General features: G+C 41.8%; 6 protein-coding genes and 1 pseudogene across 10 annotated transcripts; 4 read left to right on the forward strand and 3 right to left on the reverse strand.

The window, feature by feature from the left end:
* Positions 1 to 23393: 23393 nt before the first annotated feature.
* Positions 23394 to 46918, forward strand: zc3h11a (zinc finger CCCH-type containing 11A). Of its 5 annotated transcripts, none has more exons than XM_064965831.1 (19): positions 23394 to 23488; positions 24194 to 24240; positions 24982 to 25576; positions 27837 to 27963; positions 28082 to 28201; positions 28609 to 28732; positions 28958 to 29140; positions 29495 to 29584; positions 37738 to 37818; positions 37921 to 38028; positions 38152 to 38226; positions 38597 to 38695; positions 42324 to 42386; positions 42567 to 43097; positions 43230 to 43297; positions 43399 to 43966; positions 44082 to 44251; positions 44820 to 45004; positions 45123 to 46918. In XM_064965831.1, exons 4-19 carry the CDS (start codon positions 27910 to 27912, stop codon positions 45349 to 45351), a joined length of 2748 nt encoding a protein of 915 aa, XP_064821903.1. In that variant the 5' UTR covers positions 23394 to 23488; positions 24194 to 24240; positions 24982 to 25576; positions 27837 to 27909; the 3' UTR covers positions 45352 to 46918. The 5 variants fall into 5 exon arrangements, with proteins under 5 accessions (XP_064821903.1, XP_064821904.1, XP_064821906.1 ...); XM_064965832.1 differs by having other exon boundaries at positions 25019 to 25576; XM_064965834.1 differs by having other exon boundaries at positions 25506 to 25576.
* A 452-nt stretch (positions 46919 to 47370) lies between these two features.
* On the forward strand, positions 47371 to 50476 carry LOC135539746 (gastrula zinc finger protein XlCGF48.2-like). Its single transcript, XM_064965838.1, has 2 exons — positions 47371 to 47606; positions 48778 to 50476. The coding sequence occupies exons 1-2, from the start codon at positions 47381 to 47383 to the stop codon at positions 49653 to 49655; spliced, it is 1104 nt and encodes a 367-aa protein (XP_064821910.1). The 5' UTR covers positions 47371 to 47380; the 3' UTR covers positions 49656 to 50476.
* A 208-nt stretch (positions 50477 to 50684) lies between these two features.
* LOC135539745 (zinc finger protein 239-like) lies at positions 50685 to 52899 on the reverse strand. Its single transcript, XM_064965837.1, has 2 exons — positions 52576 to 52899; positions 50685 to 52235 (listed from the first exon to the last, which is right to left on the reverse strand). Exons 1-2 carry the CDS (start codon positions 52760 to 52762, stop codon positions 51028 to 51030), a joined length of 1395 nt encoding a protein of 464 aa, XP_064821909.1. The 5' UTR covers positions 52763 to 52899; the 3' UTR covers positions 50685 to 51027.
* Positions 52900 to 92252: 39353 nt separating this feature from the next.
* On the forward strand, positions 92253 to 96044 carry LOC135529199 (acidic mammalian chitinase-like). The gene is made up of 11 exons (XM_064958059.1): positions 92253 to 92350; positions 92685 to 92803; positions 92952 to 93153; positions 93502 to 93558; positions 93645 to 93810; positions 94025 to 94149; positions 94300 to 94423; positions 94583 to 94768; positions 94983 to 95105; positions 95313 to 95451; positions 95616 to 96044. Exons 1-11 carry the CDS (start codon positions 92253 to 92255, stop codon positions 95870 to 95872), a joined length of 1596 nt encoding a protein of 531 aa, XP_064814131.1. The 3' UTR covers positions 95873 to 96044.
* An 18761-nt stretch (positions 96045 to 114805) lies between these two features.
* Positions 114806 to 118816, reverse strand: LOC135527078 (acidic mammalian chitinase-like). Its single transcript, XM_064955731.1, has 11 exons — positions 118729 to 118816; positions 118260 to 118289; positions 117910 to 118111; positions 117467 to 117523; positions 117217 to 117382; positions 116758 to 116882; positions 116512 to 116635; positions 116169 to 116354; positions 115832 to 115954; positions 115369 to 115507; positions 114806 to 115211 (listed from the first exon to the last, which is right to left on the reverse strand). Exons 1-11 carry the CDS (start codon positions 118766 to 118768, stop codon positions 114928 to 114930), a joined length of 1476 nt encoding a protein of 491 aa, XP_064811803.1. The 5' UTR covers positions 118769 to 118816; the 3' UTR covers positions 114806 to 114927.
* Positions 118817 to 119536: 720 nt separating this feature from the next.
* On the forward strand, positions 119537 to 120613 carry LOC135529209 (uncharacterized; annotated as a pseudogene).
* A 12724-nt stretch (positions 120614 to 133337) lies between these two features.
* LOC135527089 (acidic mammalian chitinase-like) lies at positions 133338 to 135884 on the reverse strand. The gene is made up of 7 exons (XM_064955739.1): positions 135719 to 135884; positions 135308 to 135432; positions 135062 to 135185; positions 134717 to 134902; positions 134380 to 134502; positions 133912 to 134050; positions 133338 to 133754 (listed from the first exon to the last, which is right to left on the reverse strand). The coding sequence occupies exons 1-7, from the start codon at positions 135872 to 135874 to the stop codon at positions 133471 to 133473; spliced, it is 1137 nt and encodes a 378-aa protein (XP_064811811.1). The 5' UTR covers positions 135875 to 135884; the 3' UTR covers positions 133338 to 133470.
* Between the last annotated feature and the right edge of the window lie 8295 nt (positions 135885 to 144179).

Genomic DNA, 144179 nt, shown 5'->3' on the forward strand with positions numbered 1-144179 from the left:
ATCACTTTAAGCATGAAGGTCAGTCAATCTGGAAAATTTCGAGAACTTGTCAAGTTTATTCAAGTGTAGTTGCCAAAACCATCAATCGTTATGATGAAACTGGCTCTCATGGGGACCGCCACAGGAAAAGAAGACCCAGAGTTACTTTGCTGCAGATGATATGTTCATTACAGTTAAGTCAGATTGCAACCCAAATAAAGGCTCCACAGAGTTCAAGTAACAGACACATCTCAACATCAGCTGTTCAGAGGAGACTTGCTGCAAAGAAACACCTACTAAAGGACACCAATAAGAAGAAGAGACTTGCTTGTGCCAAGAAACATGAGCAATGGACAATAGACCGTTGGAAATGTGTCCTTTGGTCTGATGAGTCCAAAATTGTGATTTATGGTTCCAACCACAGTGTCTTTGTGAGATGCAGAGAAGGTGAACGGATGATCTCCGAATGTGTTTTTCCCACTGTGAAGCGGAGGAGGAGGAGGTTTGATGGTGTGGGGGTTCTTTGCCGGTGACACTGTCTGTGATTTCTTTAGAATTCAAGGCACATTTAACCAGCATGGTTACCACAGCATTCTGTAACGATACACCATCCCATCTGGTTTGCGTTTAGTAGGACTATCATTTGTTTTCAACAGGACAATGACCCAACACACCTTCAGGCTCTGTAAGGGCTATTTGACAAAGAAGGAGAGTGATGGAGTGCTGCATAAGATGACCTGGCCTCCACAATCACCTGACATCAACCCAATTATGATGAGTTGGACTGCAGAGGGAAGGAAAAGCAGCCAACAAGTGCTCAGCATATGTGGGAACTCCTTCTAGACTCTTGGAAAAACAATCCATGTGAATCTGGTTTAGAGAATGCCAACAGTGTTCAAAGCTGTCATCAAGGCAAAGTGTGGCTACTTTGAAGAATCTCAAATCTCAAATATATTTTGATTTGTTTAACACTGTTTTGGTTACTACATGATTCGATATATGTTATTTCACAGTTTTGATGTCTTCAGTATTATTCTACAATGTAGAAAATAGTACAAATAAAGAAAATACTGCAATGAGTAGGTGTGTCCAAACTTTTGACTGGTACTGTGTAAGGAAGGTATAATGTTTATGAATGATATTGTAAATTCATGTCACACAAGCCATTAACAAACGTTTATGGAGATATATGCTCAGTACGAAAGTATAACCAACTCGTCGCAGCTCTGCCACAAAAATAGAAAGGGCAATTACTCAAAAGAGAAAGGAATATATTGGTTTGTCTGCCTCCAACGATAAACCATGCATGGCTTAAAAATGACTAGTGTAAATCGTAGAATGTATCTGTTTCACTGGTTTGACAACTACACAGTATAAAATTGTAGATAGTTGGAACATATTTTTTATGTCCCAGTACCATGGCATAGGATTCATAAACTGATATGCAAAAACAATTGAAGCATCAGTCCATTCTTTTCAAATTGAACTATTATTTGAAATTCACCAAAAAAAAGAATGCTCACTTCTTCACGTAAAAGTGGACATTCATAAAAACTGAGCTTGACGTGAAAATGTGCTTCACCTCCAAACTTTTGACCATATGCATAAGCACAGCTTCTAGGGATTGAAGTATTGCATTGCAAGAAGGCAAAAGTAGCCTTGTGTAAATGAGGAATATATGACTTATATATAGGTAGCTCAATTTTATAACAAGATGGAATAACTTTCTGTTAGTGAGAAGAGATGAAAATCTATTTATCTTTGCATTCTAAAATCATTAGAAATCTTTTTCCGATTATTTATTTCATTACCATGATCATTTCCAAATTCCTTATCTTTTTTGATACTTGATACATACTCACAAAATAGCCTATAGGCCCATAAATAAGGATATGCTATAATTCATCCCACATCTCATTTAATTGGACCCACTTCACAATAGTAAATAGATGAGCTACCGGTATTTCAAGTATTTAACTCTACGAGATCTGATCCGCAGTATAGCGGTAGAACAGACAGTTCACCATTGGCATTTTTAGGCTACATCTGAATATTGTAATGTCAAATTTCCCTGGTGGCCTAGACAACATTTAATTTATCAACATAATACATACACTGAGTATACCAAACACCTTCCTAATATTGAGTTGCAACCCCCACCATTTGCCCTCAGAACAGCCTTAATTCGTCAGTACATGGACTCTTCAAGGTGTTGACAGCATTCCACAGGGATGCTGGCCCATGTTGACACCAATGCTTCCCACAGTTGAGTCAAGTTGGCTGGATGTCCTTTGGGTGGTGGACCATTCTTGATACACATGGGAAACTGTTGAGTGCAAAAAAAAAAACAGTAGCGTTGCAGTTCTTGACACAAACCGGTGCACCTGGCACTTACCACCATTCCCCATTCAAAGGCACTTTTGTCTTGCCCATTCACCCTCTGAATAGTACACATACTACACATACTAATAGTACACATACTACACATACTAATAGTACACATACTACACATACTAATAGTACACATACTACACATACTAATAGTACACATACTACACATACTAATAGTACACATACTACACATACTAATAGTACACATACTACCCATACTAATAGTACACATACTACACATACTAATAGTACACATACTACACGTACTAATAGTACACATACTACACATACTAATAGTACACATACTACACATACTAATAGTACACATACCATGTCTCAATTGTTTCAAGGCTTAAAAATCCTTCTTTAACCTGTGTCCTCCCATTCATCTACACTGATTGAAGTGGATTTTACAAGTGACATCAATAAAAGAAAATAGCTTTCATGTCATGGAATAGCAGGTGTTCTTTATGTTTTATATACTCAGTGTATATCATAACAGACCACGAACAGAACCCCAATTTTTTTCATTTTGTTCCACTGTTCCGACTAGCAAAATATAGTTCTGAACCAGTTTTAACCTGTGAAATAAACCGTATTTGTACATTTAACTCATTAAATTACTTCACCAATCAGTGCAGATAGAGCAGGCAATCTAGTTCCTTATGTGCGTGATGGACAGACAAGTGTAGCATATAGTGCAAGATCTGACTTTTGCGGGTGGGGTGAGAGTGAGAGGGTTGAGGAGGAGGCTTGAGGCGCTGGGCAACTTGTTATGACATGCATTATATGAATTACGTCCACAGAATTATACCTAGGAGGAGCAGATTCTAAGGGGGAACATTGAATGTCCTTTGAGCTTGCTAGCTAACAAGTTTGTGTTTGCACAGGGGCACCATAATTAAAAACACCGTTTTGTAGTTAATAAAGATTTGCAACAAAGGGAGTTAGAACTAAAGGCAAAGTTGGAGCAACAAAAATTATCTTGATCAACAGAAATCAGAGCTCGAGCACAAGGAATGAGAATGTGAGGAGAGATTAGAGCTTGAGCACAAGGAAAGGGGAAAAAGAATGTGACGAGAGGTTGGAGCACAGGGAAAGCCAAGAGGAACGTGCAACCAGACTAAGAAGAAGAAGAACAAAAATAATGTGTGCACGTCATTTGATTGACAGATGATTTTGAAATGCTCCGAATACAGTCAGGCCAACCTACACCCTCATGTGGACACCCTCATGAGTGTCTTTCAGAAACCCCTCCTATAACCTCACCTGTTCTGTTTTGGTTGTTGTCAGAGACTCTGTTAGTTCCCCTTTCTGTTTGAGTGACATTATTTGGTTTTCTAGCTGGGGGACGTAACACGTGCTTGTGAGGTAGGTTGGATGTACTGCCAAATTCTCTAAAACGACTTTGGAAGTGGCTTATGGTAGTGAAATTAACATATTCTCTTGCAACCGCTCTGGAGAACATTCCTGTAGTCAGCGTGCCAATTGCTCGTTCCCTCAAAACATCTGTGGTGTTACAAAACTGCACATTGTAGTGGATTTGTCCCCAGCACAAGGTGCACCTGTGTAATGATCATGCTGTTTAATCAGCTTCTTGATATGCCACACCTGTCAGGTGGAAGGATTATTTTGGCAAAAGAGAAATGCTCACTTACAACAAAAGTACATTTGTGTACAAAAGTTTAGAGAAATATGCTTTTTTGTGAATGGAACATTTCTGAGCTCTTATTTCAGCTCATAAAACATCAGACCAGCACTTTACATAGTGTTTATATTTGTGTTCAGTCCTCCAACCAGGGGAGAGGGTGATAGGGGCATAATAGAAATTACAAATAAAAGGGATAAGAAAAACTGTCTGACATCACAGCATAGTTTAGTAGCCCACAGTTGATGACCGATACATGCAATGCGACAGCTGTGGGTGTGTGTGCTAAACCAGTGCTATCAGGTAGTGTGGACACTAAACTGGAGCAGTAAGTGATAGAATTATGTGATACATGTGCAGATGAGGCTAGTGGAGGAAATTAAAATGGTTCAAAAATACATAACCATAACATCCTGAATAATTGCTGCTCACAATGTCCTTTAGCACAACAAAAAATAAGGGAGATTTTAGTTTTGGGCTCAAAAAAACAACAGGAATTCAGCAAAAAAATGTGTTCCATTTAGGAAAACTGTTCAAGAGTTCCCACAATTCTAAAAAGAGATACTTTTGGTAATGTAGTATGTGGACACCTGATAGTCGAACATCTCATTCCAAAATCATGGCCATTAATTATATTTTTACTAGGCAAGTCAGTTAAGAACAAATTCTTGTTTTCAATGACAGCCTAGGAACAGTGGGTTAACTGCCTGTTCAGGGGCAGAAAGAGAGATTTGTACCTTGTCAAGCTCAGGGATTTGAACTTGCAACCTTTTGGTTACTAGTTCAACACTCTAACCACTAGGCTACCCTGCCGCCCCAATATGGAGTTGGTCCCCCTTTGCTGCTATAATAGCCTCCACTCTTCTGGGAAGACCATTCAGCCACGAGCATTCCATTCAGACACGAGCATTAGTGAGGTTGGGCACTGATGTTTGGCGATTAGGCTGGCTCCAGTCGGCATTCCAATTCATTCCAAAGGTGTTCGAAAGGGTTGAGGTCAGGGCTCTGTGCAGGTCAGTCAAGTTCTTCCACACCGATCACGACAAACCATTAATTTATGGACCTTGCTTTGTGCATGGAGGCCTTGTCATGATGAAACAGGCTTTCCCCAAACTGTTGCCACAATGTTGGAAGCACAGAATTGTCTAGAATGACATTGTCTGCTATAGCGTTAACATTTCCCTTCAGTGGAACTAAGGGGCCTAGCCCGAACCATGAAAAACAGCCCCAGACCAAACTTTACAGTTGTCACTATGCATTCAGGCAAGTAGTGTTCTCCAGGCATCCGCCAAACCCAGATGTGTCTGTCGGACTGCCAGATGGTGAAGTATGATTTCATCACTCCATAGAAGGCATTTCCACTGCCTCAGAGTCCAATGGTGGCAAATTTACACCCCTCCAGACGACGTTTGGCATTGCGCATGGTGATCATAGGTTTGGGTCCTTTTTGGTGTCCTTTAGTAGTGGTTTCGTTGCAGCAATTCGACCATGAAAGCCTGATTCATGCAGTCTCCTCTAAACAGTTGATGTTGAGATGTGTCTGTTACTTGAACTCTGAAGCATTTATTTGGGCTACAATTTCTGAGTCTGGTAACTCTAATGAACTTATCCTCTGCAGCAGAGGTAACTCTGGGTCTTTGCTAAATGGCCCGCCGGCCGAAGGAAAGGCGGAAACAGTGACATACACTCTGTATGACCTAAAATTATAAATTGGTCTTAGACCAACCCAAGCTGTACTGTGCATGTAGGATTATATAGGCCTACTATTTAAACTGATAAATGAGGCTGTCAACTGAGTAAAAAATATTTTGGTCCACACCCTGTACTTTCGTCTACATGTCATGCAGTCTGTCATTGTACTTCTCAACAAGACAAATAGAAGTCTATTTTAGGCTATGTTGTGTAAATGTTCACCGTATGTCTGTAACCGGAGAGGTAATGTTCATCTGGCGTTATGCGATGTATGCATCTTCCTCCCACTCTCTCTCTCTCTCTCTTTTTCTCCCTCTCTGCTCTCCCAGGTACCTCTCCATGGGACTTTCCACACTGCCAGAGCCAGGAGCACACCAGGACAGATAAAATAATGAGAGGCATAGCATATTCAGCAGGTGCGATTTCCACAGAATTTGTTTCGTTGTATATCGCTACATATTTTTGGTTGTGCTGTTGCTTTTGTCATGTCGTATTATTGATTTTTTTACCAGACCCTATACATTTATTTTAGCAGCACACAATTCTATCTGTAATGTGTCTTATAGGTCTGAGTCTACTTATTTGGTGAGAATGTGGATCCTTACCTGTGCACCCACCTGGTCTACACTTTTGCCGTCACGAATGATGCTAATGAGCTCATCACCTACGAGTGGAAAGACAAGACCCTCGACACGTCTTTCACCGCCTTGACGGCCAAGTAATAGTTTAAGATGATGAATACAAATGAAATCAATTTTGTATCTATTAAAAAGGTCATTTGTTGCGCATTTGGTAAAACACTACATTTCTCTTTTTTTTAACTAGGCAAGTCAGTTAAGAACAAATTCTTATTTACAATGATGGCCTACCGGAGAACAGTGGGTTAACTACCTTGTTCAGGGCAGAACGACAGATTTTTACCATGTCAGCACAGGGATTCAATCCAGTAACCTTTTGGTTACTGGCCCAATGCTCTAACCACTAGGCTACCTGCCACCTCTTGCTACCTTTTTTTCTCCTTTCTCTCTAACACACACACACACACACACACACACACCGGGAGAGAGCGAGAGATACACATATTATGATATTCATATTTAAGAGGTCTTCTCTTTTTCTTGTTTGTGTACAGAAACCCCAAACTGATGACTTCACTGTTGGTGAGAGGGAGGAACCATGAACTCTACAATGGAAGGTACGCAGAAGCAGCAGAGCACATCTACTCCCTTTGAAAGGTCTCCCTCTAGAGACTAAACTAAGAACATTGACATGTTACGCTATAACGGAAAGGAATATCTCAGCGCTTCTAAACTTCTATAAAGTTTATATTACAAATTTCACATAGTACAAAGTGAAATGTCACATTGGTCGAAGAAACACTGATCTTAGTTATCCTCACATAAAAAAACAGGGTTTTACGGGGAATCATCCTCACCGTCCATCAGCTTCCTGAGGACATGGCTTTGAGAGTCTGGATCTGGACAGAGCATCCCGGGTCCAAAGGGAGCCCCCCAGAGGACAAGAAGAGGTTTACTCTGCTCTGCCAGGGTGAGTTACACCTAGCTTCTCAATCCATTCCGGCTGGACCCATGTGGTGCATGTTTTTGTTCTAGCTCAGCATTGATTAAACTAACAATGTTTCACAAAACAATGCATTAACTGGTACGATAGAAATAGAAACGCATCCATTGTGCACACTACTGTGTCTGTGCGTCTTTATCTGCACCCACAGGAGTTGAGACTTATGTCGCAGAGAGCAAGGTCAGCGGAGCCTCAAGACTGATCCTGTCAACTGCACTGGCAGCCAGGAGAGATGACATTGATGGAGTAAATGAAATCACCGCGCTGTCCAAGTATGGCCTGCATCTGGTTGATCAAGTGATACATCAACATTTTGAAGATTTCATGTTGATCATGTTTAGTCTCACTCCTCGGTCACTGTTAGAGCTACATGTCTCTGTTGTTGCGTGTCTAAGTAATCTGGACTTCATCAGTGAGGTTCAACCTCCATGGAGCCTCAGGGAGTGTCACCGCCCCACTAGTGTTTTGATGAAGCCTTCAGATTAGGGTAGTATTTTGCTAAACTAACTCTATTCCTCCTTTGCAGGACTATGTGGGGCCCCTGTCAGTGGACCTGCTTCTCCTGGGCCCTACACTCAGGAGATGGGCCTCTGGGTTTACTATAAGGCAGTGTTTCCCAAACTCAAGTTTTTGTTTTTGCCCTAACACTACACAGCTGATTCACATCATCAAAGCTTGATGATGAGTTGATCATTTGAATCTGCTGTGTAGTGCTAGGGCAAAAAACTCAAATGTGCACCCCGTGGGGTCCCGACAACTGAGTTTGTAAATCCCTGCTTATAGGATTCACACGTTTTCAGAAGTCTTGCACTCCTCTTTTTCAAAGACTGAAATCCATTTAATCATAATCCAATGTTGTTGGTTTTTTCCTCAGATGAGTTATGAGGCCAAGGTAAGATCTTTTAACCAAATCTCCAGACATGCATGACAAACAGACTCAACAACTATCTAAATCTGAGGATTCTTTTTTTGTGATTGTGTTTCTTTCATGCATATATTTTACAAGGATAATACTGGTCTTTATCTATCTATCTAGTTCCATCGGGTCCGCTATCTGAAAGAAAGCCAGTATGGCGGTGCCCATGTGTGGGCTCTGGACATGGATGACTTCTCTGGGCAGTTCTGTGGACAAGGGACAAACCCTCTGATCACAAACCTGCTGACTATCGGTGAGGATGGACACATACATACCTGCAGCGGTCGTTGATTGGCTGACAGACATATGATGCCAAGTTTTCGAACAAGCGTTCGATATATATATATATATATATATATCTGTGAATTTGAACAACAGCATAAATACACCCATTTCCCTTTTGACCGGTACTCTGTCTTCCTTTCCTATGGCGGTCCTCATGAAAGCCAGATTTATCATAGCGATTGATCGTTTTTGAAACTGCACTTGAAGAAATTTTCAGAGTTCTTGAAAGGTTGCATATTGACTGACCATGTCTTAAAGTAATGATGGACTGTCATTTCTTTTTCTATGATATGTACTTGGTCTTTTACCAAATAGGGCTATCTTCTGTATACCCCTCTACCTTGTCACAACACAATTTATTGGCTCAAAAGCATTAGGAAGGAAAGAAATTCCACAAATTAACTTTTAACAAGGCACACCTGTTGAGAGAATTCCAAGATTGTGCAAAGCTGTCATCAAGGCAAAGGGTGGCTATTTGAAGAATCTCAAAAATAAAATACATTTAATTTGTCTTAAACGTTTTTGGTTACTACATGATTCCATATGTAATATTTCATAGTTTTGATATCTTCACTATTATTCTACAATTCAGAAATAGTACAAAATTAAGCCGCGTAAAACATGGTCTCTTTTTGCTTTCTTGAGTTAGGCAGCTCCCAAATGCAGGTGTTTCAGCCTAGCTCAGTGCTTTCTGTGGTGGTGGAAAATAAAGATCCTAGGGGTTGGTAATGTTCTCTAGTTGCGCTGTGATTGGCTCAGTGTTCTGTCACTCATGGGGATACTACATCACCACAAAATCTACAGGGAGAGCTCAAATTCAAAATCCTTGGGTGCTGCCATAGATTTACATTAGAAGTGCCCATCCAAGAAGGCTCAAGGTCATTGACCACAGATAAAATGATGTCAAATCACGTTATATCTACCTTAGCTTTGATAGGACTGATCAGGTCAACATCATACTTTCAAAATCTTATCTTGCAAGCTAGACAACCAGTCATTGTCACGAATCAAGTCGACAATCTACTGGTAAATTCTTTTCAATCCTTTACATATGAAGAAAAACTATAGATAAAACGTACCGGTGCTCCTCGGCCATTGGAAACAAACATTACATAACAATTTGGAAATCGCAAATTCAACATTGAGTGGTTTGGAAGGAATCAGTGGCTAACTGCAAGTGTTGCAAAGCCATCACTAGCCTGCTATTCAGTGGAGAGAGTGTGTGGTCCATGTTTGGGTTTAAGCATATCTTTTCCAAGCTTGACAGGATAAACATTCACATGCTAAATCATGGGCCAGAAAAGGTTGTATATATTAGCCATGCTGTCAATTCAGCATGACTTCTGCCATGTTCAAAACAACTGGAAACTCGGAAGTGGGAAATCTCAGACTTCTGTGAGCTCAAGACAACTGGGAAATCATAAAAGAATGAGCGCCGACTCGGAAAATACGTTTTGAATGGTCATCCAACACAGGCCTCTTTCTAGAGCTCCGACCTGAAGATCACCGACGTCATGATTCAACCTTTTTATTATATTTTTTTGAGTTCCCAGTTGTCTTGAAAGAACCATAAATCCAGAGAATGCCAGACTTTAATGACGAGATCTGCCCACAAGAAGGACTGCCACACCACCTTCCTGTTGAGTGAGCACAGCACAACAAGATGAGTACAAAAACGTATTCTATTGGCTGCTGCATAAATGATGTAATATACCACGGAGATGTGTATATTGGAGCTGAGAAAGTAATACTAAGTGCGCTCAAAACGAAAGACCATGTCTACATTGACACAACTCGAAAATGGAATGAAATAAACCAGAACTTGTTTCTCACAATTGTAGCATAGGTTGTGAACTCTGCAAACAATGTGTCCACTCTGACAATGAGAATGGGAAGACTGGAGTAATAATATTTAATGCAAAGTAAGAAACATTGTAGATTTGAAATTATAGTAATTAAAGGTAAATGTACTACTGGTGATATATGTGATGGGTAATTGATATACAATCAAAACCAAACAATTCACACAATGAAGTTATGAAACAATGAATGTGCACTAATTGGCGGGAGAGAGTGCGTTCTGGAGAGAGAAGTACATTGTGAATCTGGGCGCATGGTCAATCCGAAGTCTGCATTGGCCATGCAGCATTTATGGTGATATGTTCTCAGCAGAATTCAGGGCATTCATACTTATTGTGCTTTGTGGAGCAGTGCAGAGCTGTTGTCAAAGAAGTGAGTTTGTGTTGTGACTAAAACAATCTTGGTCGACCAACAGCTTAATGACCAAACCATTGACCAGTTGACTAATTGGGGTCAGCCCTAAGAACAATATAATGCAAGTTGTAGTCACCTATTTGGCCCATGGTGTTACAGACCAATTATAAAAATCATTAATTAATTAATGTCAAGCCCTTCATAATGTACAAAAAAAATTGCCTGATATGAAAATGGGGCCGTGGGAGATTTTCCAAAATCCTGAAGAATAAAGTCACCATGTGCCTAATGTTGAAATCCCTGAGCGGTTACCTTCCTCTCCGGCAACTAAGTTAGGAATGACGCCTGTATCTTTGAAGTGACTGGGTGTATTGATCCACCACACAAAGTGTAATTAATAACTTCACCATGCTCAAAGGGATAATCATTGTCTGCTTTCTTGTTTTTTTACCCATCTACCATTGGGTGCTCTTCTATGTGAGGCATTGGAAAACCTCCCTGGTCTTTGTGGTTGAACCTGTGTTTGAAATTCACTGATCAACCAAGGGACCTTAGAGATAATTGTATGTGTGGGGCACAGAGATGAGGCAATCATGTTAAACATTATTATTGCACACAGTGAGTCCATGCAACTCATTTTAATTCCTGAACTTATTTAGGCTGTCATATAAAAGTGGTTGAATACTTATTGATCCAAGACATTTCAGCTTTTCATTTAGAAAAAACATTCCACTTAGACATTATGGGTAAATGTTTATTTCTCTTTCTGATATTCTTTGTTAGACTGGAAGACCCTAACATCACCTCTTATTCTACCACAGATTGGACGGTGGTACCTTCATGCTGCGAACAGCCCTTCCATTTTATACCAAAGATGCTCTTTTGAGTTGAGGTCTGGGGTATGCGCAGGCCACTCAAGTAAACTGAATTCGCTGTCAAGTTCCAGGCAATGTTTTTCCACTCCTCAGTTGTCCAATGTTGGTGATCACGTGCCCACAAGAGCCGCTTCTTCTAATTATTAGCTGATGGGAGTGGAATCCAGTGTGGTCATCTTCTGCAATAGCCCATCCATGACAAGGATTGACAAGTTGTGCGTTCTGAGATGCCGTTCTACACACCACTGTTGTACTGCGCCGTTATTTGTCTGTTTGTGGCCCACTTGTTAGCTTGCATGATTCTTTTCATTCTCCTTTGTCCTCTCTTATCAACAAGCTGTTTTTGCCAACAGGACTGCCGCTGACTGGATGTTGTTAGTTTGTTGCACCATTTTCGGTAAACACTAGGCACTGTCATGGGTGAAAATCCCACAAGGCGGCTGTTTCTAAGGCACTGGATCCGGCGCCCCTGGTACCGACGACGATCTACACAACTCGTTTTTCCCATTCTAACATTCAATCGAACATTAACTGAATGAATGAATCAATGCCTGTCTGCCTGATTTATGTAGCAAGCCACATGACTCACTGTCTGTAGGAGCAATCCATTTTCGTGAACGGGGTGGTATACCTAATAACTAGTTATGGTGAGTATTCAGACCCCTTCTTACACATTTTGTTATGTTAGACTTATTCTAAAATGGATTAAATAACAACAAATCCTCAGCAATCTACACACAATACCCCATAAGGACAAAGTGAAAACATGTTTTTAGAAATGTTAGCACATTTATTACAAAAAAATAAAATGTATTTACATTAGTATTCAGACCCTTTACTCAGTACTTTCTTGAAGCACCATTGGCAGTGGTATCAGCCTAGAGTCTTTTTGGGTATGATGCTACAAGCTTAGCAAACTTGTATTTGGGGAGTTTATCATTGTTTGTAGCCATCCAAAATCACAACTGCTGCTGCTCCTCCTCCTTCTTCTGCGGTGGGGTTTATTGGCAGTTGTCGTCATCCAATGTTATGGTACAATACCGCCACCTACTGTACTGGAGTGTGGGCCCCCTATTTCTCTTAAAAAATATAACAAAATATTTGAGACTGTACCTAACGACGCTTTACTCGATATACTCTTTAAACTCATTTCCTGTATCCCCTTCTCCCTCATACTAGAGGTCAGCCTCTCTCTTTCCCTCTCATACTGCCCACACTGTATCAATAAATGCTTCACTGTCTGTTTCCTCGCAATAATCACACTTTCCTGCTGGACTTTCCTATCACATTTAAAGTATTATTCAACTGGCTGTGTCCTACCCTTAATCTTGTAAAAATAGCACCTCTCTTCTGTCTCTTCCTGCCGTCCTCCCCTCCCCAACTTTCCTCTGTACTGGAAATAAATGCCTTCCCTTAGTATCTCTATTCCACTGCTCCTGCCATTTCTGCACCATCACTGTTGATATCAGGCTTTTTGCCTCTGCCTTGCTCATTTAAACTACAACATCAACATTCCCACTACGAAGTGCTTGTTCCGCCAGTGCATCAACTGCCTCGTTCCCCTACACCCTCATATGGGCTGGGGCCCAAGTAAATCTTATCTGTATACCCATCTGTCTAATCCTGCCTTGGGTTCATAGCACATAATAAAGCAGGTATTGTCTGCTACGTGCTCTAAAGGATTGCAGACTCATCAACACTGCACATGAATTAGAGCAAATATCTAGTTTGTCTGGCTTGACTTCCTCCACCCACTGCAAGGCCAACAGCAGCCATCAGCTCCGCCGTATATACAGCCAGATTATCTGTAATATGTTTCCTGACTTTCACCCCACATTCCTGCACTACAAATGCTGGCAGGGTACGTCCTGTCCTTGGATCTTTTGAACCATCTTTGGAAACGGGCACAAAATCCTAATACACAGTATCCAGATGTCTCTTAAACAAATCAGATGGATCAACACCCTCCCTGTCTTTCTGTAGTCTCTCCAGCACTTCTAAATCAACTACTGGAGGCGGGAGTAGCCAAGGTGGATTTACAGGAATAGCTAAAGTTGGACAAATCTCCCTTACATACAGTCCGATCTCCCTCGCCTGGGTATTACCCACACACCCAAAGCTCGTATTCTGTCCTCACTCATGTTCCCAGCATGCAGGATGAGACACCCCATGTCCCTGTAGGTTGACTTAATAATGAATTGCCAGCTGCTGTCTCCTAATCAAGCTCCCCTGCAGTGTACTGTATCCACCAGATAGCTGCCTGATAGAGACTTCCCCACCCTCATCTGGATAGACCTTCCAAACAGGAAAATATTTATCCAGTTGTATATTCTTCCTCCTCCTCCCCCCATAATATCAAGCTTGATTAACAACCCCTCCTTCAACATCACATCATATACGCCTTCTCCACATCAAAAAAGAAAGCTACAACTGTCTCCTTGTTCACCCGAACCTCCCGACATCTGCTTCTAAGCAGAGCACTGGGTCCATAGTTCCCTTCCTGAACTCTGGTGTGGCGATACTTGCCCCCTGCTCTCCAGGAAGTAAGTTATCCTCTCCATAATCATGCGTTTCATAATCTTACATACAGTACATGTGATGTTAAAGCTATTGGCCGATAGCTTGTCGGCTTCGTTGGTTCCTTCCCTGGCTTCCGGATTGGTACCACTACTCCCTCTTTCCAGCTGCCTTGTAATTTTCCCTCCCCCCACACTCTGTTGTGCAACACCAATACCTTATCCAGTGCCTCATCACTAAGATGAGCCAAAATGACATTGCTCACATTTTCTTTCCCAGATGAAGTTAACCCAGCCTTACCTATTGCCTTTTTCATCTCTTCCACGTATCATTTACATCCTCCCTACTACCCAGAACTCCAGGGTGCCCCTCTCTCATTCTCTCTCTCCTTCCCCCTCTGCCCCTCTGACAAATTTGCAGAGCTATGCACTTGGAGAAACGATTTGGTCATAATCTCTGCCTTCTCATCTGTTACTGCCATTCTCCCGCAAGTGTCGCCCTTCCAATGGTGTCACAGAAACGACGCCAACACGACCTCATTGCCTGACAGATCATTCCCCTCACCAGGTTCTGGGCCTGCTTATACTGAATCAGATGTTGGAAGTTATGCTTCCTTTTCAGTTCTCTAAATGTCCCGTTCCTTTTCAGTACTCCAAATGCCCTGTTCCTTTTCAGTACTCCAAATGCCCTGTTCCTTTTCAGTACTCCAAATGCCCTGTTCCTTTTCAGTTCTCCAAATGTCCTGTTCCTTTTCAGTTCTCCAAATGTCCTGTTCCTTTTCAGTTCTCTAAATGTCCTGTTCCTTTTCAGTTCTCTAAATGTCCTGTTCCTTTTCAGTTCTCTAAATGTCCTGTTCCTTTTCAGTTCTCTAAATGTCCTGTTCCTTTTCAGTTCTCTAAATGTCCTGTTCCTTTTCAGTTCTCTAAATGTCCTGTTCCTTTTCAGTACTCCCAAATGTCCTGTTCCTTTTCAGTTCTCCCAAATGTCCTGTTCCTTTTCAGTACTCCCAAAAGTCCTGTTCCTTTTCAGTACTCCCAAATGCCCTGTTCCTTGTCAGTACTCCCAAATGTCCTGTTCCTTTTCAGTTCTCTAAATGTCCTGTTCCTTTTCAGTACTCCCAAATGTCCTGTTCCTTTTCAGTACTCCCAAATGCCCTGTTCCTTGTCAGTACTCCCAAATGTCCTGTTCCTTGTCAGTACTCCCAAATGTCCTGTTCCTTTTCAGTACTCCCAAATGTCCTGTTCCTTTTCAGTACTCCCAAATGCCCTGTTCCTTGTCAGTACTCCCAAATGTCCTGTTCCTTGTCAGTACTCCCAAATGCCCTGTTCCTTGTCAGTACTCCCAAATGTCCTGTTCCTTTTCAGTTCTCTAAATGTCCTGTTCCTTTTCAGTACTCCTAAATGCCCTGTTCCTTTTCAGTATTCCCAAATGCCCTGTTCCTTTTCAGTACTCCCAAATGCCCTGTTCCCACTCCTCACCACTGCCCCAAACTCCTCTGTCCACCATGGTTGTTCCACCATACCCACATTTCCCATACTCGTGCTCCCCTCCACTTCTGGCATACCTCCTTTTCTCTCTGCAGGCTTTTTCCACATGCCTGAAACCTCTGGCAGTTATAACATCTTAAAGGCTTTGGTGCATAAGCCCTCACGATCTTCCTCTGTTCTTCAGAAATACAATGATTCAAAATAAGACCACTCCTGAGTCCCGGTCGCTCTGTTAGACTCCACTTTTCCCAGCCATTTGACACCTCAAATGGATTGCCAACATATGTGTTCTTACTCAACAAACGCATCCCAACAAGAATCAAATCATTATGATTCATAGATGTATCCTCCACTCCAATTTTAGACTAGTCCTTCTTTGTTCCAGTTTTCACACTGATTTGAACAGCATCCACTTCTGCCATTTTACTTCAACTCAGCTCACAACAATTCTGCCCCATTTAAGCATGCACCTCGTTTTCCTGATGTTGTCAGCTAACCCAGCTAACCCATCTATAGAATGTTGAGATTGCTGAAAGGCCAGTCTATTTGGCAGTTGCTAGGTTTACATCCAATTGGCGACAGATTTTCATGCCAATATTCAATAATCTGAAACCAGGGATGGTTGTAACACAGGACAGCTAGAGGCCGGGCTTTCTCCTATAGAGCTCCATTTTTTATGGAATGGTCTGCCTACCCATGTGAGAGACGCAAACTTGGTCTCAACCTTTAAGTCTTTACTGAAGACTCATCTCTTCAGTGGGTCATATGATTGAGTGTAGTCTGGTCCAGGAGTGTGAAGGTGAACGGAAAGGCTCTGGAGCAACAAACTGCCCTTGCTGTCTCTGCCTGGCCGGTTCCCCTCTTTCCACTGGGAATCTCTGTCTCAGCCCCTGTAATAGGGTTAGAGTCACTGGCTTACTGGTGCTCTTACATGCCGTCCCTAGGAGGGGTGCGTCACTTGAGTGGGTTGAGTCACTGATGTGATCTTCCTGTCTGGGTTGGCACCCCCCTTGGGCTATACTCGGCCTTGTCTCAGGATGGTAAGTTGGTGGTTGAAGATATCCCTCTAGTGGTGTGGAGGCTTTGCTTTGGCAAAGTGGGTGGGGTTATATCCTTCCTGTTTGGCCCTGTCCGGGGGTATCATCGGATGGGGCCACAGTGTCTCCTGACCCCGCCTGTCTCAGCCTCCAGTATTTATGCTGCAGTAGTTTGTGTCGGGGGGCTAGGGTCAGTTTGTTATATCTGGAGTCCTGTCAGGTGTCCTGTGTGTGAATTTAAGTTTGCTCTCTCTAATTCTCTCTTTTCTCTCTTTCTTTCTCTCTCTCGGAGGACCTGAGCCCTAGGACCATGCCTCAGGACTACCTGGCATGATGACTCCTTGCTGTCCCCAGTCCACCTGGCCATGCTGCTGCTCCAGTTCCAACTGTTCTGCCTGTGATTATTATTATTTGACCATGCTGGTCATTTATGAACATTTGAACATCTTGGCCATGTTCTGTTATAATCTCCACCCAGCACAGCCAGAAGAGGACTGGCCACCCCACATAGCCTGGTTCCTCTCTAGGTTTCTTCCTAGGTTTTGGTCTTTCTAGGGAGTTTTTCCTTGATAGTTATAACACTCTCAATATCTCTAATCAGGAACAAGCTAGAATCATTTGACTCACTATGCAAATGGTGAGTTTAGTCCTCAACCCTCATGTGAAGAAGCAGGACCCTGTGATAGACTGCAGACTTTATTAACAAAAATCTGATCACGTGGAATTCATTCGTTTTTTCCATTAGGGACACCACAAACCTTTAATTGTTGTTGTTTAGTTGTTGATTGTTGTTTAGTCGAGAAAGGCCAGTTAAAATGATTAACATAATGTAAAAAATAATAAAAAATGTATGATTTGTATTATTATTTTGTTTCTGCTGTACAAAATGTTCAACATGGCAATGTTGTTAAAGGTTTTTACATTTTTCGTTTCATGTCATGATTTCTGCATTTTTTCAAACTGTTACATTGCACACCAATCCCTGTTACAACTGACCCGGGAGTGTAACATTTCACTCCTTGAGTTTGAGACAAAGTCACAACTTGTCTGTTTGATTTAGAGAGGTAATACCTACACTCATGTGTAGCAGACAGATAAAAGCTGTTCCTATCACATTTTGAATGTAGTAGCTCAAACAATCTCTGAGAAAATGACAAACTTGCTATAAGTGTTTCGACCATCCTCGGTCTCCCCTACTTCACTTGCATAAAAAGGTTGGATGGAAACCTGGTTACTGTATTATGTTTTTTCAAGTGTGATGTCATTACATCCAGCTGTCTTTTATTGACATAAGATAGTTAAATGGAAACACAACCTAGCAGGCAATTGCTGCATCTATTTTCTATGCAAACTTTCTAAATGTAAAAAAAAAAAAAAAATCACGAGACAAGTGTTACGTCCTGACCTTAGTTCCTTTTTTATGTCTCTATTTTGGTTTGGTCAGGGCGTGAGTTGGGGTGGGCATTCTATGTTTTTCATTCTATGTTTTGATCTGTGTGTTGTATTTCTATGTGTTTGGCCTGGTATGGTTCCCAATCAGAGGCAGCTGTCAATCGTTGTCTCTGATTGAGAACCATACTTAGGTAGCCTGTTCCCACCTGTGTTGGTGGGTAGTTGTTTTCTGTTTTTGTATTCTCTACTAGACAGAAATGTTTTGTTCATTCTCTTTTGTTGTTCTTTTCATTCAGTGTTCATTTCATAAATAAAGATGAACACGTACCACACTGCACCTTGGTCCTCACCTTCTTCCTATGAATGCCGTTACAACAAGTTAATGGAAAAATAGCTACTGACTGTTTTGCATGTTATTTTGGCTAAGGATCTGACCCTTTTTTTCAATTTTAAAATGACACCCAAATCTAACTACCTTTAGCTCAGGACCTATAGCAAGGATATGCATATTCTTGAAACCAGTTGAAAGGAAACACTTTGAAGTTTGTGGAAATGTTAAATTAATGTAGGAGAATATAACACATTAGATCTGGTAGAATACACAGCAGGGGTTCAAACTGTAGCACCCAGTTCCTACATTTGAATATAAAAATAGATTTTTGCAAACAAAACTAAGCCACATTTTATCTCTGGGACCCTCAGGATAACAAATCAGAGCAAGATTACTGAATTGAAGTACATTATTTACTTTCAGAGGTGAAAGTATGAAATGAGATACCGTGATAAAAGTTTATTGTTGTTGTGCACTCTCTTCAAACAATAGCATGGTATTTTTTCACTGTAATAGCTACTGTAAATTCGACACTTAAGTTAGATTAACAAGAATTTTAGATTTCTGCCCATATAAGACATGTCTATGTCGTGGAAAGTTGGCTGTGACTTACAACATCGTTCTAGTTACATTTGCGCACGTTAGCAACAACCATCCTGGTATAGGGACACCAATCCCGTAGAGGTTATTAACACGTGTTACAAAAAAAGATAATTGAGTTAATAACGCCACATACAAACATGGTCTCTTTTTTGCTTTCTGTGGTGGTGGGGCAGCCAGCAGAAAATATGGAGCGTAGGGGTTGGTGATGTTCTCTAGTTGCCATGTGAGTGGCTCAGTGTTCCTTCACTCATGGGGACACTACGTCACCGCAAAATCTACGGGTAGAGCTCGAAAATTCAAGCCCCTTGGGTGCTGTCATAGACTTAAATTACAAATGCCCATCCGAGAAGGCTCAAGGTCATTGGCCACAGATAAAATAACATCAAATCACTTTATATCTACATTAGCTTTGATTGGACTGACCATGTCAACATCATGCTTTCAAAATCTTAGCTAGCAGGCGAGACAAGCAGTCATCATCATGCATCAAGTCAGCAATCTACTGGTAAATCCTTTTCAAGCTTTCTCATATGAAGAGAAATGATAGATAAAACGTATTGGTGCTTATCAGCCTTTGGACATAAACATTACACAACAATTTGGAAATCACAAATTCAACATTGAGTGTTAAGGTGCCACTGTTGCCCCGGGGAGACCCATGGGACGGCGTACAATTGGCCCAGCATCGTCCGGGTTAGGGAAGGATTTGGCCGGCCTGGATGTACTTGTCTCATCATGCTATAGCGACTCCTTGTGGCGGGCCGGTCGGTCGACTTTGTTCATCAGTTCAACAGTGTTTTCTCCGACACATTGCTACCGCTTGCTTCCGGGTAGTGTGTCAATAAGCAGCGCGGCTTGCCTCTCGAACCTTCGCCGAGTCCGTAGGGGAATTGCAGCGATGAGACAAGATCGTAACGACCAATTGAATATCACGAAGAGGGTAACGCCATGGGCCCGAAAAGTTTGAATACATTGGTCTCTAAATCCAGCATGACTTCTATCACGTTCTAAACAACTGGAAACTCAGATCTGGGAAATCTCAGACTTCAGTAAGTCTGAGACAACTGGGAACGAGGATAAAACTAGCTCCGCCTGGGAAAATATGGAAAATAGTTTTGAACAGTCATCCAACTCTGAATTCCAAGTTGTGATTTCGGGCCTCTTTCTAGATGGACCCACAAGAAGGACCGCCGCGCCACATTCCTGTTCAAGTGAGCACAGACCAACAAGGGTGAGTCCAAAAATGTATTTTTAGCTGCTGCATAATTTATGTAATTTGTCAGGGAGATATGTATACTCTAGCTAAGAAAGTAATACTAAGTGTATGTTGTGTAGTAAGGTGTTAGTAGGCCATGTGCTTCACTTTTCACCTCATAACTTAGCCTACAGTTCTGACTTGGTGGTGCATATTCAGCCTTTAGCCTGTTTTAGAGAAATGTTGTCATTGAATATTGTAAGAGCTTTCATTGTCTGCTTTTTGCCCTCTTTTTTTATCTTAAAGTTCTGACTTAGTGTACAGGGTGAATATTGTAAGAATGGCCCATGTTCTGAATTCTGTCGCTGTACATTTAACAAGTGTTGAACAAATATCAAATCAAATCAAATCAAATAGTAACGACATCCATCTTAGCTAGCTCATTAATGTCTTGATCGAAATTACAGATGGCCTCATATCCGCTCTTTGTCCCTTTATGCCTGTCACGCCCTGACCTTATTATTCTTTGTTTTCTTTATTATTTTTGTTAGGTCAGGGTGTGACATGGGTGATGTATGTGTTTTTGTACTGTCTAGGGGTTTTGTATGTTTATGGGGGTGTTTACCATCTAGGTGTTTATGTATGCCTATGGTTGCCTAGATTGGTTCTCAATTAGAGGCAACTGGTTATCGTTGTCTCTGATTTGGAACCATATTTAGGCAGCCATCTTCTTTGGATATTTCGTGGGTTATTATTTATGTCTAGTTGCCTTTGTTTGCACATTTGTATTATAGCGTCACGTTTATTTTGTAGTTTGTTTTATCTTTATTAAACGTATCATCTATTCACATTACGCTGCGCCTTGGTCTCCTCCGTACAACGAACGTGACAATGCCATAGTTTGTACATCTCAATTGTCAGTAGAAACCACATTTTTTTTAAGCAAGTCAGCCATATCAGCTATGTTATTAAAAGGCAGTAAATGAGTCTGAATTAACTGTTTCACTGCCAGGTAAGGATCCGCTGATAGCCAGGTGTAGCAGTAGTAAGATGTTTTGACTGCTGTTGGGACAGCTTTATGTAGGCCCTAACAGTTGGTCGGCACCGTTTTTCACCGTTATAGTGTAATGAATGTATTGTTTAGTGTTATGTAGTGGCTTTGCTGTCAATTGAGTTTGCCCCACCAAGATTGACATGCTAAAATAACCACTGGAAACAACATCTATATTGGAGACATTTTTGAAAAATGGCCATAAATTGAATAGGGGTAGATTTGTTTTTTTTTCTAACTTTATTTATTGTGACAAATGATTGTGGAAACTGTTTTCGAACAAATTATGATTGCTGAATAATTTTGAAGGTGCTGTGCATATGATGTCACCACATTGACCTAACTATAAAGCTCCACTCCATATTTAATTCTAAATGTGTACTGCTTGCAAAATCAATTTTTCAACTAAAAAAAATGTTTCTTTGCAGGATAAGAATTGTCCTGACTTTCAAGAATGTTTGAATTGTTTCGCCTTGCGTTTCTGGTTGGCTGACAAGTTTCACAAGCTAATTATTTCAGATCAATAGGAGTGCAAGTTTCACCATATGTTGGCACATGGGAATGATTAGAATATGGCTAATTATTACATTCTATCCATGCTGGCTTTCGCATGTTACCTGTGACATGAGACAGATCGGTGGGAGGGCGTACAGACTGTCGGAAATGTATTAATGTGCAATTTGCCTAAAAAGGGTAATTGAAACCCTTCCACCGCTAAATTGTTATTTTGCACTGTAGTTTTTTTCTCACATAATTAATTTTACCAACACAAAAAGACATGTTTTGTCTACATTTGTAAAGTTCACCTACACATGTTCTGTTTTTATCTGACATGTACTTTTCTTGCATAAAAAGTTTGGATGGAAACCTGGTTACCATAGTTTGTTGTTGGTGTGACGTCATCATGTCCAGCTATTTTTTGGGACAAGATAGTTAGTTAAATGAAAACACACCCCTGAGGCAGTTGCTGCTTCTATTTTCTATGCTAACTTTCTAAATGTTGAAAAGAAAATCGCTGGACAAGCTACTGAAACATAGCTAGTGAAAGCTGTCGAGGACAAGGCAGCCATATGTTGAGACTGAAATCTGGCAGGCATGTTTGTAGCAGTATTTGCACAAGGAGCTACTGAACAATGTACAATAAGATGAAACACATGAGTGAATTATTGACTAGGATTGGGGGAGAAAGTAAATTAATAGGGAAAAACTGTAAATAAGTGAATCAAGCAATCAATTAATGGAAGATGTTTGTGTACTGTAATGTTCTTTGCTTGCACTGATTATTAGTCACTGGATATGAAGTGTAAAATGTGCTAAAATTACTCATGTAAAAAGGGTGGTCTGTGCAGACCCTCATTCCAAAACAATCCAGACAAACACATCATTTATATGTTGCTTACCCCAGCTACACATGGAATAAACATATAAAGTATGTCTAGATATTTTTAGGCAAATAACAGTATACACAATCTCTATTTTTGAGTCTAGCGTACAAGGCATATCGTACATCCCCATTGTATTCATACACTAAAAAGCATGTACACATGATGGGCATGATATTAAGCTTGTGATCAGATTGGAAATAAAATCAAATACATTTGGGGAGCATAAATTGTGACAATGCAGTAAGTGACAAGATATTGTTTTCCCGTTTTGTCTGTGGTGACTATTGACCATAGACAAAAAGTGAAATAGAATGCACATGCATTTTCCAATAAGATCTCAGAGTTTATGGAGAAATAAAGTTTGTTTATACATAAATATGATAACATATAATTGTTATTAAAATACACATGTGATAGTTATGTCTGTAAAGGTCTAACAAGTTGACTTTGAATTGTTCAACTTGAATTGTTCAACTAGCAGGTAGACTGACGTAAATCGTGACGTAATATACAGTAAGTGAAGTTGAAGATACTGATTTCCCTTTTGTCTGTGGTGACTATTGACCATAGACAAAAAGTAAATAGAATGTGCATGCATTTTCCAATAAGATCTCAGACTTTATGGATAAAAAAACAAGTAAACTTAAAATAAGTAAACTTATTTTTTTTAATCCATAAAGTTTGAGATCGTATATTAAAATAGGCACGTGCGTTATAGTTATGTCTGTAAAGCTCCAAAAAGTTCACTTTGAATCGTTCATCTCTAATCTAGCATTGATTTTCTATGTCTATTCTTTGTGTGAGTCGTCGCCATTTTGTTCCAGGCTCCAGTGCTGCGCAGCAAGGAACCCGGCGGACGTGTTGTTCTCTTGTAGTGGGACAAACATTTTAACCTTTTTTGTAATACTGGTAACTAACTCGCTTTATTAAATCATTGTTTTGTCTTGATGTCATTGCATTACTATTTGAGGGTAGATCGTTACTTGGAAGCGAGGTGTAAAACGTCCGAGTTAGCTAGCTAATGTTAGCAACAACGAGTTAGCTCGAGCCTCGTCGCTATCAACCAGGCCACAGAGTTTGGCTAGGCCAAGAAGTATAATATTAGTTGCTAGCATCGAGGCCTTGTAACCAGAGTCTATACATAGCTGGTAACTAGCGTAAGTTTGTTGAATACAATTACCACCCAGTTCATTTTGCCAATGACATAACGGTGACTGAGTTTAACGTTAGCTAGCTAAGGACGGTTAGACATTTAATTTGCAATAACGTACCTAAAATAGTGACTGTTTCTATTGTTTAGTTAACTGTAACTAGTTAACGTTAGCCAGGTAACTTGGCTTTGGAGTTTATTCAGCCATTATTTGATCATGGAGTCTTATGTCAGGGAACCCTGAATGTGAATAACAATTTACATAATACACACGCCAATATAAATACAACCAGAACGATTTGTTTCTAGTTACCTTAGCTAACGTTAATTATTTTGTATTTTGATGTGGGGCAAAAGTTACAAACGCGTGTATCGTAATTTGGAACGTTCTTTTTCTAAATCAGTCCTATATAACATGAGTAACGTTAGCTATCTAAATGTTGCAATGCATTTTGTGTTTTCAGTAACTACCACGTATGAAGATGAAAATCGCATTCGCCCAGTAATTCTGGTAATTCGTCTTGCCAATATATTTAATGTTTTATAATTTTACGTTTTAAATAGTGTTTTTTAGCTGTTTAATTACCTAATTACATTATTCGAAATGTCTGTCCTGGATTGTACGATAACAGTGCGGTATGTTACTCATCGAAATTGCAAACCTACATCGAGGCTCTCCAAGTTAACAAGATGTTATGGGGGCCTCTGGACAGATGTGTCAAATGTTACAAACTACATACAGTTTAACATTTTATTATTCCAAATGAAATACATAAAATTGAAGCAATGGGTTGATATCCGAACATATCAAGTAGTATGAGCTGATTGAGCTCCCAATAATGGATTACACAATACCCAGTTGGGTAGTCTGTTATAGTCAAATTCAGTTTGACCCATGCTCTACAATGTTTCCCAACTCTTTTCCTCTAATATCTCCAACAGTACATATTTATGTTGTGGCCCTGGACAAGCACACCTGATATTACTTGTCAACTAATCATCCAGCCATTGCTAAGTTGGAACAGATGTTTTTGTCAGGGGCTACACCAAAAAAGTGTGCTGTTGGGGATACTCCAGGACCGGAGTTGGGAAACTGTTTAATCATACAATTGTGGATGGTGTTGGCACATCCTTGTCATGTTATACCTTTTCTCTCTTGATGTTGTTAAACTTTGGTGAGAAACTGCAGTTCAGATACTGTGTTTGTGTGGAAGTCTTTCTCTGTCCTGTACTCTAACCAATTTCTATTCAGTTCTCCAGGGGAGTGTTTTTGTTTTATTTAAATCTAGGTAAAGAAGCAGCTTCTTGTCCGTTCCTGAAGATCTTTGGATGTGGGATAGAGTTCATTATAAAGAAAGTAGATTCCCAGAAGATTTTATGCAAAATTCCCACCACTTTTTTTTCCACTCCAAACTTTTTGCCTGCCGGAATCCCTAGAAGCCCCACCCTTACTTATATTTTTCTACAGCATCCTTTATGCCATCAAGTTTAAGAAGAAGTTGAAGATTTTTCTTCCCCCCCCTCTCTTCACCCCATTTTTTTCTCTTTCAAAACCTCTCCTTTTTTCCTCTGGCTGTCTTTTTGGATTCGCTTCTATCTCACATTATTCCCCCCCATTAACAAAAAATAATCTACAAAAGAATGGACGTTCTTGCACCATCCATCTGTAATGCTTAGCAGTCTGGCTGGAAGGAGTCATAAGGGAGGTCATAGGACGACGAGTGTCTCTGGACAATCCCTTTTTCCTTTTATCTCACGGATCAAGTGTTCCTTCAGGACCTTTGTTGCCACGGAGACACCCTATCAGAAGTGTGTGAGGAAAGGAGGAATCTTCTTAGCCACTACAGGTGAGTTTAGCCCCACAACCCTTTCAAGCAGAGTTTAGTTTCTCTGCAACTTCTACTCTGGGTCATATTTCTGTCGTGGACATTTGAGTAAATGAGTGATACAAAATATATTGAAAGCAGGTGCTTCTACACAGGCGTGGTTCCTGAATGAATTAAGCAATTAGCATCACATCATGGTTAGGGCCAGTTGTCCATTATTTTGGCTACCGTGGCTAGAAGAAAAGAGCTGTGACTTTGAAAGGGGGTCTCACAGGAGCGTAGGGTTTAAAGGGTGTGGTTGTGTCAGTCACCAGATCCCACCCCAATTTTTTTACTTTTATTTTTTTAACCAGGCAGGCCAGTTGAGAACAAGTTCTCATTTACAACTGCGACCTGGCCAAGATAAAGAAAGGGGTGCGACAAAAACAACAGCACAGAGTTACACATGGGATAAACAAATGTACAGTCAATAACACAATGGGGGGAAGACACAATGAAAAATCTATATACAGTGTGTGCAAATGTAGTAAGATTAGGGAGGTAAGGCAATAAATAAGCCGTAGTGGTGAAGTAATTACAATTTAGCATTAACACTGGAGTGATAGATGTGCATATGATGATGTGCAAGTCGAGATACTCGGGTGCAAAAATAAATACCAATTTGGGGAATGACGTAGTTGGGTGGGCTATTTACAGATTGGCTGTGTACAGGTACAGTGATCTGTAAGCTGCTCTGACAGCTGATACTTGAATTTAGTGAGGGAGATATCAGTCTCCAGCTCCAGTGATTTTTGCAATTTGTTCCAGTCATTGGCAGCAGAGAACTGTAAGGTAAGAATGAGTTTAAGTGTTTTAGGGAGCATTTGACAGTGATGCGGGGTGGTTGTTTGACCGCGGACCCATTACAGACGCAGGCAACGAGGCAGTGATCGCTGAGATCCTGGTTGAAGACGGCAGAGGTGTATTTTAAGGGCGGGTTGGTCAGGACGATATCTATGAGGGTGCTCGTGTTTATGGTTTTGGGGTTGTACCTGGTAGGTTCCTTGATCATTTGTGGGAGATTGGGAGCATCTAGCTTAGATTGTAGGACGGCTGGGATGTTAAGCATATCCCAGTTTAGGTCACCTGACAGTACGAACTCTGAAGATAAATAAGGGGCAATCAATTCGCGTATGGAGTCCAGGGCACAACTGGGGCTTAGGGGGGTCTATAGCAAGCGGCAACAGTGAGAGACTTATTTCTGGAAAGGTGGATTTTGAGAAGTAGAAGCTCAAACTGTTTGGGCACAGACCTGGATAGAGCCTGCAGAGTTTTGTCAATCTCTGCAGTAGATTGCAACCCTGCCCCCTTTAGCAGTTCTATCTTGGTGGTAAATGTTGTAGTTGGGGATGTAGACTACAGAATTTGATGGCCTTCCTAGGCCAGGATTCAGACACGGCTAGCACATCAGGGTTGGCGGAGTGTGCTAAAGCAGTGAATAAAACAAACTTAGGGAGGAGGCTTCTGATAACATGATTTTACGGTTACAGAAGTCAACAAAAGATAGTCCCTGGGGGAATAGGTGTGGTACTGGGGTCTGCAGGGCCTGAGTTAACCTCTATATCACCAGAGGAGGAGTAGGATGAGGGTACAGCTAAAGGCTGTAAGAACTGGTCATCTAGTGCGTTGGGAACAGAGAATAAAAGGAGCAGATTTCTGGGTTTAAGTGAACGCACAATGGATTATGATTATTGTAGTTAATTACCATGTTTTCTGAGCTAAACTATGTAGAATGTTGGCCTACTGGAAACTACAACTCCCTTCTACATCGCATAGTTCAGGCTTCATCTGATTTATCTTGACAAGAACTGCCCATTGAGCTCACAGGAAGAAAAAGATGTAACGAAGTGGAATTCAAATAATTGAACCGATGTCAGTCAATTTGTGCTTTAAAAAAAAGTTTGGTTAATCTCTCAGCACTAACCACCATCAACAAAACACCAAATGATGGAATTCCTTGTGGGAGAGTGGCATTTTATCCCTCCAGTAGAGTTCCAGACACTTGTAGAATCTATGCCAAGTAGCATTGATGCTGTTCCGGCGGCTCGTGGTGGACCAACACCCTATTAATATAGGCACACTTATGTTGGTGTTTCCTTTATTTAGTCAGTTACCTGTATGTCACCATAGTCCTCAAAGAAATTCAAATTCAACTCTGTGGAGTTCTGTTGCCACCACAGTGAAGCAATTAAGTCCACTAATGGCAGAGAAATGACCATGGCTTCTGTTTCACTGTTGCCAGCCTAGGGAGAGTCCTGTTGGCCCTGAAGAGAACATCCCTGACCCGGACGTGAATCCAGTCCACCATCCTGAACATGACTAACCATGGAGATGACTGCTATTTCTTTTACTACTCCAACTGCGCTAAGGTATGGGTCATAAAGAGAAACTAGCACTGTAGCATTTTCTGTGTTGCTATGTTTGTGGTGTAAATGCAGCTCTCAGAAGTAAGTATTAACATGGTTGTGTTTTTGTCTCCTGGTGCAGGGTGACAGTTGCCCCTTCAGACACTGTGAAGCCGCAATGGGCAGTGAAGTCGTTTGCAGCCTGTGGCAGGAGAGCCGCTGTTTCCGACAGGTCTGCAAGTTCCGCCACATGGAGATCAAGGTTAGGATAGTGCTCTCTTTTTCAGTAGACCATTTTTGCTCATTCTTGCCTCAATTTTGTCAAACAAACCAAACATGTATTTCAGGAATATCCCCTTAAAGCTTTGCATACTCAAGGCTGTGTTTGTCTTGAGTTGCCATTACGGAAGTGTAGAGAAATACTCTCTCTTAACCTGGGTCAGGGGTTGTGTGCCTCTGGACTTGTCGGGGGGACATTTAAATCTTTTTTGGGGTCTCCTCGCAGTAATATCATATTCCCTAGTTTTTCACCTGGCCATTTTGAGGCAATCGGTCATAGCTGTTTCGGGATGAATTTCACTTTGTTTTTTAAAGTGAGCTTTGATAAAGACTCATATGTTGCAAGACATTATGCTATATTTTCTGACCTGCTCTCTTCCCCTCTTACAGAAAAACAGGAAGGAGATTGCTTGTTACTGGGAGAACCAGCCTGCTGGCTGCCAGAAGCCGCACTGTGCCTTCCACCACGAGAAACCACGCTTAATAGACGGCCAATACGTACCGCCCAACAAAAGTGAGTAGTCGTTCTGAAGAGGCCAATCCTGACCAAGCCACCATTAGCTTACTGATCTTTATCTCCTTAGCATCGCATGGCTCATAAACACATTATTGACATGATTGTGTATCAGCAGATAAATTATGATTGAGATGAATAACATTTGGATTCACTTATGAACCTATTCTTCACCAGAACCAGAGTTTATCCATAGTTTCTGAGCTTGATTGTCTTGTCACTCAGGTTCAGCCCTGAAAGAAGAGGAGGAGCCTCATGAGGATTCTTTGCCTCCTGTCCCCATCCCCAGCCCAGCCAATCCCCAGCTCCGTGGGGTCATTAAGGCTGAGACTCAGGAGAACGTTCCCAGCCCCACTCACCCGCCTGTGGTTATTAACCCGGCAGATGACGAAGATGAGGATGAAGATGGTGAGAAACGTCAAGTTTATTTAAAGTGCAATTTACAAAGGTCACAACACACTTTACCACTAGAAAGGAAGAGCAAACAATGTAGAAAGAAACAATAAAAAGCAATATAAAATTTGAACAGCATGTAGTCCGTAGGGCAAGAAGGAACTCGGCAATGGAAAGATAGACAGCGCAGTCACAGAAAGGAGCTCTTAAAGGGGCAGTTGCGCAGAGACAGTGGAGCAGACCTTTAAGGTGATTAAAGTGCTAGGTGAAAATGATATGGATATTTTTGGGTACAGTACAATAGTATTTTTCCAGAATAATTTGAGAAATACCATATAAAAAGGTATTTGTGTGTGTGTGTGCATGCAGATCAGTTGTCAGAGGGGGAGGACAGCAGGTCTGGCTCAGACGGATCCAGAGTGGTCTCTCCCAGGAAGATGGCCGTGAGCTCCACCTCAGGTAAGAAGAGGACAAAGACACAGAATAGATTAACATCTTAAACAATGCCTGTTTTAACACAGATTTAGATTGAAACGCTACAAGGGAAGGCTCAAACTTCAGTTGACGTCTTTGCTTTTCAGTGCTTCATTGACAAAAGTGTTGTAATTGAAAGACCTTCGAATGGAACAATCCCTTTAAAAGACATCCGCCAGCTATTTTTATTTTTACTGTTGAAAAGCGATATCCAAGTATAAATTCATAAAAGTACACATACTAAGGTGTCATAAAAATGTTGTGTAAAGTAGTATTTTTTGTTAACTTCAAAGAGTTGGGCATTCAACGAGTTGTTCTGGTGGGAATCCGGTATGTCATTGGCCTCCCCCTTAAGGGCTCCCAAGTGGCGCAACGGTCTAAGGCACTGCATCTCAGTGCTCGAGGCATCACTACAAATCCTGGTTCGATTCCAGGATGTATCACAACCGGCCATGATTGGGAGTCTCAAAGTGAGGTGCACAATTGGCCCTGCGACGTTAGGGTTTGGCCGGGATAGGCCGTCATTGTAAATAAGAATTTGTTCTTAACTGACTTGCCTAAGTTAAATAATAAAAAGAAAAACAATTAAGGAGCAATAGAACAAGAGGAAAGGCCCATCCCAACACTTGTTCTATGTCATGACATACAGTGCCTTCAAAGTATTCATACCCCTTGATTTATTCCACATTTTTTTACAGCCTGAATTCAAAATCGATTAACTTCTTGCGTCGAGCAATCCCGGATCCGGGATCCTATTTATAGCCTCAAGCTCATTAGCATAACGCAACGTTAACTATTCATGAAAATCGCAAATGAAATAAATATATTTGCTCTCAAGCTTAGACTTTTGTTAACAACACTCATCTCAGATTTTCAAAATATGCTTTTCAACCATAGCTAAACATGCATTTGTGTAAGAGTATTGATAGCTAGCATAGCTATAAACCTAGAATTCAGCCAGCAACATTTTCACAAAAACAAGAAAAGCATTCAAATAAAATCATTGACCTTTGAATAACTTCAGATGTTTTCAATGAGGAGACTCTGTTAGATAGCAAATGTTCAGTTTTTCAAAAAATATTATTTGTGTAGGACAAATCGCTCCATTTTGTTCACGTTTGGCTATGAAAAAAACCTGTATCCAGTTATAGCCTCAAGCTCATTAGCATAACATAACGTTAACTATTTATGAAAATCGCAAATGAAGTGAAATAAATATGCTCTCTCTCAAGCTTAGCCTTTTCTTAACACACTGTCATCTCAGATTTTCGAAATATGCTTTTGAACCATAGCAAAACAAGCATTTGTGTAGGAGTATTGATAGCTAGCATAGCATTTAGCGTAGCATTTAGCGGGCAACATTTGCACAAAAACCAGAAAAGGATTCAAATAAAATCATTTACCTTTGAAGAACATCGGATGTTTTCAATGAGGAGACTCTGTTACATAGCAAATGTTCAGTTTTTCCTGAAAGATTCTTTGTGTAGGAGAAATCGCTCCGTTTTGTACATTACATTTGGGTACCAAAAAAAAAATTCAGTCATCAAAACGGCAAACTGTTTTCCAAATTAACTCCATAATATCGACTGAAACACGGCAAACGCTGTTTAGAATCAATCCAAGGTGTTTTCACATATCTCTTCATTGATATATCGTTCGTGGAAGTCTTTCTCCTCTGAATCCCTTGGAAAAAGACTTGCAGCTGAAGATGACGCACCAATTTCGACGGAGGACACCGGGCGGACACCTGGCAAATGTAGTCTCTTATGGTCAATCTTCCAATGATATGCCTACAAATACGTCAATGCTGCAGACACCTTGGGGAAACGATAGATCGGGCAGGCTCATTCCTTGCGCATTCACAGCCATATAAGGAGACAATGAAAAACAGAGCCTCAAATCCTGCTCATTGCATGTTTGAAGTTTCATCTTGGTTTCGCCTGTAGCATCAGTTCTGGGGCACTCACAGACAATATCTTTGCAGTTTTGGAAACGTCAGTGTTTTCTTTCCAAAGCTGTCAATTATATGCATAGTCGAGCATCTTTTTGTGACAAAATATTGCGCTTAAAACGGGCACGTTTTTTTATCCAATAATGAAATAGCGCCCCCATAGATGTAAGAGGTTAAATAGATTCTCACCCATCTACTCACAATACGCCATATTTGTTTGCAAATGCATTGAAAATAAAATACAGATCTCATTTACATAAGTATTCACACCCCTGAGTCAGTACTTTGTAGAAGCACATTTGGCAGCGATAAGAGTTTTTCTGGGCAAGTCTAAGAGATTTCCACGCCCAGATTGTGCAACATTTACCCATTTTATTATTTTCAAAATTCTTCAAGTTGATTTATTACTCGATAACAAGTTTCAGGCCTTGCCATAGATTCAGGTAGGTTTAAGGCAAAACTGTAACTTGGCCAGTCAGGAACATTCACTGTCTTGGTAAGCAACTACAGTGTAGATTTGGCTTTGTGTTTCAAGTTATTGTCCTGGTGAAAGGTGAATTAATCTCCCAGTGTCTGGTGGAAAGCAGACAGGATCAGTTTTTCCTTTAGGATTATGCCTATGCTTAGCTCCATTCCGTTTATTTTTTATCCTGAAACTCCACAGTCCTTAACGATTAAAAGCATACCCATAACAAGATGCCGCCAAAAACTATGCTTGAAAATATGGAGAGTGGTACTGTTTTGTATTGGGTTTGCCCCAAACATAACATGGTGTATTCAGGACAAGTGAATTGCTTTGCCATTTCTTTTGCAGTATTATGTTAGTACCTTGTAAACAGGATGCATGTTTTTTTTTGTCTATACAGGCTTCCTTTTCACTCTGTCAATTAGGTTAGAATTGTGGAGTAACTTCAATGTTGTTCCATCCTTAGTTTACTGTGATAGGGGAAAACTTACTGTTTGTCACCATTGGCCTCATGGTGAAATCCCTGAGTGGATTTCTTCCTCTCCAACAACTGTTTGCAAGGCACCTCCCTGGTGTTTGGTTGAATCTGTGTTTGAAATTCACTGCTCGACTGAGGAACCTTAAAGATAATTCTATGTGGGGTACAGAGATGAGGTAGTCATTTAAAAACCATGTTAAATGCTATTATTGCACACAGACCATGCAACTTCTTATGTAACTCGTTAAGCACATTTTTACTCCTTAACTTATTTAGGCTTCCCATAACAAAGGGGTTGTATATTTAATGACTCAAGACCAATCAGCTTTATTTAAATCGTGTACTTCTTTTAATGAAAACATAAGTCCACTTTGACATTACTGGGTGTTACGTAAGAAGTTGCATGGACTCACTCACTGTCAATAATAGGGTTTAACATGGTTTTAGAATGACCTCATCTCTATTGGTCTTAAATTAATTTCCAGGTAGACTACTTAGTTGTATTTTCTCACGTGTTTCACTTTCTTACAGCTCATAAAACACAGACCAACACTTTACATGTTGCGTTTTATATATTTATTCAGTTGGCCATGAAGAGCCACATGAACACACTTGGTTCGCACAAGGTGCTTAAATTACTTAAATTTGGCGCTCTGAAATTAAGTACTGGAATACCTTAAATCACATTTTCTCAAGTTAGTTAGTACTTGAATTAAAATGAGAGAACAGAATTGTTTATGAAAAATATTGGTCTTGCAAAATAATTTCCAGGCAGACTGCAGATGGGTTTTTTTTAACGTGTTTTGCTCTGGTTGCCAGGCGAACGCGCTCATTCCACCAACACTGCCACTCAGTCAGTTCTGCACCTGGCTGGCTAAGTGCCTCCAAATGTCACATCGATTGCTAAAACGCCGGGCAAATGTAGATTCAGTCGTAGAATGAGTATACAACTGGCAAATAGTTGCTTATATTTAAGTCCAATTTCAATGTAGTTCTAGGGCTCTGGCTATTAGCTACAGTGGGGCAAAAAAGTATTTAGTCAGCCAATTGTGCAAGTTCTCCTGCTTGAAAAGATGAGGCCTGTAATTTTGATCATAGGTGCACTTCAACTTATGACAGACAAAATGAGGGGAAAAAAATCCAGAATAACATTGTAGGATTTTTAATTAATTTATTTGCAAATTATGGTGGAAAATAAGTATTTGGTCAATAAAAGTTTCTCAATACTTTTTGATATACCCTTTGTTGGCAATGAGAGGTCAAACGTTTTCTGTAAGTCTGGAGACTGGCTAGGCTACCCCAGGACCTTGAAATGCTTCTTACGAAGCCACTCCTTCGTTGCCCGAGCGGTGGGTTTGGGATCATTGTCATGCTGAAAGACCCAGCCACGTTTCATCTTCAATGCCCTTGCTGATGGAAGGAGATTTTCACTCAATCTCACGATTCATGGCCCCATTCATTCTTTCCTTTACACGGATCAGTCGTCCTGGTCCCTTTGCAGAAAGACAGCCCCAAAGCATGATGTTTCCATCCCCATGATTCACAGTAGGTATGGTGTTCTTTGGATGCAACTCGGCATTCTTTGTCCTCCAAACATGACGAGTTGAGTTTTTACCAAAAAGTTATATTTTGGTTTTATCTGACCATATGACATTCTCTCAATCTTCTTCTGGATCATCCAAATGCTCTTGCAAACTTCAGACGGGCCTGGACATGTACTGGCTTATGCAGGGGGACACGTCTGGCACTGCAGGATTTGAGTCCCTGGCAGTGTAGTGTGTTACTGATGGTAGGCTTTGTTACTTTGGTCCCAGCTCTCTGTAGATCATTCACTATGTCCCCCCGTGTGGTTCTGGGATTTTTTGCTCACCGTTCTTGTGATCATTTTGACCCCCCGGGGTGAGATCTTGCGTGGAGCCCCAGATCGAGGGAGATTATCAGTGGTCTTGTATGTCTTCCATTTCCTTATAATTGCTCCCACAGTTGATTTTTTTCAAACCAAGCTGCTTACCTATTGCAGATTGTCTTCCCAGCCTGGTGCAGGTCTACAATTTTGTTTCTGGTGTCCTTTGACAGCTCTTTGGTCTTGGCCATAGTGGAGTTTGGAGTCTTGACTGTTTTAGGTTGTGGACAGGTGTCTTTTATACTGATAAGTTCAAACAGGTGCCATTAATACAGGTAACGAGTGGAGGACAAGAGGAGCCTCTTAAAGAAGTTGTTACAGGTCTGTGAGAGCCAGGAATCTTGCATGCAGGTGACCAAATACTTATTTTCCACCATAATTTGCAAATAAATAAATTAAAAATCCTACAATGTGATTTTCTCGATTTTTCTTTGCTCATTTTGTCTGTCATAGTTGAAGTGTACCTATGATAAATTACAGGCCTCACTCATCTTTTGAAGTAGGAGAACTTGCACAATTGGTGGCGGACTAAATACTTTTTTGCCCCACTGTAGGTAGCTAGCTTGCTAGAAGGATGAAGTTAGAAGCTAACGTTGAATGGAGCCTGACCTCGGCAGCAGCATTTGACTGAAATTAAGCTAGTTATAATCAAAAGATGGGTTACTGTAAGTTCTCATAACAATTTATTTTATTTTATAGAGATTAGTTAGAGACAGTGGTGAGTGAGGCTGCAAATAGAGGACCCATTAAAGCAAGCCAGGGAAGTACAGGGGTTCCCAAACCTGCGGTCCAGGACCCATTTGGGGTCCCCTAAAATTTAAATAGGGTCCCCTGATAGATTCTCTAATCTTATCAAACACATGAATAACTTGTTTTTCTTCAAATGGGTATAGAATACATTTTAGAGTCAACTAAGGGCATTTTACACTGTCAGAGTTCATGTCATGTGTTGGGAAAGCCCGTGGGACCTAAAATTGTGAAATAAAGAACATTTTAAATTTAAATAAAGACAATTTAATATTATGTACACTGAACAAAAATAAACAAAACATGCAACCATTTCAAAGATTTTTGAAAGACTTACAATCCATAAGGAAATCAGTCAACATCAGTACTGACTTACCACTTACGCTATGTCGTGAAACACGTATTATTGAGAAGGTTTAAGGTAATGAATAGTCAGTTATTTTTGAGGCTGTGGAGATGTACTGTTGTCTGGTGGTGACTTGAAACAATTGCATATAGAATATATTACATTGATGCTTGAATTATTAGTGCTTCAAAAATCCCACCCGCCCTTCTCTGCGGCACCAAAGCTGCCAGTCGGAAGCAAGATGCTATTAACCTCTCTGGGATCGTTCGAGATGCTAGCGTCCCACCTCGCCAACAGCCAGTGAAATTGCAGGGCGACAAATTCAAAACAACAGAAATCTCATAATTAAAATTCCTCAACCATACAAGTATTTTACACCATTTTAAAGATACTTCTCGTTAATCCAACCACAGTGTCCGATTTCAAAAAGGTTTTCGGCAAAAGCAGAACATGTCATTGTTAGGTCAGCAACTAGTCACAGACAGCATTCAGCCATTTTCCAACCAAAGAGAGGTGTCTCACAAAGCAGAAATAGATCAAATGAATCACTAACCTTTGACGATCTTCATCAGATGAATCCCAGGACTCAATGTTACACAATACATTTGTTTTGTTCGATCAAGTTCATATTTATATCCAAAAACCTCTTTACATTGGCGCCATGTTCAGAAATGCCTCAAACATCCTTAGAAATGCAGAGAGACATGTCAAATAACAGAAATACTCATCATAATCTTTGATGAAAGATACATATTTTACATAGAATTAAAGAGACTTGTTCTTAATGCAAGCGCTGTGTCAGATTTCAAAAAAGCTTTATGGTAAAAGCACAATATTCAATAATCTGCGAACCACGTTCAGCCACAAAAGCAAGCCATACAGTTACCCGCCAAATTGTGGAGTCAACAAAAGTCATAAATAGCATTATAAATCTTCTTACCTTTGCTGATCTTCGTCGGAAGGAACTCCCAGGTCTCCCACAAGAAATGTTCATTTTGTTTGATTACGTCCATATTTGTCAATTCCTCAGTTTTGTTTGCGTTTAGTTCACTATTCCAAAGGCACAATGCGCGAGCGCAAAATCCAGACAGTCAAGAGTTCCATTAGTTTGTAGATGTTTACAATCAATCCTTAGGGTCTTTTTTATAATACATCTTCAATAATATTCCAAGCGGACAGTAGTGTATTCATTAGAGGAAAAAGAAGGAACGCGCAGTAAACGACTGATTGGCCACAGCCTAGTCCACTTGTTGATACAGCTCTTATTTGACATCCTTCCACAATAGAAGCCTCAATCAACTTGCTAAAGACCTGACATCTGCTGGAAGCCTTGGGAAGTGCAATCTGGCCTCAGACACAGCATATTAGATAGGCAATCACTTAAATGAAACTACAAACCTCAGATTTCCCACTTTCTGTTTGGAGTTGTCTCAGGTTTTCTCCTGCCATGTGAGTTGTTATACTCAGACATCATTCAAACAGTTTTAGAAACTTCAATGTTTTCTATCCAATACTACTAATATGCATATTAGCATCTGGGACAGAGTAGCAGGCAGTTTTACTCTGGGCACCTTATTCATCCAAGCTACTCAATACTACCCCCCTGTCACCAAGAAGTTAAGTAGTATCTTCCCAAATGCCCAATTATAAAGTCATCATTAAGCTGGAATTGTCTAGTAATGCAAATAGGAAGTGTGTTCACCGGTGGACCGGCGGTCCCAATTCTCTTATCAGTGCTAACACTCATATGTATTAAATAAGTGGTGAAACAATGTATTATTGAGTAGAACTTGCAAGGTAGTGATGAATACGAAGTTCATTTTTTCACGAGGTTGTAGCTATATACTGCCATCTGGTGGCGACTAGAAACAATTGCAAAATATTAACTATTACAAAGTTCTCATTTACAACTGCGACCTGGCCAAATAAGTGGTCTTTGAAAATAAATATTACTACTTTAAAAAGTACTTAAGTCCTTGATTTTGACTTGCCACTGTTTGTACGAACCCTGAATGAATCTATTTTAAATTCAGGATGTAAGACAACAAAATGTGGGAAAAGTCAAGGGGTGTGAATACTTTCTGAAGGCACTGTACCTGGACCACATATTGAGGTGTTCCTTTTGTTAAGTAAATCAGGTGTTAAGAGGTGAAAAGGAGACTGGAGACTCTGAAAGGAGACTGTGACCCCATGTTCTTTGAGCGGCCCTTATGACTCTGATTGGCTAACAGTGTTTCTTTGGCACAGATGATTCGCTGGACTTTGGTGTCAGAACCTTGGAGGAGATCAGACTGAGGAAAGCGCTGAAAGCCAGTATGAGGAGAGCTGGTGAGTTCATCCTTCCTCTTACCTCCAATACATTTACTATTGCCTTTTGTGTTATTATGCTGTAAATGATGAGGTGTGAGTTTATCAACTGTACTTTGTCAGGTTATCCAGTTCCTGGCCAGGGCTCAGATCAGCGGAACAATGGTGCCAGCGGAGAGAAGGAGAACATGAGATCCTTCATCCGGCCATCTCTCTTTACAGCCAAGGATGGTAAGAATCATTGAACACTGATCTAACTGAGCCTTGTTTATAGATTAACACAAGATCCCAGATTGTATGTTGTTGAAGTGAATCGCACAATTCCATATGAACACACACTTGTTGCCCCCTCAGACACTGTGGTCTTTGGTGAAGAGACCGTGAGACGCAATGTTGCGGACAGGCTTGGGAAGAGAATAATAGTCAAAGGTGAATGTTTTCAATTATCTTGTTTATCTATAAAATGTAAGGAAGTCAATGGTAGCCTCGAGGTTAGTGTCGGGCCAGTAACCAAAATGTTGCTGGTTCAAATACCGGAGCCGACAAGGTGAAAAATCTGTCGCTGTGCCCCTGAGCAAGGCACTTAACCTCAATTGATGCTGGCTGTGACCCCAGTTGGGATATGCAAAAAAACATGACATATTTGTCAAGACTAAGTGGAAAAATGTAAGCACCCCCAAATAATAATAATAATTGTTAGAGGTAGATGTACAGTGTTAAATTAACTACAAAATTACACTCGTTATTGGAGGTACCATTGGTCACCAACACTAAGCTTCCATGATCTCTGACCTTTTAGAAGTTCCTGCCGGGGGTGACCTGCCAATGAAACGCTGTCTGGCCGAGCGCCTCGGGAGGAAAATGGACGAGGGTGAAACGGACCTGCCGCCTCAGAAAGGTATGCGAAGGGAAATGACAATCAAATATCCCCAATGGATTGATTTACCTCAGACTATCAGGGATACTAGTTCTTCATTTAGAAAATAGAATTGAAATGGCATGTTAGCCTTTGTTCTTTGTTCGCTGCAGAAAACATTTAGACATTTTTGCCAATGGAAAACTAAAATGAGCGTTTATTGGACAGGTATTAGTGGTCCCTCCCGGTTTGTCTTCTGTGCCTGATGAAAATGACCCTGGTTGTACTAATTGAGTTACAATAAGATGGAACTGGGTTGAACCAGGCTATGGCTCATCACATGACCAAGTGAAACCAGTGAGGGTGGCACACTGCATGCTCGAATGGAACGGTAATCTGTGCCAGTCTGTCATATTGTTCAGAAACAACTCTTTCCTATAAAACATGTTAGACTTTTCTAACTATACTGAATAAAAATAAACACAACATGCAACAATTTCTAAGATTTTACTGAGTTAGTTCATAGAAGGAAATCAGTCAGTTAAAAATAAATTAGGCCCTAATTTATTGATTTCACATGACTGCAATGGAAGCGGCCTTGGAGGGCACAAAGACAGAAATATAAGATTAAATAAGATTTTTGTGCATTAGCATTTCTGGGATCTTTTATTGCAGCTTATGACACATGGGACCAACACTTTACATGTTGTGTTTATTTTTGTTCAGTCTGGTTTTCATTTGGTAGGCAGATAGTGTTTTAAACAAAAGCAATCACTTGCGTGTGAAAACAGAATCCTATTCATTACTCCACGTGCTTAAAGGTGAACTGCACCTGCTGATTTGGCCTCGTTTTTTGACTTGCTCCTATAGAAATGCTAGGGGCCATGACAGAAGCCAACCATGAGTTGGCTTGGGGGTATCGTTTGATGTGTCTTTGCCACCACCAAGTCACACCGATCTGTCAGAACCTTGCCTTCAGCTGTTTCCTCCCACTCAATCACAACAAACAAACTTCCTGCAGGTTGAGTTCAATAACTACAAGCAGATGTATGGGGAAATGCCGGCGGAAGCTTTGAATAGTCTATTACCAATGGCAGAGATAGTATATGTTTGTGCATCAGATACCACCTATGTTAAAGTTGAAGTCTGAACAGGTCAGACTAAACCTACCTAACACAGTGTTCAGGCTGGTTCCACTGGGCTAGGTTATGCCCTGGACCAGAGTATGTGAGCGGAGCTGGAGCAGAGCGTGCCCAATTTGACTGGAGAGTTCCAGTAGTGCTCACTTCAGGAGCTCAGGGCATGCCCGCCCCAGTATGTATTTGTAGGCTACTTGTGTGCTGCTATAGCTACTGGCATGGAGTTTGCTAAATATTTTCATAAAGGAAGTGATTAAATATACAGGTACTAAGTCAAGGTGAGGACCAAAAGCAAGAGAGGGAGTGTGGTGATGTAGTGTCCACAACTAAAAAAATCATTGTGCAATCTGAAAAGACCCAAATCCCAAAAGCATACTAAAGAGTGTACTACATGTTAACAGAAAGTAACAAGGTGTTTTGCTAGCTGTGTCATTGTAGAAAAGTATTTATAAATAAAACATCTGATCTCTTGCATTCATTTTCATTCTATTATCTATACAAAAGGCTATTCTGGATTTTGGCTCATTAGGCCTGACATCACCTCTTTTCAAGGAGCTTTCTGATTTGCCTAAAAACCTTTAAGCCTACCTATACATTTATGTATTTATTTTTTAAACAACTCTGCATCCCTGCCCAGCCTGGCAAGAGTGGCCAGAAGGATTTCTAGCATCCCCAGTAGCTCTGCAACTGCGGAGATGGTATTTTTCACTGCTTGCCTGTTCTCCCATGAGCCTGAAACCACAGACTGGCTAAACGTGTTTCTAAAAGTGAATTCAAATGCACTGAAGACTGAGGCTTTTTGTTTATTTAATTCTAAGTAAATCACAGCCTATATGCAATTTATTCACTATAATGATTTAATACAAGAAAATATTGTATTAGCCATAGCTGCATTCAATTAATTTTTGTGCCCTGGCTTACTGTTTAGTATAAATTCCACAAATTTAAAGTTGCATAGAAATATGATGACATTGCTGAAGTGGGCAAATAGTTAGTAGGAAACAACTTTGCCATGTCAAATTTACTTGAGAGAAATGGCAATGTTGCCATTATATGACTAAGTTTGTCAAAATAGTTAGCGATGCTTCAAATCAGGACAGCGGAGTCAATCACCACCTTCCGGAGACACCTGAAACCCCACCTCTTCAAGGAATACCTAGGATAGGATAAGTAATCCTTCTCACCCCCCCCCCCCCCCTTATATGATTTAGATGCACTATTGTAAAGTGGCTGTTCCACTGGATGTCAGAAGGTGAATTCACCAATTTGTAAGTCGCTCTGGATAAGAGCGTCTGCTAAATGACTTAAATGTAAATCAAATTTTATTGATGTTAGCTAGCTGTAATACTGTGGTCCCCTCAATCTTAGTTAGCTGGCTGAATTTATAGTGCATCTAAAGTTAATCTGGCAACATCACAATCATGACAAAGGTTTTTCTACTAGCTTTGTCAGCATGCCAGGCTAGATAAGTCTAGCATTGAGGTGAGTAGCTACCAGAACTGTTGTTGAATCCAATGAGCTGTTATAGCATCAGCTAGCCTAGCATGCTGAGAATGTAATGAAGGTCTAGTCTGTTTCTGGCTAGGTAGCTAGCTAGGTAACGTCAGCTATGCTAGCAATGATAATGATTGTCAAAATATACATGACCAGCAGTATGGTCTAGCTAGCATTATACTCACCATCATTGGGGACCAACAAGCTTCAACCACTTATTCCGCGCGGTATGGTACTAGGGTCCTTCAGCAGGGCATGCAAACTGGAGCGCCATAGTCAATCTGTATAGGGCTATTCATTCTCAAACGGCAGTGATCCTTTTAACTTGCTAGGGGCGATGAAACAGAGTCCCATTCAATGAAGGTAGGTGAAGGGGCGATTTGTATGTGGAGCTTGGCAAAGGGGGCCATGAATTGTTGACGTAATTGTAATTCAAACCCAACCTTGCCTTTGTTTTAGGTGAGACTGACAAATCATCCCATTTACACTTTGTAGTCAATTTTGAGATGAGATTAAATGTTTGACTCGTATTGATGCCATTTTCAAAGGGATCAGTTGGTTTTTTTACTGGCAGTGGCCCTTCAACCTAGGTCACCTTTTGAAACGGGGCACCTGGGGTGTATTCATTATGCCAATTCTGTTGCAAAATGTTTTTTAAATGGAAGTAAAGTAAATAGGGAGGGACCTACCTGAATTTGTCCAACAAACTTGTTTTACTGTTTGGACTAATGATTACACCCCTGGCTCATACCTGGGAGGCAGCCGGCTTCCAAATTGAATGCAATCAACACTAACCAGGTTCACCTGGGGCATGCCCATGGCGTTAATTGAATCCCATCATTGGTTAAAGTCCCTGATTAGTGGTTAAGCAGAATCAGGTGTCTGTTCTGGAACAAAGGAATCCACGTTAGATTCCCTCTAGGACCATCTGTGCCACAGGAGATGCATAATTGTTAGAAAACTAAGTGAAAGTGTTGTTTAAAGAATTTGTCATTGATAATTTGAATTTATTTGATGTTTGTTTTTTAAACCCTTAGCTCTGAAACCTGTCAGGGATAGATTGGGATTACCTGTTGAACCCACTACTGCCTCTGAATCAGGTAAAATCATTAATTTAACCTCTCTCACAATTAGCAAATGTCTTTCAAAAAGTGCTTTGGGTGGCTCGTACAATCTTCATTAGAAATGGGTATCTTTTAACAGTATACAATTTATTTTGTTTGTAAATGTTGAATGAAATGTATTATTGTTTGAATTTTAATCTCTAACCTCTCCCTCAGCTGAGAGCAACAGTGAGAATACAGCACCGGAAATAATCCGCATCAAAACCCTGGAGGAAATCAGGGGGGAGAAGTTGGCCAAGTCCCAAGGACAAGCTCTGGGGGACCACCCTCTCCCTTCAACTCCTGATACAACCAGTACCAGCAAGGCCCCAAAGAGAGGCACCACTGGCAAACCTGCAGTCAGCCTCCACGTGAAGACCTTCTCGGAGATCCTCCACGCCAAGAGAAAGCTGGAGGAGGACCAGCAGCAAGGCCCCAGCCTCAGAAAGGCCAAGCAGGAGTCTATGGAAGCATCTCCAGGGAACTCCCAGGCCCAGGGACCCACTGAGCTAGCCATGCCCAGCCGGGGCGCAACTCCTGGAGGTGGAGTTAAGGTTAAGACCCTGGAGGAGATCCGCAGGGAGAAGGCAGCCAAGATGCAGGCCCGGGGACAGGAGGCGTCCAACGGAAAAATCCCAGGCTCAGCCTCTGGAGAGGGAGGCACCAAGAAGCCCCTGGGACTGCGCATCAACAAAGCAGCTTCTTCTGGTAAGGAGTTTATTATTGATTTGATATAAACCTTTTAGAATTGCTCATAGTAATTTACGTTGTAAGGTGGCTTGACCCAACTAGCTTCAGAGTCTTGTATAATTCTAATACATTCTTTTGTTGTCCTGACAGCTGCCAACACTACCACCCAGAAGACATCTGAGGTGACCGAGAAGAGGGAGTCTTCTGTTGCTACTGAGGTAAGAATTGTCCTTCTGTATGAATACTGTACATCCAAATATGTAGTTCTACTCAATCAGCTCTGTTAGTCACTGAATGTCACTATTCCTCTGGTCCTTAGGCGAGCCCTGTTAACGGTAGGAGTGATGCTGTGTCCGATGACAGTGTGAAGGTGAAGACCTTTGAGGAGATCATGCGTGAGAAGAGGCTCCGCAGGCAACAGCTGCAGGAAGAGCAGGCCTCGTCCACCAGCCAACCAGAGTGCTCTGCCGAGGCAGACTCTTTCCCAAAACAGGCCACAGGCCCCGCCCTCCAGCGGGAGAAGAGGGTGTGTGTGAGCACCCCTGCCGCCTCCTCTCCCCCCTCAATCACCCTGGAGGCACCTGCCCAGGCACCCAAAGCCCCCGTTCGCCAGCGCATCACCCTCAAACCCAAGGCTGCCTCTCCTTTGCCCTGTGCCACCTCCCCCCAGCAGGGGTCTCCACTGAGGCAGGCAGAGGCAGACTCCCCCTCACTCAGCCCCAGGAGTTCCAGCACTGCCCCAGGCAAGAGGAAGAGAGGCTCCCCAGGCGGTGCCAGTCCCCCAAAGCAGGCTGCCGCAGCAGCAGCCTCCCCTGGGCCCTCTGTGAAAGGTTCTCCGGTTGAGAAGGCTCAGGATGGAGCCCAGAAGAAGTCCCCTGAAGCTAAAGGTATATGCCTCCAGAGAGAAACCTCTCACAAGCTCTTTTCTACACTTATCGAGAAAGCCTATGCAAAGATCAACTCCAAAGTATTAGTCTGACATCCTGTGTGCTGTTGTTGCAGTGAGGCCTAAGCTGAACGTGAGGCCTTCTGTTATGAAGCTGGCTGCCCAGGTGAAACCAGGCCAGAAGAGAACATCAGCTAGATCTGCTGTCGCTGCAGTCAAACCCCTCAATAGCACCTATGCAGTGCAGGAGGAGCCATTGCAGGAACTGCCCTGCAAACGGAGAGAGGTACGTCTCAAAGCTCACTTTCAGGCTGGTCACTAGAAACACATGTCGATTTTGGATGTTTGAAAAGGTCCTGAGAACGTCAATATATATGCGGTCGTCAACGCTCACAACAAAATGCATATACATACATACATACACACACACACACACACACACACACACACACACACACACACACACTGGGCTCAAACTCACAACGTTCAGAACCAGAGTGCTCTGCTCAGACCACTGCACCTCAACAATTCAAAATTGTCCAGCAAGCAGGGAGAGTACTTGATTAATTTAGTTTTATGCTTTCCCTAAACCATAGCCCTAACCTTAACCACTCTGAATAAATACCTAAACTCCTTTGTTTCTGTTTTAAGCCTGTAACCATGTATAATTAACCCTGTAACCACGTTAAATTCATTGGTCAAAAGTAGCCGATTGTCCAATTTCGTCAAATTCCGAAGTGAAACAGATTAAGTTGCTCTCTCAGCATAGTAGGGGTTCCTTTTGTGATGTTATGGAGATGTACTTTGAACAACCACTGTTATTGTAACCTGTGTTAACTTTGTTCTCTCTCCAGGTGTCCTCTACTTCCTCCAGTGTGAAGGTGCAGATAAGCCCTGTGGTCTCCAGGAGACCCCCCACCATCCCGGGCCCTGGCCTCAGCTCCAGCCCCCTGAGAGAGGAGTTCCAGGCAGTCCCTGTCAACCAACACAGCCCGGCCATCACCACAGCAGCCCCAGAGACCTGCATAGTCCCACAGAGGTAACACTGGCAAACTGCTCTGCGGTTACAACTCACACGTATACTGTCATATGGTTAAACCTAGCATAAAGCCAAACATCAATGGCTAAATGAGCTTAAACTCTGTTCTCCTCTCTAGCTCTGTGGTGAATACACCCATCCAGCCCAAGCCCCGGCGGCCCAGCGTTGCGATGTCTCGCTCGGCCGCAACAGCCCCTTCCGCTAGCTCCTCAACCTCCGCCATGGACGAATTCGACGAGTTGATGAACGAGTTCACAGATGACCGTCTGGACGATGACTTGGAGCTGGATCCAGGCAAGGGAGAGGATGACTACCTGCTGGAGCTGTCTGAGATGATTGACAGCTAGACTGGCCTACCTGATACCCCGTACGTGACCCTTGACCAACACCTATGTTAATGTCACCTGATACCCTGTTCACGACCCCTGACCGACCCTTGACCTACAGTAACTCCTACATTCATCAACACCAATATAATTTCAAATGATCACCAGAACTAAACACCAGTTGAACGTCAACCTATTACCAGCGCAACTGGCTGGGTATCACCTATCACTGCCATAGAGGGTTGATTTGACAGATGTCTTCATTGATTTGGGGAGGATATATGTATTTGTTACTGATTCCCAACCACCACTGTCTATCAGCCCATGTCATCGGAGTAGACTAAGGTTGCTACAATATGTCAGAGGGGACTGGTGGGCTTATTTTATTTTTCTTCAATTAAAACACATTGTATTTTGTGTTTTAGGTGGTGTTTTTACTCTTTTTAATTCATGATTACCTTTTTTTTGTCCTGGAGAAACAATCCTTCATGTGTTTTAATTTCTGCCCCTTTTATTATTATTTGATTTACAGTGCTAGTGATATACTCGTAAGAATTCTATCTTTGTTCATTTTCCTTTTATGCCCTTTTCTTTGTCCCGAAAGAGAACATGAAAAAGCAACTGTTTCGTTGGAGAATTACATAAAAACAAAAAAAAATCTAACATCCTCAGGTAATTCCCCATCTTGCATTGTAAGGACAAAAGCATGTTTTGCCTGTCACCTATGGATGTTAAATCATTGTTGCAGAAAGAGTGAATTTGTGTACTGTGTATGCCTAGACTGCTTTAAATGGAGTAACAGTAACTACACATTCTACTGCACTTAAAATAGTTAACCTGCTTTGCCTCCTGTATCTGTCATGTCCCACATCTACTGACTCAAACTAATGTATAAAGTTTTTGTTCTCCTAGTTTTGGACTGATCACAGTAAATGTGGAACTGTTGGAACGGACTAAGTTGGATTTGAGGTTAATTGAATAAGCATGGATGGTATGAAATTAAGGTCTGTACCCTTTTTGGCTGTCAGTTAGCTTCTGTAAGACAAAACAGAAAAGCTAACTCACTGAAATATGTCAATTTTTAAAAAATACACCCACCATGTTCCTCTGTTTCTGCTCCGTGCATTTTTGGTCCAAAGAAATATGTTCGGACCACATTTTAACCTATCCAATTTATGACCATGACCCACTCAAAACAGTTGAATATGAAACATTACTCCTTTCACTGTTCAACATCCAGCCTGTTCGCTATTTAACTTCTGTTACAAATGTTTTTTTTTGCTCTTAATGTGAAAAGCAGCTTCTCAGGGAGTACTTATTTGCTGTCCGAGTTCGAACCTATTTGTACTGTTCATACACAATGTTATAATTCAATAGACAATTTCCATTTTTCTCTGCTAGCATGTGACATTTCGTTGTTTGAGTACCTCCTGTTCCATGTTGACTGTGATCAGATTATATATGCTGATCAGTTTTACGATCTGGAGTGAAGAGCCTGTTGTGTATCTGTACCTGCTTGGGCCTGTCCTGATATTCATGATCTAAATCTCTAAAGGGCGTTGAAACTAAATAAAAATGCTTTTATGAAGATGTGCTTTCATCCAGGCTGTTTATTCCAGATGTCCCACACATAGACATTCAAAGACATGTTGATCTTACTGAGAACGTGTTTCCTTTACAGCTACATTTGGAAAACTGAGTGCAGTGGAGGTCATGTTTCAGTTCATTATGTTGGTGGTTCTCAAACCTCTCCTTGGGGACACCCCAGACATTTCACAATTTTGTTGTAGCCCTGAACTAACTCAAGGGCTTGACTGATTGACTATTTGAATCTGGTGTGCTAGCTGTGGAATAGTTAAAATATATGGAATAGCTAGGATTCCCTGAGCGGTTTGAGAACCCTTACTAGACAAATCTGGAGAATTGCCCTATTTGATTTTATTACAGTTTTTTAATACACAGATGGTGCTCTTTAGTTCGGTCAGTGCTATCAGAGCGGAAACAAAGATCACAATCATCGTCACTTCCGTGAAACTAAACGTAAACAAAGATGGTGGATTGTGAAAATACTACTCACACAGAAAACAAAATGAAAAAATTGGAATTGTTGAATATATTTCTCACCGAGAAATTAACCACGGCTGCCAATGAGATATTTGGGGCTGTGAAGGGTACTATAGTTGAGTACCAGACAGAAATCGTTCGCTCCAAGGAGGAGAACAATCATCTCCGAAAGCTGCTGGATATCGCTGTTCAGCGCGTTCTACTTCAAACAGGTATAGTAGCTAGTTAGCTAAATGAACGCTAGGCCAACCAACCTATTTTTATTTCTCAAAATGAGGGAATTTGTTTGTTGTTGGACTTCATGAATTAATCTATTGAAAATATATTACAATAATTTGTTTATACGATATTGCTAAGTATTTGAGAAAATGAAAAGCCTACTAACGTTAGATACCGACCCTACCATTACGCTTGTTTACACTGAGCTGCTACTCTGATTTAAGAGCCCTCGCGTCTGAGTGTGCCAGTGGGCCGGATAACTGATGAATTTACGAACGCTCTACACCCGTTAAATAGGTATGATGTCAGTAAGCATAGCGTAATTTAAATTGTTGCCAGCAGCACAGTTAGTCACCAATGCTCTGTATAACACGAAAACAGCCAAACCAACTCTGCTAGGGTGAGTAAAATGGTCAGTCTGGGGTGTTCTCACATTACGTGTCTGGAAGTAGCTAGCCAGTTAGCTTGGGTGTTTGACTGAGTTTGAGGTCAGAGAGCTCGGCTCAACCTTCCTCCCCGGCCAGAGCGTCCAGTGTGCGCTCTGAATGCTCCGTGAGCTAAATTTACGAACGCCCAGAGCGCACTCTGGCACTCCAGTTTGAATTGACTAACACACTCTAAGACACCTTATGTAACGGGTGGGTCTAATCCTGAATGCTGATAGGTTAAAACCGCATTCCATCCGGTGTCTTTTATTTAACAAAGTTCTCACCAGCAAACGCTATTACGTTAAAATGCCTATTTACTCTATTCCATCTGATAGCACAATCCACTGTCTCATCAGCCCAGCCAGACAATTTATTAACTTGATCTCCACTATAAGAAGCAGCTAGATATTATCTCACATTTAGTTTAGACTAACATTTCGTTTTCAACAGCAGAGACTTGTATAAACCTAGCTGTCTGTGTCTGACATTTGCAACATTGTTTCAATATTTAAATTCGATCTCCAGATGTCCCATAATAATGAACGTGTCGGGATGAGACAGACAGGCAGGCAGCTTTTCTCAGCCATATATCAGAATAATTGTTATGGATATATATACAAAGAACTATCAATAGAAAACTGGTAGTTTACTGTCTTTCCAGCTTCAGTGAGAATTGATTGTGTTTGCTGAAATAGAATTGCCTGTACCAGACTTTCTTAATTTCTTTTCCCTCTAGACTGTCATACTATCCATCTCACTGAAGATGCATCTTCACCTGAGCAGCAGCATCGTGAGCAGGAGTGGACCCCCGGTCTAGGCCAGGAGGACCCAGAGCCCACACAGATTAAAGAGGAACAGGAGCTCAGAAACAGTCCAGAGGAAGAGCAGCTTCAAGGGCTGGAGTCTGAAACCGAAGGAGAATCCATATATACGCCTTCTTTTGTGAAAAGTAACTGTGATCAGGACCCACCTCCACATCTTCCCCAAACTGTGAACAACAGAGAAGGAGACTCTTTAGCCAGAACCATATCTAATAATCATATCAAAATAGAGAATGAAGGAGAAGGCTACAGCACATCAGAACCAACCAGTGACTTACAGCACGTCTTCACCGTGAATTCAGACTGTCTTGCAGCTCGGAGTGAAAACAGTGCCCAACCCAATATCAACAATAGAATTCAGAGAGGACTCTCAGAATATGAGGCCCCACAGCCACAGGCAACATATGAAAGAGAAAGTATTGGTCTACACATACATGTTAGAGACCAGAACACCACCAAGCTGCCTCAACAGAGATCCCCCTATCAAGCCCAAGGCATACAGAGTGTGTATCCTTGCCGTGAGTGTGGGAAGTGCTTCAATTTCTCTTGTCAGTTAGAAGTCCACATGCGATGGCACAGCAAGGAAAGACCATTCAGCTGCTCTGTGTGTCGAAAAAGCTTCACCACCATCAGCCTGTTGAGGAGACACCACCGCATTCACACTGGAGAGAAACCCTACCGCTGTCACATCTGTGGGAAATGTTTCAATCAGTCGGCTCACCTGAACACCCACTTTAAAATTCACCCAGGGGAGAGACCACACAGCTGGAAAATGTCTCAGTCAAAACGTTAACAGCAAAGACATCTACACTCAGAAGGGAGAGTAACATGTACAGTCCTGTGTGGCTCAGTCGGTAGAGCATGGCGCTTGCAACGCCAAGCGTCGTGGGTTCGATTCCCACTGGGGCCACCCATATGTAAAAGTAGTGGCCCCAGCCGACTTGTAAGTCGCTTTGGACAAAAGCGTCTGCTAAATGGGATATATATCTGGGCAGTAGAACTATTGTCCAGGATTTAAGACACTAGAAGAACCCGTGATTGATGTTTGAACAATGCATTACAATACATTGAGGACTGGTGCTGTTATTCTTTTGTAATTATATTAGATGCAGAGGGTAGAAAATCCATCTTATTCAACCTAACTAGATGCAATCAATCAATTAATTAGATCATCCTTATCTATTTCCCTTTAGGACTTGGACCTGACTGCTGGGCTGTATGACTAGCCTATTAGGGTCTTGCCACAGTTATCCTTATCCCTAATGATAATAATACATGGGACTTTAAGAACCTTTCAGAAACCATAAGAACACTGCACACCAAAGAGTATGAAACAAGACAATAAAATGAATAAAAGCTACTTATCTTAGGCTAGGGCTGAGTAAGGGTGAGCTAAGCTTAGGGGAATGCGAGACTAAACAAGTAGGCTTTGATATTGTTTTTGAAAATGGCGATGGAGTCTGAATTGCAGGTGGCTTGGGGGGGGGAGGATTTCCAAAGTTTGGGGGCAGCGGTGCTAAAAAAAAAAAAATTTTGCAACCAGGAAATGGCGGAGCAATTTCTACATAGTGCATCTTTAACGGTTTTAATAAATAATTGGTCTGTTTCAAGTCAGGATGACTATTTGTGCAATCTTCTACCATCCAGGCAGCAGCAATATGTGTGGGTGTAGTATTGTGTCAAGTGTGTACTGTGGTGGCATCTTCTGTATATAAGAATCTCACTGTTACACTATTCGTACTATTACCAAAAGTCCTACCCAATTTCATTTACGGCAAGGGAAAAAGGCTTTCCCAAAATAACCTTTGTTCAAAAAAACATTTTCAACATCTGTTTTATTAAACTATTACATTTTGTGCAACACAGTCAAAATAGATTTGACATATTTCAATATTTCAACAAAGAGCCCCCTTCTCAAACCACACACATTCAAGCAGTCACGTACACATTTTCAAAACATGCAATTTGAATTAATCCAGTAACAGGTCTTTGTTAGACACACCACTCTGTGGCTCCCCACAATGTTATGCAAGTTCATGCATTCATTATTGTCTACCTTTTTCAACCTTAAGCAGTGACTTCTGAGATACAGTATGTGTATAATTCTAGATATCAGTTAGTACTTTTCAAATCTAGTTTAAATCGATACATTTTCCCCACACATATCACGATTTCTCCAGTTTGTGAATCAAGCTCATATGCCTTCTAAGGGATCCCATCCGATTGAAGCGTTTGCTGCATTCATGGCATGGATGCGGTTTCTCCTCTAGGTGAGTCTTCATGTGCACTGTCAGGGCTTCACTCACAGCGAAGGCCTTGCCACATTCTTCACAGCGATGCGGTTTCAATCCTGTGTGACTTGTCATATGTGTGGTCAGGGATCTCTTCACAGGGAAGCCCTTTCCACAAACATGGCAACGATGTGGCTTCTCCTTTGTGTGTGTCCTCAGGTGCATCTGTAAGCTTCCTTTTCGACTGAAATGTTTACCGCAATCTTGACACTGAAATGGTTTCTCCCCAGTATGAATGACTTGGTGTGTTTTTAAAATGAATGATGTTTGAAAGCGTTTTCCACACACAGGACACTCAAATGGTCTCTCACCGGCATGAGCCCTCACAATATGCACTTTCAGGTTCGCCTTATTAGTGAAACATTTACCACACATCTGGCAAAAAGGTTTGGCTCCAATGTGTGTTAGTAGGTGATCCAGCATGCTGTCTGTGGACTCAAAGCCATTTCCACATACACCACAGACGTGATCTTTATCCTTTGCATGCATTCGCACATGATTGATTAAATGATTTATGAAGTCAAAAGACTTTTCACACACTTTACAAAAACACGGTGTGGCTAGTCTTTGGCGGCGTGATTTCGTACGGCATGGAAACATCTTATTATCTTGAGAAGTGGTTTGGGTGTTGTTAGATTGTAATGGTTGTAGCCCTGATGGTAGTCCTCCACTGTCCACCCCATCGTCACTTTCACTGTTTTCAGTCTGAGCTGCAGAACTGTCAGGATTTACTGCAGAGAGGGACTGAGAGTCACTGGTTGGTTCCCAGTGAGACCCACCATAACACTCTTCACCAGGTTCTGTTTTGATCTCTCCTGTTGTGTTGATCGATAGTGAGTCCCTCTCTCTGTTCTCCACTATTTGGATGTGGTAAAGATGTGGCTCAGGTGGTTTCTGATTACAGTCCCTCAAAATGGAGTCTTTGGTTATTAACTCCTCCCTCTGACTGGTCCCAAACTCCCCTGGTTCCTCTTTAACCTGCGTGGGCTCTTGGTCCCCCTGGTCCAGACTGGGGCTCCACTCCTGCTCATGGTGCTGATGCTCAGGGAGAAGCTCTTTGGAGAGAGTGAGATGGAGTGGGTCTGGAGGGAAGAACAAAAACATAGCTAACTCACATATGCTGACATGAGACATACAATCTAAATATAATTAGACTATATGCCCTGACACAAGTTCCAGATGCTTATTGATAATTTCCTTTGATTTCTGTGACCAAATCATCACAAAAATAAATATTTGTATGAGACTTGATGTATAGCTTTAAAAGAAAATGTCTTGGCCATAGCAATCCTAAATTAAATTTCACATCATAATGTGAATGGAATACACTCTCCACTGCTAAGCCCTTTGGAAGGCACATCAGACATATATAGACGGAATGTGGCTTTAGTTAAAGTTAAAGAAAATCAGTAAACTGCAAACCTGCTTTCGGTAACTGAGGTTGGAAAGCGATATCGAACAGCGATCGTAAACGGTCGTTGTCCTCCTTTGAACGGGAGATTTCTTCCTGGTAATCCGTTATTGTTTTTTCCACGGCCCCAAATATTTCAGCAGCAGCCGCTCTTAGCCGCTCACTGACAAATAGGTGTAACAACTGTAGTCTAGACATTTTCTAAAGAAGCAGTTGACCTCCTATGTCCGATACAGTAAAGTGTATACCATTGATATCATACAGATAAGGGTTTGCTCCAATGGCTGTATATTTGCTCCCTTTGAGTCAGTCGGTGATGTTGCCTACACGACGTTGAAAGTATTTGTATTACCGCCACCTACTGTGCAGGCATGCCAGGACTCTGCACTGTTGGTTTGTGTGATCTGATCTATGGATGAGACTGAACAACACATTTTCTACCCAGGTGCCTATTTTTATAAACGCCATACATACGCACAAAACATGTGTGCGCTAGTTTTCGCAAAAGTTGGAATTTATAAAAACTTGAGGTGAGAATGTGCTTATCCTCCTGCAAACGTAAGCACAGTTTTAAGTGGTTGAAGTATTGCACGTCTGAATACTGTAATGTCAAATTTCTCGAATATATCATAACCATTGCAGATGCATTCCTCACCTTTTCTGGCCATGTCAAGTTCACATTCCCAAGGTTAGTTTTTGCACCATGAACGCATTGTGGTTTATAACATACAGTAGAATTCAATCCCACAACTTTCATGTTTTCACAAGAACTTATTGACTTCGTTTTTTCTCTCAAAATAGTTTCTCCCTTCCTCTACTCTTATGTTCGCTCGCTCGCTCACTTGCTTTCATTTTATTTTACCTCTCAACATTTTGGTAATGTCCCTCCCTTTCCTTTGCTTTGTTGCAATTGCTGTTCAACCCTCCGTAGCTAACTGACGTCTCTTTTGCATTGTTTATGAAATCTGCACATTTATTTTGTGGTGTTAGGATCTAGAACTACTCTGGTTGAACGTCTCTCACTGGTGCTGAAGATAGCCATGGTAGTTCATGATCAGGCATAAGAGTATACAAAACATTTGGAACACCTGCTCTTTCCATGACAGACTGACCAGGTGAATCCAGGTGGAAGCTATGATCCTTTATTGATGTCACTTGTTAAATCTACGTCAATCATGTTTAAAGAAGGATTATTAAACATTGAGACAACTGAGAAATGGTTTGTGTATGTGTGCCATTTCGAGGGTGAATGGACAAGACAAAATATTTAAGTGTCTTTTCAACAGGGTATGGTAGGTGTAAGGGGCACCTGTTTGAGTGTGTTAAGAACTGCAACAATGCTGCGTTTTTCACACTCAACAATTTCCCAATGTGTTCCAAGAATGGTCCACCACCCAAAGGACATCCAGCCAACTTGATACAACTGTGGGAAGCATTGGAGTCAACAAGGACCAGCATCCCGGTGGAACGCTTTCAACACCTTGTAGTCCATGTCCTGACGAATTGAGGATGTTCTGAGTGCAAAGGGGGTTGCAACGCAATATTAGGAAGGTGCTCCCAATGTTTTGTACACTCAGTGTACAATGAACTAATTAAGTTGAACTGTACAATGAAATTCATGAAAACAATACCATGCTGTTCTCTTGGCAAAGTATTCCTCTTTTGATAGAGGATCAGCATTTATCTGTGTCCTGTGTTGTGCAGCCTTCTCCTTGTTGGATAAAGTCATCTGTTAAAAGATAGTTGCAGAAGAACATATCTAGGCCTATTTATTTATATATGGACAGGAGTGTCAATATTTGCAGTTTTCTTATGAATGACACCAATAGTTCAACCACGGACGTTTACCCTGTTTGATATTGTCTTCCTCAGATATGCCAAAACAGTACAAATATACTATGCTTTGTGATAAATTGATATAGTGCCAAATAGAAGACCACGTCAAGAAATACACTAACACATATCAATTGCCCACATACATCAATACATTGGATTCATTCGACTAACAGAAGTGACGTGAGGGGAATTCCCCCTCATAGAGCACTTCCACCCTTGCGTCTTGTCTTCTTCATATGCTCTGTCAGGTGTGCCTTTGGATGGAAGCCTTTATGGCAAACATGGCAACAAAATGTCCCCCCCCCCCTGTGTGTATCCTCATATGTAGTGTATGTTAATGTATCCCATCCCAGGAAAATATTTGCTGCACACATTGCAGCAAAAAGGCTTCTGCCCTGTGTGAACTAGCTGGTGGATGTTTAGTTGACTCTGGGATATGAAGCTGCAGCCCACTGGGAGCATGTATATGGTGTATCCCCTTGTGTAATTTCATATGATCCTTCAAAATACTAGCACGTTTGAAACTTTTACTACCTACCTGGCAGCGGAACGGTTTCTCTTCTGGGTGTAACTTCCTGAAATGCTCTGCCAAGTGTCCCTTCCGGGTAAAGTGAGTGCCACACACATGGCAATGAAATGATTTCTCCCCTGTATGTATTGGCATACTGTATGTCTTTGAAGGTATTCCTCTGTAATGAAACATTTCCTGCGCACATGACAACTATGTGGTTTCTCCAAGGTATGGGATTTTAAACATTTTGTCAGAATGCTTTCTCAGAGTTGATGCATTACTCACAATGATGTGTTTCCTCATGTTGAAAAAAAAAGTTTTAACATAAAGTTACCTCCCACATGCCTTGCAACAATAAGGAGCATGGCTTTGACTGGGTGATTTCAGGGGGAGCAAATTTGTGGTTGTCATGTCTTTTGCTTTTGCTTTTCCCTGTCCGTGCTCTCCTTGTCAATTAGCGGCTCTGAACCTGACAGTAGCGCTCCACTCTCCACATCATCGACACATTTATTGTTTTCACTCTGAGCGGTAGATGATATTATATTCAGAAAATATAGTACCCAGCATCCGGACCAAACTTCTTAAAATTAATGAGTAAGACATGAGGAATCCAAAACAATTGTCAAAAGCCACTCACGGAACCCCAGACCCCATGCCAATACAGTGGAGGCTCATCAGAAGAGGAAGGGAGGACCATCATCCTCTGTGAAATTGTATAAAAATAAAATAGTGAAACACTAAAAAAGTTATCCTTTTTAGATAAAACTATATTGATTCAAATGTCACAAAATAATTAATTAAAACACACTGTTTTGCAATGAGGGTCTATAGTAACTTCAACAGCACTCTCTGGGGTATCACCATGGTGTAGCCGGAGGACAGCGATCTTCTGTTCTCTGGGTACAATGACTTCAATACAAAACCTAGGAGGCTCATAGGCCTCACCCCCTTCCATGGACCTACATGGTAATTATGACCACTTCCAGAGGACGACCTCCAACCAACCAATCAATATGAACTGATATGTTGTTCATCCAATCATACTATTAGGATCAGAGAATTAACCTAGTGTGTTGAATTGGGGTTGTACCACCAAGCATTATGAGGGGATGACATTATTGGACAGAGATTGAAAAGTGATAGTTGAGCATTTTTTTGACACTATTCAATTTAAATTAGTTTCTTCAAATTACAGGAGATGGAGGAGGTAGATTATAAATAGTTTTCTTGGTTTTAGAACTTTATTTTTGTGTCGATAGTGCCATTTATTAAAATATGCCTTGCTAACTTCAGTAGCTAGCTAGCTATCTAGCTGCTCAAGTGTGCTGTTTTCGTCGCCAACACTACCGCAAATTATGTTGACTTTGTTGTTGAAGAACCCCTTTCATTCTCTGGGGTACACGGAAAAAGTGTGAATTAAAACCGAGGGTTGACCTCTGCCTGAGATCAGATTCATGAAGAATGATGCAAAGGTTAGGACATTCTTTACCAATTGTTATCAAAAGTATAGCTGGTTAACATGGAGCAATTCATCAATCTGCCTATATTGCAGGCCTTGCCTGTTTCTTGGAAAGTCTTGGGCGAAATGGGGGTACAGTTATCATTCAGCTAAACGGCAAAACAAAGCAGGGAGGATATAAATGCCCACATCAGATTCAAGCGTCTGGTTATTCAAACTGCTTAACACAACAAGAAAGTAAGGAGAAACAGGGATATTTTCAAGATGCTTATTTGGGGCAGCAGGTTAGAGCGTTGGGCCAGTAATTGAAAGACAGGTTAGAGCGTTGGGCCAGTAATTGAAAGACAGGTTAGAGCGTTGGGCCAGTAATTGAAAGACAGGTTAGAGCGTTGGGCCAGTAATTGAAAGACAGGTTAGAGCGTTGGGCCAGTAATTGAAAGACAGGTTAGAGCGTTGGCCAGTAATTGAAAGACAGGTTAGAGCGTTGGGCCAGTAATTGAAAGACAGGTTAGAGCGTTGGGCCAGTAATTGAAAAACAGGTTAGAGCGTTGGCCAGTAATTGAAAGACAGGTTAGAGCGTTGGGCCAGTAATTGAAAGACAGGTTAGAGCGTTGGGCCAGTAATTGAAAGACAGGTTAGAGCGGTGGGCCAGTAATTGAAAAACAGGTTAGATCGTTGGGCCAGTAATTGAAAGACAGGTTAGAGCGTTGGGCCAGTAATTGAAAAACAGGTTAGAGCGTTGGCCAGTAATTGAAAGACAGGTTAGAGCGTTGGGCCAGTAATTGAAAAACAGGTTAGAGCGTTGGCCAGTAATTGAAAGACAGGTTAGAGCGTTGGGCCAGTAATTGAAAGACAGGTTAGAGAGTTGGGCCAGTAATTGAAAGGCAGGTTAGAGCGTTGGGCCAGTAATTGAATGGCAGTTTAGAGCGTTGGGCCAGTAATTGAAAGGCAGGCTAGAGCATTGGCCAGTAATTGAAAGGCAGGTTAGAGCGTTGGGCCGGTAATTGAAAGGCAGGTTAGAGCGTTGGGCCAGTAATTGAAAGGCAGGTTAGAGCGTTGGGCCGGTAATTGAAAGGCAGGTTAGAGCGTTGGGCCAGTAATTGAAAGGCAGGTTAGAGCGTTGGGCCGGTAATTGAAAGGCAGGTTAGAGCGTTGGGCCAGTAATTGAAAGGCAGGTTAGAGCGTTGGGCCGGTAATTGAAAGGCAGGTTAAAGCGTTGGCCAGTAACCAAAAGGTTGCTGGATTGAATCCCTGAGCTGACAAGGTAAAACAAATCTGTCGTTCTGCCCTTGAAAGAGGCAGCTAATCCACTGTTCCCCGATAGGCCATCATTGTAAAGAAAAATGTGTTATTTACTGACTTGCCTAGTTATATATTTTTTTTTTCACAACTGCGTTTTTGGGCATGCAACATTTGGTTTTTAGAAGACACGACTAGAGGGGAAGTTTCGTTAACAACTATAAGGAGCTTGCAGCCATAATTGCACGTTACGATGCTTTACTTGCTGAACATATGGAACTTTCTAATGTATTTTCTGGGATTTCGAAATCAATTCAGAATGATTTGACAGCTTCATAATGCAGACTCTGACGCAGCGCATTTATTCGCGTACGCTCAAGTAGGCTTTTCACTCTCCACTATTTATTTTGCAAAGATTATAACACATAATCACAGACAGACACAAGCAAGCACTCATTACATGAACGTTACAGCAGCCTAGGCTACACCTAAACATTAGAGATCTGACATGCGGTATGGGATGAAAACGAGACAATTTTTTAGTCTGTTCAACTGTAGGCTACTAATAAGAGCAGCTGCATACATCCAATGCGCGCTGTCCATTTGGTCAGGGTAACTAATTGGTCATGTTATGTATTTATATTCCATTTGTGTGTCAGGAGAAAATATGAATGTGATCAAATTTGGTTTATATTCAAAAGTGTGCTGGCTAGGCTGCCTATATGTTTTCAATCCAAAATTATGAACTGGAATTAATCAATCAACATAATAGTGATGACATATATGTTAATGTTTTATGAGGCCTGCAGTTGTATAGGCCTGCATGATGCAAACATGCATAAATCAAGCTCAGCCCTGTGAGTTCTATTGTCTCTCTGTTGTTGTCTCTGTGTCTGGGTAGAGGAAATCCACCCTCCTATTCTAGTCTAAATATAATTCATATGAACAAGTATAATGTTGCTGCAGTTTGACAGGGTTTTCATCCCCACAAGTGTAGGACATTGTTTCATAAAAAAAATGTGACCTGATTAGGAAAAATTGGTCCCATCATAGCCCTCATAAAACCTTTTTACAACTGATTAATCAGTCATACCTTATAGTGTCCAAAGTTTTCCTGGTTAGGTTAACATATAAGGAAAAACTCCAGGCCCCAGGGGGTAAAAATTGTCCCACCACTCTGGGACCTATGGTGCCACCAGTCTGCTTGCAGTTGTCAGTCATTGTGGATGAACAGAGCTTTATTCAGGAACGTTTCTTGGGCTACTTTGATGTGTCAAGTGGGCGAGATGCGAAGTCTGTGTTTGACTTTGTGAATTTTGAGATGTCTGAGTTTAACTTCATGGGGAAACTTGTTGTTCAAACCTACGATGGCACAGCTGTAATGGAATGTATCTGCTATTTGTATTTACAGCTAAGTCCCCTCCTGTTCCCTGAATTAGAGGTGATGACCATTCCACTCCACTCCACGTGTAGTGTGTTGTGTTATTGTTTTTTGTCTTCCCAGTCAAATCCTGTCCTGCAAGTCAAGCATCTGAACACTACAACTCATGCCTCATACCCTCAAGCAATCACAGCTGTGATCCCTTCCCAACACGGTGTAAGTAGCCCTCTCATTCCCATTCCCCATAATATTGTACTATAAATGTCTTTATTAAACGCTTTAGGTTGCCGATTTTTGAAACACCCTTTGTCGTCTCCGTGCGTTCCGCGCCTATATTGTGGGTCTCCCATCCTGCTAAGTCACCAGTCTCCACTGTGCCAATCCCACCCCAACAACCAGTATACAGTATCAGTTGTCTGTTTGACAAGTATTATGAAGCTTTGGCTTGGAGTACTGTTTCTCCATACTTGTGATGTTCAATTTGTGACTTCAATTTGTGTTGAAGGAATTCTAAATTCCTCTGTTTTAATTCCCAATCAAAATTAAACACTCTGTCAATTCATTAAGGGTTTGTAAGATCGTTATTTTATAAGAATGGACAGAGCCCCGGTCTTAAAAGTCAGGTAACAGCGTTTAATTCAAGAGAGTACTGCCTTCATACACATTTTACCACAGGTTATAAACTGAAAATGACGTCAGCGTTTTCTAAATGTTCTATCTCTTCTTGAAACTGGTTGAGAGGCCCTATAGTTCTCGAGCCTTCCCTCCTCGCCTAAAGCCAAGGTCAGTCAGTGTAGATAAGCATTCTAGACAGTCTGGAGATAGTCCGTCCCTGCCATCATGAGATAGTTCATTCATTTGTACCAAGGCATTGTTCTAAACTCCTGACTATATTATATGCAATTGGGAATGGGAGCAAGAGAGAAAATTCATACATGTACAGTACATAATAGCATTTGGACTAGTCAGTCCTGATTGAAATGTATACATAATTAGTCATTATTGATAAAAATCCCCTTAACATATCCACCCTTTGATTAAATATTATACATTCAATCACACATTATAGTTATATTGTAATATTAAAAAGCCCATTTCTATTTTTATTAGAGATATTTCTTGTCATCAAAACATCACCTAAACATAACCCAACACTTGCATTCGCCATAACTGTTTCTCAGACCTACATCAGAATCATAACTCTTCTTATCAGGATTTTCGTTACAATCTTCATAAAAAAAATAGTCTAATATTGAGATGGGATACAACCTAGCCTCCCTAAACATCAAAAATGGTCTCATCAAATATAAATTCCCCACAAATAAAAGATCCAGATTCGTCCACTTGTTCTGTAGACATGCATTCAGTCCTCCACGGGTCAGAACCTGGAATCGGTCCATACCGCACCATCTATTGTGTCATCGATTTCTCCAGAGTCCTGGAAATAAGGCCTCGCACACAGGGAATTAGACAACAGCCACATAAAACTAAAACAGTCACACAGGTGAATGTAGCCCATAATACAGTGATCATAATATTTTTTTCCATTTTCTGAACATACTATCAAACCCAATTAGTCAGAGAAGTATCCACCCCAGAGTTTTCTGCCAACTCGTGAGCCAGGGTGGTCAAACCAGCTGAGGCTCCGGGCACTGATTCGTCCGGAGCTGTGTTATTTGGGATGTAAGCACAAACATGGTCCTGATAATCACGCATACTTCTCCCTTTTCAGCCATTAACATCTAATGTAATTCTATTCTGCCAAGCCATCCAGCTGGTTGCTTCAGTCTGTTCTGCAAAACCTTTAATCGCATCTCTGGTATAATTGTTAAAGCGCTGTTGATTATAATAAATATAATTAATCCAGTCCACGTCTGTGGAACCCAAATGTTATCAATGTATACTTTGTCCATGAGAGACCCGGATGGAGTCGCTCTTTTCTCCCAATTGGCTAAACCTCATGTCTCGGTGTTAAATGAGTGTGAATAGGCATTCCCAAATGTACAAGGACACATAATCCTGCCCATAAAATCATTCCCCCACACAACCACCAGATGTCAGCCCTGCCCATTATCTGGCATTCCCGCTTTCATGAACAGCTTTACCATACCGGCCTAAACTCCTCTACCCAGAACCATACTAGGGTGTCGACCAAGACCTGGTCATATCCATCATACCACAACCCTAGATCCTCCTTCATTTCTGTTTAAAGGGTTAGGCGTATCTTTATGCAATACATCCCTCTCTCCTGATTACAATCAAAAACTCTCACCTTCACTATACTCTACCTTCTTCCATACTGGGTGAGGGATTCATATTGCCCTATCTCTCCAAATGAGCTATGACCTGTGTCCACGATCAATATGGGAACCTGCACCGATATATGCCATAATGGCTCAGTCCTAGACTGCCATGTAGTTAGAGACTCCATTTAGATCTACATAAAACTCCATTGAGAGATCCTTCCCAACCTCTACTCTAACTTCCTGTCTACCCAGATCTAGGGATCTCTTATGCTTATTTTGGAACAAAATCCTCATTGTCTAAACCATGGGTCAAATTACCACTCTCCGCATACTCAAGTAGGACGTGCTGTATCAGGAATATCTCACCCACGATAAAACAGCTCAGACGAACAGCTTCAATGTGAAGCCCCACCCTCTCCCCGAGAACACATCACTTAACAAGAGCCAGACACATCTTCACTCCTATGAACAAAAACAGGGATGAAAAGACAGGGAGGGTTACTTTCGAGAGATGGCCCCCGGAATTCTGTTAATTCCAGTTCTCCTCTTGAACACTGTTTATTGTTTGACAGTGCCAATGTGTCTTACCCTCCCGCCGTGCGATATGAATCCGGGTAGCTCTTTCAGCTAGCTGTCACCAGGAGTCCTTGGTATGGTCCCCCCAACAAGCCTCTGGGACTGGATTGAGTGACTTCACTTGTTCAACTGTAATGCATAAAATCCTGGACATACAGGCTTACTCCCCATCCCGGATCCGGGATCGTGAATACAGCCTCAGGCTCATTAGCAACGCAACGTTAACGATTTCTGAAAATCGCAAATGAAATGAAAATAATATGCCTGCTCTCAAGCTTAGCCTTTTCTTAACAACACTGTCATCTCAGATTTTCAAAATATGCTTTTTAACCATAGCAAATCAAGCATTTGTGTAAGAGTATTGTAAGCTAGCTTAGCATTTTGCGTAGCATTTAGCACGCAACATTTTCACAAAAACCAGATAAACAAATAAATAAAATCATTTACCTTTGAAGAGCTTCGGATGTTTTCAATGAGGAGACTCTCAGTTACATAGCAAATGTTCAGTTTTTCCTGAAAGAAACTTTGTGTAGGAGAAATCGCTCTGTTTTGTACATCACATTTGGCTACCGAAACGAACCGAAAATTCAGTCACCAAAACGTCAAACTTTTTCCGAATTAACTCCATAATATCGACCGAAACATGGCAAACGTTGTTTGGAATCAATCCTCAAGGTGTTTGTATCACATATCTCTTCATTGATATGCAGTTCGTGGAAGCCTGCTTTCCCCTCAGAATCGCATGGAAAAATACCAGCAGCTGAAAATGACGCACCAATTCCAAAAAGGAAATTGCGCCCCCAGAGTTTCAAGAGGTTAACCTCTCCGGGCAACCCGACATGCTAGCGTCCCACCTTGCCAACGATAAATGCAAATGCGCTACACCAAATGCTAATAGCACTCGTTAAAACTCAAACGTTCCTTAAAACACACATGCAGAGAAAGCATGAGAAGCTATTATCTGATAGCATGCAACACCCCGAAATACCTGAAGGGGACATAAACAAAAGAATTAGCGTAGCCGGCGCTACACAAAACGCAGAAATAAAATATAAAACATTCATTACCTTTGACGAGCGTCTTTGTTGGCACTCCTATATGTCCCATAAACATCACAATTGGGTCTTTTTTTCGATTAAATCGGTCCTTGTATACCCAAAATGTCCATTTATGAAGACTGTGTGATCCAGGAAAAAACACTTTTTCTAAACGCAACGTTATTTTTAAAAATTAAAAAAGTTGTCTATAAACTTTGACAAAACACTTCAAACTACTTCTGTAATCCAACTTTAGGTATTAGTAAACGTTAATAAACGATCAAATTGATCACGGAGCAATCTGTATTCAATAGGAGCAAGTTCCCCCTTCCATTTCTTCCTGCTGTGTACCCGACGAGAGGATGTGCCTATTACTCTTATGACCAAGGATTTACCTGCATAGAAATCACAACACTGGCGACATCGTGTGGAAGCTGTAGGAACTGTAAGCCGTTCGCTATCTATTATACCTTGCAATAGACAATACAGAGACTGGTGGATAGATTTTTTCTTCGTCGATTTTGTGATCAGGTTTCCTTGCGATTTTGACCACGAAACACGTTCTGTCATAGTCACAGACATCATTTAACCAGTTTTAGAAACTTCAGAGTGTTTTCTATCCACACATACTAATCATATGCATATACTATATTCCTGGCATGAGTAGCAGGACGTTGAAATGTTGCGCGATTTTTAACAGAATGTTGAAAAAAGTAGCCCGATCTCTAATTATTAACAAACAGTTTCTCATATGTTTTATCTGATTATATCTTTAACTTATATGCCTATTTGTTAGCTTAAAAAATGTTTTTATTCATATTTTATTATTAGTTTCTTATCCAATAGGCCACTAATTTACCCACCCCCTTTTGATACCTGGCTCTGCCCAGGTAACAACCTTATATACCCTAAATAATGACTTAGGTAGGATTAGTAAATTATCCTTATTTTCTGACATTATCATGAAGGTCCAATTCTCCCTTGGGCATCCATTCATCCCAATCCTGTATCAATTCTCTGTCCAGTGGCTTATCTAGTTTAAGAAGTATCTGTGCTTATTTATATATGTTCTTAAATATATATATTTACCGATTTCAACAGTAATTCCTTTCTCTGCTATCTCTCAAAATGCCACTAAGCGTCTCATTGTTTGTCTATCTAAAATCATTTGATTTTAGAAAAAACCTGTCTATAAGTGGCCATCTCTAAAGTCCTTACATTTCCTTAATCAATTTATTTTAATCCATACAATAATCCTAAATCACCACAGATGTCCTATATTCCTGTCAAATTTAATAATATTTAAAAGACCTCCTAATGGTTAACCAGAGTCTAAACAAATGCTAACCATATCGAAATCCTTCCTACACTTTACAAGCTCTTTACTTCAGGGATCCTCAGTATTCTATCTGACAATAACATGAATTTAATATATGTTGCATAGTGTGGAATACCTTATCTACAGTAATTTATCACCCCTATTTATTCTCAATGATAAATAGAACTATTTTCTGTTGTAATATCAAATCCATAATAGCCAATTCAAAAACTTCACAGCTAATAATGTAAATCAGCTTCAGTGATTCAAACAATAATTCTAAACCCCAAACTAACACTCCATTATAACTAATTTACCTTAAAGTTCGTAACCCAACTGACCACAATTCATTATACAAATGGCTCTCCCCGGGGCTGATCAGATCCCAAAAGATAGCCACAATAAGGTCAAAGGTCATACCACCCTTTTTTAGTCATGTTCCATACCATATTAGATGTATTAAATAACCCTTTTATCCTTAACCTTTTGGAACTCTAAGGGGCAGTATTTCATTTTTGGATGAAAAAACGTTCCCATTTTAAACAAGATATTTTGTCACGAAAAGATGCTCGACTATGCATATAATTGACAGCTTTGAAAAGAAAACACTCTGATGTTTCCAAAACTGCAAAGATATTATCTGTGGGTGCCACAGAACTGATGCTACAGAGGCGAAACCAAGATGAAACTTCAAACAGGAAATGAGCAAAAATTTTGAGGTGCTGTTTTCTAATGTCTCCTTATATGGCTGTGAATGCGCCCTGAACGAGCCTACACTTTCTGCCATTTCCCCAAGGTGTCTGCAGCATTGTGACGTATTTGTAGGCATATCATTGGAAGATTGACCATAAGAGACCACATTTACCAGGTGTCCGCCCGGTGTCCTGCGTCGAAATTGGTGCACAATCTTCAGCTGCAAGTATTCTTCCTTGTGAATTCAGAGGAGAAAGCAGACTTCCACGAACGATATATCAACAAAGAGATATGTGAAAAACACCTTGAGGATTGATTCTAAACAACATTTGCCATGTTTCAGTCGATATTATGGAGTTAATTTGGAAAAAAGTTTGGCGTTTTGATGACTGAATTTTCGTTTTTTTTTGGTAGCCAAATGTGATGTACAAAACGGAGCGATTTCTCCTACACAAAGAATCTTTCAGAAAAAAATGAACATTTGCTATCTAACTGAGAGTCTCCTCATTGAAATCATCCGAAGTTCTTCTAAGGTAAACGATTTTATTTGAATGCTTTTCTGGTTTTTGTGAAAATGTTGCCCGCTAAATGCTACGCTAAATGCTACGCTAGCTATCACTACTCTTACACAAATGCTTGTTTTGCTATGGTTGAAAAGCATATTTTGAAAATCTGATGACAGTGTTGTTAAGAAAAGGCTAAGCTTGAGAGCTAGCATATTTATTTCATTTCATTTGCGATTTTCATGAATAGTTAACGTTGTATTATGGTAATGAGCTTGAGGCTGTATTCACGATCCCGGATCCGGGATGGGTACTATAATCACCTGTGTAATTAAAACCCATAAAATAAAAACTCATAAGGTTCCATATGTGAGTGTGCCTCTTTAAAATACCTTTGCACTAAAACAAATAGTTCTAACAATTGTTTTATGTGTATATATTTGCAAACCTTAATGGATAATCAAGTCTTCCAGACCTTTTTCAATTTGGTCGTTTATGGCCGCTCTCTCCCCCACTCTCCCCAAGATTATAATCCCAGGAGGCTTCTAAAACTGAGACACAACACGCCTAACTAGCATTCACTATGCTACTTCGATTCAGAAACTCAATAAGTGAACTATAACTAAACCTAATGATAATTCCCCTTTGACTCAAATCATTAATCATAAGTTTTAAACATAGTCTACGTAAATGTTTACTTAAATGAATATGCTACCCTTAGATACAATTAAACCTGATAACATTATTATCCAATGTATTACTTTTTTCCCTCTGCCGCAAATGTCGTACATTTCTCAGTGTAAGAAATCCGTAATTTAATCCCAGATATTTAATAAATATGCATTTGCATTCTCCCATGGCTCCATTAATTTATTTATTTTAGGTAACTCCCATCCGTCCCGAAACAAAGAATCCTACCTAAACACGCCAGAACACAACACAGGGTAGCCTAGTGGTTAGAGCGTTGGACTAGTAACCGAAAGGTTGCAAGTTCGAATCCCCGAGCCGACAAGGTACAAATCTGTCGTTCTGCCCCTGAACAGGCAGTTAACCCACTGTTCCTAGGCCTTCATTGAAAATAAGAACTTGTTCTTAACTGACTTGCCTAGTAAAATAAAGGTTTAAAAAAAGTTAAATCAAACCCTAAAATTGACCAGTAAACAAAAAATAAACCACTTTTATCAGCTAAAAACAAACTATACGAAAAACTCACTACTATAATGCTTCAGATGGCAAAATTACTCAGAGACTCACGTTCACAGCTGTTAGTTCCTCAATGGAAAAAAAACCCCTCTTGCCCCTGTTACGGATGTCTACGTATCAGGGGCAAAGCTCGAATAACCTAATTCAACCTAGCTAATTTCCCGAAACATTTGCAGTTATGTTTTTCTATAGAGGTTGCATTTCAACACTTTAAATACCCTAACATGGTTCCACACAATGGAAACAGTGCTCAAATTCACTGGTGTTACATAAACAATCAAACCTGGAATCGACAACCATCAGAATCCATTATCACAATGTTTTACGATTCAGACATCCAGTCTCCCTCTCTCATAGCCTAATTCAATCCAAATAAACGTCACAAATCTTATGATGCCCACCCAGCGTATCAACTACTAGTTTTTACCATCTTTCCTGACTATCCTGGTGACTCTCAAATTACGTTTAGTGCACCGTGAGCAAAAGTTAGCAATAGTTAGTTATTCCATATGCTACAAAGTGTTGTTTAAATAACCCTACCATACCCCTATTGATACATGGCTTTGCCCATGTAACAATATAGCAGCATATTTAAACAGTGACTTTGGTAAAAATCGGTAGATCCCCTTTGTGCCAAATACCTCTATCTACGGCTCCCATTTTGACCCATTTAGTAATTTCCTTAATGGGGGACTTTCCCTCAGTATTTCGGTGTTGATATAAACTTCCTCCTTTAAGTGTGAGTCTATGTGTGAGTGTGGTTTCCCCCGCTCTCTTCGCTTCCTCATCTGCCCGTCTATTCCCAATACTGACTCTGTCCATGCCCTTAGTATGTGCCTCGCATTTACAAATGGCTAATTTTTTTGGTAGTAGAATTGCCTCTAGTAAATTCAAGATTAGTTGCGCGTGAGTAATGGGTTTACCTGCTGTGGTTATCATGCCCCTGTTTCTCCACTGTGCTGAGAGTACATGAACAGTGTTAAACATTTAACATTTACATTTAAGTCATTTAGCAGACGCTCTTATCCAGAGCGACTTACAAATTGGTGAATTCACCTTCTGACATCCAGTGGAACAGCCACTTTACAATAGTGCATCTAAATCATTAAGGGGGGGGGGTGAGAAGGATTACTTATCCTATCCTAGGTATTCCTTGAAGAGGTGGGGTTTCAGGTGTCTCCGGAAGGTGGTGATTGACTCCGCTGTCCTGGCGTCGTGAGGGAGTTTGTTCCACCATTGGGGGGCCAGAGCAGCGAACAGTTTTGACTGGGCTGAGCGGGAACTGTACTTCCTCAGTGGTAGGGAGGCGAGCAGGCCAGAGGTGGATGAACGCAGTGCCCTTGCTTGGGTGTAGGGCCTGATCAGAGCCTGGAGGTACTGCGGTGCCGTTCCCCTCACAGCTCCGTAGGCAAGCACCATGGTCTTGTAGCGGATGCGAGCTTCAACTGGAAGCCAGTGGAGAGAGCGGAGGAGCGGGGTGACGTGAGAGAACTTGGGAAGGTTGAACACCAGACGGGCTGCGGCGTTCTGGATGAGTTGTAGGGGTTTAATGGCACAGGCAGGGAGCCCAGCCAACAGCGAGTTGCAGTAATCCAGACGGGAGATGACAAGTGCCTGGATTAGGACCTGGCTTTAGCACTATCTGTATGTATCGTAATGCATTTACCCTTTCCTAATATACAAGCCCTGGTAAGGGCCACAATTTCAGCTTGTTGAGCAGAGTAATTCTTTGGTAAAGCTTCAGCTTCTAGCACCTTAGTGAGAGTCACTACTGCATAACCCGTAGCATTTGAGCCATCTAGGTTCTTCCTAGAAGACCCATCAATGAACATAGTTATTTCTGCATCTGGCAAAGGCAGATCAGTTAGATCTGGCCTGGGGAGAACCATTTTCTCTGTCTCCGTTACACAATCATGGGGGCTCCCATCTGTGGCTATAGGAATTAGAGTGGAGGGGTTCAAAGTGGTACAACTCTCAATTGTTAGGTTTGGCATATTCAACAGAATAATCATACAAGACAAATGTCTTGCTGGTGACATATACGCCATTTTATGTTCCAATAACAAAATTGAGATGGCATGTGGGACCCTTAATGTTAAATCATGGTACAGTACTACATTTACATTTAATTTAAGTTAAATCATCCAGAGCGACAGTAATTCTACATCCAGTGGAACAGCCACTGGCAGAGTCCTCCACAGCCCGTGCTGCAGCTACCACTGACTGCAAACACAGGGGCATTGCTTGTGCCACCTCATCGAGACGGGAGGAATAATAGGCCACTGGCTTGTTCTTCCCTCCGTGTCTCTGGGTCAACACTGATGTCATGAACCCCTCCCTGCAATCCACAGTCTGTGTGAATTCACGGTCATACCTAGGGAATGCCAGAACAGTGTCAGATATCAATAGCTGTTTAATAGCCACAAACTGTTCCTCCGCCTCTTTTGTCCATTATTAATTTGTCTTTAGCTGTCATAGCCTTACCATATATCAAGTAACCCTGTGTGCAATGCAAAGTGTGGGACCCATGCTCTACAATAGTTAATCATTCCCAAGAAACTCATCATCTGTTTTTTGTTTAATGGTTTGGATGTTTCTAGAATGGCTTTATTCCTTGTTTGAATTGAGGTTCCTCCCTTCCTGAGTTATGATGTGTCCTAAATAGATAACTTGTTTCTGCCAGAGCTGTAACTTCCTCTTATTAACTTTGTGACCTTGGTCAGCTAAGAAGAGGAACAGAGCAAGAGTGTCCTCTTTACAGGCCTCCTGTGAGGAGTTAGACAACAGGATATCATCCACATATGTCAAAATTTGACTTCCCCGGGGAGGGTCGAATTTTCCAAGATTCCTAGTAATAGCCTGATTGTAGATAGTGGTGCTTTCCAAATAGCCTTGAACCATTCTGCTGTAAGTCCATTTCCTTCCTAAAAATGTGAATCCGAACCACCCCTGGCTGTCTGGGTGTAATGGAATACTAAAGAAAGCATTAGCAAGGTCTATCACAGTAGGGTAAGCATTCTCAGGCTTCAGCTGGTTTAACAGAGTATGCAGATCTGGTACACAAGGTGTTCTTGGTATCACACTGTTATTGACCCCTTGCAGGTCCATTACCATTCTCCAGTCAGTGCTAGGGAATGCCTTCTTTACTGGAAAAAGAGGTGAGTTACAGAACGTTTCACCCCCCGGCATGATAACCCCTCCCTTTCTTAACTGTTCAAAAGAGGGTGTTATTCCTTTAATCACTTCAGGCTTTAATGGGTATTGTTTTTGGTAAGGCCTATAATTTGATTTTGGTACTACCGGTGTTACTCCTTTAATTAATCCCACATCCCCGGGACCCTCAGACCACAGATATTCAGGTATTCCTTTTAAATATTCTTCCTGTTCTTCTGTTATTAACAGGTATTCTGCTTCTCAGAACCCCCCCCTCCCCCACACTCTCACTAATCTGCACTGCGGGGGCACAGTTTGCTCTCCAGTTCAGTTTACTTCTGTATCTATCAGTTTCAGTTTACGTCTGTATCTAGGGCCACATGGGGGCACCATTTTTCTCTGTACAGGACCTGGATATGAGTAGGCAGTTCCACCTCCACAGCTGCATGAGTTGAATCATAGTAAAGCCATTTTAGACCAATGGTTCATTCAGTGGTTCTCAGAAGTGTCCTCTCATATACCAGGTCGGGGCCGGGGTGTCTGTTATACCACAGTGTACAGTGCAAATCATCTGGAGACATTTTAGTGGGTCCTGATTTTACATCATCAGTTAGTTCTATCAATGCTTTGGGTATGTCTGTTAAACCTCCCCTCAATAGATCTTGACTATACCAATAATATGGATCTCCTTCCCCACAGATTACCATGTTATTTTTAACAACCTGGGCTTTCATACCTTTGTCTGTCGGTGTTATGGCAATATTCAAGAGTTTCATGACGTCTCTCCCCAATAGATTCACAGGACACAACTTTGATATGAGTACAGGGACCGTCGCCTCTCCCTCAGTCATTTCATGTCTGAGAGTTATGGGAGTGGAGAGTCTCTCTACAAAGTGATGGCCAGACGCAGAACGAACAATTATCTTATCCCCTGAGGGATGAATCCCTTGTGGTGCATCCTCACTGCATATGGCTGTCCTGCATGCCCCCGTATCACACAGAAATGTAATTATCTTTCCCATAACTGCAAGTGTCATGAAAGGTTTCTCTTCCTGAGCAAGTGCAAGGTCTACTGTTGCCAATTCAAATACCTCAGTCTCTGCGTCAATCTTGTCTAAATTGTTAAGGTCGGAAGTGCTATTACTACAATCGCTGTCCTTTTCGTCGTACCAGTCCACTACTTCTTTCCTGACTATTTTAGCAGTTTCAGTCTCTAGTCAGGATTTGTCCTCGTCGCTATCTGAGTCAGATTTTGGGTGTCTCTCTCCCTTTTCCTCTTGCCGCCCTGTCCCTGTGTTTTTTTTTTTTTTTTTACAATAGCGGCTCTGATGTCCTTTTTTTTTACAATATCCACATGGAGCCTCGTAATCCCTGGCGAAATGTCCGTTTTGATTACAATTATAACATTTTAGCTCTCCTTTTCCCCCTTTACCTGACGTTCCCTTTCTATCCGTTATAGGAGAACAAAGAGCATTTGTTCTGCTCTCTCTGTTCTCACCTCCCGTTGCTTTATCTTCTAGTAATGCCATTAAAAACTCATCTTTCCTACTCTCTTTTTTCCTTTTTTCTGTCTGTCCGTGCTGATCGTGGTGGACCGCATATCTTTTTACCTCTGCGAGAGTTGCCAAACCCCACCCTACTAAGTTCCTTTTCACCTCCTTACTGATTTCAATGCGCATTCCAGTTAATAAGGCTATTTTTAGTTGCTGGTAATAGGGAGTATTTTGATCCCCCCCGGGGGCTGGTTCTGGCATACCACTGTTGGCATTAAATACACCTTTTAAACGTTCTAGGTACTGACTGTCTCATTTTCTCCCTGTCTACATTCAGTTACCTTAGAGAAGTCGGCGTGTCGTGTCGGCGGTAATGTTCAGTTAGGTTAGCGCAGAGTTCTGTAATTTTTGCTCTCAATGGCTCCCCAAGTCCCGCGCTCCACTGTATAATGTCCCCATTATTCCCCGTTGGCACCCAGGCTCCGCGCACAGCAAACTAATCCTTTCCCACTATGGTTCTACCGGCTCTTTCCACCTCCCCTGTGTTTAGCCTGAAACTGGACGCCAGTCCGTTTAGATTCTTTATCCCCTTACACTGTGTATAAGACAGTAGATTAGGAATTGTTAGTTAGATTACTTGTTGGTTATTACTGCATTGTCGGAACTAGAAGCACAAGCATTTCGCTACACTCGCATTAACATCTGCTAACCATGTGTATGTGACAAATACAATTTGATTTGATTTGATTTGATTTGATCTCTCTCAAATCCTGCCATTCCTGTTTTAGGGTGTGGAATTCCTTCTACTGCCTGTTCTACGTCCCTCTGTGTCCAGGGAAGATAGACCCGAACAGTGGGTTCGTTGCCCTCTATCCCAGCTTGGGTGTTGGGTAGCTCTATCAGGGGAAACTGCTCTTCTCTCTCTGCACTATCTTCTTCCCTGCTATAATACTGGGAATCTCTCCTATGCCTTGGTCTATTTTTTCCTCCTATATCGGAGGGTTTTCTGAGTAGTCCTGATTGATTCTGATTCGGTGAAGGTGTCTGATATTTTTCCCTCCCCGACCTATTTTCCTCCTTCTCTATCTGAGTCTCTACCAATGCTCTTTGTTCTCCTACAACGGTAATCTCCCGCTAGTTTCTGACACTTCTTTTGAGGAATTTCTACCCATTCTTAATCCTTACCGTTACTAGTAGCTATGATATTTAATCACTTATCTATGCCTTACTATATTTAATTTTAAATCCTATGTGTGTGTGTCTTTCTACAAATTTTGCAATTTACCGTTACTTAGTTACTTTTGGTCTTTTTCTGTCTGACTATGTGTGTGTCTCTTTAAAAATAATCAGTATGTATTTTCCTTCCTGTGAACCGTGTCCATAGAAGACTTTTGATTGGACATCACATTTCACCCATAGGATATTATTTTTGGGACTTTCAACGTTAATGTCTCATATCTCACTACTCGAGACTAAGTTAACCTCATCCTTTTTGGATATTAATTTCTTTCAGCATCGTACAGGTTCAATTATTCTGTTCGCCTAGAATTACCCTGCCTTCTCACCACGCCTAATTTATCCTCACCTGTTATATATATATATATATATATATATATATATATATATATATATATATATATATATATATATATATATATATATCTTATCTTATATGCTACTTTTTGATAGTCAGACTACCTCCCATATACAGATAGACTACTCAGGTTCAAACTTTATTTAGGTATGTTTTTTCAATGAATGGTTATCCTATTTGTACGGAACAAGCGTCCTAATTCTCCAATGCGTACTATATCCCTCCTTAATACCCTTCTGGCTTGCAAAACCAGGATTTATTAAGCTCTAGTTTATTTATGGTAGTGCACCTTACCACAGGTCAATTTCAGACCTGTTTCCTTCCTATCGATTTTGGTTAAAACCCAAGGTAGAAACCCATTTTATTTGTTCAGAATATTCAAGCACCTATTATTGATCAAATCCAACTCCTTTATAACATTTTAATCAATAAATATCCTAAATTATCCCTCCCAAATTCGAGAATATAGGCTACTGACCTGCTGCCGACTGGGAAAAGCACTGTTCATTTGAATCTGTCACCTCCGTGTCATCTGGGTTCACACACCGAACCTGTTTTTAACCTCAATTCAGAAGCCAAGTCTTTTTTTTATTATTATTTTTTATTAACGTGCACGTTTTTTTTCGGCGTACGACCTCCAGATGGCAGGGACGGATTTCTAGATCCGGCTCGAAGGACCAATTGTTGAAGGAATTCTAAATTCCTCTGTTTTAATTCCCGATCAAAATTAAACACTCTGTCAATGCATTAAGGGTTTGTAAGACCCTTATTTTATAAGAATGGACAGAGCCCCGGTCTTAAAAGTCAGGTAACAGCGTTTAAATCAAGAGAGTACTGCCTTTATACACATTTTACCACAGGTTATAAACTGAAAATGACGTCAGCGTTTTCTAAATGTTCTATCTCTTCTTGACACTGGTAGAGAGGCCCTATAGTTCTCAAGCCTTCCCTCCTTGCCTAAAGCCAAGGTCAGTCAGTGTAGATAAGCATTCTAGACAGTCTGGAGATAGTCCGTCCCTGCCATCTGGAGATAGTTCATTCATTTGTACCAAGGCATTGTTCTAAACTCCTGACTATATTATATACAATTGGGAATGGGAGCAAGAGAGAAAATCCATACATATACAGTACATAATAGCATTTGGACTAGTCAGTCCTGATTGAAATGTATACATAATTAGTCATCATTGATAAAAATTCCCTTAACAATTTGTCATTGAAGTCAAATTATGAAGGAATTGTTTTGATCTATTTAATAAACACAAGAGATCAGAAAAATGGATGATGGGCGGAGCTAGCATGTTGGAGTGAACGGCTGTGCGTGAGAGGCTCCTGCAACTTTTTTGCGAAATAATCTAATTTAACCTACTTTATGCCACTTTTTACAACAAACGTTTCTTTCTAATACAAGATTGTAACTTTTTATATGAAAATGCCAAGTAATAAGCGACCAAAGGACAATAAATCCACAGCGGAGGCCTACTCCCCACTAAACAACGAGACAGACATGGCGGGAGGCACATGCAACAACGTGACACTTACAGAACTTACCCGGGCTTGGATTCGGATCCCCAGCTGGACCATGCACATCGCTTCCTTGTCTCAGTGCCTGGAGCGGGCCAACATCCTCGCCCAGTAATCATCTGTTGTCACAGTTTCAAGACCAAGGATCTTATCCTGCGTGAAGCTCGAATGAGGGGCAACCTGTCACATAAAGGGCATCCATTCCGTGTATATGAGGATTATGCGCCCGATGTGGCAAAGCATTGCGCCGACTACAGAGAGGTCATGACCAAACTCTACAAACTCCATCTTCGCCCAGCCTTGCTCTTCCCTGCAAGACTAAGAATTACCCTGCCTTCCGGTGAGAAGATTTGGCTGTCCTCGGTTTTGGACAGTTTATCCGGGGATATACACCAATCCCCTGTACAGGTTAGAGTGCCTTGTCATTGTGTGTTAGGGCCTGCTCATGGACTCGAATCCATACTATACCATATTGGGTGAAACCGTATTAAACGGGCTCAACAAGGGCTACCGAACATGTAAGACGCTGAGCCGACCAATGGATGGCGTTCAGAACTCTCATTTAACGTTAAATTCACTTTCATCCCGGCTGTGCTCAGAGCGATGCATATTTTTACTTCCAGGTTTGATCACTGACAGCTTCGGATGGACATACTTATATTCCCCCATTTTTGTTTTGTTTCGTTATTTATTTTACAATCCTTACATTATTCTTACTACCATACCATTTATTTATTGCTTGCAGGGGACTGGGGGTGATGGTTGGGAAGGGGCAGACGCAGACACCTGGTTAGCAAGTTGATGTTTTGTGCCGTTCTGCCTTTGTCTAGCCGTAGGCCACTCTCCCGACTAGAGTCCCAACAGCCCTCTCTAGTGCTTATGTCTGTGTAGGTGTGCGTACATATAATTACTATTTGTACTTTATTACTATTTTCTCTTAGCATTTTAGTATTATGTATGTGCATATTTTAAATCAGTGTAGATTGTTATTCTGGGGTATGAATGTTTGTATGTGTATATGTGCATATGGATGTATATACATATTTTTAAAATATATATTTTTATTTATGATTTTTTTGTGTGGGTATGTATGTATGTATGTATGTATGTATATATGTATGTATGTATGTATGTACCATAATTGCTGGACTATTAAGCGCACCTGAATATAAACCGCACCCACTGAATTATTAAAAAATATGTATTTTGTACATAAATAAGCCGCACATGTCTATAAGCCGCAGGTGCCTACCGGTACATTGAAACAAATGAACTTTACACAGCATTTAAATGAAACACGGCTTGTAAACAAAAATAAATAGGCTTTAACAAAACATGGCTTGTAACAACAATAAATAGGCTTTAACGAAACACGGCTTGTAACAAAAATTAAAACAGTAGCCTACCAAGAAAGTCATTGGTCACTATCTTCCTCCTCCTGTGCACTGAAACCACTGATGTCATCTCCTTCGGTGTCGGAGTTGAATAGCCTCAGATTTTCTTCATCCGATGTTGGATCGTTTTCATTGTCGCTCTCGTCACTTTCATCCGGAGGCAAATACCCCGCTGAGCTCTGTTGTGGAAATAATCAGAATTTGTTGGTAACATAGGTAAGATGTTTTATATTCATCATATGTTTGTAAGTTACTTCTCATCAAGAATGTTATTTTTGTATAATACTGTGGCAGGGTTGCAGTATCTGTTCTATATCAAGACTAAGCTGCATGGGCCTGCAGAGAGGGGAGAGGTCAAGGGATCATCAAGCGTGTATCTCTTGGCTCCACAATGTCTGTGTGCCAGTCAGTGTGTCTCTGTGATCTTGTCAAGATAGGATGTATTTGATATATGCCTGTTGATATGGAGGATTGGTTTATGGTTGTGAGTTTGAGAAAGGAGACAAAGCTGAACAATGAATTATGCCGATGCTGTCTTATCCTGTGTATCTTTGCTATAAAGGATCCCATTTGCCATTATGTTGGGACTCTCAACTTTTCATTAGAGATACTGAACTGTTGAAAGTCAAAATGCTATTGCAATGTGGAATGGGGCTCAGAGAATTCATTGATAGACACTGAATTGATTTCTCTGAGAGTCACAGGGTTGTGATAGAACTCATATAATTAAAGATGGACTTTGATAACTAACTCTGACTTGTGTGTGTGGTTTGCTCCCATGATTTGGTAAATAGAGGAAATTTCCACGACAGCTCATGCTGCCCCTTCAACACGCAGCAGTCCAGCCTTTCGAAACCCGTTGATGATAGTGGATTCTTTGACAATGCTCCACGCTGTCAGGACCCACTGGCAGACTTGACCATAAGATGCTATTCGCCTGCGGCCCGTTTTAGTGAAGGATTTCTCCCCACTTGTCATCCAAGCCTCCCACTGAACAAGGAGCGCCACCTTAAATGCACGATTTACACTGATGTCGAGTGGCTGCAAATACTTTGGGCCATCTGCTTTTCTTCCCTCTGAAAGCTTTTGTTGTCTTTTTGCACTGAGTCAGTTCCTAACGCTGCTGTTTCCAACGTCTTATCATCGACTCATTAAGGCCAAGCTCCCATGCAGCAGCTCTATTTCCTTTTCCAACAGCCAGATCGATCGCCTTCAACTTGAAAGTATGTATGTATGTATGTGTGTGTGTGTGTGTGTGTGTGTGCGTGCGTGCGTGCGTGCGTGCGTGCGTGCGTGCGTGCGTGCGTGCGTGCATGTATGTATGTATGTATGTTGCGGATGGTTTCTTTTTTGAGCGGCAGTGCTTAGCAATATAATCTTGAGGCTATATCTTGCTTATCTCTGGGATTGACCCAGGATGACGCTTAAATGCGCAATATGTTTAAGTTGCAACTTATTCTGTTTAAGTTTATTAGATGCTAACTGAACACTTTATTCGCGGGAGCCTCCTCAGTTCATATGTTAGTAGAAGTTCTAGGATAGTGAGAGGTGAACGTATAGTTGGGATTTTATTTTTGTTTTACCTCTTGTTCGAGGTCACGCCGTGCTTCTTTGGCATCGGCCAGACAATGTGTTTATTATTCTTATTTTTCATTTTTTTCCTATCCTGTTTGTGCATGCCTGTTAAATGTGGGTTGATGGGGGGGTAAGTGTTGTGGAAATTAGGAGAACAGGGTGGGAAGTAAAGGTGCTTGCAGGGGGAGGGGTGGGTTGGATACTGCTCGGGTGTAGGTGCTACATATTCTGATCGTGATGGTTTGGTGCGCTTTCTTACCTTTTTATCAAGTTACATGGTATGCAGGCCACCATAGGAACTACAAACGAGAGGAGGGCGGGGCTTACATTCACTTCCTGGAATGTCAAGGGTTTAAACAAACAAATTGAAAGCACTCTCGTCTGATATTATATTTTTGCAAGAAACCCCATCTGAAGAATAACTCTCATGGCAGACTTAAAGTGTAGGTGGGTGGGGCAAGTGTATCACTCTAACTTCTCTGCCAAAACGAGAGGCACAGCGATTCTGGTACGGAAAGGAATTCCCTTTCTACATAAAACCACTATTGCGGATAAAGAGGGTCGGTATGTGATCGTAATAGGAGAAATACACTCTTCCTCAGTAACTCTACTAAATATCTTTGGGCCAAACATTGATAACCCCTCTTTTTTCAAAAGAGTCCTTGCCCTGATTCCAGATATCTCCCATACTAACCTGGTCATTGGAGGGGACCTTAACTGTGTGCTAGACCAATATTTGGATAGATCCTCTACCTCCTATTCAAGCGAATTCTTGAATACCTACATAAAAAATTCTAGCTTATTTGATATATGGAGGATCGCTAACCCTACGGGTAGGGAATACTCCTTTTAGTCTCATGTTCACAATGTTTACACTCGAATTGACTACTTTTTGTTGGATGCTAGACTAATCCCCTATACCTGTAATGTGAGGTATCATGATATTATAATCTCGGACCACAGTCCACTGACCTTCTCCCTGAGATTGGGTGACATTGTACCAAACGAGAGGGTCTGGAGGTTGAATCCCCAGCTCCTCACAGAACCAACATTCTGTGAATATCCTAAAGACCAAATTAAATTTTTCTTTGATACCAATGACAACACAGAGACTTCCCCAGCATTATTGTGGGAAACACTGAAGGCTTATCTGAGAGGCTGTATGATCTCCTTTCAGGCTGCCAGGAGTAGGCAAAACAGAGGAAAACTGGAAGAACTGGAGGGACAAATTAACTTATGGGATAGGAGACACATAAATGGAGACACATAAAAAATCTATGGAGACACATAAAAAATTACCTCTTTAAAATAGGAAAATAATCAGATTCTCTCAGCTAAAATGGCTCAATATTTTCTCTATGCCAAGCAAACATGTTTTGAATTTCGTGACAAACCACACAAATTACTCGCCAGACAACTTCGAAAAAATGTGAGTGACCGAATGATTCACAAAGTTAAATCTGCATCTGGGGAATTATTCTCTTCCCCCAAAGACATCAATGACAGATTTCGGCAGTTTTATGAGACTCTATATACATCTAAAGTGGATCCTATAGCTCCTTGTCAATCATTGGCTTATTGGTGAAATCAGCAGTCAGGCAATATCTTCTTTAAGTAAATCAATTAAACCTTTATTAATTGCGGACAGAGGTTGACAATGGAAACACATCATGTATTTTTCAGAGTAAGTTCTGCGAAATAGAACAGGTCAAGGTTGCTTTATTACATCACACTACCTTACTCACTCTATTTAGCACTTAACCTCACATGTGAATCCTTAAAAAGAAAGGTGGCTGACTCCCTAGCTGACGTTATTATTTGTATCCCAGACCCGTTTGCTTTTGAATGTGTGTAGACAAAGAAGAGCTCTCCAGTAGGTGTACCAAAACATTCAAGGGCCATTTGCTCAAAAGTGGGGTAACAAGTTTATCAACATTCAAAGCAGAATTACTTTCCCATTGTTCCTCAACTGCTTTGTATGGTATACAATTTCCAAGCTCTGAGTCTGTACTTTCATCCAATGTAAAAGACACAATTTCATATTTTGCTACATAGGACCGAATCGAGGTGGTCCGTCACATTTGTTGTTGCAGAGAAGGGAAGGTGCTACCCTTCAGAGATTTGACAGTTTTCCAGAACTTAGCTGGATTCCCCATACAATCAGACAGAGTGTATACAAGCACTCAGACTTGGCCTTTCTAATCATTATTCAACATAGACTCCTCAGTTGCCTAAAAGACTGTGTAAGTCTGTTTTTCTGGCCTCTCTAAGGTTTAACTTCAGATAATCAGGAGTGAACCAAGCATTAGATATGTTTTGAAGGGGGCATGTTTATCTGCAATAGTACTGAAGACATTTGCAAAATAGCTGAGATATATTCAAGGTCACTCAAATTAAGATCATGCAAAAAAGCTTGTTCACTAAAATGTTATAATTCTTCTTCGTGATGACTCAGGGCTTAGATGTATGCATTTTTAACTCTCTAACACAGACAACTAGAAAATGGTCCCTAATATCCCGATGGAAAACACCACTGGCAGCCTATTTCTATGTATTCTTCAGAATAAGATCAATCAGCTTGACAGTTCAGGCTTGGTTATCTGCTGGGTCAAATTTAGCTCAGTACAAATATCTGACACTGGTGTCATCCAATCCAGATAAAGATAGCATTTTATTAATAGTTCAGAAAGTTTGGCAAGAGCACATGGGGAAACGGTGGGGGGATGAAAAATTCTCACTTGTGTTAGCTGGATATTATTACCACCTCCCATATTAAGGATTATATATTCAAACTTGTTAGTGACAGCTCTAACAGATCTATATCCATTATAACCAATCAGAGACACATCAGTTTCCGGCAAAGTCTTATTGAATTAAGTTACAGATATTACCAGAATGTCAACATCGGTTTGAGAAACGAGAATTTCAATAATATACATTTTCGACAAGCTAATGGCATTAACATGAATCAGTCCAATGCCACAACTGCGGGATTTCAGATCAGATGGAGTCTCTAATACAAGCATACTATGCTCAATTGGCAACTCTTATTTGAAAATATCATTGGGCTAACCTGAATTGGTATAGATACAATATTGTCTAGAACTGTACGATTGGACCGAGCGAGGACGTGGATTAAAACAAGAGTCAATGATGGTTACTTGTTGTGGACCTGCAGTATGATGATAATGCTGCTAATTTATGGTTGGGATTACCTGAGCAGGACTTGGGATATTGATAAGTCAATGTCTCAGTGCAGTTTTGAAATGCGAAGACAGGGTCCAGGCACCAAGATGATTTGGATGGAAATCTCTGCACAGCATCTTCTGTTTCCAAAAGGTGTCAAAGTTATCCACAAAGGTATCTCCAACAGCGCTACAGTAGACTAGCCAGTCGTGTAGTGCCAGAAACCTACTAAATCTTTCACTGACATGACTCAGTGATGGCGCTGGGCCTGAAATAATTGGACACTTATTGGAGTCTTTCAGAGTTCCATTCAGTTGTATGAAGTCCAGTTTCAGACGTTCCAACCTAGCCATCCTAATGTCATTAGATCCCAGATGGACTACGACAGCTTCCATGTTCCGGCGAAAACCGTAGGAAGCAGCATAGGAATCTCCTGTACCCAATGTTTAATTTATTTATTATTTAACTAGGCAAGTCAGTTAATTACAATGACAGCCTACCCCATACGACACCGGGCCGATTGTGTGCCACACTATGGGACTCCAAACCACAGCCAGTTGTGATACAGCCTGAAATTGAACCAGGGTTTGTAGTGGTGCCTCTAGCACTGAGATGCAGTGCCTTAGACCACTGCGTCACTCGTGAGCCACAAGATCCAGAATAGCACAAGAGATGTTTCTCACCATAGAGCTGTCGATTGTAACGACTGGTGAGATGGCAGATGAGGTTTGGCAGTTTTAGCTCCTCAAGCCGGCCACAAAACCCATTGTGGCTGACGGAGGAGCTGGTGCGTCAGACACCCTCAAGGTCCAGAATCCAAGTCAGATGGAGGAGGCTGGATAGGGGGCGATGGCACCGGAACCTCCGATAGATGGCGACGCTGTCCGACAACTGGATTCGGCCCTCAATTTGGCCTAAGCGAGTGATGTGCTTCCATGGTTGGGCAGCATGAATGGTGACAGTATCATCCACTAAATAATCCAGAAGCGACAGTCCTGCCCCATTTTCCAGGGAAGTGGGAGACTTCTTTGTGGATGGGTTCCAGGAAGGCATTGGCCGTTCAGTCAATGAGTGTTGACATGGTGGTGATACTCTCAGCACATCGGAACGGCGTCCAGCCTGTGGTGTAACTTGTGTATTTTTTCGTACCTATATAGGCCATCGGTAAATGCATCCAAAACAAACAAAGAAAATTACAAAATAGACTCTAGCCTGTTAAAATGTAACTTTCAGCAACAAACAATTCACTCTCAAACACAATTATTTGCAATTGTTCTCCTTCCAGTCAGAGTGGAATGTCAAAACCAGTGAAAATGAAGAAAAACTTTCATGCCTGGAGTAGTAGACGCACTTTGTTTAACCCAAAATGATTGATTAAAAGAAGGAGAAAAACCTATTGATTTTGCTGTCATTTGAATACGTTTTTCTAGACTTGTAAAATTTGTGTTTGTGAGATATGCGGAGAGACCGTGTGTTATATTTGTAAAATGTTTGGACACGTGGCAAGTGTTTGCAGAAGAAACAAATATGTTGTTGTTGAAGAGTCTGATAAAGCACAGTGCTGTAATTATAATGAGAATCACGTTCCCGAGTTCCCAGAATGCACTGTTAGGGTAAAAGAGGTTGCAGTAGCTAGAATCAGGACAATCCAACAGGTCGCCTATGTGAAGGAAGTGAAAATAGCAGAATGAGGAAGTGAAGAAGGTAGACTTTGTTGCGTTCATTGGGCAAGGGATAAATTACACTGGGAAAAAGAATAAAATATAGAAGAAACTACAAATCATTCGCGAAGGCGGCATTTTTTGGGGGGGGTCTTTTCCAGACATCACGGCCAATTTTCCTCTTCAGAATGAAGAGGTTCCCACCTCTCAGGCTTCTGAGCTTGTGTAGGGATGTAGAAGACATTGGAATGCATTTGAAGGAGTGAAGTTTTTATTCACACTTCCCCTATTATTTCTTCATGAAAGTTTATCAGTTTTCACCCATCCAGTAGGTGGTGGCATGCACCTCAACCGCTGTTTGCAGATTCCCATAATACCGTAGAAGAAGAAGTTACCTTAGGACATCGTCATCAGAGATTGGATTATTGTACAAGTATTGAATGTCCAAACTGAAATAGCTAACGAGCTATTATGTTAAAGTAATAATTATTTAGGTTAAAAAGATGTTGCTTTGTTTGTCGCTGGCCAGTGACATTGTATCAGCGATATTAGTGGATACGTTAGCTATACCCATTAGGTATATAGCTAGCTACAGACAACTAACTAGCCAAGTTATGTTGCTGGGCCCAGTTTCCCAAAAGCATCTTAATGTCACATTTGCTCCTGCTCCCTCTCTCCGCCGCTCGACGTCGCTGGTCTACTAACTACGGGTCCTGGCAACTATATTACGCACACCACTTCCCCATAATTACGCACACCTGGTCATCATTTTCTCCTTGATTACTTCCCCTTTATTTAGCCCTCAGTTGTCATCTGTCATTAGGTAGTGTTGTTTTCTCTTGCATTTTCGTTTCTCCATACTTGTCTCAGAGCAGCGCGATACGGTGCTGAAATAGACGTCCACAGCGGGAAGGCTATGTATTCTGTGCCCACTCATGGCATAATGGTCTGGGCGGCCCTTGCTGTGCCTGGTGAGCAGTTGGTCAAGTTCTGTTGTCAGAAGAGGAATGGAAACGTCAGGGTGAACCGAAGACCTGACGAACCCACCACGTATGTTGACTCTGCCTGTAGGAAGTGGAGTTCCAGAGCTCACAGGTGTGCCTGGCATGGATTGCAAATTCATCTTGTTCCTTGCCCTTTTCAATGTGTGAGTGAGTCAATGATTCCAATAATTCATCTGACAAACAAAGAACTTTGCATCCTGCAGGTCAGGTATGGATCAAAGCTGGCGAGACATTCAATAATGTCATCTTCACAGACGCATCAACCTTGGCCCTTGAGCAATTTGCTCAAAATTGCTACACAAAAAAAGGAAGATCAAGAAGATTAACGGAGGCATAAAGATGTTAAAGAAATGCTGTTTTGAGTTAGAAATGTAACACTTTTGAGTACTTAAGCATTGAATACATTGCAAGTTGAGGGATTTTCACAACAGTAGCCGGGCTATAAAATGTTTATTGTCCTGCTAATAGTAAACATTTGCATGATGGGCTACATTCTTTATTGTAACCACAATGTCACACATAATTTGTATCGACCTTTCCAATTATTTCCGTATTGCTATGGGAACGACATCTTCAACGCACGTTCTAATGAACTCGCACACCGAATCAGCGTATTCGTCAATGTTGTTATCTGACGCAATACGAAACATGTCCCAGTCCACGTGATGGAAGCAGTCTTGGAGTGTGGAGTCAGCTTGGTCGGACCAGCGTTGGACAGACCTCAGCATGGGAGCTTCTTTTTTTAGCTTTTGTCTGTAGGCAGGTATCAGCAAAATGGAGTCGTGGTCAGCTTTTCCGAAAGGGGGGCGGGGCAGGGCCTTATATGCGTCGCGGAAGTTAGAGTAACAGTGATCCAAGGTTTTTCCTCCCCTGGTTGCGCAATCGATATGCTGATAAAATTTAGGGAGTCTTGTTTTCAGATTAGCCTTGTTAAAATCCCCAACAACAATGAATGCAGCCTCCGGATAAATAGTCTCCAGTTTGCAAAGAGTTAAATAAAGTTCATTCAGAGCCATCGATGTGTCTGCTTGGGGGGGGATATATACGGCTGTGATTATAATCGAAGAGAATTCTCTTGGTAGATAATGCGGTCTACATTTGATTGTGAGGAATTCTAAATCAGGTGAACAGAAGGATTTGAGTTCCTGTATGTTTCTTTCATCGCACCATGCCTCGTTAGCCATAAAGCATACACCCCCACCCCTCTTCTTACCAGAAAGGTGTTTGTTTCTGTCGGCGCGATGCGTGGAGAAACCCGTTGGCTGCACCGCTTTGGATAGCGTCTCTCCAGTGAGCCATGTTTCCGTGAAGTACAGAACGTTACAGTCTCTGATGTCCCTCTGGAATGCTACCCTTGCTCGGATTTCATCAACCTTGTTGTCAAGAGACTGGACATTGGCAAGAAGAATGCTAGGAAGTGGGGCACGATGTGCCCGTCTCCGTAGTCTGACCAGAAGACCGCCACGTTTCCCTCTTTTTCGGAGTCGTTTTTTTGGGTCGCTGCATGCGATCCATTCCGTTGTCGTGTTTGTAAGGCAGAACACAGGATCCGCCTCGCGAAAAACATATTCTTAGTCGTACTGATGGTGAGTTGACGCTGATCTTATATACAGTAGTTCTTCTCGACTGTATGTAATGAAACCTAAGATGACCTGGGGTAGTAATGTAAGAAATAACATGAATAGTCCATTGTTCAGCTAATAGCCCATCCTGCTTGTGAAAATCTAATAATAATAATTTTCCCTCTTTCCACGTTTTAAAGATTCCAAATGACAAAATGTTTTTAGCCACAATCAGCCCCAAACCCAATTAAAACATTTGGGAACAGTCGATAGTGTGCTGAACTTGGGCTAGAATGTCGAGGGTTCAAAACCTGCTCCCTCCTTTTTTATTACATTATTATGCCGGTCTCAGAGCAAATAGCCTGGGTTTTTATTCCCATCTCGTTCCTCGCTCTCTTCCACGAGTCATTATCCGCCCGAATGGCTCGCATGTGGGCGTGCTGGCAGGATGTGCTGTTTTTTATTCTGTATATATGAATTACAAATCAGCGTTTACTAAATCATGTTTCTAGTCTATGGCATAGTTACAATGTGTAATCATTGATGTCCTAGGAGCAGGAGTGGTAAACACTGTTGAAGTATATAATTGTAATACATCATTCAAAGAATGGAGTTTGATGCACCTGGTATTGGATATGACTGAAAAAATCCTTGCTAAATTGCGATTTTTGTAAATCATTTCTCTCTACATTAACTAACATATTCCTCATTTTTTGCCTGACTCGTTATGACGTTATAATTACTTAAATTTGCTTCCACCATAATGTTTTGTCAGCCATCTTTGCTGAAGAAAGTCAACAGGGATGGGTGGCTTGTGTCAAATTCGTCATTGGAACCACTCAATATGATTTGTCATATAAAAACCTTGGGAACCAAATCCATAATGAGTGCTCTCACTAGCATGAAAACTAAATACAGGAACAGATTTTGTGTAAAATGATTTAAGTCTGAGACTCAACCCAACATAACAGAGTTATGTGCATCCTTTCAAGAAGGGTATGCTTGAAAGGATGCACATTACTCTGTTGTTTTGGGTTGAGTCTCAGACTCAATCATTTTACACAACAGGTTGAGTCTCAGACTTAAATCATTTTACACAACAGGTTGAGTCTCAGACTTAAATCATTTTACACAAAGTCTGTTCCTGTATTTAGTTTTCATGCTAGTGAGGGCCGTGAATCCACTCTCACATAGGTACGTGGTACTTGGTACTTAACAGTGCGATTTGCCAAGGCAGATATGCAAATCGCGTGAGAAAGTTGCCATCTTGCAAGTGGTCAGACAAGTGAAAATTATGGTCAGTAAAGAAAACTTTAAGCTTGTCTCTCAATTAAAACAAACGTGTCAATACTTTTCCCCTTGATAACCAGCACTTCTGTATGTTGTAAAAGCATTTATTGGTCGCTGCCCACGAGTTCAGGAGCCTTCCTTTAACAAAGTTAACGATTTTCACAGTAGTGTCCAAAACGTCTTTCCTTTGAATGGTGTGTGCGTGTAATCGGCTATATTGTGTGCAGCGACCGTAGCATGTGTAAAGTGAGGTTGTAGATATAATTGGTTATCATAAACTATGGAGTAAAACAGGATTATCTAGGTTTATGCTTAGGCGCCATCTACAGGCTGAATGTTACGTGGGTGGGCCAGTTATCGCTCTGCTTCCAAAACGTGGTTACATATTTAACCTTCAAGTATTACTCACTATACAGTATATTCCAGAGGAAATGTTGATGTAATGTAACAACCCAAATCGTGCTCTTTCGCCGTAGTGCAAACAGGGTCGCCAGGAATTTAAACCATTTTAGAAGGGTTTGTGGGGGGGTAATTTCATTTGTGGGGGTTTCCAGGTGCACAGGGGGTGGAAATGTGGGAAGGTATCGCGGGGGATATGATGGAGGAAATATTATTATGATGGTGGATCAATAAATGGGGGCCAAACACAGGATAAGTGTATAAGCTGAATAAAAATAAACCCCTTGGAAATGGACTACTGGGCTCCATTTCTGAAATAAAACAGAAAAAGAAAAGTATGTAATCAACTTTTGTTATTCCTTGATTTGTAATGCATTCTCACAATTATGTTGTATCATTTGGCCATTTGGTTGTTGGCTGGGAAATATGATTTGATCATTTCAATCAAATCATATTTTCCCAAGACAATAGTCTTTGACAAGAGTTTTCTCTTGTCAAAGATAAACAAACAAACATAAATAATTTAGCTGCTGTTAGCTTATCTGACACAAATTTCTTTTATAAACCACATTGCATTAGTCCCTTGTGCTCACCAGAGCTGTTGTAAAGTCTAGCTGTTAGGTGGCTAACTTATGATTTGTTTTTTTGTCAGTGCAAACTGTTATTTAGACTGGTTTATGGAATGAGTTTGGCTGTGGATGTGTTCCGTGTGATGCCTGGATGATGAAGTTTGCATTTATCTTTTACAATAAACGGTAAAATTGAGGAATGAAGTTTAACCCTTGTGTGGTGTTCATGTTTTTGTAATTCAGCCAATGTTCGCGGGTCTGATGGACCCACACAATTATTGGGTTTTTGAAACAAAACAGCCATAACGACTCAAATAAAAATACTTAATACTTAGATGTTGACTTATATCAATTACAACCAATATAGACAGCATACATGGTTAATAATAGCCAATTACCTCTGCTAGATCACATTTATCAATAAAAGCGCTATTTTTAAAAATAAAATGTGATTTTTGTAAACAAAAATTTGTTTTAATCAAGACATGGGTGGAATAAATCACGTTTATATTGAACAAATATAAATGAAACAAGGTTTTGCTCACTATTGATGTTTATTGCTTTGAACTGAACAGCTTGGAAGGACACATTTTACATACAGTGTTTCATGGAAATATTATTGAGCCCCATTAAACACAAAGGCCGGTCTACACACCACATGAGGGACAGAGTTTTACTGTGTGTGTGTTGCAAATGTATTTCTTGCACTTGATGCATGTGTACTGTGACTTCCTGTTCTTCTTTTGTCCACACACATCGCAACGCTTCTTGTTGCTAGCGGTTGCAATCTAGAATGATGAAAAGGAATTTTATTAACTTCTCACTCACACATATATATATAAAAAAGAAATGCCCCTTTTTCAGGACACTGTCTTTCAAAATGATAAGTAAAAATCCAAATAACTTCACAGATCTTCATTGTAAAGGGTTTAAAACACTGTTTCCAATGCTTGTTCAATGAACCATAACCAATTAATGAAGATGCACCTGTGGATGGTCGTTAAGACACTAACAGCTTACAGCCAGTAGGTAATTAAGGTCACAGTTATGAAAACATAGGACACTAAAGAGGCCTTTATACTGACTCTGAAAAAGACCTGTGACATCCCCAGTTTCTGTGTTGTGGTTTGTTATGTGTGTGTTTCAGGATGGCTTCCTGAAATCCCCCAAGCAGCTGATTGGTCGAATCCATGGCTAATTGGAGCTTACCCCGCCCCCCTGTCAAGTTACAGCTGTATCCCATTAGACTCCTTCTGAAGCTGTATAAAAGCCAGTGTTCTGTTGTTCAGAAGAGAGATTGCTTAGAGAGGAGGCTGATGGCTGTGGGATAAATAGTTTGTGTTGGTTGTGCTCAGAGGGAGATGCTTAGTATGTCCTGTGTTTTCGTTGTTGCGCAGAGGTATAATTTGTTGCCAGTGTTTTTGTAGCAGGTCCTACTAAGGTATGTCTATGACAAAAATACAGCTTTTTTTGATTGTGAAACTGTTTGTAATATTTTGTTTAATTTGTTCTCAGGGAGGAAGGGGAAGGCACCTAGGGAGTGCTTAGGCAAGAGGCCCACGGGCATACATATACCTGTAGTATATACTCTGTCTATGCCCACTAGGTAAGACCTGGGCGGACCACCCCCTGTATTTTGGTTAGCGCACCAGGTGGTGGTAAGTAGTGGGTAGTAAGGTTAGATAGGAGAGGGGGCTTTGACGTTTACTTTCTTTGGTTCCGTCCAGCCCCTTGTCCCCATATTACCGTGTGAAGGAATAAATTCCTAGTAAATGGTACTGTAAATTCTCTGCCTTTTGTCATCCTTACTCGCACCTACAGTCCATACCTCTTTCACTTCAGAGAGTTGAATTGTAGCAGGGTGTTGCGTTCACTCTTCATAGAGGCGTGCGTAACAGACCACTAGAAAGATGCCCAGGGTCCCTGCTCATCTGCGTGAACATGCCTTAGGCATGCTGCAAGGAGGCATGAGGACTGCGGATGTGGCCAGGGCAATAAATTGCAATATCTGTACTGTGAGATGCCTAAGACAGCGCTACAGGGAGACAGGATGGACAGCTGATCGTCCTCGTAGTAGCAGACCATGTGTAACAACACCTGCACAGGATCGGTACATCCGAACATCATACCTGTGGGACAGGTACAGGATGACATCTGCCTGAGTTACACCAGGAACACACAATCCCTCCATCAGTGCTCAGACTGTCCGCAATAGGCTGAGTGAGGCTGGACTGAAGGATTGTAGGCCTGTTGTAAGGCAGGTCCTCACCAGACATCACCGGCAACAACACCGCTATGGGCACAAACCCACCGTCGCTGGACCAGACAGGACTGGCAAAAAGTTCTCTTCACTGACCATATGCGGATTTGTCTCACCAGGGGTGATGGTTGGATTCGCGTTTATCGTCGATGGAATGAGTGTTATACCGAGGCCTGTACTCTGGTCTGGGGTGGTGTCACATCATCGTACTGAGCTTGTTGTCATTGCAGGCAATCTCAACGCTATGCGTTACAGGGAAGACATCCTCCTCCCTCATGTGGTACCGTTCCTGCAGGCTCATCCTGACATGACACTGCCACCAGCCATACCGCTCATTCTGTGCGTGATTTCCTGCAAGTGTGGTAGCAGAATCAGAATTAGTTAGGTAACATTGATAAATACGATGTTTTATTTACATAATGTTTATGTGAGATATTTGTCATTAGAATGTCTTTTTGAATAATACTGTTGGCGATTTGCAGTTATCCCTTCTCTGCTATGGCTCAGTTACTTGGGGCCCAGAGAGGGGAGAGGTCAGGCTTGTCTTCTTATGGGAATGTGTCTAACTATTACATGTCCCCTCTGAGGTTGCCCTTATCTTGATTTAGTATATGACCTAAGAGGCTCACTGTCTTGGTGATCTTGTCCAGGAGGGGTTGTATTTGATATGGGAGTGTCTAGAATTGACAATTGATATACAGTATGCCATTGGACAAGTTAATGTTTTGGTCCTAAGTGGTACCAAGAACGAGATAAGAACTTTGTCTAAGAGGGCAAACTGAATGATAATTTATAGCCAATGCTGTCTGGCTATGGGATACTCCTGAAGTAAAATCTTTCTTTGTGGAATGTTCCTAAGATCTGTTATTTGTCATGTGAGTTTAGATGGGTGTGTCTTTGCTATAAAGGATCTCAGTTGCCATTATGTTGACACTCTCAGAGAATTATTTTATAGACACTGAATTGATCTCAGAGTCACAGGGCTATGGTGAAGCTCATATAATTAAAGATGGACTTTATGATAACTCTGACTTGTGTGTGGTTTGCTCTCTCATGATTTGGTAATCAGGAAATTTCCACGATACAAGACAGGAATGTCAGTATTCTGCTATGGCCAGCGAAGAGCCCATATCTCAATCCAATTCAGCACGTCTGGGACCTGTTTGATTGGAGGGGGAGGGCTTGGGCCACTCCCCCCAGAAATGTCTGGGAACTTGCAGGTGCCTTGTTGGAAGAGTGGAGTAGCATCTCAGTTCCAGAACTTGCAAAACTAGTAAGTTTGCTGAAATAAAAGCAATTGACAGTTATAGGATATTTATTTTTTTGCTGAGTTTAGCAGCCTCTAAGGTGCAGTGTTGAGTAAACATGTGGTAGCCGGCTAGTAATGGATATTTAACAGTCTGATAGCCTTGAAATAAAAGCTGTTTATTTAGTATCTTGCCATTAAAAAAGACACTGTACAGCAAACTATAAAACAAGAATGATACAATAAAAGGAATAAATAGCTTATGCCAGGTGTGAGAGCATAAAAACCTTAACCCCATCATGATTTGAACATGCAACTTTCTAATCTTGAGTCAGGCCCATTACTGTTGCAAGACAAGGTCTTGGTTGACCTCCAGATCTGCAGGGGAGGCATGGTTTAATGGAACTGTTCCATAAGAGGATTCCTCGCCGTGGGAACGTGCTTCCTCCCTGGCATGAAAGGTGTGTGACAATCAAATAACAATTTTACTACCAAAATATTACTAAGAATTCTCCTCGCCAACAAATCAGAGACAGCTGTAATCGGTATGGCATCAGAGTTTTAATCTGACTTCCCAGGCTTCTTGTCGCTGTTCGGGCAATGCTTTGTCATTTACTAGCTCCTGATTAATTTCCTGCGCTGGGCAAAGAAGGCAGAGTTTGCATGTGTTAACTTTGCAGATAGCAAAACGCTTAGTCAAAGTATACTGTGCACATGCCGTCCTTCAACCAAGATATCAACTTTGGCAGTGATTGAATTCAAGGTACTTATAAGGACTGATACATTGTGTTAATGTGATAAAGTAGATATCAGAGCAATTAACTCCTTTTGAACAATTCATGGTATGGCTACATCAACACCAGTACAAAATGTTAATCTGATTGTGACTCTGTAATGAAAAAATATTTTTATTTGTTGACAATAGTTTTTTTGACATTGTGCTCTCACACCTGGCTTAAGCTTTTTGTGTATCATTCTTGTTTTATAGTTAGCTGTACAGTGTCTTTTTTAAATTGCAAGATACTGAAAAAACAGCTTTTATCTCAAGGCTATCAGACTGATTTATCCACATTGTGGATAAATCACAACTATCAGTAATAATAACAGATTCCAATAAACTCAAACAAATATGGTAACACTATGGTAACACACTGAAAAGTGCACTTGATTTCTTAATAATTACTTGTTATATGGCTGCATTGTGATACATTATAACGATTATCAATTACGCTACGGCAAGTAACAAAACTTATGCTTGGCAGACCAGGAGGTGAAACAGGTCTGTCTCAAGCCTGATGCTTAATTTTAAATAGACCCCTTGCCCCTTACCCTCAAGTCACACCTTTTATTCCTATCCCCTAGGCACTTCCCCCCAACCTTCAACTCACTGCTAGAAGAACTGAAACATAAGATAGATCAATTAACCTTGAGCTTGAGTTGGTAGAATGGTCACCATATTCTGTACATCCATCCCATTTCAAGGTCAATCTCCACAATTATATAGGGGGTTTGGTGGTGGGAGAAAGGTGCTAACTAGGGTGCAGGGGCTAGTCGTAGAGAATATACTGAAGAGTCTAAGGGGTGGCTAATGGACCCATCTTTATGGTTGTCAATTTCATTGAAAACAGACTTGCTTTTTTATCGTCAGTTTATCATGTCTTAAAACAAGGACATATGAAGTTTATCAGTGTTTTTGTTAAGGCAGTGGAAACCCTTGTTCAAACAAGTGACTGAGACTGATTGAGTTTTGCTGCGGAATGGGAAAGTCATAGAGATATGAGTGAGATAGGAGTGGTCGTTGAGAGTATAAAAGGGTTCAGCAGCCCATGGAGCAATGTACAGAGCAACCATGGGCAAACTACTCATCTGCGTTGGTAAGTGGAATTTATTTTGGCTTATTTAGCTTATAACTGTACTATTGCTCTTTATTTCAAACATGTTATTTACATTTTCATTGTAATGACAATTAGCAACATTCAGAGACTATGCTCTATGCTAACGCTTTGGCTCCCTGTGGAGAGAAATGGCCACTGACGAATGTCCTAGTTATGCATTTTGTCTATGCAAATGTGGTCAAATTCTGTTTCTAAGGACTGAGGTTGCCAGCACCATGACCCATCCATATTCATGTCTGAGGGGAAGAACTGCACTTTATATCATTATTATCATTATCATTACAGTTCTGAATTATGTTGACTTTAAAAAAAGTTTAATAAAACACAAAACCTCTGCCTTTCTCTTCCTCCCTTTATTTCTCTCGCTTTCTCTCACAATATTTTACTTTTCTCTCTCTCTAGGACTGGCTCTCCTGCTGCATGCACAGCTAGGTACGTTTAAAGTTCATTTCATTTACATGTAGCCAGCATCTAGGTAAGTAGCCAATCAGAGAACAATAACTCGATTTACACAACATGCGAACCCTGACTCTAAAACCGCCAATCTCCAAACTCTAACATTACTACTCCCCTTCCATAGGATCCTCCTACATCCTATCCTGTTATTTCACTAACTGGGGCCAGTACCGGCCAGGAGCAGGCAAGTATTTCCCCACCAACGTGGACCCCTGTCTCTGTGACCATCTGATCTATGCCTTTGCCGGCATGGCCAACAACGAGATCAAGACCTACGAATGGGACGATGAGAAACTCTACGGACAGTTCCAGGCTCTCAAGAACCAGTGAGAGAGAGACACACACATGCACAAACACGCACACACAAACACACACTCAAGCAGGCACGCACACACATAGACAAATGCAGGCAAACACTTTCTCATTCAGGCATGTACACACCACAGGAGGTTTGTGGCACCTTAAGTGTGGAGGACGGGCTCATGGTAAGAGCTGGAGCAGAATTAGTGGAATGGTATAAAATATGTGAAACACATTGTTTTTATATGTTTGATGCCATTCCATTTCCACCATCCCAGACATTTTTATGAGCTGTCTTCCCCTCAGCAGCCTCCCGTGGTACACACATGCACGCCTAAGCCAGTAATAACCCTAAGTCTTGTATTTGGTAACAGGAACAGCAACCTGAAGACTCTGCTGGCCATTGGAGGATGGAATTTTGGCACTCAGCCGTAAGTGGAGATGCATATAAACATGCAAGTGCACACACACATTTACACACACACCCTGTGTCTGAGCTGTGTGTGTGTGTACCCAGGTTCACAGCAATGGTGTCCAGTGCAGCCAACCGCCAGACGTTCATCAGCAGCGTTATCAAGTTCCTGAGACAGTACCAGTTTGACGGCCTGGACATTGACTGGGAGTATCCCGGATCCAGAGGCTCCCCACCTGCAGACAAGGCCAGATTCACCACCTTGCTGCAGGTTAGACTCAAACACCCATACACATACACACACATGAATGAACAAACATGAATAAACACACACACACACACAGATTAACAATCACACATACAGACACACATACACATACACACACAAAATAGCTCATGCATACACAAATGAACACACAGACAGGAATGAACACCTGAACTCCCAAATTAACACACACATCCATCTGTGCACTGTCTCCCTCTAGGAGCTGATGGCTGCCTTTGAGGCTGAAGGAAAGAACACCAACCGTCCTCGTCTGATGCTGACTGCAGCTGTGGCTGCCGGAAAGGGAACCATCGACACCGGATACCAGATCGCCGAGATTGGATCGTCAGTACATACACATTGGGACTCATTCATATATTAGTTCTTAGGAAAAATGTGTATATTAAAACATGCATGATCTATCAAATACTTCTTGGCATATTGGAAACTCTTTCTCTCTCACTTTCACTTTCTCTCCCTCTCTCTCCCTCTCAGCGTGTTGGACTACCTGCATGTGATGACCTATGACTTTCATGGATCTTGGGAACACAACACTGGAGAAAACAGCCCTCTGTACAGAGGACCAGCTGATCAGGGAGATTACATCTACTTCGATGTTGTGAGTCTCTCTCTCTGTACCCATCTCTTCCTCTCTCTCTTCCTCTGCTCATCTATCTCTTCCTGCCTATTTAGTTTTGAGCTGAGAGGGAGTTCCACATTTCTTAATAATTATTCTCTCTCCAGTGTTCTCATTATCACATACTGTGTGTGTTCTCAGGACTATGCTATGAAGTACTGGAAGAGCAGTGGTGCCCCCGCTGAGAAGCTCCTGGTTGGATTCCCCACCTACGGCCACACCTTCCAGTTGGCCAGTGGCTCTAACACTGGAGTGGGCGCCCCCGCCACTGGCCCCGGCCCGGCCGGACCATTCACCAGACAGTCTGGCTTCCTGGCCTACTACGAGGTAATCAACACAGGATTATGATAGGTCTGAAATTACACCCTCTTCCAATCCCTACACAATGCACTACTTGTGTGCTCTTGTCAAATGTAGTGTCCTGGGGAACAGGGTGTCATTTTGGACGCAAACCCAGTGTATGTTTTTGAGTGATTACATCTGCAGCTTCCTGAATCATGCAACTTGCAACCCTAACGTGTGTGTGTGTGTGTGTCATTAGATCTGCACCTTACTGAAGCAGGGAGCTACCCAGGCCTGGGACTCTGCCCAGATGGTGCCCTACGCCTACACCCAGCAGAACATCTGGGTTGGATATGACAACGTCAAGAGTTTCCAGGACAAGGTCTGTGTTTGTGGAGGTGTTTGTCTGTTGGAGGAAAGATATAACTAGGGGGTAATGGCGTAGCATCCTACTCTGTTACAATAAGCCTAATAATATATGGAATTAAACAGTAGATTTTTTCTTCCTGATTTACAGTAGTGAGTGCATACATTTTGTTATGGGTGACTCCAAGTAAACCCTCCTCTCCCCTCTCTTTCTCCCCTACAGATCGAGTGGCTGAAGAACACTGGCTTCGGGGGAGCCATGGTGTGGAGTCTGGATCTGGATGACTTCTCTGGAACATTCTGTGGACAAGGCAGATACCCACTGATCAACACCCTCAAGTCTGGACTGGGAACCGGGGCTGGTGAGAGACAGACACAAACGCAAGCCTGCTTGTACACACAAACGTTCAACAACAACCCTCTCTCACGATCTCAACCAGACCTGGGTTCAAATAGTAGTTGAAAAGATTTCAACCCCCTTTCTCTTCTATATTCCCTCAACTCCTATTTCCTCCATATCTCCCAGGTTGTGCCGCCCGTACGGGCCCCATTTCTCCAGTGATACCTACCCAGCAACCACTCAACCCCCCACAGCCCGGAGGTCAAGGGGGTGGCAGTAGCAGTGGGGGATCTGGCTTCTGCGCCGGCAAGGCTGACGGCATGTACCCTGACCCCACCAATAAGAACAGCTTCTACAATTGTAACCAGGGCAAGACCTACGACCAGCACTGTGCTGCCGGTCTGGTGTTCGACATCAGCTGCAAGTGCTGCAACTGGGCCTAAAAAAACCACGGTTCCCCCCTATTAATGTTTCCTTCCCCCTCTCGTATGTCATGAAGGAGCTGGGTCTAAAGGTTTTGTGGTTGTTAGGTCCACTGTTGTCACTGCCCATTCTAACATCAGCTCCACTTAACATTTAAAATCCACTCCAATAAACATCCACCATGTAAGTTCATCCTGCTGTCTCTGTCACTTTACTTCATCCACACTGTGTGGGTTTTAGTTATTAAACTTCATTGCACTTTGACTGCAAAAAAAATCAGTAATTGACAAATCACCTTGCATCCCACATAGCTAGTCATTATCTGAACAAGATAAGCAGTTCTGCTCCTTGCCTTCTCAACTGATTCCCTCACTTATTCCCTTGTCAGTTTAGTTTCATACAATTCATTCCACCACAGAGAATCGCAGTAAAAGTTAAGTCCTTTGTTGCAGTCAAACTTTACCAGGCTTACAGACACAGTACAAAGCACACAGAGCTTAGACTGACTCATCATTACCATGACATTTAAAGCACTGACGTAAACAACATATAGACAACAGTACATAGAAAAGTACTTCAACTTAATGTAAAATCTGCAATTTTCAATTTGAGATCAAATGTTTTAAATGAGGCGACAGTACACAATGTCACTTATTATTTGAGGGTATTTTCATACATATCTGTTATACTGTTTAGAAATGAAAGCACTGTATGTATCTAGTCTACCCATTTGAATGTGTCTAGTATTTGGACAAATTCACTTGTGTATTAAAGTAGTCAAAAGTTTAGTATTTGGTCCCATATTCCAAGCATGCAATGACTACTTCAAGTTAGTGACTCTACAAACTTGTAGGCTGCATTTGCAGTTTGTTTTGGTTGAGTTTCGGATAATGTTGTGCCCGATAGAAATTAATAGTAAATAATCTGTGTCATTTTGGAGCCATTTTTAATTTAAATTACATTGTATGCTTCTGAACACTTTTATATTAATATGGCTGCTATGATATTTACGGAAATCATGAATGGATCGTGAATAATGATGAGTGAGGGAGTAACAGAGGCATACATATTTATTACCCCATCAAAATATTTGAACCCCCCCTGACATTGGTAAGAGTGAGAGATTAGCACGTTTTGGGGGCATGACCTTTGTGCATCTGTAACGTCTCACTCATCATTATGTACAATTCATTCATGATTATCTGTAATCATGGTAGCATCCACATTAATGTAGAGGTGTTAATTTATTTAGAATAGAAGACTCCAAAATGACACAATACATTATCTACCATTCATTTATATTGGGCACAACATCCCGAAACACAACCAAAACAAACTGCAAATGCATCAAGCAAGGTTTTAGAGGGTAGCACGTAGCCTAGCATTTAGAGGGGTGAGAGTGTTGGGCCAATAACCAAAAAGTTGCTAGTTCAAATCTCTGTGCTGACAATGTGGAAGTTTTGTCGATCTGCCCTTGAGCAAGGCACTTAATCCTAATTGTTCCAGGATACCCATCAACAATGGCTTATCCTTGGCAACGACCCCACTCTCAGGGGTAGTTGGGATATGCAAAAAACACATTTCCATTACACCCTTGTACAGGTTGTACATGCAGTGAAACAGGACAGATATAAGCACCTCTTATTTTACCTTTTGAGAGTCACAAACTTGATGTAGTCATTGCATGCCAGAAATATGGGACCAAATACAAAACTTTTCTTTAAATGCAATACAAGTTACTTTGTCCAAACACTTACGACACCTTGAAATTGGGGGACTTGAAACATAAAGGTATTTCATTTCTAAAAAACATATGTATATGAAAATACCCCCAAATAAAAGGTTACATTTTGCAATGTTTGCCTCATATAAAACATTAGATCTCAAATCCAAAATGCTGGTGTTTAGAACAAAATTAAACATTAGCTTCACTATCCAAACAAATACACCCAGTGTATTAGGTACACCCATCTTGGACTGGGTCTGACCCCCCCCCCCCTTGCCTTCAGAACAGCCTCTGGGCATGGTTTCTACAAGGTATTGGAAATGTTTGTTGCTCAAATGGCATCAAGGGACCTAACGTGTCGCAGGACAACATTCCCTACATCAGTACACAACCGTACCAGGCAGGATGGGTCCATGGACTCATGCTGCTTAGGCCATATTCTGACTCTGCTATCGGCATGGCGCAACAACAACCGGGGTTCTTTGGACCAGGCAATATTTTCACACTACTCAGTTGTCTAGTGTTGGTGACCGTGTGCCCACTGGAGCCACTTCTTGTTTTTAGCTGATAGCAGTGGAACCCAGTGTGGTCGTCTGCTGCAAAAGCCCATCTGTAACAAATCAAATCAAATGTTATTGGTAACATACCCTTGGTTAGCAAATGTTAATGCAAGTTTAGCGAAACGCTTGTGCTTCTAGTTCCGACAGTACAGTAATATCTAACAAGTTATCAAACAATTTCCCAATAACTACCTAATACACTCAAATCTAAAGGGGTGAATGAGAATATGTACATAAAGATATATGGATGAGCGATGGCCGAGCAGCATAGGCAAGGTGCAATTGATGGTATAAAATATCTATGATATGAGTAATGTAAGATATGTAAACATTATTAATGTGGCATTATTTAAAGTGGCATTGTTTATGTGACTAGTTATCCATTTACTAAAGTGGCAGTGATTGGCGTGTCAATGTAGGCAGCATCTTCCTCCTTTAGTAATTGCTGTTTAGCAGTCTGATGGCCTTGAGATAGAAGCTGTTTTTCAGTTACTCGGTCCCAGCTTTGATGCACCTGTACTGATCTCGCCTTCTGGATGGTAGCAGTGTGAACAAGCAGTGGCTCGGGTGGTTGTTGTCCTTGATTATCTTTTTGGCCTTCCTGTGACATCAGGTTCTGTAGGTGTCACGGAAGGCAGGTAGTTTGCCCCCGGTGATGCATTGTGCAGACTGCACCACCAGCTAAAGAGCCTTGAGGTTGAGGGCAGTGCAGTTGCTGTACCAGGCTGTGATACAGCCCAACGGGATGTTCTCGATTGTGCATCAGTAAAAGTTTGTCAGGGTTTTTTGGTTCAATCCAAATTGAACATCAGATGCAGATGCGCCTTCTTCACCACACTGTCTATGTTGGTGGACCATTTCAGTTTGTCTGTGATGTGTATGCTGAGGAACTTAACTTTCCATCTTCTCCACTGTTGTCCCTTCAATGTGGATAGGGGGGTGCTCCTTCTGCTGATTTTCTCCTTTGGCTTGTTGACATTGAGTGAGAGGTTGTTTTCCTGACACCACACTCTGAGTACCCTCTTGTCATTGTTGGTAATCAAGCCCACTACTGTTGTGTGGTCTGCAAACATGATGATTGAGTTGGAGGCGTGCATGGCCGTGCAGTCATGAGAGAACAGGGAGTACAGGAGTGGGCTGAGCACGCACCCTTGTGGGGCCCCAGTGTTGAGGGTCAGCAAAGTGGAGATGTTGTTTCTTACCTTCACCACCTGTGGGCGGCACGTCAGAAATTCCAGGACCCAATTGCACAATGCGGGGTTGAGGCCCAGGGCCTCCAGCTTGATGATGACCATGGAGAGTACTATGGTTATGAATGCTGAGCTGTAGTCAATAAACAGCATTCTTACATAAGTATTCCTCTTGTCCAGATGGGATAGGGCAGTGTGCAGTGTGATTACGATTGCATAGTCTGTGGACTTGTAAAGGCGGTATTCAAACTGAAGTGGGGCTAGGGTGGCCGGCAAGGTGGAGATGATATGATCCTTGACTAGTCTCTCAAACACTTCATGATAAAAGAGGTGAGTGCTACCGGGCAGTAGTCATTTAGGTCAGTTACTTTGCCTTCTTGTGTACAGGAACAATGGTGGCCATCTTGAAGCATGTGGGGACAGCAGACTGGGATAGGGAGTGATTGAATATGTCTGTAAACACACCAGCCAGCTGGTCTGTGTATTCTCTGAGGACATGGCTAGGGATGCCATCAAGGCCATCAGCCTTGCGAGGGTTAACAATGTGTTATTCACGTCGGACACGGAGAAGGAGAGGGGGTTGTGCAGTTATTGTTAGCAGGCCACAACGGTGACACTGTATTATCCTCAAGGCGGGCAAAGAAGGTGATACGTTTTTCTGGAAGCGTGACTTGGGTGTCCGTGACGTGGCTGTTTTTTTTTGTAGTCTATGATTGCCTGTAGACCCTGCCACATATGTCTCATGTCCGAGCCGTTGAATTGCAACTCCACTTTGTCCCTGTTCCAGCATTTCGCTTGTTTGATTGCCTTGCGGAGGGAATATCTACACTGTTTATATTCAGCCATATTCCCAGACCTCTTTCCATGGTTAAATGCGATGGGTCGCGTTTTCAGTTTTGTGCGAATGCCACCATCATCCACAGTTTCTGGTTAGGGTAAATTCTAATAGTCAAAGTGGGTACAACATCTCCAATGCACTTCCTTTTAAATTCACCCCCCGAGTCAGTGTATAGATTGATGCTCTTCTCTGAGGCTCACCAGAACATATCCCAGTCCGTGTGATCAAAACTATCTTGAAGCATGCACTCCGATTGGTCAGACCAGCGTTGAATGATTCTAGTCACTGGTACATCCTGTTTGAGCTTCTGCCTATAAGACAGTTGGAGCAAGATGGTGTCGTGGTTGGATTTGCCGAAGGGAGGGCGGGGGAGGGCTTTGTATGCAACACTGCAATTAGCGTTCAGAGAGGCAAAACCGATAAAATCATGATTAGCAGATGTACTCAGCGTAACTTGTCATGGAAATTGCAAGATTATGTTATAATTCTTGTATTGCAGTATAATGGTTGTTTTATTCGACAGAATAGAGTATTCTGTTAATAATAACTTTTGTGTGTGTGTTCTACTGAGGATGGGCCTCTATGAGACAAGAGGAGGAGATTTACGATGTCTTCGGGTGATAAAACCTAAAGAGCATTCCAGAGAACATAAGGTAATGTTTTTGTGCTATACCGTACCAGGGTGAGATGGTTCCAGTTTGGAGTAGGAGGACCAGACACTGGTCTATACAATGAAAACTCTTGACACAGCAGTTGCTGTCTGCTATGTATTATAGATATCTTTCATACATATCTTAACTTGTTGTAACTCCCATCCCATCCCGTGAACGGGATCGTTGTCATCATCTGACACTAATTAGCATAACGCAACGGACATAGCCTAGCATAGCATTTTATCCAGCTAGCAGCAGGTAACTTGGTCACGGAAATCAGAAAAGCAATCAAATTAAATCGTTTACCTTTGATGAGCTTTGGATGTTTTCACACACGAGACTCCCAGTTAGATAGCAAATGTTCCTTTTTTCCCAAAAATATTATTTTTGTAGGTGAAATAGCGCCGTTTGTTCTTCACGTTTGGCCTAGAATTCCCCCAGAAATTGCAGTCATGAAAACGCAAATAAATATTCCAAATTAGCTCCATAATATCGACAGAAACATGGCAAACGTAGTTTATAATCAATCCTCAAGGTGTTTTTCAAATATCTATTCGATAATATATCCATCGGGACAATTCGTTTTTTAGTAGGACCGATTGGAGTAATGGCTACCTCTGTATTTTACGTGAGAATCTCTCTGGCAGCATCAGGTGACCACTTGCGCAATGTAGCCGCTTACGGGTATTCTTCAACATAAATGCGTAAAACTATGTCACAATGCTGTAGACACCTTCGGGAAAACGGAGAAAGAGTAATCTGGTTGATAGCCCATTCACTGCTCAATAGAGACTCATTGGAACGCAGCGCTTTCAAAACATGGGGCACTTCCGGATTGGATTCCTCTCAGGCTTTCGCCTGCAACATCAGTTCTGTTATACTCACAGACAATATATTTATAGTTTTGGAAACGTTAGAGTGTTTTCTATCCTAAACTATGCATATTCTAGCATCTTGTCCTGACAAAATATCCTGTTTACTACGGGAACGTTATTTTTCCAAAAATGAAAATACTGCCCCCTAGTCACAACAGGTTAACCTCTCTAGGGTATGTGGGACGCTCGTGTCCAATCTGGCCAACACCCAGTGAGATTGCAGAGCACCAAATTCAAATACAGAAATACTCATTATAAAAATTCAGAAAATAAAACATATTTTACATAGGTTTAAATATTCACTTCGCAGAAATAATCTCAGAAATATAATTAATTAATCTCAGAAATAGAGATAAAATTAATCCCTTACCTTTGATGATCTTCATATGGTGGCACTCAGAAGACATTCATTTACTCAATAAATGTTCCTTTTGTTCGATAAAATCTCTTTATATCCAAAAACCTCCATTTTGTTTGCACGTTTTTTCAGTAATCCACAGGCTCAAACGCAGTCAAAACAGGCAGACAAAAGAAAATCTAAATTGTATCCGTAAAGTTCATAGAAACATGTCAAACGGTGTTTATATTCAATTCTCAGGTTGTTTTTAGCCTAAATGGTCTATAATATTTCAATCGGACAATAAAAGGTAAACAAGAAATGCACTATTTTAACAGTTTTGGAAACTTTAGAGTGTTTTCCATGCAAATCTATCAGTTATATGCATATCTTATCTTCTGGGCCCGAGTAGCAGACCGTTTAATTTGGGCATGCTTTTCATCCAAAATTCCGAATGCTGCCCCCTACACTAGAGAAGTTAACCTTGTGACCATTCTATGTATCTGTTGTTCGTCATGTAGGTTGAGAGGTGTGTAGCTTGGCTATAAAAGATCTTTGTACTTTTGTTTTATCACTCTCAACAGATCATTAGAAAATGGTGAATCGTTGAAAGTCATTGCTATTGCAAAGCTCTTATTATTAAAGATGTAGTTCAATTTGTCTCTCCTCATTTGACAAGACAGAAATTAACCACCACATTTGGCGACCCAGATGGGACCCGAATCTTCACATGGTGACTGCTCCCGACGATCTGGGCAAATCGTGCACGAGGGATCTCTTAAACTTGGGATCTCAGGGAAACTACACTTCGGGAACGAAGCAGATGGACCCACCTTTGATCTGAGAGGCAGCGAGCCGAGTGGATACCACATCTCAAACTTCGTTTTTTTTAAAGAAAGAGGTGAGCAAACCACACTTGAAGTCGAGTTTTTAGAAAAGCCTCTGTTACGTAGGCTCCGAGTGTGTATTCCTGTGTGAGGGGGGCACCTTGGAGGCATAAGCAGGACCGAGTCAGTGGAGGATGATCTGAGAGTTAGTCGACTCAAAGACACCTATCATTGGTCGGTTGCAGGGAACCTAGAGCCATCCTGACACTGAATTGATCACAGTGGGGATTGGTGTGGTCTGCAGGGGTGAGGGGCCAGGGTGACTGTGGATTCTGTGTGGAGCATGGTACTTGGTACTTGGTACTGTGTGGAGCATGGTACTTGGTGAAGCCCTATTGGAAGAAGGACCTCGTTCTGAAAGTGTCTAAGTGTTATAGGATTCTTTATGAATAATGACTAAATGATGTCACCAAAAGCACTCACAAACTTCTACAGATGCACAATCGAGAGCATCCTGGCGGGCTGTATCACCGCCTGGTACGGCAACTGCTCCGCCCTCAACCGTAAGGCTCTCCAGAGGGTAGTGAGGTCTGCACAACGCATCATCGGGGGCAAACTACCTGCCCTCCAGGACACCTACACCACCCGATGTTACAGGAAGGCCATAAAGATCATCAAGGACATCTACCACCCGAGCCACTGCCTGTTCACCCCGCTATCATCCAGAAGGCGAGGTCAGTACAGGTGCATCAAAGCTGGGACCAAGAGACTGAAAAACAGCTTCTATCTCAAGGCCATCAGACTGTTAAACAGCCACCACTAACATTGAGTGGCTGCTGCCTACACATTGACACTGACTCAACTCCAGCCACTTTAATAATGGGAATTGATGGGAAATGATGTAAATATATCACTAGCCACTTTAAACAATGCTACCTTATATAATGTTACTTACCCTACATTATTCATCTCATATGCATACGTATATACTGTACTCTATATCATCGACTGCATCCTTATGTAATACATGTATCACTAGCCACTTTAACTATGCCACTATGTTTACATACTCATCTCACATGTATATACTGTACTCGATACCATCTACTGTATCTTGCCTATGCTGCTCTGTACCATCACTCATTCATATATCCTTATGTACATATTCTTTATCCCCTTACACTGTGTATAAGACAGTAGATTAGGAATTGTTAGTTAGATTACTTGTTGGTTATTACTGCATTGTCGGAACTAGAAGCACAAGCATTTCGCTACACTCGCATTAACATCTGCTAACCATGTGTATGTGACAAATAAAATTTGATTTGGAAATACAATTTGATTTGATTTGATTTGATGTATACATTTAATGAAGAACTGTAACTAACAGAATACTAGCCTGTCACTGTATGATTGTATGAAACTTATTTAGAATCATAAAACTAAATCTAATGTGTGTAGTTTTAGTCAAGATTTAGAACAAGGACTTTCTGTTCCTTTTTAGTATGTAAGCAGGGTGTAAGTGAGAAACAAAATGGAGCTATTGTTAGACAGGCTAGAATACTGTGTTCCTTACAGGACATTCTGTCCCCACCCAGGGAGGGGAGAGACCTTGGGCTTGTAGTAGATTGTTTAATGAACATGAGAACAAAATTCTCTTAACACTAAGTGAGCCTCAGAAGTGGTGAATTCCAATTATTTTAAATGTGCTAGCTAGGTATGCCCTGGGTTACTCTGTGTGAGTGTTTTGTTTTGGGACCACTAGGTAATATTTTGATTACATTATGGGTTTCTCTGTACATATAGACAGGTTTTGAAATCCTGTGTAGGTAATCTTTGTAGGAGTGTTCTGTGTGGGCATGGTAGGTTGACTCTGTGTGGGTAACCTTTCAGTGATGTTCTGATGTTCTGTGTGGACATCTGACCAGTTCTGTGTGAGCATCTGACCAATCCAGTGTGGGTGATCATTAAAGTTCTGTGTGAGTACCTAAGAATATCTTACGTTTTATATGGATTCTGTGAATATATAAACATATGATCAATTGTAGGTGTGTATAATCGATTACTAGAGACTTGATGAAGTAATGCTGAGAATAAAATTAGATACAATTTAAACCACCCATTCTTAGACGTATGTAGGTTTTGAGTTGGTATATCAACTATTGGCATCACCGAGGGCAAACTACCTGCCCTCCAGGACACCTACACCACCCGATGTCACAGGAAGGCCATAAAGATCATCAAGGACAACAACCACCCGAGCCACTGCCTGTTCACCCCGTTATCATCCAGAAGGCGAGGTCAGTACAGGTGCATCAAAGCTGGGACCGAGAGACTGAAAAACAGCTTCTATCTCAAGGCCAGACTGTTAAACAGCCACCACACTGACTCAACTCCAGCCACTTTAATAATGGGAATTGATGTAAAATATATCACTAGCCACTTTAAACAATGCTACTTAATATAATGTTTAAATACCCTACATTATTCATCTCATATGTTTACGTATATACTGTACTCTATCAACTACTGCATCTTTATGTAGTTCATGTATCACTAGCCACTTTAAACTATGCCACTTTGTTTACATACTCATCTCGTATGTATATACTGTACTCGATACCATCTACTGCATCTTGCCTATGCCGCTCTGTACCATCAATCATTCATATATCTTTATGTACATATTCTTTATCCCTTTACACTTGTGTGTATAAGGTAGTAGTTTTGGAATTGTTAGATTACTCGTTGGTTATTACTGCATTGTCGGAACTAGAAGCACAAGCATTTCGCTACACTCGCATTAACATCTGATGTAGTAAAATAATTGAAATACGTTGCATGTGAAAACACTCTACTTTTATTAAAATGTGCAAGATCTGTTTCCTAGTCAATGAATGTCGACTTAACACTGACTGCTAATCAATTAATTTGTAATTGGGTTATGTGCAAAGTTTTTTCATTCTTTCAATATCATTGGTGGTTCAGTGGAGAAATTTTTGCCTGCCACGCGTGAGGTCTGGGTTTGTTCCCTGGTCAATGCTCTAATTGACAAAGGTCTGGGTTTCTGATTGTAATTCAACTCTTGGTATATTTTGCCTAGAAAGATACGGGCGCCAGTGTTTGTTTCAGATATAAACTGAACGTTTTAATAGCTTGTTTAGTATTAAATTGAAAGACTAATTCAACCAAAATAAATAACTATGCGCTTTCGATGTAATATGTTGTCTGTTGCCTAAATGGTCTGCTGAAATAACATATTGAGAAGAATCAGGTCGTATTTAAATAACTGAATCAAAGAAGAGAAAGTTACCTAAATCTAATGAATTTAATAATAGCGGAGAGGTAATTGTGATAGAGTTGTGCCCACCAAAATGTGTTTTTAATTCAAAAGGGTTGACTGATGTATTTTATAAATTTGGTGCTTTACATGTTATTTTTAAAGTCTTGGACATTTCATAAGTGTGAAGCCAAAAGAGAAGGGAAAGTTGTAAAGTTTGGTTTCAATTTTACGATAGAGGTATGCAGCACGATATTTGAGTAGGGGTATATTTTTGCCTACTGGTAAGAATAGGAGAGTTGGTTGTGCGAGCTGGGCTATGTTGGGCTGTAGGGGATTCAGGTGTGAATAAGGAATAGTTTTGTGATACGTTTCTGATGATTGTTGCTTGGTTTTATTGTTTAGGTAACACCAGTGAATTTGAGCAGGAAGTTCAATGTATTCTAATATTATAATCTGTTTCCATTACGTGGAACAATGTCCGGTTATTACTGAGTGGAGGGGGAGCCTGGACATTTAGAATCTTGAATACAAGACATGCATCAGTGTATTACACAATATTTTTTCCAACTCAGGAGCTCATGCCTTCCGAGAATGTAACAGTGATTATAGCTATTGTGCTTCCTATCAAGCACTTTGAGAGCCTGTTTGCAGACAGACTGAATTGGTTTAAAATGTTGTAAATCAAGCTTGGGCCAAACTAGTCAGGTAGTATGTTAAGTGGGGGAGTATCATAGATTTGAAGTACAGTTTTGTTACCTCTGTAGTCAAACAATTTCATATGTTTTGGAAATAAACTAGGTTGATTTTGGTTATTTGAGTTACCTTTTTAATTTGCTTTTTAAAAGAGAGGTTGGAATCAAGTATGATGCCGTGGTAATTAAAAATCGGATACCATCTGGAGCTTTTCCCCTGATACATAGACACCTGTCTCAGTGGCATCAGTTGTTTTCTTTGTGAGGAACATGCAGACAGTGTTTTTTTAAGAAGCAAATATTGGATCTATGAGTGGAAAAAAGTTAGTTTTGACTCTTACGCTGATGAGACAGCACCAACTTTTTAAAGGTTATGGATTTGTAAAAAACAGGTTTGTTTTTACTAAATTTATGCAACAGGTTGAAATGATTAGATTGCTGGAAAGGGGTTATGGGTTTGTTTATTGTTTACTGGTTATTTTAGGTGTTGATTTCACTTAATTAAACATTGTTTTATCTGATGTGTTTGAATAGGATTCTTTCTTCCGGGACGGATGGAAGTCACCTAAAGTATGTACAGTGGGGAGAACAAGTATTTGATACACTGACGGTTTTCCTGCTTTTACTTTAGCAGGTTTTCATACTCTACAAAGCATGTAGAGATCTGTAATTTTTTATCAAAGCTACACTTCAACTGTGAGAGACAGAATCTAAAACAAAAATCCAGAAAATCACATTGTATGATTTTTAAGTTATTAATTTGTATTTTATTGCATGACATAAGTATTTGATACATCAGAAAAGCAGAACTTAATATTTGGTACAGAAAACTTTGTTTGCAATTACAGAGATCATACGTTTCCTGTAGTTCTTGACCAGGTTTGCACACACTGCAGCAGGGATTTGGGCCCACTCCTCCATACAGACCTACTCCAGATCCTTCAGGATTCAGGGCTGTCGCTGGGCAATACGGACTTTCAGCTTCCTCCAAATATTTTCTATTGGGTTCAGGTCTGGAGACTGGCTAGGCCACTCCAGGACCTTGAGATGCTTCTTACGGAGCCACTCCTTAGTTGCCCTGGCTGTGTGTTTTGGGTTGTTGTCATGCTGGAAGACCCAGCCACGACCCATCTTCAATGCTCTTACTGAGGGAAGGAGGTTGTTGGCCAAGATCTCACGATACATGGCCCCATTCATCCTCCCCTCAAAACGGTGCAGTCGTCCTGTCCCCTTTGCAGAAAAGCATCCCCAAAGAATGATGTTTCCACCTCCATGTTTCACGGTTGGGATGGTGTTCTTGGGGTTGTACTCATCCTTCTTCTTCCTCAAAACACGGCGAGTGGAGTTTAGACCAAAAAGCTCTATTTTTGTCTCATCAGACCACATGACCTTCTCCCATTCCTCCTCTGGATCATCCAGATTGTCATTGGAAAACTTCAGACGGGCCTGGACATGCGCTGGCTTGAGCAGGGGGATCTTGTGTGTGCTGCAGGATTTTAATCCATGACGGCGTAGTGTGTTACTAATGGTTTTCAGGTAATTGACCAGGTTCTGCCATGTAGTTCTGGGCTGATCCCTCACCTTCCTCATGATCATTGATGCCCCACGAGGTGAGATCTTGCATGGAGCCCCAGACCAAGGGTGATTGACCGTCATCTTGAACTCCATTTTCTAATAATTGAGCCAACAGTTGTTGCCTTCTCACCAAGCTGCTTGCCTATTGTCCTGTAGCCCATCCCAGCCTTGTGCAGGTCTACAATTTTATCCCTGATGTCCTTACACAGCTCTCTGGTCTTGGCCATTGCGGAGAGGTTGGAGTCTGTTTTATTGAGTGTGTGGACAGGTGTCTTTTATACAGGTAACGAGTTCAAACAGGTGCAGTTAATACAGGTAATGAGTGGAGAACAGGAGGGATTCTTAAAGAAAACTAACAGGTCTGTGAGAGCCGGAATTCTTACTGGTTGGTAGGTGATCAAATACTTATGTCATGCACAAATTAATTACCTAAAAATCATACAATATGATTTTCTGGATTTTTGTTTTAGATTCCGTCTCTCACATTTGAAGTGTACCTATGATAATAATTACAGACCACTACATGCTTTGTAAGTAGGAAAACCTGCCAAATTCGTCAGTGTATCAAATACTTGTTCTCCCCACTGTATGTTTAATGAGACATAGGAGAACACCTCTACATTTTTATTAAATGCCTGGGATTAAATATCACTGATTCCTTACGCTGAGAAATGTACTACATTTGCGATAGAGGAAAAAATATGACATTTATATAGTAATGATACCAGGATAATTGTATCTAAGGGTAGCACATGTTCAATTAAGAATAGATATACATTGATGTAGAATAAAACTAATGATTAATGATTTGAGGGAGTACAGTGGAATTATCATTATTATTAGGTTTTGTTTGTAGTTAAAACATTTGGGATTCTGAATCGGTGTAGTATAATGAATGCTGACGAAGTGTTCTGTGTTTTTTTTTCTGGGAAAATGGGGGTTTCATTGTCTCTCTTTGAAATGTTTCCTGGGGCTTTAATCTTGGGGAGAGTGAGTGAGATTGAGACCGTAAACTACCAAATTGAAAAGGCCTTGCAATTTGATATACTTTTTTACGTTAGGGTTTGCAAATACCCACACACAACACATTCGTTATGACTTTTTGTTGTTTTTTTTATAATACTATGCTTGATTTGTGTGTTCTATTACCTTTGGGTTTGGTGAATGTTCCATTTGTTTTAGTGCCAAGATATCTTAAAGGGGCGCACACACATGGAATGTTTAGATTTTTTTTCTCCTTCTGAGTTTTTAATTTTATACACGTGAATTCTTTAATAAAGTAATGTTCTGGGAACCTGGGATACCACATGTAGGGAATGTTTGACTGTTTTTCTGTCATTTGTCTAATATAGTAAGAAACACTTGTTTGAAGGGTTTGTATGACCTATGACCTCTGTCATGACTTTCTATTGTGATTTGAGCACCCTCATTGGAAAGCCATTTGGATATTGATTTTAAGGTCATCTGTAATACTGATTTCAAGGTCATTTGTGAAATTGATAATTATGATGAAGTTTATCGTTCTTAGCAATATTTGTAATTTGGACCAATGTGAAGAAGGAGAGGGTGTTGCCTTTGACTAAGGGTAGGCTGCCTTAAGTCTTAAGAGCACTTTGGCGCCTACTTCCCAATCTGTTTGATTGTGATCATGCAGCTGATCGAGCTGTCATCTGACCGATTGCCTTCACGGGTCACTACAGAGGAGTTTTGGTTCCTGCCGTCTCTCTCTGAGCATTAATGCCTTGTTCAAAACAACTGGGAACTATGAAATCTCAGATTTCTGAATTCAGTGTGTTCAAGACAACTGGGAACCCCCCCAAAAAACTAGCTCCGACTGGGAAAAATTGTTAGTAGGGAACTCCAGCATTCTTTCTAGAGCTCTGACTTTCCGATTTTTTTTTCCGACTTTCAATATTATTCCTCGTATTTTTCTGATTCCCCAGTTTTCTTGAAAGCACCATCAGTGCTCTCGTCTGCATTGAAACCAAATATTGATCCAGGTTGGAAGTGACAGCAGAGATTAGGTGCGCACTGTCAACCACGCCTCCTGACTTTGAGAAGCTCTGACGTGTCATGCATCAAGCACAGCCATCTCATTAGTGGTGGTGATATAAGACACATAATGTCAGACTAATTTGCACATAATAACCCACATTAAAAGTATGCAATAGTGAGTGAGTTGAGAAAACAATCAGAAATACTGTTAAAATGTTTTTCAATTAACCTCTAGCGTCGAGCAATCCCGTATCCGGGAGCGTAATCATAACCTCAAGCTCATTACCATAACGCAACGTTTCCTATTCATGAAAATCGCAAATGTAATGAAATAAATATATTCAAACACAAGCTTAGCCTTTTGTTATTTTAACAACACTGTCATCTCAGATTTTCAAAATATGCTTTTCAACCAAAGCTACACAAGTATTTGTGTAAGAGTATTGATAGCCTAGCATAGCATTAAGCCGAGCATTCAGCAGGCAACATTTTCACAAAAACAAAAAAAGCATTCAAATAAAATCATTTACCTTTGAAGAACTTCGGATGTTTTCAATGACGAGACTCTTAGTTAGATTGCAAATGTTCATTTTTCCCAAAAATATTATTTGTGTAGACGAAATAGCTCCGTTTTGTTCATCACGTTTGGCTAAGAAAAATACCGGAAAATGCAGTCACTTACAACACCAAACTTTTTTCCAAATTAGCTCCATAATATCGACAGAAACATGGCAAACGTTGTTTAGAATCAATCCTCAAGGTGTTTTTCACATATCTATTCGATAATCTATCAGTGGTGGCAGTTGGCTTCTCATCAGAAGCAAACGGAAAAATACTGCAGCTGGAGATTACGCAGTAATTGCGACGGAGGACAACAAGCGACCACCTGGTAGATGCAGTCTCTTATGGTCAATCTTCCAATGATATGCCTACAAATACGTCACAATGCTGCAGACACCTTGGGGAAAATGTGGAAAACGTAAGCTGACTCCTAGCTCCTTCACAGCCATATAAGGAGTCATTGGCATGAGGCGGTTTCAAAAAATGCGTCACTTCCTGATTGGATTTTTATCTGGGTTTTTTCAGTAACATCAGTTCTGTGGCACTCACAGACAATATCTTTGCAGTTTTGGAAACGTCAGAGTGTTTTCTTTCCAAAGCTTTCCATTATATGCATAGTCGAGCATCTTTTCGTGACAAAATAGCTTGTTTAAAACGGGAACGTTTTTTACCCAAAAATTAAAATAACGCCCACTATATCCAAGAAGTTAATTGCCATAGCACCAAACAAAAAAGTAAACATTTGCTGTTAATTGCATAATTGTTTTCTCATGGTTGGGGTCGCAAGATTTTTCAGATATCAAAATGGGGATGTGGGCCAAATATTTTGGGGAACCGCTTAACTAGCTGGTTGATAAACTACAGGAGCTCTGAACCTCCACCTAGTCCACCCACCTTTTCTCTTGTAACCTCTCTCCCTCTATATCTTTGGTGATTGGACAGAGACTGATGTAAACACAGAGAGCTTGCAGGTACTGTATCACATTTAACAATGTGTGATTCATTCACCATTACACAGTCGTGTAAAGTACTTTTGCCAACTTTATACTTTTACTTCTCTACACTGCTAAAGAAAATAATGTACTTTTTACTCCATACATTTACTTGCTACATGTTGACAGGAAAATGTTCCAATTCACACATTTATCAATAGAACATCCCTGGTCATCCCTACTGCCTCTGATCTGATCCTCAGGTTGTTTTTAGCCTAAATAATCGATAACATTTCAACCGGACAATAACTTCATCAAAATAAAAGGTAAATAAGAAACGTGCGCTCCCGGTCTCAAGCATGAAAAATCTCTGGGACTCTTACTTGCTAATTCTTCAGAATACAAGCCTGAAACAATTTCTAAAGACTGTTGACATCTAGTGAAAGCCATAGGAAGTGCAATTTGAGTCCTAAGTCAATGCATACTGTAATGGCATTGAATAGAAAACTACAAACATAAAAAAATCCCACTTTCTGGATGGATCTTTCTCAGGTTTTCACCTGCCAAATCAGTTCTGTTATACACAGACATCATTTTAACAGTTGTAGAAATAATAGAGTGTGTTCTACCCACATCTACCAATTATATGCATATCCTAGCTTCTGGGTCTGAGTAGCAAGCTGTTTACTTTGGGCACGCTTTTCATCCGGAGGTGAAAATAGTGCCCCCTACCAGAAGTTAACCTAATGAAGTTAGGAAGTTAACCTCTTAATGATGTTAATGCAGCTGGTGGCCACACCAGATACTGCCCGTTACTTTTGATTTTTACCCCCCCCCCCCACTTTGTTCAGGGACACATTTAATTTCTTTTAGTCCCGTGTCTGTGGAACTTGTTCAGTTTATGTCTCAGTTGTTGAATCTTGTTATGTTCATACAAATATTTACACATGTTATGTTTGCTGAAAATACACACAGTTTTTTTGCTGAGTTTATAACAAAATATTCCACTCATTATCTGGATTTCATTCATACACATATGATGTTCTTGTCATTTGTTAACAATACAATTAATTATCACTGGCCTAAACCCACTCTAATTCACATACCGCCTCAACAGATCCACAGATGATGTAATCAATCGCACTCCGCACTGCCCTTTCCCACCTGGACAAAAGGTACACCTATGTGAGAATGCTGTTCATTGACTACAGCTCAGCGTTCAACACCATAGTGCCCACAAAGCTCATTACTAAGCTAAGGACCCTGGGACTATACACCTCCCTTTGCAACTGGATCCTGGACTTCCAGATTTGCCACCCCCAGGTGGTAAGGGTGGTAAGGGAAGCCAAAAACACGTCTTCCATGCTGATCCTCAACACTTGGTCCCCTCAGGGTTGCATGCTTAGTTCCCTCCTGTACTCCCTGTTCACCTACGACTGAGTGGCCAAACACGACTCCAATGCCATCATTAATTTTGCCTGATAACTGACAACGATGAGACAGCCTATAAGTAGGAAGTTAGAGACCTGGCAGTGTAGTGCCAGGACAACCACCTCTCTCTCCTCTCCCTCAATTTGAGCAAGACAAAGGACCTGATCATGGACTACAGGAAAAGGCAGACCGAACAGGCCCCCATTAACATTGATGGGGCTGTACTTTAGCGGGTTGAGAGTTTCAAGTTCCTTGGTGTCCACATCACCAACGAACTATCATGGTCCAAGACTGTCGTGAAGAGGGAGCGACAACACATTTTCCCCCTCAGGAGACTGAAAAGATTTGGAATAGTTCCCCAGATCCTCAAAAAGTTCTACAGCTGCACCATCGAGAGCATCTTGACCGGTTGCATCACTGCCTGGTATTGCATCTGCTCGGCATTTGACCGTAACGCGCTACTGAGGGTAGTGCGTACATCCCAGTACATCACTGGGGTCAAGCTTTCTGCCATCCAGGACCTGTATACTATGCGGTGTCAGAGAAAAGAAATTGTCAAAGACTCCAGCCACACAAGTCATAGACTGTTCTCTCTGCTACCGCATGGCAAGCAGTACTGGAGCGCCAAGTCTAGGTCCAAAAGGTTCTTTAACAGCTTCTACCCCCAAGCCATAAGACTGCTGAACAATTAATCAAATGGCCACCACGGACTATTTACATTGACCCCCCCTTAACCCCTACCTACATGAGCAAATTATCTTGACAGTACCAGTAACCAGTACCCCTGCAAATTGACTCGGTACCGGTACCCCTTTATATAGTCTCGTTATTATTTTATTGTGTTACTTTTTATAAATATTTTCTTCACTATTTCTTGAACTGCATTGCTGGTTAAGGGCTTGTAAATTAGCATTTCACTGTAAGGTCTACCTACACCTGTTGTATTCGGCGCATGTGACCAAGAGTTTGATTTGATTTGAAATAAAACAATGTGCATGTCAAGTTATATTCAAATTTTGTAAAGAAAATAACATTTACTATATATTCTTTCTTTTCAGCATTTCAAAAAGAACAGTTTTGAAATGTGTGTCTTGTATTTTTGAATTTGGATTAAATGGTAGTTAAAAAGACAAATGGTGAGCCTATCATTATGTCATGTTAATGATGAGTCAGTCTAAGCTCTGCGTGCTTTATACCGTGTCTGTCAGCTTGGTAAAGTTTGACTGCAGTAAAGGACTTATATTTTATTGAGATTCCCTGTGGTGGAATGAATTGTATAAAAACTAAACTGACAAAAGGTGTTTGAGGGAATCAGGTTGAGAACGGCGAGGAGCAGAATTGCTAATCTTGTTCAGATAATGACTAGCTATGTGGGATTCAAGGTGATTCTGCTCAAAGTGCAATGAAGTTGACCTCAAACCCACACAGAGCGGAATAAATAAAATTCCTGAGACAGCAGGATGCATTCATATGTTGGGAGTTTATTAGAGTGGATTTGACATGTTACATGGAGCTGATGTTAGAATAGGACAACAGTGGCCCTAGCAACCACATAACCTTCAGACCCAGCTCCTTCATTAATAATGGGAACTATGGTTTCTTAGGCCCAGTTGCAGCACTTGCAGCTGGTGTCAAACACCAGACCGGCAGCACACTGCTGGTCGTAGGTCTTGCCCTGGCTACAATTGTAGAAGTGGTTGGAATTGGTGGGGTCAGGGTATATTCCGTCAGCCTTCCCGGCGCAGAAACCAGATCCGCTGCTACTACTGCCACCGCTACTGCTGCCACCGCTGCTGCTGCCACCTTGACCGCCGGGCTGTGGGGGGTTAAGTGGGTGCTGGGTAGGGGTCACTGGGGCGATGGGAACCGTACGCGCGGCGCAAGCTGGGAGAGATGAAGGACATAGGAGTGGGGGAAGGGGGTTGAGATAATTTGAGATAATTTCAACGACATTTCTACTACTATTTGAGAGAGTGATAGAGAGGATTAATGTTGAATGTTTGTGTGTGCATGCAGGCATGCATGTGTCTGTGTCACTCACCGGCTCCGGTTCCCAGTCCAGACTTGAGGGTGTTGATCAGTGGGTATCTGCCTTGTCCACAGAAGGTTCCAGAGAAGTCATCCAGATCCAGACTCCACACCATGGCTCCCCCGAAGCCAGTGTTCTTCAGCCACTCGATCTGTAGGGGAGAAAGAGAGGGGAGAGGAGGGTTTACTTAACGGGGTGAAATTGGATTAATATGTATAGGTGATAGAACTTCATCATTTGCCCTATGTTGCTCAGTTGGTAGGGCATGGATATTTCAATGACAGGATGGTAGATTCGATTCTCGCTGGGGTGACCTATAACAAAATGTATGCACTCACTACTGTAAATCACAAAGATAAAAGCTACTGTTTAATTCCATATATTATTAGGCTTATTGTAACAGAGTGGGATGCTATGCCATTATCCCCTAGTTATATCTTTCCTCCAACAGACAAACACCTCCACAAGCACAGACCTTGTCCTGGAAACTCTTGACGTTGTCATATCCAACCCAGACGTTCTGCTGGGTGTAGGCGTAGGGCACCATCTGGGCAGAGTCCCAGGCCTGGGTAGCTCCCTGCTTCAGTAAGGTGCAGATCTAATGACACACACACACACACACGTTAGGGTTGCAAGTTGCATGATTCAGGAAGCTGCAGATGTAATCACTCAAAAACATACACTGGGTTTGCGTCCAAAATGACACCCTGTTCCCCAGGACACTACATTTGACAAGAGCACACAAGTAGTGCATTGTGTAGGGATTGGAAGAGGGTGTAATTTCAGACCTATCATAATCCTGTGTTAATTACCTCGTAGTAGGCCAGGAAGCCAGACTGTCTGGTGAATGGTCCGGCCGGTCCGGGGCCATTGGCGGGGGCGCCCACTCCAGTGTTAGAGCCACTGGCCAACTGGAAGGTGTGGCCGTAGGTGGGGAATCCAACCAGGAGCTTCTCAGCGGGGGCACCACTGCTCTTCCAGTACTTCATAGCATAGTCCTGAGAACACACACAGTATGTGATAATGAGAACACTGGAGAGAGAATAATTATTAAGAAATGTGGAACTCCCTCTCAGCTCTAAACTAAGTAGGCAGGAAGAGATAGATGAGCCGAGGAAGAGAGAGGAAGAGATGGGCACAGAGAGAGAGACTCACCACATCGAAGTAGATGTAATCTCCCTGATCAGCTGGTCCTCTGTACAGAGGGCTGTTTTCTCCAGTGTTGTGTTCCCAAGATCCATGAAAGTCATAGGTCATCACATGCAGATAGTCCAACACCCTGAGAGGGAGAAAGAGAGTTTCCAATATGCCAAGAAGTATTTGATAGATCATGCATGTTTTAATGTACAAATCTTTCCTAAGCATTAATATATGAATGAGTCCCAATGTGTATGTACTGACGATCCAATCTCGGCGATCTGGTATCCGGAGTCGATGGTTCCCTTTCCGGCAGAAACAGCTGCAGTCAGCATCAGACGAGGACGGTTGGTGTTCTTTCCTTCAGCCTCAAAGGCAGCCATCAGCTCCTAGAGGGAGACAGTGCACAGAGGGATGTGTGTGTTAATTTGGGAGTTCAGGTGTTCATTCCTGTCTGTGTGTTCATTTGTGTGTGCATGAGCTATTTTGTGCGTGTGTGTGTGTGTGTGTGTGTGTCAGTATGTGTGATTGTTAATCTGCGTGTGTGGGTGTTTATTCATGTGTGTTCATTTGTGTTTGTTCACTCGTGTGTGTGTGTGTGGTTGTGTGTGTGTGTGTGTGTGTGTTTGTGTGGTTGTGTGTGTGCGGGTGTGCGTGGTTGTGCGGGTGCGGGTGCGGGTGCGGGTGCGGGTGCGGGTGCGGGTGCGGGTGTTTGAGTCTAACCTGCAGCAAGGTGGTGAATCTGGCCTTGTCTGCGGGTGGGGAGCCTCTGGATCCGGGATACTCCCAGTCAATGTCCAGGCCGTCAAACTGGTACTGTCTCAGGAACTTGATAACGCTGCTGATGAACGTCTGGCGGTTGGCTGCACTGGACACCATTGCTGTGAACCTGGGTACACACACACAGCTCAGACACAGGGTGTGTGTGTAAATGTGTGTGTGCACTTGCATGTTTATATGCATCTCCACTTACGGCTGAGTGCCAAAATTCCATCCTCCAATGGCCAGCAGAGTCTTCAGGTTGCTGTTCCTGTTACCAAATACAAGACTTAGGGTTATTACTGGCTTAGGCGTGCATGTGTGTACCACGGGAGGCTGCTGAGGGGAAGAAAGCTCATAAAAATGTCTGGGATGGCGGAAATGGAATGGCATCAAACACATAGAATCAATGTGTTTCACATATTTGATACCATTCCACTAATGCTCTGCTCCAGCTCTTACCATGAGCCCGTCCTCCACACTTAAGGTGCCACAAGCCTCCTGTGGTGTGTACATGCCTGAATGAGAAAGTGTTTGCCTGCATTTGTCTATGTGTGTGCGTTCCTGCATGCATGCATGCGTATGTGCATGTGTGCATGCCTGCTTGAGTGTGTGTTTGTGTGTGCGTGTTTGTGCATGTGTGTGTCTCTCTCTCACTGGTTCTTGAGAGCCTGGAACTGTCCGTAGAGTTTCTCATCGTCCCATTCGTAGGTCTTGATCTCATTGTTGGCCATGCCGGCAAAGGCATAGATCAGATGGTCACAGAGACAGGGGTCCACATTGGTGGGGAAATACTTGCCTGCTCCTGGCCGGTACTGGCCCCAGTTAGTGAAGTAACAGGATAGGATGTAGGAGGATCCTATGGAAGGGGAGTAGTAATGTTAGAGTTTGGAGTTAGGCAGTTTTAGAGTCATGGTTGTCATGCTCTGTAAATTGAGTTATTGTTCTCTGATTGGCTACTTACGTAGATGCTGGCTAAATGTAAATTAAATGTACTTAAAACTTACCTAGCTGTGCATGCAGCAGGAGAGCCAGTCCTAGAGAGGGAGAAAAGGAGAATGGTGAGAGAAAGCAAGAGAGACAGAAGTAAAGAAAGGAGAAGAAAAAGGGAGAGATTTTATGTTACATTAAACTTTTTTTAAAGTCAACATATTTCAGAACTGTAATGATCATGATATAAAGTGCAGTTCTTCCCCTCAGACATGAATATGGATGGGTCATGGTGCTGGCAACCTCATGGTGCTGGCAACCAGTCCTTAGAAACAGACATTGAACCCAGTAGCATTGACAAAATGCATAGTTCGAGGACATTCGTCAGTGGCCAATTCTCTCCACAGGGAGCCAAAGCCTTAGCATAGAGCATAGTATGTCTGAATGTTGATAATTTTCATTACAATGAAAATGTAAATGAAAGGTTTGAAAGATAGACCAATAGTACAGTTATACACTAAGTAAGCCAAAATAAATTCCACTTACCAACGCAGATGAGTAGTTTGCCCATGTTTGCTCTGTACATTGCTCCATGGGCTGCTGAACCCTTTTATACTCTCAACGACCACTCCTATCTCACTCATAACTCTATGACTTTCCCATTCCACAGCAAAACTCAATCAGCCTCAGTCACTTGTTTGAACAAGGGTTTCCACTGCCTTAACAAAAACACTGATAAACTTCATATGTCCTTGTTTTAAGACATGATAAGCTGTCGATTAAAAAAGCAAGTCTGTTTTGGGATGTAATCATTTGGTGAAACTGACACTGAAACTGATCATTTGGTGAGACCATAGAGATGGGTGCATTAGTCACCCCTTAGCCTCTTCAGTACAGCTCCTACAACTCGCCCCTGCACCCTAGCTAGTACCTTTCTCCTACCACCAAACCCCCTATATACTTGTGGAGATTGCTTATTGTTCCTCTATATATTTTTATATGTATATATTCTTATTCCAATCCTTTACTTAGATGTATGTGTATTAGGTAGTTGTTGTGGAATTGTTAGATATTTTGTTAGATATTGCTGCACTGTCAGAAATAAAAGCATTTTGCTACACTAACAATAACATATGCTAACCATGTGTATGTGACCAATACATAATTTGATTGAGATTGACCTTGAAATGGGATAGACTTAAAGAATATGGTGACCATTCTACCAAGTCAAGCTGAAGGTTGAGATGTCCCCATAATTAATTGATCTATCTTTTGTTTCAGTTGTACTAGCAGTGGGCTGAAGGTTGGGGGGAAGTTAGAGATTGTTATCCACGTCAGCACCAACGACGTTAGGATGAAACAGTCAGAGGTCACCAAGCGCAACATATATTCAGTGTGTAAATCAGCTCGGACCAAGCCTGACATGCTGAGGAGTTACGGACTCCATCCTGGCTGGAGGGGTGCTCTCATCTTAACTACGAACATAGACAGGGCTCTAACTCCTCTTGCTCCACAATGAAATAGGGTGCAGGCTGTTAGCCAGCCTGCTAGCTTAGTGGAGTCTGCCACTAGCACAGTCAGTGTAGTCAGCTCAGCTATCCCCATTGAGACCGTGTCTGTGCCTCGACCTAGGCTGGGCAAAACTAAACATGGCCGTGTTTGCCTTAGCAATCTCACTAGAATAAAGACCTCCTCCATTCCTGCCATTATTGAAAGAGATCATGATACATCACATCTTAAAATAGGGCTACTTAATGTCAGAACCCTCACTTCAAAGGCAGTTATAGTCAATTAACTAATCACTGATCATAATCTTGATTTGATTGGCCTGACTGAAATATGGCTTACACCTGATGAATTTACTGTGTTAAATGAGGCCTCACCTCCTGGTTACAATGGTGACCATCTCCCCCGTGCATCCCGCAAAGGCGGAGGTGTTGCTAACATTTACCATGGCAAATTTCAATTTACAAAAAAAAACGACGTTTCATCTTTTGAGCTTCTAGTCATGAAATCTATGCAGCCTACTCAATCACTTTTTTATAGCTACTGTTTACAGGCCTCCTGAGCCATATACAACGTTCCTCACTGAGTTCCCTAAATTCCTATCCGACCTTGCAGTCATAGCAGATAATATTCAAATTTTTGGTGATTTTAATATTCACATGGAAAAGTCCACAGACCCACTCCAAAAGGCTTTCGGACCATCATCGACTCAGTGGGTTTTGTCCAACATGTCTCTGGACCTACTCACTATCACAGTCATACTCTGGACCTGGTTTTGTCTCATGGAATAAATGTTGTGGATCTTAATGTTTTTCCTCATAATCCTGGACTATCCGACCACCATTTTATTACGTTTGCAATCGCAACAAATAATCTTCTAAGAAGCCAACCAAGGAGCATCAAATGTCGTGCTATAAATTTTTAGACAACACAAAGATTCCTTGATGCCCTTCCAGACTCCCTCTGCCTACTCAGAGGACAAAAATCAGTTAACCACCTAACTGAGGAACTCAATTTAAACTTGTGCAATACCCTAGATGCAGTTGCACCCCTAAAAACTAAAAGCATTTGTCATAAGAAACGAGCTTCCTGGTATACAGAAAATACCCGAGCTCTGAAGCAAACTTGGAATGGAAATGGCGCCACACAAAACTGGAAGTCTTCCGACTAACTTCAAAAGACAGTACCGTGCAGTATCGAAGAGCCCTCACTGCTGCTCGATCATCCTATTTTTCCAACTTAATTGAGGAAAATAAGAACAATCCTAAATGTATTTTTGATACTGTTGCAAAGCTAACTAAAAAGCAGCATGCCTCAATTGAGGATGGTTTTCATTTCAGAAGTTATAATTTCATGAACTTCTTTGAGGAAAAGATCATGATCATTAGAAAGCAAATTACGGACTCATCTTTTAAATCTGCGTATTCCTCCAAAGCTCAGTTGTCCTGAGTCTGCACAACTCTGCCAGGACCTAGGATCAAGAGTGTCACTCAACTGTTTTAGTACTATATCACTTGACACAATGATGAAAATAATCTTGGCCTCTAAACCTTCAAGTTGCATACTGGACCCTATTAAAACTACTGAAAGAGCTGCTTCCTGTGCTCCTATGTTGAACATAATAAACGGCTCTCTAGCCACCGGATGTGTACCAAACTCACTAAAAGTGGCAGTAATAAAGCCTCTCTTCAAAAAGCCAAACCTTGACACAGAAAATATAAAAACAATCGGCCTATATCGAATCTTCCATTCCTCTCAACATTTTTAGAAAAAGCTGTTGCGCAGCCACTCACTGCCTTCCTGAAGACAAACAATGTATACAAAATACTTCAGTCTGGTTTTAGACCCCATCATAGCACTGAGACTGCACTTGTGAAGGTAGTAAATTACCATTTAATGCCGTCAGACCGAGGCTCTGCATCTGTCCTCATGCACCTAGACCTTAGTGCTGCTTTCGATACAATCTATCACCATATTCTTTTGGAGAGATTGGAAACCCAATTTGGTCTACACGCATAAGTTCTGGCCTGGTTAAGATCTTATGCATCGGAAAGATATCAGATTGTCTCAGTGAATAGTTTGTCCTGTAAATTGTAAATGTTGGTGTTCCTCAAGGTTCCGCTTTAGGACCACTATTGTTTTCACTATATATTTTACCTCTTGGGAATGTAATTTGAAAACATAATGTTAACTTTCACTGCTATGCGGATGACACACAGCTGTGCATTTCAATGAAACATGGTGAAGCCCCAAAATTGCCCTCGCTAGAAGCCTGTGTTTCAGACATAAGGAAGTGGATGGCTGCAAACGTTCTACTTTTAAACTCGGACAAAACAGAGATGCTTGTTCTAGGTCCCAAGAAACAAAGAGATCTTCTGTTGAATCTGACAATTAATCTTGATGGTTGTACAGTCGTCTCAAATAAAACTGTGAAGGACCTCGGCGTTACTTTGGACCCTGATCTCTCTTTTAATGAACATATTAAGACTGTTTTAAGGACAGCTTTTTTCCATCTACGTAACATTTCAAAAATCAGAAACTTTCTGTCCAGAAATGAAGCAGAAAAATTAATCCATGCTTTTGTTACTTCGAGGTTAAATTACTGCAATGCTCTACTGTCCGGTTACCCGGATAAAGCAATAAATCAACTTAAGTTAGTGCTAAATACAGCTGCTAGAATTCTGACTCGAACCAAAATATGTGATAATATTATTCCAGTGCTAGCCTCCCTACACTGGCTTCCTGTTAAGGCAAGGGCTGATTTCAAGGTTTAACGGCTAACCTACAAAGCATTACATGGGCTTGCTCCTACCTATCTTTCCGATTTGGTCCTGCCGTACATACCAACACGTAGGCTACGGTCACAAGACGCAGGCCTCCTAATTTTCCCTAGAATTTCTAAGCAAACAGCTGGAGGCAGGCTTTTCTCCTATAGAGCTCCATTTTTATGGAATGGTCTATCTACCCATGTGAGAGAAATCGGTCTCAACCTTTAAGTCTTTACTGAAGACTCATCTCTTCAGTGGGTCATATGATTGAGTGTAGTCTGGCGCAGGAGTATGAAAGTCAACGGAAAGGCTCTGGAGCAACAAACCGCCCTTGCTGTCTCTGCCTGGCCGGTTCCCTTCTCTCCACTGGGATTCTCTGTCTCTAACCCTATTACATGGGCTGAGTCACTGGCTTACTGGGGATCTTTCATGCCATCCCTAGGAGGGGTGCGTCACTTGAGTGGGTTGAGTCACTGACATGATCTTCCTGTCTGGATTGGCTCCCCCCCCCCCTCTTGGATTGTGCCTTGGCAGAGATCTTTGTGGGCTATACTCGGCCTTGTCTCAGGATGGTAAGATGGTGGTTAAAGATATCCCTCTCGTGGGGTGGGGGCTGTGCTTTGGCAAAGTGGAAGGGGTTATATCCTTCCTGTTTGGCCCTGTCCGGGGGTATCATCGGATTGGGCCACAGTGTCTCCTGACCCCTCCTGTCTCAGCCTCCAATATTTATGCTGCAGTAGATTATGTGTCGGGGGCTAGGGTCAGTTTGTTATATCTGGAGTACTTCGACTGTCTTATCCGGTGTCCTGTGTGAATGTAAGTATGCTCTCTCTAATTCTCGTTTTCTTTCTCTCTCTCGGAGGATCTGAGCCCTAGGACCATGCCTCAGGACTACCTGGCATGATGACTCCTTGCTGTCCCCAGTCCACCTGGCCGTGCTGCTGCGCCAGTTTCAACTGTTCTGCCTGCGGCTATGGAACCCTGACCTCTTCACCGGACGTGCTACCTGTCCCAGACCTGCTGTTTTCAACTCTCTGGAGACAGCAGGAGCGTTAGAGATACTCTTAATGATCGGCTATTAAAAGCCAACTGACATTTACTCCAGATGTGCTGACCTGTTGCACCCTCGACTACAGTGATTATTATTATTTGACCATGCTGGTCATTTATGAACATTTGAACATCTTGGCCGTGTTCTGTTATAATCTCCACCCGGCACAGTCAGAAGAGGACTGGACACCCCTCATAACCTGGTTTCCTTCTAGGTTTTGGCGTTTCTAGGGAGTTTTTCCTAGCCACCGTGCTTCTACACCTGCATTGCTTGCTGTTTGGGGTTTTAGGCTGGTTGCTGTACAGCACTTTGAGATATCAGCTGATGTATGAAGGACTATATAAATACATTTGATTTGAAGTGCCTAGGGGATAGGGGTAAAAGGTGTGACTAGTGTCACGTTCGTTGAAAGATGGATTGGACCAAGGTGCAGCGTGGTAGAGTTACACCCTGACCATAGTTTGCTTTGTATGTTTCTGAGTGGGCATTCTATGGTGTGTGTCTGTTTCTGTGTTTGGCCTGATATGGTTCTCAATCAGAGGCAGGTGTTAGTCATTGTCTCTGATTGGGAACCATATTTAGGTAGCCTGTTTGGTGTTGGGGTTTGTGGGTGATTGTTCCTGTTTTTGTGTTTGTTACACCAGATAGGGATGTTCTCATGGTTTTTTTTCCACTTTTTTTTTTGCATATTGTTCTATTTTCATTTTTATTAAAGATGTATCACAATAACCACGCTGCGTTTTTGTCCGCCTCTCCTTCAACAGAAGAATCTGGTTACAGGTAGGCGTACATTTTATTTATTTTAACTTCTTGGTGACAGGGGGCAGTATTTTCACGTCTTGATGAAATGCATGCCCAAATTCAACTGCCTGCTACTCATCCCCAGAAGATAATATATGAATATTATTAGTAGATTTGGATGGAAAACACTCTGAAGTTTCTAAATCTGTTTGAATCATGTCTGTGTATAACAGAACTTTTTAGCAGGCAAAACCCTGAGGACAAACCATTCAGATTTTTTTTGAGGTCACTCTCTTTTCAATTGGTTTTTATTGGGAATCCAGATTTCTTAGGGACCTTCTTGCAGTTCCTACCGCTTCCACTGGATGTCACCAGTCTTTACAAATTGGTTGAGGATTTTCCTTTGTGTAATGAAGTAGCCCTGTTCAAAACAAGGGTCACTTCAAGTGTACTGTTTGATAGAGGTGTGTGACCAGAAAGCTAGCTTCAGTTTGTTTTCCTCCTGTATTGAACACAGATTATCCCGTCTTCACTTTATCGATTATTGACGTTAAAAAATACCTAAAGTTCTATTGCAAAAGTATTTTTAAAATGTTTTGGCAAAGTTTACAGGTAACTTTTGAGATATTTCGTAGTCACGTTGCGCAAGTTGGAACCGGTGTTTTTCTGGATAAAATGTGCCAAACAAATGGACATTTTGGATACATTTTGGATAATTAATCGAACAAAAGGACCATTTGTGATGTCTATGGGACATATTAGAGTGCCAACAAAATAAGCTCATCAAAGGTAAGGCATGATTTATATTTTTATTTCTGCGTTTTGTGTCGTGCCTGCAGGGTTGAAATATGTTTTCTCTCTTTGTTTACGGAGGTGCTACCTCAGATAATAGCATAGTTCTCTTTCGCTGAAAAGCCTTTTTGAAATCTGACACGTTGGCTGGATTCACAACAAGTGTAGCTTTAATTTGGTATCTTACTGTGACGTAGAAGTCCGTCACTGGCCGCGGTCAGCATTTGGTTCTTTAACGCACACACATTCACTCCTCCCTGCGCCATTAAGATAAGTTAACAATGTGGGTCGACACACAAATTAACTTCTGTCTTGGTGCATGCATTTCACACTTGTCAATGTTCATATTTGAGAGATACAATAATTATTATACTTATCAATGTTGTGGATGAGCGCATTGATTGTTTGTTCTGTTCCTCTCTCTCCATCTCTGTAGCTTCCGGGTATGCTGGAAAAGGACCCAAGCTAAGGGAATTGGGTTGGCTTTATAGTGCCTGTCCCAAATGGCTCATTAATGCATATGGGCATATTGAAAGATATTGTCAGTAGTGATGTAATGTTGTAAATGTTATGTTGTGATATTGTTTAAAACCGTGTTGCAATGTATATCCTTTAGTATGTTTAGTTCATGGAAAATGTAGGTTTGTATTGTTAATTGATTAATTAATTAGGGTTAATTGTTCTGAGGGGAGGGGCTAGCCCTACAAAAGGAGCCTCTCTTTCAGTCATGGAGGGGCAGTTTTTGGATTGAGCTGTGGATGGGGCAGCATTGTTTTTAAGCTGTCCCATAAGGTAGACGTTGATGGCAGTACTGTTGTTTTTTGTTCCGGAATCACTTGTAAATAAACACCTTTGCACAGAAGAACTTTTGCGGTTCCACCATCTTTTTATTTTGATAGAGGTTAGGTTATCCAGTTTAGCCTTCTGGCCTACTCTACGTGACACTTACATATGTAATTTCATGAAAGTTTGATTTTTATAGTAATTTATTTGAATTTGGCGCTCTGCATTTTCACTGGCTTTTGGCCAGGTGGGATGCTAGCCCGCATATCCCAGAGAGGTTAAATAACACCGAAAAAACAACAAAATACAAAAACGACCATAAAGCTGCATGCAGTGCAGAAAGCAACTACACACAAACATAGTCAAGATCCCACAAACTAAAAGTGGAAAAAAGGCTGCCTAAGTATGATCCCCAATCAGAGACAACGATAGACAGCCTCTGATTGGGAATCATACCCGGCCAACAAAGAAATAGAAAAACTAGAATGCCCACCCAAATCACACCCTGATCTAACCAAATAGAGAAATTAAAAGGCTCTCTAAGGTCAGGGTGTGACAACTAGATGGTAAGGGGCAAGGGGTCTATTTAAAATTGAACATCAGGCTTGAGACAGACCTGTATAACTTCATGGTCTGCCTAGCAAAAATGTTGGCACTTGGTGTAGCATAATAGTAATAATGTATTACAATGCAGCCATATAACAAGTAATTATTAAGAAATCAAGTGTACTTTTCAGCATGTTACCATATTTGTTTTAGTGTATTGGAATCTGTTAGTATTACTAATATTTATGATTTAGCCACATTGTCAAAAAAACAATTGTCAGATTTATTTTATTCATTACAGTCACAATCAGGTTACCTTGTTTGTGCTGGTGTTGATGTAGCTATACCATGAATTGTTCAAAAGGAGTTAAGTGCTCTGATATCTACCTTATCACATTTAACACAGTGTATCAGTCCTTATAAGTACCTTGAATACAATCAATGCCTAAGTTGATATCTTAGTTGATGGAAGGCATGTGCACAGCATACTCTGAGTAAGCGTTTTGCTGTCTGCAAAGTTTTTAACACATGCAAACTCTGCCTTCTTTGCCCAGCGCAGTAAATTAATCAGGAAATAGTAAATGTCAAAGCATTGCCTGAACAGCGATGTGAAGCCTGGAAAGTCAGATTAAAAGTCTGATATACCGATTACACAACAGCTGTCTCTGATTCGTTGGCTAGGGGAATTTTTAGTAATTTATTGGTAGCAAGAAGTGATATGATTGGTTGTAGCAACCCAAAATGTTCTAGACACAACATTGTCAGTGGGTGCCATACGGGCTCTGGATGTGCTGTCACATACCTTTTGTGCCAGGGGGAAGCACGTTCCGATGGCGAGGAATTGTCTTATGGAACAGTTCAATGAAACCATGCCTCCCCTGCATATCTGGTGGTCAACCAATAACTCGTGCTGACTACAGATTAGAATGTTGCATGTTCAAATATGTTGGGGTTAAGGTTTTTATGCCCTCAACCCTGGCTTAAGCTATGTAGCTTGTATTCCTTTTATTGTATGATTCTTGTTTCTGTTTTATGGTCTTTGCTGTAGCACAGTGTCCTTGAGTTTTTTGAATGGCGAGAGACTGAAAAAACAGCTTCTAACTCAAGGCCATCAGACTGTTAAATAGCCATCACTAGCTGGCTACCACCAGGTTACTCAACCCTGCGCCTTAGAGGCTGCTGCCCTACATACATAGACATGGAATCACTGGTCACGTTAACCTCTTACACCTATGGTGGCGCTATTTCATTTTTGGAAGAAAAACGTTCCCGTTTTAAACAAGATATTTTGTCACAAAAAGATGCTCGACTATGCATATAATTGCTACTGTTCGAAAGAAAACACTCTGACGTGTCCAGAAATACAAATATCTTCTCTGTGCGTGCCCTTTAACGTGAGCTTCAGGCAAAACCAAGATGACTTGGCATCCAGGAAATGACAAGGATTTTTGAGGCTCTGTCTTTCATGATCTCCTTATATGGCTGTGAACGCAAGAGGAATGAGTCTGCCCTTTCTGTCGTTTCCCCAAGGTGTCTGCAGCATTGTGACGTATTTGTAGGCAGATCATTGGAAGATTGACCATAAGAGACCACATTTACCACGTGTCCGCACGGTGTCCTGCGCAGAAATTGGTGCGCAAAAGTCACCTGCCAGTATTTTTCCATGGGAGAAAAGAGAGAGAAGCAAGCTTCCACGAACTGCATGTCAATGAAGAGATATGTGAAAAAACACCTTGAGGATTGATTCCAAACAACGTTTGCCATGTTTCGGTCGATATTATGTAGTTAATCCGGAAAAAGTTTCACGTTGTAGGTGACTGCATTTTCGGTTCGTTTCGGTAGCCAGGCGCAATGTAGAAAACGGAACGATTTCTCCTACACACAGACGCTTTCAGGAAACACTGCGCATCTGGTATGTGGCTGGGAGTCTCCTCATTGAAAACATCAGAAGCTCTTCAAAGGTAAATGATTTTATTTATTTGGTTATCTGGCTTTTGTGAAAATGTTGCGTGCTACATGCTACACAAAATGCTATGCTAGCTTTGCATACTCTTACACAAATTAGTCAATTTCTATGGTTCAAAAGCATATTTTGAAAATCTGAGATGACAGTGTTGTTAAGAAAAGGCTAAGCTTGAGAGCAAACGCATTATTTTATTTTTATTTGCGATTTTCAGAAATCGTTAACGTTGCGTTATGCTAATGAGCCTGAGGCTTAGTCACAATCCCGGATCCGGGATGGGGAGTTTCAAGAGGTTAATAATGGAACACTAGTCACTTTAATTAGGTTTACATACATATACAGTGGGGCAAAAAAGTATTTATTCAGCCACCAATTGTGCAAGTTCTCCCACTTAAAAAGATGAGAGAGGACTGTAATTTTCATCATTGGTACACTTCAACTATGACAGACAAACGAAGAAAAAAAATCCAGAAACTCACATTGTAGGATTTTTAATGAATTTATTTCCAAATTATGGTGGAAAATAAGTATTTGGTTTTCACAAGGTTTTCACACACTGTTGCTGGTATTTTGGCCCATTACTCCATGCAGATCTCCACTAGAGCAGTGATGGTTTGGGGCTGTTGCTGGGCAACACAGACTTTCAACTCCCTCCAAAGATTTTCTATGGGGTTGAGATCTGGAGACTGGCTAGGCCACTCCAGGACCTTGAAATGCTTCTTACGAAGCCACTCCTTCGTTGCCCGGGCGGTGTGTTTGGGATCATTGTCATGCTGAAAGACCCAGCCACGTTTCATCTTCAATGCCCTTGCTGATGTAAGGAGGTTTTCACCAAGTGCGTGGAAGACAGCGCATTCTTTGGTATTTTTCTCCGGTAAAGACAATAACGATTCTCCGTCTTAAAATTTATTGTTTATTTACATATTAGGGTACCTAAGGTTTGATTATAAATGTTTGACTTGTTTGGAAAAGTTTATTAGTAATGTTTGGGATTCATTTTGTATGTGTTTTGATGGAGGGAAACAGGATGGATTATTGACTGAAACTCAGCTAAACTGAGTTTTTATGGACAAAAAGAAGGACTTTATCGAACAAAATTACAATTTGTGAAGTAACTGGGACCTTTTGTAGTGCCAACAGAAGATCATCAAAGGTAAGGCATGTATTATATTGCTATTTCTGACTTTCAGGTGCACCTGCCTAGTTGAAATATGTTTTTCATGCTTTTCTATGCGGGGCGCTCTCCTCAGATAATTGCATGGTATGCTTTCGCCGTAAAGCATTTTTGAAATATGACACCGCGGCTGGATTAACAAGAAGTTAAACTTTATTTTGATGTATTACAGTTGTGATTTTATTGAAGTTAAATATTTATAATTCTGTAGTTTGAATTTCGCGCTCTGCAATTTCACCGGATGTTGGCCAGGTGGGACACTACCGTCCCACCTGCCCGTAAGAAGTTAACTTCATTAGGGTAGGGGGCACTATTTTCACCTATGGATGAAAAGCGTGTCCAAAGTAAACAGCCTGCTACTCAGGCCCAGAAGCTAGGATATGCATATAATTGGTAGATGTGGGTAGAAAACACTCTAATATTTCTAAAACTGTTAGAATGATGTCTGTGAGTATAACAGAACTGATTTGGCAGGCGAAAATCTGAAAAAGATCCATGCAGGAAGTGGGATTTCTTTATGTTTGTAGTTTTCTATTCAATGCCATTACAGTATCCATTGACTTCGGACTCATATTGCACTTCCTGTGGCTTCCACTAGATGTCAACAGTCTTTAGAAATTGTTTCAGGCTTGTATTCTTAAAAATTAGCAAGTAAGACCACTCTGAATGAGTGGACCATTCATTGTCCCAGAGATTTTTCATGCTTGAGACCGAGAGCGTGCCTTTCTTGTTTACCTTTTATTTTGATGACTTATTGTCCTGTTGAAATATTATCGATTTATTTAGGCTAAAAACAACCTGAAGATTGATTATAAACATCATTTCACATGTTTCTACGAACTTAACGGATACTATTTGGATTTTTTGTCTGCCTGTTGTGACTGTGTTTGAGCCTGTGGATTACTGAACAAAACGTGCGAACAAAAAGAGACTTTATCGAACACAACAAACATTTATTAAGTAAATGGGAGTCTTGTGAGTGCAACCATATGAAGATGATCAAAGGTAAGTGATTAATTTTATCTCTATTTCTGACTTTTACAACTCCTCTACTTGGCTGGTAACTGTTTGTAATGATTTGTCTGCTGTGCGCTGTTCTCAGATAATCCCATGGTATGCTTTCGCTGTAAAAAAAGCCTTTTTGAAATCTGACACTGTGGTTGGATTAACAAGAAGTTAATCTTTAAATCTTTAAATCTTTAACACTTATATGTTTTATGAATTTTTATAATGAGTATTTCTGTTTTTGAATTTGGCGTTCTGCAATTTCACATTGCGTCCCAAGTACCCTAGTGAGGTTAAGAGCTCTAACGCTCGGCCTGAACATTAACACGCATCTCTTGTGTTACCATTTTGGAAGCATAAGGACCTTATCTTCATATATCTGCGTCTCCTAACACGTGTGTAAATGGAAAACGGACGCCACAAACGTGTTGTCACTGTGGTTAGAGCCGGGGTTGGGGCAAGGAGAGGGATGGAAGCAACACTGTTACAGAGAGTTAGTGACAGTATTTAATTTAAGCCGGATCCTCAATGTTTCGTTCCGGACCTTATTTGGCCGGATCCGGTACCTCTTGTGGCATGATTATTTTAATTTAAAAAAATTGTAATGTAAAAAATGTTAATAAAAGCAATCTTTGTTAATCCCCCCCACCACAAAAAGAATGTAATGTGAAAAAGTTGATTTTCACGCGGAGCCTGATTATCAGGTCTGAAGGTAAGACCCAAGTGCAGACAATGTTGATGTAACAAAAGTTTATTATTTCGAACACAGGCAGGCAAAGGTACAGGATGGCAGGCAGGCTCACGGTCAGGTCAGGCATAAGTCGGTAATCCAGAAGAGTGGGGCAAAGGTACGGGACAGCAGGCATGCTCAAGGTCAGGGCAGGCAGATGTTGGTAATCCAGAGTAGAAGGCAAAGGTACAGGACGACAGGCAGACTCAGGGTCAGGGCAGGCAGAAAGGATAAAACCGGGAAAACTAGAAAACAGGAAACTAGACAAGCCAGGAGGAACAGGAAAGACAGGTGAAAGAGGAGATAAGGTTTAAACTCTAGAAACAGAAAATGTAGGAAATATACGGAGGGTACGGGGCAACAGAGAATGAACAGCAGAAGGGCTAATGATCTTGGAGCGGGGGGGGGGAATGTCTCGGGTCCCGGGGGTGTAGATGCGGCACTACAGCGGCATGCCAGCGCCTCAGGCTTGACCTTCTTGGATAACGGTTGGTGCTGCGGAAGTGAAGTGGCCTGGGCCTTACTGAAACCCTCCTGGACGTCCTGGTACTCTGCGTAGCTGGCGGAGAGGTCTGGAGTGAGTGTGTCGCTGGAGCTAAGAGAATCCCAATACCACGGGAACCTGAGGAGACTCAACCAACAGGATTTGAATTGTCTCGCTGTGGTTCCCCGACACTTGTAGGTTGACGGGGGTGGTCTGGTGGGTGACCCAGCCCAGAGAGCGCCCGTCCAGGGCTCTCACCGCAAATGGCACGGAGAGGGGGGCGAGCAAGGGGAGACACAAAATAAAAAATTATCTTTAACCTCTTGGAACCTCCGGAAGAATTGTCAGCAACTACACTAATTAGCATAGCGCAACGGTCAAATAATCTTACTAGAAAATAATCATATTCATGATATCACAAGTGAAATATAGCAAAACACAGCTTAGCCTTTTGTTAATCACACTGTCGTCTCAGATTTTGAAAGTATGCTTTACAGCGATAGCAAGACAAGCGTTTGTGTAAGTTTATCGATAGCATAGCATTGTCCAGCTAGCAGCAGGAAGCTTGGTCACAAAAATCAGAAAAGTAATCAAATTAACCGTTTACCTTTGATCTTTGGATGTTTTCACTGACGAGACTCCCAGTTTGACAGCAAATGTTTCTTTTGTTCCATAAAGATTATTTATATACCCAAAATACCTCCGTTGGTTTGTCACATTATGATCAGAAATCCACCGGAAATAGCGGTCACGACAATGCCGGAAAAAATTCTATCCATAATATCGACAGAACCATGGCAAACGTTTTGTATAATCAATCCTCAACGTGTTTTTCAAATATCTATTTGATAATATATCAACCGGGACAGTTGGCTTTTCAGTAGGACCGGGAGGAAAATGGCTACCTCTCTCTTTTACGCAAGAATCACTCTGAGAGCCATTAGCTGGCCACTTACGCAATGTGCTCGTTTATGCTCATTCTTCATCATAAAGGCGTGAAACTACGTCTAAAGGCTGTAGACACCTTAGGGAAGACGTAGAAAAAGGAATCTGGTTGATATCCCTTTAAATTGAGGATAGGCATGCAAAGGAGCAGAAGGGTTTCAAAATAAGAGGCACTTCCTGATTGGATTTTCCCGGGGTTTCGCCTGCAATATCAGTTCTGTTGTACTCACAAACAATATTTTTACAGTTTTGGAAACTTTTGAGTTTTCTATCTTAAGCTGTCAATTATATGCATATTCTATTATCTGGTCATGAGAAATAGGCTGTTTACTTTGAACGTTATTTTTACAAAAATAAAAGTAGTGCCCCACTCACTCCAACTATGAGCTAGGTCTCTTGAAGGGACAGGTAGACATATAATGACCGGCAGTACACTCCACCAACTTCTTCCAGACCTCTATTATGGCCGCCAGTTTGTCTCTCTTGCAGGTCTTGACGGTGTTTGAGGGAATCAGTTTGAGAACGGCGATGAGCAGAATTGCTAATCTTGTTCAGATAATGACTAGCTATGTGGGATACAAGGTGATTCTGCTCAAAGTGCAATGAAGTTGACCTCAAACCCACACAGAGCGGAATAAATAAAATTCCTGAGACAGCAGGATGCATTCATATGTTGGGAGTTTATTAGAGTGGATTTGACATGTTACATGGAGCTGATGTTAGAATAGGAAAACAGTGGCCCTAGCAACCACATAACCTTCAGACCCAGCTCCTTCATTAATAAGGGGAACTATGGTTTCTTAGGCCCAGTTGCAGCACTTGCAGCTGGCGTCGAACACCAGACCGGCAGCACACTGCTGGTCGTAGGTCTTGCCCTGGCTACAATTGTAGAAGTGGTTGGAATTGGTGGGGTCAGGGTATATTCCGTCAGCCTTCCCGGCGCAGAAACCAGATCCGCTGCTACTACTGCCACCGCCACTGCTGCCACCGCTGCTGCTGCCACCTTGACCGCCGGGCTGTGGGGGGTTAAGTGGGTGCTGGGTAGGGGTCACTGGGGCGATGGGAACCGTACGCGCGGCGCAAGCTGGGAGAGATGGAGGACATAGGAGTGGGGGAAGGGGGTTGAGATAATTTGAGATAATTTCAACGACATTTCTACTACTATTTGAGAGAGTGATAGAGAGGATTAATGTTGAATGTTTGTGTGTGCATGCAGGCATGCATGTGTCTGTGTCACTCACCGGCTCCGGTTCCCAGTCCAGACTTGAGGGTGTTGATCAGTGGGTATCTGCCTTGTCCACAGAAGGTTCCAGAGAAGTCATCCAGATCCAGACTCCAAACCATGGCTCCCCCGAAGCCAGTTTTCTTCAGCCACGCGATCTGTAAGGGAGACAGAGGGGAGAGGAGGGTTTACTTAACAGGGTGAAATTGGATTAATATGTATAGGTGATAGGGCAATTGATGAAGTTCATGTTGGTAGGGAATGGAGTTGGTAGGGAATGGAGCTTTCAATGACAGGATGGTGGATTCGATTCTCGCTGGGGTGACCTATAACAAAATGTATGCACTCACTACTGTAAATCAGGAAGATAAAAGCTACTGTTTAATTCCATATAGTATAAGGATTATTGTAACAGAGTAGGATGGTACGCAATTACCCCCTAGTTATATCTTTCCTCCAAGAGACAAACACCCCCACGAACACAGACCTTGTCCTGGAAACTCTTGACGTTGTCATATCCAACCCAGATGTTCTGCTGGGTGTAGGCATAGGGCACCATCTGGGCAGAGTCCCAGGCCTGGGTAGCTCCCTGCTTCAGTAAGGTGCAGATCTAATGACACACACACACACAATTACGTTAGGGTTGCAAGTTGCATGATTCAGGAAGCTGCAGATGTAATCACTCAAAAACATGACGGGTTTGTGTCCAAAATGACACCCTGTTCCCCAGGACAATACCTTTGACAAGAGCACACAAGTAGTGCACTGTGTAGGGATTGGAAGAGGGTGTAATTTCGGATTTATCTTAATCCTGTGTCAATTACCTCGTAGTAGGCCAGGAAGCCAGACTGTCTGGTGAATGGTCCGGCCGGGCCGGGGCCATTGGCGGGGGCGCCCACTCCAGTGTTAGAGCCACTGGCCAACTGGAAGGTGTGGCCGTAGGTGGGGAATCCAACCAGGAGCTTCTCAGCGGGGGCACCACTGCTCTTCCAGTACTTCATAGCATAGTCCTGAGAACACACACAGTATGTGATAATGAGAACACTGGAGAGAGAATAATTATTAAGAAATGTGGAACTCCCTCTCAGCTCTAAACTAAATAGGCAGGAAGAGATAGATGAGCTGAGGAAGAGAGAGAGGAAGAGATGGGCACAGAGAGAGAGACTCACCACATCGAAGTAGATGTAATCTCCCTGATCAGCTGGTCCTCTGTACAGAGGGCTGTTTTCTCCAGTGCTGTGTTCCCAAGATCCATGAAAGTCATAGGTCATCACATGCAGATAGTCCAACACCCTGAGAGGGAGAAAGAGAGTTTCCAATATGCCAAGAAGTATTTGATAGATCATGCATGTTTTAATGTACAAATCTTTCCTAAGAATTAATATATGAATGAGTCCCAATGTGTATGTACTGACGATCCAATCTCGGCGATCTGGTATCCGGAGTCGATGGTTCCCTTTCCGGCAGAAACAGCTGCAGTCAGCATCAGACGAGGACGGTTGGTGTTCTTTCCTTCAGCCTCAAAGGCAGCCATCAGCTCCTAGAGGGAGACAGTGCACAGAGGGATGTTTGTGTTCATTTGGGTGTTCAGGCGTTCATTCTTGTCTGTGTGTTCATTTGTGTGTGTGCATGAGCTATTTTAAGTGTGTGTGTCTGTATGTGTGATTGTTAATCTGCGTGCGTGTGTGTTTATTCATGTTTGTTCATTCATATGTGTATGTGTGTGTGTGGTTGTGTGTGTGTGTGTGTGTGTGCCTGTGGTTGTGTGTGTGTGTGTGTGTGTGTGCATGTGTATGTGTGTATGTGTATGGGTGTTTGAGTCTAACCTGCAGCAAGGTGGTGAATCTGGCCTTGTCTGCAGGTGGGGAGCCTCTGGATCCGGGATACTCCCAGTCAATGTCCAGGCCGTCAAACTGGTACTGTCTCAGGAACTTGATAACGCTGCTGATGAACGTCTGGCGGTTGGCTGAACTGGACACCATTGCTGTGAACCTGGGTACACACACACAGCTCAGACACAGGGTGTGTGTGTAAATGTGTGTGTGCACTTGCATGTTTATATGCATCTCCACTTACGGCTGAGTGCCAAAATTCCATCCTCCAATGGCCAGCAGAGTCTTCAGGTTGCTGTTCCTGTTACCAAATACAAGACTTAGGGTTATTACTGGCTTAGGCGTGCATGTGTGTACCACGGGAGGCTGCTGAGGGGAAGAAAGCTCATAAAAATGTCTGGGATGGTGGAAATGGAATGGCATCAAACATATAAAAACAATGTGTTTCACATATTTTATACCATTCCACTAATGCTCTGCTCCAGCTCTTACCATGAGCCCGTCCTCCACACTTAAGGTGCCACAAACCTCCTGTGGTGTGTACATGCCTGAATGAGAAAGTGTTTGCCTGCATTTGTCTATGTGTGTGCGTGCCTGCATGCATGCATGCGTATGTGCATGTGTGCATGCCTGCTTGAGTGTGTGTTTGTGTGTGAGTATTTGTGCATGTGTGTGTCTCTCTCTCACTGGTTCTTGAGAGCCTGGAACTGTCCGTAGAGTTTCTCATCGTCCCATTCGTAGGTCTTGATCTCGTTGTTGGCCATGCCGGCAAAGGCATAGATCAGATGGTCACAGAGACAGGGGTCCACATTGGTGGGGAAATACTTGCCTGCTCCTGGCCGGTACTGGCCCCAGTTAGTGAAATAACAGGATAGGATGTAGGAGGATCCTATCGAAGGGGAGTAGTAATGTTAGAGTTTGGTGTTTTAGAGTCATAGTTGTCATGCTCTGAAAGTTGAGTTATTGTTCTCTGATTGGCTACTTACCTAGATGCTGGCTAAATGTAAATTAAATGTACTTAAAACGTACCTAGCTGTGCATGCAGCAGGAGTGCCAGTCCTAGAGAGGGAGAAAAGGAGAATGGTGAGAAAGCGAGAGAGACAGAAGTAAAGAAAGGAAAAAGGAAAAGGGAGAGATTTTATGTTACATTAAACTTTTTTTAAAGTCAACATAATTCAGAACTGTATTGATCATGATATAAAGTGCAGTTCTTCCCCTCAGACATGAATATGGATGGGTCATGGTGCTGGCAACCTCAGTCCTTAGAAACAGACATTGAACCCAGTAGCATTGACAAAATGCATAGTTCGAGGACATTCGTCAGTGGACAATTCTCTCCACAGGGAGCCAAAGCCTTAGCATAGAGCATAGTATGTCTGAATGTTGATAATTTTCATTACAATGAAAATGTAAATGAAAGGTTTGAAAGAAAGATAGACCAATAGTACAGTTATATGCTAAGTAAGCCAAAATAAATTCCACTTACCAACGCAGATGAGTAGTTTGCCCATGGTTGCTCTGTACATTGCTCCATGGGCTGCTGAACCCTTTTATACTCTCAACGACCACTCCTATCTCACTCATAACCTCATGACTTTCCCATTCCGCAGCAAAACTCAATCAGCCTCAGTCACTTGTTTGAACAAGGGTTTCCACTGCCTTAACAAAAACACTGATAAACTTCATATGTCCTTGTTTTAAGACATGATAAACTGATGATTAAAATAGCAGGTCTGTTTTGGGTTGTAATCATTTTGTGAAACTGCCACTGAAACTGATCATTTGGTGAGACCATAGAGATGGGTGCATTAGTCACCCCTTAGCCTCTTCAGTACAGCTCCTACAACTCGCCCCTGCACCCTAGCTAGCACCTTTCTCCTACCACCAAACCCCCTATATACTTGTGGAGATTGCTTATTGTTCCTCTATATATTTTTATATGTATATATTCTTATTCCAATCCTTTACTTAGATGTATGTGTATGAGGTAGTTGTTGTGGAATTGTTAGATATCTTGTTAGATATTGCTGCACTGTCAGAAATAGAAGCATTTTTGCTACACTAACAATAACATATGCTAACCATGTGTATGTGACCAATACATTATAATTTGATTGCTATGGTGACCATTCTACCAAGTCAAGCTCAAGGTTGAGATGTCCCCATAATTAATTGATCTATCTTTTGTTTCAGTTGTACTAGCAGTGGGCTGAAGGATGGCGGGATGTGAGAGATATTGTTATCCACGTCGGCACCAACAATGTTAGGATGAAACAGTCAGAGGCCACCAAAGCGCAACATAGCTTCAGAGTGTAAATCAGCTCGAAAGATGTGTCAGCATCAAGTAATTGTCTCTGGCCCACTCCCAGTTAGGGGGAGTGATGAGCTCCACAGCAGTCTCACAAATCAATCGCTGGTTGAAAACTGTTTTCTGCCCCTCCCAAAAGATAGAAATGATAGAGAATTGGCCCTCTTTCTGGGACTCACCCACAAACAGGACCAAGCCTGACCTGCTGAGGAGTGACGGACTCCATCCTAGCTGGAGGGGTGCTCTCATCTTATCTACCAACATAGACAGGGCTCTAACTCCTCTAGCTCCACAAAGAAATAGGGCGCAGGCCAGGCAGCAAGCTGTTAGCCAGCCTGCTAGCTTAGTGGAGTCTGCCACTAGCGCAGTCAGTGTAGTCAGCTCAGCTATCCCCATTGAGACCGTGTCTGTGCCTCGACCTAGGCTGGGCAAAACAAAACACGGCGGTGTTCGCCTTAGCAATCTCACTAGAATAAAGACCTCCTCCATTCCTGCCATTATTGAAAAAGATCATGATACCTCACATCTCAAAATAGGGCTAATTAATGTTAGATCCCTCACTTCAAAGGCAGTTATAGTCAATGAACGAATCACTGATCATAATCTTGATGTGATTGGCCTGAATGAAATATGGCTTGAGCCTGATGAATTTACTGTGTTAAATGAGGCCTCATCTCCTGGTTACACTAGTGACCATATCCCCCGTGCATCCCGCAAACGCGGAGGTGTTGCTAAACATTTACGATAGCAAATTTCAATTTACAAAAAAAATGGAGTTTCGTCTTTTGAGCTTCTAGTCATGAAATCTATGCAGCCTACTCAATCACTTTAGCTACTGATTCCAGGCCTCCTGAGCAGGCCTCCTGAGCAGGCCTCCTGAGCAGGCCTCCTGAGCAGGCCTCCTGAGCAGGCCTCCTGAGCCATATACAGCGTTCCTCACTGAGTTCCCTGAATTCCTATCGGACCTTGTAGTCATAGCAGATAATATTCTAATTTTTGGTGATTTTAACATTCTCATGGAAAAGTCCACAGACCCACTCCAAAAAGCTTTTGGAGCCATCATCGACTCAGTGGGTTTTGTCCAACATGTCTCTGGACCCACTCACAGTCACAGTCATACAGTCATACTCTGGACCTAGTTTTGTCCCATGGAATAAATGTTGTGGATCTTAATGTTTTTCCTCATAATCCTGGACCACCATTTTATTACATTTGCAATCACAACAAATAATCTGCTCAGACCCCAAACAAGGAGCATCAAAAGTTGTGCTATAAATTTTCAGACAACACAAAGATTCCTTGATGCCCTTCCAGACTCCGTCTGCCTACCCAAGGACCTCAGAGGACAAAAATCAAAAACCACCTAACTGAGGAACTTAATTTAACCTTGCGCAATACCCCAGATGCAGTTGCACCCCTAAAAACTAAAAGCATTTGTCCTAAGAAACTAGCTTCCTGGTATACAGAAAATGCCCGAGCTCTGAAGCAAGCTTCCAGAAAATTGGAACGGAAATGGCGTCACACAAAAGACAGTATCGTGCAGTATCGAAGAGCCCTCACTGCTGCTTGGTCATCCTATTTTTTCCAACCTAATTGAGGAAAATAAGAACATTCTGAAATTTATTTTTGATACTGTCACAAAGCAAACTGAAAAGCAGCATTCCCCAAGTGAGGATGGCTTTCACTTCAGCAGTTATAAATTCATGAACTTCTTTAAGGAAAAGATCATGATCATTAGAAAGCAAATTACGGAGTCCTCTTTGAATCTGCGTATTCCTCCGAAGCTCAGTTGTCCTGAGTCTGCACAACTCTGCCAGGACCTAGGATCAAGAGAGACACTCAAGTGTTTTAGTACTATATCTCTTGACACAATGATAAAAATAATCTTGGCCTCTAAACCTTCACGCTGCATATTGGACCCTATTCCAACTAAACTACTGAAAGAGCTGCTTCCTGTGCTTGGTCCTTCTATGTTGAACATAACCAATGGCTCTCTATCCACCGGATGTGTACAAAACTCACTAAAAGTGGCAGTATTAAAGCCTCTCTTGAAAAAGCCACACCTTGACCCAGAAAATATAAAAAACTATCAAAGATTTTGGAAAAGCTGTGGCGCAGCAACTCACTGCCTTCCTGAAGACAAACAATGTATACGAAATGCTTCAGTCTGGTTTTAGACCCCATCATAGCACTGATACTGCATTTGTGAAGGTGGTAAATGACCTTTTAATGGCGTCACACCGAGGCTCTGCATCTGTCCTCATGCTCCTAGACCTTAGTGCTGCTTTTGATACCATCGATCACCACATTCTTCTGGAGAGATTGGAAACCCAGATTGGTCTACAAGGACAAGTTCTGGCCTGGTTTAGATCTTATCTGTCGGCAAGATATCAGTTTGTCTCTGTGAATGGTTTGTCCTCTGACAAATCAACTGTAAATTTGGGGTTCCTCAAGGATCCATCTTAGGACCACTATTGTTTTCACTATATATTGTACCTCTTGGGGATGTCATTCGAAAACATAATGTTAACTTTCACTGCTATGCAGATGACACACAGCTGTACATTTCAATGAAACATGGTGAAGCCCCAAAATTGCCCTCACCAGATGCCTGTGTTTCAGTAATAAGGAAGTGGATGGCTGCAAACATTCTACAAAACAGAGATGCTTGTTCTAGGTCCCAATAACCAAAGAGATCTTCTGTTGAATCTGAAAATTAATCATGATGGTTGTACAGTCGTTTCAAATAAAACTATGAAGGACCTAGGCGTTACTCTGGACACCAGATCTCTCTTTTATCAAGACTGTTTCAAGGACAGCTTTTTTCCATTTATGTAACATTTCAAAACTCTGAAACTTTCTGTCCAAAAATGATGCAAAAAAATGAATCCATGCTTTTGTTACTAGGTTTCTAGGTTAGATTACTGCAATGCTCTACTTTCCAGCTACCCGGATAAAGCACTAAATAAACTTCAGTTAGTGCTAAATACAGCTGCTAGAATCCTGACCGGAACCAAAAAAATTGATCATAATACTCCAGTGCTAGCCTCCCTACACTGGCTTCCTGTCAAGGAAAGGGATGAGTTCAAGGTTTTACTGCTAACCTACAAAGCATTACATGGGCTTGCTCCTAAGCTATCTTTCCGATTTGGTCCTGCTGTACATATCCACAAGTATGCTACGGTCACAAGACGCAGGCCTCCTAATTTTCCCTAGATTTTCTAAGCAAACAGCAGGAGGCAGGGCTTTCTCTTATAGAGCTCCATTTTTATGGAATGGTCTGTCTACCCATGTGGGAGTCGCAGACTCGGTCTCAACCTTTAAGTCTTTACTGAAGACTCATCTCTTCAGTGGGTCATACGATTGAGTGTAGTCTGGCCCAGGAGTGTGAAGGTGAACGGAAAGGTTCTGCAGCAACGAACCACCCTTGTTGTCTCTGCCTGGCCGGTTCCCCTCTTTCCACTGGGATTCTCTGCCTCTAACCCTATTACAAGGGCTGAGTCACTGGCTTACCCCCCATTGGGTTGTACCTTGTCAGAGATCTCTTTGGGCTATACTCGGCATTGTCTCAAGGTGCTAAATTGGTGGTTGAAGATATCCCTCTCGTGGGGTGGGGGCTGTGCTTTGGCAAAGTGGGTGGGGTTATATCCTTCCTGTTTGGCCCTGTCCGGGGGTATCATCGGATTGGGCCACAGTGTCTCCTGACCCCTCCTGCCTCAGCCTCCAGTATTTATGCTGCAGTAGATTATGTGTCGGGGGGCTAGGGTCAGTTTGTTATATCTGGAGTACTTCTCCTGTCTTTTCTGGTGTCCTGTGTGAATGTAAGTATGCTCTCTCTAATTCTCTCTTTCTCTTTCTTTCTCTCTCTCGGAGGACCTGAGCCCTATCACCATGCCTCAGGACTACCTGGCATGATGACTCCTTGCTTTCCCCAGTCCACCTGGCCGTGCTGCTGCTCCAGTTTCAACTGTTCTGCCTGTGGCTATGGAACCCTGAACTGTTCACCGGACGTGCTACCTGTCCCAGATCTGCTGTTTTCTTCTCTCTAGAGACAGCAGGAGCGGTAGAGAATGATCGGCTATGAAAAGCCAACTGACATTTACTCCTGATGTGCTGACCTGTTGCCCCCTCGACAACTACTGTGATTATTATTATTTGACCATGCTGTTCATTTATGAACATTTGTGAACATTTGAACATTTGAACCTTTCTCCTGACTCTGCCTCCTCAACCCTCCTCTCTTCCCTTTCTGCATCCTTTGACTCTCTATGTCCCCTATCCTCCAGGCCGGCTCGGTCCTCCCCTCCCGCTCCGTGGCTCGATGACTCATTGCGAGCTCACAGAACAGAGCTCCGGGCAGCCGAGCGGAAATGGAGGAAAACTCGCCTCCCTGCGGACCTGGCATCCTTTCACTCCCTCCTCTCTACATTTTCCTCCTCTGTCTCTGCTGCTAAAGCCACTTTCTACCACTCTAAATTCCAAGCATCTGCCTCTAACCCTAGGAAGCTCTTTGCCACCTTCTCCTCCCTCCTGAATCCTCCTCCCCCCCCCCCTCCTCCCTCTCTGCAGATGACTTCGTCAACCATTTTGAAAAGAAGGTCGACGACATCCGATCCTCGTTTGCTAAGTCAAACGACACCGCTGGTTCTGCTCACACTGCCCTACCCTGTGCTCTGACCTCTTTCTCCCTCTCTCTCCAGATGAAATCTCGCTTCTTGTGACGGCCGGCCGCCCAACAACCTGCCCGCTCGACCCTATCCCCTCCTCTCTCCTCCAGACCATTTCCGGGGACCTTCTCCCTTACCTCACCTCGCTCATCAACTCATCCCTGACCGCTGGCTACGTCCCTTCCGTCTTCAAGAGAGCGAGAGTTGCACCCCTTCTGAAGAAACCTACACTCGATCCCTCCGATGTCAACAACTACAGACCAGTATCCCTTCTTTCTTTTCTCTCCAAAACTCTTGAACGTGCCGTCCTTGGCCAGCTCTCCCGCTATCTCTCTCAGAATGACCTTCTTGATCCAAATCAGTCAGGTTTCAAGACTAGCCATTCAACTGAGACTGCTCTTCTCTGCATCACGGAGGCGCTCCGCACTGCTAAAGCTAACTCTCTCTCCTCTGCTCTCATCCTTCTAGACCTATCGGCTGCCTTCGATACTGTGAACCATCAGATCCTGCTCTCCACCCTCTCCGAGTTGGGCATCTCCGGCGCGGCCCACGCTTGGATTGCGTCCTACCTGACAGGTCGCTCCTACCAGGTGGCGTGGCGAGAATCTGTCTCCTCGCCACGCGCTCTCACCACTGGTGTCCCCCAGGGCTCTGTTCTAGGCCCTCTCCTATTCTCGCTATACACCAAGTCACTTGGCTCTGTCATAACCTCACATGGTCTCTCCTATCATTGCTATGCAGACGACACACAATTAATCTTCTCCTTTCCCCCTTCTGATGACCAGGTGGCGAATTGCATCTCTGCATGTCTGGCAGACATATCAGTGTGGATGACGGATCACCACCTCAAGCTGAACCTCGGCAAGACGGAGCTGCTCTTCCTCCCGGGGAAGGACTGCCCGTTCCATGATCTCGCCATCACGGTTGACAACTCCATTGTGTCCTCCTCCCAGAGCGCTAAGAACCTTGGCGTGATCCTGGACAACACCCTGTCGTTCTCAACCAACATCATGGCGGTGGCCCGTTCCTGTAGGTTCATGCTCTACAACATCCGCAGAGTACGACCCTGCCTCACACAGGAAGCGGCGCAGGTCCTAATCCAGGCACTTGTCATCTCCCGTCTGGATTACTGCAACTCGCTGCTGGCTGGGCTCCCTGCCTGTGCCATTAAACCCCTACAACTCATCCAGAACGCCGCAGCCCGTCTGGTGTTCAACCTTCCCAAGTTCTCTCACGTCACCCCGCTCCTCCGCTCTCTCCACTGGCTTCCAGTTGAAGCTCGCATCCGCTACAAGACCATGGTGCTTGCCTACGGAGCTGTGAGGGGAACGGCACCGCAGTACCTCCAGGCTCTGATCAGGCCCTACACCCAAGCAAGGGCACTGCGTTCATCCACCTCTGGCCTGCTCGCCTCCCTACCATTGAGGAAGTACAGTTCCCGCTCAGCCCAGTCAAAACTGTTCGCTGCTCTGGCCCCCAA

The sequence above is a fragment of the Oncorhynchus masou genome, chromosome 5, assembly GCF_036934945.1.
Source record: "Oncorhynchus masou masou isolate Uvic2021 chromosome 5, UVic_Omas_1.1, whole genome shotgun sequence".
Lineage (NCBI taxonomy): Eukaryota > Metazoa > Chordata > Actinopteri > Salmoniformes > Salmonidae > Oncorhynchus > Oncorhynchus masou.

Coding starts and splice junctions, on each gene's coding strand:
- LOC135539745 (XM_064965837.1), bottom strand. CDS start 52,762: ATGTCTAGACTACAGTTGTTACACCTATTTGTCAGTGAGCGGCTAAGA. Junction 52,236..52,575: donor ACCTCAGTTACCGAAAGCAG/GTTTGCAGTTTA, acceptor TCTTCCCTCCAG/ACCCACTCCATCTCACTCTC.
- LOC135527089 (XM_064955739.1), bottom strand. CDS start 135,874: ATGGTGTCCAGTTCAGCCAACCGCCAGACGTTCATCAGCAGCGTTATC. Junction 135,433..135,718: donor GATTCACCACCTTGCTGCAG/GTTAGACTCAAA, acceptor GTCTCCCTCTAG/GAGCTGATGGCTGCCTTTGA. Junction 134,503..134,716: donor GCTTCCTGGCCTACTACGAG/GTAATTGACACA, acceptor GTGTGTCATTAG/ATCTGCACCTTACTGAAGCA.
- LOC135529199 (XM_064958059.1), top strand. CDS start 92,253: ATGAGTGAGATAGGAGTGGTCGTTGAGAGTATAAAAGGGTTCAGCAGC. Junction 94,769..94,982: donor GCTTCCTGGCCTACTACGAG/GTAATCAACACA, acceptor GTGTGTCATTAG/ATCTGCACCTTACTGAAGCA. Junction 95,452..95,615: donor TGGACTGGGAACCGGGGCTG/GTGAGAGACAGA, acceptor CATATCTCCCAG/GTTGTGCCGCCCGTACGGGC.
- LOC135539746 (XM_064965838.1), top strand. CDS start 47,381: ATGGTGGATTGTGAAAATACTACTCACACAGAAAACAAAATGAAAAAA. Junction 47,607..48,777: donor GCGCGTTCTACTTCAAACAG/GTATAGTAGCTA, acceptor TTTTCCCTCTAG/ACTGTCATACTATCCATCTC.
- zc3h11a (XM_064965831.1), top strand. CDS start 27,910: ATGACTAACCATGGAGATGACTGCTATTTCTTTTACTACTCCAACTGC. Junction 27,964..28,081: donor ACTACTCCAACTGCGCTAAG/GTATGGGTCATA, acceptor CTCCTGGTGCAG/GGTGACAGTTGCCCCTTCAG. Junction 29,141..29,494: donor CGAAGATGAGGATGAAGATG/GTGAGAAACGTC, acceptor GTGTGCATGCAG/ATCAGTTGTCAGAGGGGGAG.
- LOC135527078 (XM_064955731.1), bottom strand. CDS start 118,768: ATGTACAGAGCAAACATGGGCAAACTACTCATCTGCGTTG. Junction 116,883..117,216: donor GATTCACCACCTTGCTGCAG/GTTAGACTCAAA, acceptor GTCTCCCTCTAG/GAGCTGATGGCTGCCTTTGA. Junction 116,355..116,511: donor ATTACATCTACTTCGATGTG/GTGAGTCTCTCT, acceptor GTGTGTTCTCAG/GACTATGCTATGAAGTACTG.